We start from the raw sequence: 144,179 nt of genomic DNA on the forward strand, positions 1-144,179 counted from the left end.
TGACATAGCTACTGCCTCTCCCACTGTAGATTATGTCAATAGGAAAAGCTCTTCCGCTGACCTAGCACTAGGTCATTATACCTGCATTGCTGAGGGGTTGGGATTTTTCACACCCCGACTGATGTAGTTATACCATTGTAAGTGTGTAGTGTAGACCTAGCCTACCCAGATGGTAGGCTTTGTGCTGATTGGGCGAGCTTTGATGAAGGCTGGAGAGTTGAAGCCTTTGGACTTGTAATAGAATATTTAAGCCAATTATTAATTGAAAATTTGTAAATTACCAATAATTGAGAGCAAGAGGATAGGAAAATAAGGTTTCTTTGAGAAACCTCTTATTAAAACAGTTATTTCTTTTTAAATTGATAATTTTAAACAATTTAAAATAGTTGAGGCATCATTCTGGCCACTTTAATGAAAATGTCTGTGCACCAGTCATCAAAAGAGAAGCCTGGGTGTAAAAGGACAGGATAGAAATAGAGAACAGTTTAAAGAATATTTAGGTAAGATATATTCAAGTGGCCAGGACCTGATTAAATTCACCCTAGAGTACTTCTGCAATCACTGAACCATTAACCACTATCTTCGAGAACTCAGTGGAAGGATAAGGTGCCATAGGACTGGAGAAGAACAAACAGTATTTATCTTTAGAAAGGGGGGTGAGGAGGAGGAGATGGGAACTACAAAACAATCAGGCTAACATCAATAGCTAGAAGTATATGGAACTAATTAAACAATCAGTTTGTTCAAACTAGAGGATAAAGTGATAACAGCCAATATGGATTTGTCAAGAACAAATGCCACACCAATCTAATTTTCTCCTTTGACAATGTGCCAACCTAGTGAATAATGAAAGCAGCAGACATATTGACTTTAAGGCTTTTGACAGTCCCACATTACATTATTCACATGAGCAGACTAACAATATCAGAGAATTGGTAAGTAAGGTCCCCATGGGAAGAAAATCTAAGGGATAAAGGAGTTCAGGAGAGCCAGCAGTTTCTTAAGGGGACATTATGAAAGACAAAATGCAAAATTATCCCAGTGTGAAGGACAGAGTGGAAGAACAGTAAGAGGCCAATATCAGGAGCTTTAATGACCTGAAAAATCAAGAAGGAATTGTGCAAAATGTGGAAATGGACAAATTGCTAAGAAGGAATAAAAAAAACCCAAAAAAGTCAGCACAAGCATGTAGGGAAAAAATCAGAAAGGCTACGGCACAAAATGAGTTACACTTACCAAGCAACATAAAAAGCAATGAGAAGAGGTTCTTTAAATAAAATAGAAGCAAGAGAAAGACAAAGGAAAGTGTAGTTTTCAGTGGTTAAAGAGCTAATAAATGATGACATCAAGAAGGCTGATGTGTTTAATGCTTATTTTGCTTCAGTTTTCACTAAAAAGTGAAATGGTGACCAGATACTGAACACAATTAATATTAACAACAAGGGGAAAGGAATATAAGACAAAAATAGGGAAAGAACAGATTAAATATTTAGATGAGTTAGATGTACTCAAGTCAAAGGGGCCTGATGAACTTCATCATAGCATACTTAAAGAACCGGCTGAAGCAATCTCAGAACTGTTAGCAATTATTTTCAAGAACTCAGGGTGGCTGGGTGAGATCCTAGGGAACTGGAGAAGGAAAAACATAGAACATACCTTTAAAAAGGCTAACAAAAAGGACCCAGGGAATTATAAGTCAAATCAACCTAATTTTGATACCTGGACAGATATTGGAACAAATTATTAATCAATTTATAAGTATCTAGAGGAGAATAGGGTTATAAGAAATAACCAATATGGATTTGTCAAGAACAATTCATGCCAAACCAACCTAATTTCCATCACTGACTGGGTTACTGGCCTAGAGCATAGGGCTGAAGCAGTAGATATATCTTAATTTTTAGTAAGGCTTTTGACAGAGTCCCACATGACCGTCTCATAAGTAAACTAGGGAAATGTGGTCTAGATGAAATTACAATAAGGTAGATGCAAAATTGGTTGAAAGACTGTACTCAAAGATAGTTCTCAGTGGTTCATAAGAACTGTCATCCTGGATCAGACCAATGGTCCATCTAGCCCCGTTTCTTGTCTTCTGACAGTGGCCAATTCCAGGTGCTTCAGAGGGAATGACTAGAACAGGTAATCAAGGGATCCATCCCATCGCCCATTCCTAGCCTCTGGCAAACAGCAATTCCTGCCTATTCTGGTTAATAACCATTGATGGATCTATCCTCTATGAACATATTTAGTTCCATTTTTAACCCCATTATAGTCTTGGCCTTCACAACATCCTCTGGCAAGGAGTTGCACAGGTTGATTGTGTGCTGTGTGAAGAACTACTTCCTTGTTTGTTTTAAACCTGCTGCCTATTAATTTCATTTGGTGACCCCCTAGTTTTTGTTATGAAGAGTAAATACTTCCTTATTTACTTTCTCCACTTGACTCATGATTTTAAATTACTAGATTTTATAGACCTCTATTATATTCCCACCCTTCATCATCTCTTTTCCAGGCTTGAACGTCCCAGTCTTATTAATCTCTCCTCATATGGAAACTTTTCCATACCCCTAATCATTTTAGTTGCCCTTTTCTGGGAGGCGACCAGATCTGCATGCAGTATTCAAGATGTGGGCGTACCATTGACTTATAAAGAGGCAAGACGATACGGGTTGCTGTCATATTGGGAGAAGTGTATCTTGCAGCGATCTGTCTTGATAAGGAAGGAGGGGTTCCAAATACTTTGAAGGGAAGTATTAGAAGTAGGGCTTTCAATCACAGTTAACGCAAGCGATTAATTTGTTCTGAGTTGATTAAGAATTTTAATTAATTACAGTTTTAATTACACTGTTAAATGATTATAGAATACTAATTTAAATTAAATATTTGTGGATGTTTTTCTACATTTTCAAATATATTGATTTCAATTACAACACAGAATACCAAGTATACAGTCCTCACTTTATATTACAAATATTTACACTGTAAAAAAGGTAAACAAAATAAGTGAATTGAAAAATCCAAGTACTGTCATCTCTTTATCAAGAAAGTGCAATTTACAGATACAGATTTTTTTTGTTACATAACTGCACTCAAATCAATGTAAATCTTTACAGCCTACATGTCCAGTCAGTCCTACTTTTTGTTCAATCAAATCGCTAAGACAAACAAGTTTGTTTATATTTATGGGAGATAATGCTGCCTGTTTGTTTACAGTGTCATCTGAAAGTGAGAGCAGGCGTTTGCATGGCACTGTCGTAGCTGGCACTGAAAGGTATTTACATGCCAGATATGCTAAACATTCGCATGCCCCTTCATGCTTCGGCCACCATTCCAGAAGACGTGCTCCCATGCTGATGACACTTGTTAAAAGAAATGTGTTAACTGAATTTGTGACTGAACTCTTTGGAGAATTGTAGGTCTCCTGCTCTGTGGTTTTACACCTGCATCCTGCCATATATTTTGTGTTATGGCAGTCTTGGATGACAATCCAACAGGTTGTTCAATTTAAGAACACTCACTGCAGATTTGACAAAACAGATTTGACAGAAGGTACCAATGTGAGATTTCTAAAGATAGCTACAACACTAGACCCAAGGTTAAAGAATCTGAAGGGCCTTCCAAAATCTGAGAGGGACAAGGTATGGAACACGCTATCAGAAGCCTTAAAAGAGCAACACACTGATGCAGAAACTACAGAACCCAAACCACCAAAAAAGAAAATCCACCGTCTGTTGGTAGCATCTGACTCATGATGAAAATGAATGTGTCAGTCTGCATTGCTTTGAATCGTTATTGAGCAGAACCCATCTCATCAGCATGGAAGCATGTCCTCTGGATGGTGGTTGAAGCATGAAGGGTCATATGAATGTTTAGCATCTCTGGTATGTAAATACCTTGCAACAACAGTGCCACGCAAATGTCTGTTCTCATTTTCAGGTGACATTGTAAACAAGAAGCTGACGGCATTCTCTCTCATAAATGTAAACAAACTTTTTTCTTAGTGATTGGCTGAACAAGAAGTAGGACTGAGTGCACGTGTAGGCTCTAAAGTTTTACATTGTTTCATTTTTGAGTGCAGTTTTTTTTTTAAACATAATTCTACATTTGTAAGTTCAACTTTCATGATAAAGAGATTGCACTACAGTACTTGTATGAGATGAATTGAAATACTATTTCTTGTTTCTTTTTTACAGTGCAAATATTTGTAATCAAAATAAATATAAAGTAGCACTGTGTACTTTATATTGTGTTGTAACTGAAATAAATATTTTTGAAAATGTAGAAAACATCCAAGAACTTTAAATAGTGGTATTCTATTATTTTTAACAGCACAATTATTTTTTTTTTAAATCGCTTCACAGCCCTAATTAGAATTTAAAATGACTGACAAATTGGAGAACTGATCTGACGTCAACAAGATGCAATTCAGTAAAGACAAATACAAAGCAACTGCAGAGGAAAGAAAAATCAAATACACAAATAAAAAAATGAAAATAACTGGCTAGGCAGTAGTACTGCAGAAAAGGATCCTAAGGTTATAGTAGATCACCAACTGATGACTCAGTGTCATGATGTTGTGGAAAAGGTACATTTAATTCTGAGATGTAGTAACAGTAGTGTCACACGTAAGACACAGGAGATAATTATTTTGCCCTACTCAGCACTGGCAGTACTCATCTGGAGTACTGAGTCCAATTTTGGGCACCACATTTTAAGAAATATGTGAACAAATTGGAGAGAGTCCAGAGGAGAGCAACAAAAATAAGGTTTAGAAAATGTGACCTATGAGAAAAAGTTAAAGGAATAAGGCACATTTGGGTCTAGAGAGAGGGTGATTGAGGGGAGACATAAGTCTTCAAACATATAAAAGGTTAGTATAAAGAGAATGATGATCAATTGTTCTCCATGTCTACTGAGGATAGAACAAAAAGTAATTGGCTTAGTTTGCATCAATGGAGATTTAAGTTAGCTATTAGGAAAAAACTTCCTAACAATAAGGAAGGTAAGTACTGGAACAAGTTATCTAGGGAGGTTATGGAATCTTCATCCTTGGAGGTTTTTAAGAACAGGTTAGAGAAACATCTGTCAGGAGTGATCTAGGTGTACTCAATTGTGCCTCAGAATAGGGGGGATGAACTAGATCATCTCTTGGGGTCCTTTTCTCCTATATTTTTATGACTGTATGAAGTCAGTGAAACACAAGGAAGGGCTTAGAGTTAAGCACAGGCTTAAGTGCTTAGCTGCATATGGATGGATGGTTTTATTCAGAGTGTAAATGACTACATCTCTATCAATGGGGCTTCATCAGTACAATTATTGGGTCCTATGCTTACTGCTGAATCAGTAGTTGCTGTGTGGGGATAATGGTACGTAATTTCTCTCTCTCCAGCCCTACTGTTCTCATCAAGAATATTGCTTACAGTCTGCACAGCTGAAATCCTGAAGCTTACTTCAAATCACTTTATTTAAGTCCACAATGGGGATCAGAACTTACAGAATGGCAAACAAACAGAGGGTCACGACAAAAGCTTGCTTTGTAGTATGATGAACTACTGCAGGTTAAAAGTATAGTCCTTGGCACTATTAGTTTGGATGGCTGTTTTAATACTTTTACTGGTGCTGTTAATTCAGTCATGACATATTAACTTCTTGTGGTTAAGGGGATGATTCTTGACCTAATTACGCTATCTACCTTGAACAAGACAGTGTATTTTCTATAGAATCAATTATTTACTTCAAGAAATATGGGGTATGTATCAATGAAATTGGCACCACATTGAAAAAGCAACATCTTTCTATATATTAGAAAGATGCAAGACCTGAACATATACTTCCAAGGCTACCACAGAAAATTTCCAAATTTAAGAAATTATATATCCTAGTATTACTAAGGAAGTAGACTAGAAGTGATAAATGGGATACAGAAAATTAAGTGAATACACATTGCCAGCTAATAAGGTTAAGTATGGGTATGCCAGGGACAACGACGAAAAAGAACAAGTATCTTTTCCATTGGATTGAAGGTACAACACACGCAATATTGAATAATGAAAATCATAACCCAGTCTCAAACAAGAAATCCACATGCTCCCTACAATGTAAAATCATTTTTATTGCCATGCTACAATTTTTTTAAAAATGAAGTTGGCACTGATGAGAGAGGAACAATGTTGTCAACATTACATAATACATTTTTTAAAAATGAACATTTGGTAAGCTATCAGTAATGAAAATGCAAACCAAAATTAAATTAAAATTCTAATATGCTGATTTGGAACAGCATAAAAATACTGTACTATGCAGAAAGTGTCAATTTTGTCAAAAGAAACATGGAATGTTTGTAATAGTTAACCAAACAGGGCAAAGTTCATGGAAATTTTATAAACGATTTGGCAATGGTACTCCCACTATTTAGACTTTATATAAAAGAAATAAAAATCTAGAAAGCTACCTTTATACAAAGTTGTTATATTTATGCCTTTAAGTAGGAGAAAACATTTTATAATGCAAATTAGAACAAAATAATCTTACATCATCATACAATGTAATGACAATAAAGGAACATAAAAACATGATTTTGGCCTTTATAGAAATATATATTTCTGCATTTAATAAATGCATTTGTGGCACAATGGTGACTGCTGTACTATTACTACCAGTCAGCTTTCATGCTAGAGCTGTGTTCAGCTGTACTCTAATTGCAAATTTGCAGTTTAGGTTAAGATGCAGACAATGGTTCAGAAGTAATAGCCCTAAGTGATGCAACAATAGAATGAGGTGTTTCATGCAAAAAAAAAAAAAAAAAGGGGGGGGGGGCAATGTTTACGGTTGGGACACACTGTATTGTGAGATACCATACAAACACTGTTTTCCTTTTCAAACCAGAAGCATTTCCTATACATTCAGTAATTAAGTACCAATATCTTACAAGTGAGAATGTCTGTGTGATTTGGCAAACTTCAGGGAAAATACAGAGTTAGTACCACATATATACTATATTTTATATATGCGTATGCACACACACACACACACACACACACGCACGCACGCACCCATCCCATACCATCCCCCCATACACAATCCAATGCAAAAGCCTGCATTAATTTGGAGTCAAGGCTGCTGATGTCCATTCCTAGCATAATCATTAAAAATACAGGCAATCATAAGCTGTTTCTTTCACACTCTTTAGAATAATTTCTTCTTTCATACATAATAGCTCAATGTACACGTATGTATGACTAAAATCAACATTTATATAATAATTTTAATTTTAACTCTGGCTGCCACAAATAAGGTTTTTTTTTTAGTTCAGGTAATTAAATATATTTATATTTTTACAGTATTTTTAGGCCATTCCTGAATAGCTTGATCAGCCAGATCTTCTGGTGTAGTGCAGCCATTTTGCGCTCTTTGCCAGCAGAAACTGATCAGATAGCACCTGGTCCAACAGACACTGAAATCAACAGAAATCTTTCTGTTGGCTTCAATGGGTAATGAATCTTTCTGTTGGCTTCAATAGGCCCAGAGACAGTGTATCCACCTTAAAATCACCCCAATATAAAGGTAATCCACAGAGAGGCTCCTACCTACTCCTCCCCCCTGCTAGCACAGAGGATGTAATTGGTTGATACATCCCTATGCTCTATCATTCACCTGCTGTGATTTTGGGCCCTCTGGGTTGTTTGCAGCTGGTGGGGGAAATGTATGTGCCTGGGGAATAGCCAGGCAAACAGTGGCCCCAGAATCAGGGAGTGGAAAGGTGAGCTTCATGGCACCTTTGTACTCATGCTTCTCAGCTAAAGGTGAAGTTCTGGCTTTGCATCTCCATCATCATCTCTTATCTTTATCACTGTAGTTCTCAGACACCAGTCAGCATTATAGTCTCATTGTGCTAGGTGCTTTACAAACACAAAGGAAGACTTTGTCCCTGCCCCAAGGAGCATACAACCTAATTCTAAATTATATTTTTACATTATCTCATTTGTATATACAGATATTTGCTACATTAAATAGAAATACACCAAAGTAATGGATACATCAGAAAACTGTCAATGTGTATTATCACACTAGATAATTACTAAAACTGCAAGAAAAATTTGAAATGCCCTTTGTAAATATATAAAAAAATATAGAAATGTCCAACGTTTCATGTACTTTAAAGATAACATCTCTCAGACATATTTCCACCTATATACCTACATATTTCCACACAAAATACTGCGTTAAACTGGAGTAAACAATGTTAGGATAATATCCTATTAATACATCTGACATATCTTAGTCATACTTAAAGCACAATTACAAGAAACAGTGACATATAAAACGGTCAGAGTTAAGTCCGCTATGTGACCTTTAATTTCCTATTCACCTTGTGTGTGTGTGTCTGGAAGAAGTAATATCTAAAGATTGTGAAAGAACCTTAACTTAATATTTCCTGTCTTTTTAATGAGTACTATTTAGGAATGGACATCAGCAACCTTAACTCCATATTAACGCAGTTTTTTGTGCTGGAATTTCCCGTTGTTTTTTGTTTGTTTGTTTGTTTTGTTTTGTTTTGTTTTTTTTGGGGGGGGGGGGTTGATTTTTTTTTTTTTAAGAATGTAAATGAAGAATTCAAGATGAACAACTTAAATGAATTTAATATTTGACTAACTATTTTTATGAGGTAAATCCTGTCAAATTTGAATGCCTGAATTGTTATTAATGGAAAAACCTATATTTAAATGCCAAAATCAATTTCTAGCAGCCAACAGCCAGGCAAACTTTTCTTGGCCTCTTCTAGTGAGAGACGAGAGAAAAGAAATTTTCCTCTAAGAAACCAATTAAGTCCACTACCATTTTCTACAGTATGTTTCCTCAAAATAGTCTTTATTTGCAGCCATAAATAACTTGAGAGTACAGTGCAGAAATGGAGTTCTACAACAGATTCCATCTTATAAGAAGCAGGCAGTACTGTTAAGAAACAGAGCTCCAAATCGGGGATGCAACATCACACACACAGTGTAGTAACTGAACTCAGAGAAAACTTGTTCACTCTTATTTGAGGAAATGAAAGACGGCAAAGGCAATCTATCCTCTACTAATATGGTCTCATCCTGGGCAAAATGTATCTGTCCCAAATAGTGACGTGAATATCTGAGCCAGATTTTCAGTGGGTATAAATTGGCATAACTCCACTGAATTCAATTTACACAAGATGATTTGGATCTGGCTCTCCCCCACTTTGATAACACTTTCAGGTTGTCCTGCCCATGAAAGCATTATTTAATTTAACTGAAGTTGAATTAATTGAGTGTAGATGCCTCCCAATTCTTTCAGTGCCTGTCTGGGTTGAGGGTAAATATGACAGCTGGACTGGAGGGAGGATGAGACAAGCCCTTGAACAGGAGGAGATGAAGCTGCAAAAGAACAATGTTGGGATAGCCCACTTGTGCAGCTGTTGTATGGAACTGGGCCACAGAGTGGCCCTGCTTTGATATCTTTGACCTGGACCCGGTATATCCTAGTTGTGGCCCAGACTAACTGCATTTTATGTTGCAGTAAAATGCTTTCCTTGTCAGAGATTTGAACACACTGAGTCAAATGTCTCAGCATAATTTAAGTCATTTATGATGCAAAATGTAAATATAAACAGTTGGGGCCTGATACTGGATTACTGTAGATGATATTTTTGTTACCGATTTAAATGGGAGTAAGATTAGGGCCTTATTGTGTAACTTGTTAAATAAATATAACTTATACATGTACTAATAATATATTCAGTATATAGCAGGTGTTGAATTTATGTTAGAAAGTTCACTGAGGAGAAACCAAAAGAACATTATAAAAAGCCATGATCAATTCTTAAAATTTTCACTATTTAAATCTATTTGATGGAATCACTTTAAAAAAAAAAAAAAAAAAAAGCTTTCACAAAATAAAATTCTGGACCTCTAAGTACATGGTATCAATTTGGGAAGGAAATACTTGTTTTTCCTTGTGTAACTAATGCAGTTAAAGTAGGAATTTAATCTATTTTCAATGCAATATTAACAATGGAGTCTTGGACAGGGTGTCTCATCATATTTTATATTCTGCAAATGAGAATTAATTACAGCAGTTACTTGAAAAGTAGTATAATACATGAACATACCACACCTTTCACTAGTCAGGGCATCGGGGGAGCAATCTATAGCTTAAAGGTTTACACCTTACACCAGGAAGAATAGTAGTGGGGCATTTGTCATGTGCCTGTGGATAAATAGTGGAACTGAAAGAAATTTTGCCACTTTTTGCGGGCATTGGTTAGGTAATCTTCACATATTATGCCAGTTATTTTCTAAGAAACTGTGACACATTTGTTGCGTTTTGCTCTGTACAGCTGTGGGTCCAAAATAAATATGCATAAAAATACCACTGTGAATTTTCAGCTAAAAATTGAACCCCAGATCTGCAGATAATGAATCTAACATCAACTTCAAAGAGACTGAGCTACAACCAAGTCTCCAAGGGTAAAGTGCAACTACTTCAAGGGAGAATTAAAAAAAACCAAAAAAAAACCCAGTAAGATGAATTGAGTATCTCTTTCCTACTTAAGCAATGGTATTACCTGCTTAGGGAAATGGAACAGGTTTAAGGACATTCTTGGAAAATATGCTGGGGGTGAGGGCGTCAGCCTGAACCTAAACACCATGCTTAACATCTTTAATGCTAAAATGCATTTTGTATGTTAGAGAAACTCTTCCCCTTAGGTGCAGCATGATGTATTTTGCATTTGTTATATTAAAAGTACTGCCAACACCAAGCATTCAAAAATCATCAATCAGATAAAAAACAAAACACAAAATTGGTTTTGGCTTCTTTTTAGATGCCTTTTGGTTTTTAATCATTTAAGGCATCACATTTTCTAGCTTTTCTCCCCAATGATGGTGAGAAATTTAGATTTACTTAAAAAAAGCAAAAAGTGAGATTCTGATGTATCCACATAATTCCATGATCTGGGGCTTTAAGAAAAATACAAAATATTACAACACTTATAAAATTGCAAGAGTTGGCTACAATGTTATTCTGAATGATCCATCGTTGGTCTTGGATAGGAAGGATGATCAAGTGGATAGCGCCTTGGACTGGAACTCAGAAGAACTGAGTTGAATTCCTGGCTCAGCTATAGACTTTCTATGTGACCTTCAGCAAGTCATGTATAGTCTACCTGTGCCTCAGTTCCCCCCATCTGTAAATTCGGGATAGTACTTCCCTACCCTACAGGTGTGTTTGAGGACAAAATCCATTAGTGACTGAGATACATTCAGATATTGTGGTGATGTGGGCCATATAAATCTCTAGATAGCTGGTTGGTGAGTTAAGTGTTCTAGCCTTTTAACCACTGGAAATATACGCTGAAATCTTGGCTTTGCTCACAAATTAGTGAGAGTTTGTTGGTCTTATTCTAGTTCCTAGTCCACTTCATAAATCTGCCACACAGTTTGCAATGATTGGCAATCATGCTTCAAGATAGACCCAGGATTAGTATATGCATGGTGTGTTGCAAACCAGGACGGAGGTGCAATGTCGGCTGAGCAAGGGACACTTATACCACCATATAGCTACACTATGTCTAGCTCTAGTGAATGCCACTATTCCCCTCACCTTTCTGAGCAGCTAATTAACAAAAAAATGTATACAGTACAAATGCACAGACTAATAGTGAAATGATTATAGAAAGGTTTCCTGATCTCAGTGAAGTGGGTTTTTTTTTTTTTAAAAAACAATTGTCCCAATGAAAACTCTCATTCTTTTAGTACTGTGAAGTGTTCTGATTGCGCGCCTGGATGCATTTCAGTATTATAAAGTTTGTAAAGAACAGTGGAAATCCTTAAGGATAAAAGGCCTGATGTATGCAGATGAGACTGACATTATCCCACACTGGTGTGAACAGGAAAAATATATTTCAGATATCACTGCTACTATTGATCTGGCTGAAGACAAGGAAAATTTAATAGGGAAACAAACTGCCTTCACACAATTTAAAGGAATGGAAACAGTGTTTAGTTTTAAATGAAGGCAAATAATTTTTTAGACACCCCTATGGTTTCTTGCATGTGATTTCTCTCACCCATAGCTCAAGGGATTATTATACGTCTCACCAGTTCACATTGCAGTCAGTTCCTTTGAAATCATAGCCTCAAACTTAATCCATTTTCCTTCTGGTCCTGTGCTGCACTTGCTGTACTGATATCAATTCTATTAATATTCAGTGTAGAACAAGGGACCGTCAAGGGCGTTCCTGGCATGTTTAGCAGATGAATTCTATCTGGATGTACCATAACTTCGAGCAGCAGTTAAGCCACTGGTGTAACTGAGTTAACTAGCTGCATAGGGAAAATATGTATAACCATAGATATTACCTTCAGAAAATTCTCTACATATTGTACATAACTGATTCTCTCTAAATCCAAGTACATCATCTATGGATCCACACTGCTAGAATTTAAGATTTGCCACAATGAACTACCAAATGCAGTACCTTGTCTCTCGTGATGACCTGTAGCTGATGCCTCAGAGGAAAAGGGAAAAAATGCATAACACACCTATCACTTGTACAATTCTGTATGCTGCTGGGTACTAACAGTTTTGGAATGTTTTCATCAGACATCATAACATAAAACAATAAAACACTGGACAAAGGCAACCCTGTTAAGTAAGAAAATTCCCAATGGACCTTCAAGAGGTTTTTCTTTCACAATGTGCAGAATGAACAGGAGCAAAACACACAAAACCAGTGTTTCTCAAATAGTGTTCCACGGAACCCCAAGTTGAAGGGTTCCGCGAAAATGCGGAACCGCGCCGCCGAAATTAACAGAAATCGCGCACCGCCGAAACCAGCCGGGATCGCGCCGCCGAGAACAGCTTAGAGAGCGCGCCGCCGAAAAGGGGAAGATTTCCTGGACTTGTCGGCGAAGGGTATGGCATGGCCGCGCAAGGGTCCTGCGGCGAAATATAATTGAGAAGCACTGCCCTAAACAATTAAAGTTATGCACAAAAACTTAAGTGTTCTTAACCTACACATTACAGAACAGGTCAAAGAAGATATCTCACACCTGAAGACGGAAAGGTGAGCAGAACTGTGAAATTAAAGAGTACCTTAAAATCACAGATACACCAAGCTGTGAATTCCTTCAGAAAACAGATTAAGTTCTATAAAATTGTACAGGAAACTTGATACTACCACTTGGAAATCTTTTCTAGTGGAAATGACTTATGGCTGATTTCAGACCCAACTACAGCTCTGACCAAGTGAACTTGATATAACCCCTCAATGTTACATAAATTAAGAAAACCTTCAGGAATCTGAAGCTTGTCCAAATGGTCTCAAGAAACAAACTGACATATACAGGGAAGCGTGGTGTTTATATTCCTTGAGATAAGCCAAAATATATCATGTAAGTCAAACTGATTGAATAATGATTTACTCACACCTCTCATACTGGAGGAGGCCACATAAATGAAGAGAGTGAATGTACAAATATCAACCTTGCAAGATTAGGGTTACCTACTAGTAATGCACATCTCAAGAGGCTTTATAAAATGTTATAAATGCCATTAATGACTATAGGCAGAATATGGCCAGAATATTGATAACTTCAGAACTGGCATGTCACTCCAACTCTAATCAAGTAAAGAGGCACTGTGAAAAGTGGCAATGCTTCTACACAGCAATTACTACTGCTATAGAACGAAATAGTGTTATTTAATGAGTACCTGCTCTACATTATTTCCCTTTAGTTAGATAAGCACATGAAGTATTCAGAAAAAAGTCTATTAATCTATAAAAGGTGTTAGTGTTAAGAAATGCAAATGAAGTATTTGCATGTTCAATTTTATAAACTTCACAAAAGGTGCAAATGATTTAATGCTTCCTGGGCTCACATAGGCAGATCAGTACTGTTATGTCTAGTTTTTCTAGACGTACCATCATCTCGTGGCAGTGCTTTCTGCAAGCTTGACATAGCAGCAGTTCTTTCAATGTCTATCACAGCATACAGCTCTGTGCGTCTGGTTGGAGTTTGTGGAAGTGGAGTGGTAGGAGTTTTTGGAGTCTGGGGGTTGTCGGAGTCACTGCCACCTTCCAAGTCAACCTGTATATAATTGAGCTGCCTGTGTTCTAAACTTGGCCGTCTTATATCAAAGTTAAAGACTGTTGGTGTACAGTCCCGACGTCGTGTAAATTCTACTTTATGAGCACTTGCTGGCACTGTTACATTCTCTGTATTTACGTAATTATGCATTGGATCTAGGTTACTGTGGTAGCCATTCAGAGATGGGGTCTTTGGTCCTAAATTGTCATCTTCATCTCTACTTAGTTTGCGGGCTTCCCAAACAGGAGGCAAAGATGGCAAGTTTTCATAGTTTAACAATGCAGTTCTCCTCTGAGCAGAGTTGTTGATATTTTGGGTATCTGAGGTACTTGTTGATGTCAGACGACCTCTCCTGACTCCTGAGGCACTAGGGATTGATAACCTATTTAGATTTTCATACACCAGTTTATTACCAGAAGGTGTTTCTTTACGTTCATCACTGTCATACCCAGTGTCCCATTCAGAGTTGTTTGTACTGCTGCCACTAACTTGCTCTCTCCCAAGTTGCTCCAGTTGCTCTCTTTCCATTAATTGTCTTTGAACAGGTGTTGGTCCTAAAACAAATTTAACTCCTTCAGGCTCCAGAAGAACCTGAGCATCTCTGTCATCAGTGCAATTCTGATCTTCTGTTGCCTTGCTTATTTCAACATTAGAAAGTCTTAATTCCAGCGGTGCATGCACACTTGATCTGTTTTTTCTTTCCTCTTGTACACCAGTAGTGTTGACATATGTGTGCACCTATAAATGACAAGTTCAAACATTAGCTGCAGTTTTTCTTCATCTCTTTACTCCCTCCCTTCACTCAAAGACTCGCAATCTTTTTGCCTAGCTGTCTGAAGAGTGAAGGACATTTATATGGGGGACAAAGTTTTGGTGGTAAAAGTTCGGCCTGTTGGGTTGTGTTGAGTGTGGAGGTTTGCTACTGGTCTTATTTTTGCAATGTTGTTTTAAATAATGTCAAAGGTGCCCAGACTAGACAATGAGAACCTTTTTCTACTATTACATTAAATAAGCAGCCCAATTCTATTTTATGTCTGAGGTCTGCTCAAATTACAGCTCCCTGATTCAGTGCCAGGCTAGCCCCAACATTGCTCAGAGCTGTTCTAACTAAAGCTACTTGTATACTTGGAGAGTCAGGGTAGCAGAGCCCCACCTTTCACACACACCAAGTACAGCCATGCCAGGGGAATGTGGTGCAGGAGTTGCCTTTGCTAAGTTTACATGAACAGAGTTCCCCTTTGCAAGGGAAATTTTTCTGCTGGCCACTTAAAGTCTGAATCCACCTCTTTATGCCAACTGAGTGGTGGAAAAGTGCTGGATCATTCCAGAGAATCTGTTCCATAGTACAGAGACAGCACTCTCCACCAAAAAAAAATACAGTATTAATTAATTAATTGTCAAATTATAAAACTGTTTCAGGAATAAAGACTGAAGAGATCGACTGGAATGTTAAATGTTACATTTACAGAATTAAAAACGTAGACCAGGGTGTTGGTACCAGATGCATTTTGGAGGAAAGAGTTAAGAGACCACCACTAGCTTCACACTTTATCCCTTCAAAGCTCCCACCCCCTCACCTGTAAAGGAATGGACAGATGGAATTTTCTCATCCATTAATACCACTCTTGGATCTGGAGATTTGGAAGGCAAAAATACTGCTTGAGAACAACTTCCTTCTATGCTCCATACTGTACCAGATCTCTGCCAGGATCTGCATGCTGAGTGTGTGTAGGGCACACTAATAGGGTGACATCTATTGCTTTTTTTGGTTGCCTCACACATCAACAATGCGTGTCTTAATTTTTCAAGTAATTTGCTTCTACCAAAGAAGCATTGCTGAGAATCAAATATGAAGATGTAATTTCTCCCACACCACTTACCCAGAGACATGCTCAAAAAGACACTATGTGGCACTAGGCTTCTCTCTCACTCCAGTTGTTTCAACCCCTCTCCTCCCCTCCCCTCACCGATTCTCCTTTGAACATTCCAACCAGTTGTTCTCTCCTTTTCCCTCCATGGAGCTGTGATCTAGTGCTCACTTGACTCATCTCCACCCACCTTCCTCTCTGACTTTTGGCTCTGCCTCTTCTTCTCTGTCCATCTTCATCATCAGGTGACTTTTCGATGCTCACTCCCCATCTGACTTTTACCCATCTCTCTTCTTGTCCTTATTACCTCAAAATTCATTTTCCTGGTATTTTGGCTCCTTTCATCACCTGTTTCCCATCATGTGCTAAGATTGTCATTGGGCAGGAACTGTCCTATTATGTGTGTGCACTGCACTTATCACAAAGGGACTGAACTTCCTGATCAGGAACTCTGGGTACTACTACAATACAAACAAATACATAAATGTTTTATATTTTAAATCAAGTAGCTAAGAAAACAAAGTTCTTCTTTCGCCAGCTGCACACCATACACATCATCCTAACATGGTACCACACGCAAGCATTCTGAAGCAATACTACACACTGTGCAGATACGGGCACAGCTAAGATCAGAAAAAAACCCGTTTTTCCACCATGAAAACAGAGTTAGGAAAATAAGTGCAAATACAAATTTACAGGATCAGTACAACCACAGTAGAATTAACATTGAACACAAAATACGTGAAAATAATGACTGCTCTTACTTGTTCCTCTGCTACAAGCAATGGATGTGTTGACTCTTCACCTACTGAAGGAAGTCGTGCACTTCCTACAGAGGGATGTCTGCTGGAAGGATGTGATGAAGCATCTCCAAAGGAGGGATATCGTGGATACCCATTAGGTAAACTTTGTGCACCAAACCCAGGAGCTAATTCAATTTAAAAAAAAGATGCATTAAAAAAAGATATTCAAAGTGACCCTTTATGTATCATTCAGATCTTTCTTGTGTCTTTGGAAAGCGCATCGCACACTGTGGGCACTATCAAGATAAATATATTTAACAAATCCTAAATGCTCACCTTTGTCTTAAAAAAAAAAAACAAAAAAAAACTCTAGGCTGGAATCCCCTCAATATTTAACTGACAAACCATGTACAAAGTGTTTATTCCCTCAAGAAGATATAGAAAGCAACCACCACTGAGTAACAGAAAGTGGAATTGACATCAACATGCATTTTCTTAGTTTAGCTTTCTTAAACTGTATTGTTTATATGCCTAAACAAGAAAACAGTATACAGAAATGTATAATAGATACAAATGCCATTGAAAAATTAATTTATTTTTACAAATTGCATTGCATTGTTTGTCAGTATATTTATGATACAGAATGACAACAATGGTTGAATAAAGTAAAAAAGTTTGCAACAAAGTCAAAGCTAAATATACAATAAGAAAAGTTAGTTTAATTGGTTACAAGTATTTCATCAGAATAAGCCAATGGCTTTTCTGGACAACTTCAGTTTTTCTTCCCACATTCCCAAATTTTAATGCAATTTTCCAGTTAATATGAGTATATGACTGTCACAAGACTGTCCACTTTTGAGAACTTCATTCCACCACTTTTCAAAATTTAAAGTTTTAAAGTTCTAGGTTATCATTTGAAGTGACTGTATAGACAACACAGAAACAAGAAGTTCACATTTTAAAATCTAGATGGAAGATATAAACCATAACTTTCTCATAGAGCTTCTTATCAAACTTCTTTTCATCAATATTGCCAACAGTAACATGAAGCTGTCTCCTTAAGGAAAAGAAAATTACTTGCCTGTAGTTCTACTTTTTTAAAAGCATCATCATCACTGTATTCTCACTGTTAGATCTCAAACCTTTAGCCTGAGACTGGCCAGAACTCCCAGACAGTTTTGGTGAGCTTCACACACACCCTCCCCCCATCAGCAGAAGAAACATTCTAATCCTGCAGCACGAAAGATACAACTTAACTGCCAATTCCTTTTTTTGTGAAAGGTTGGAACAGTGAGCAGTACCAACATACCATTAACTCTGCAGGTATAAAGGGTGACTGCATAGAAACAAAACACCTCCAGCAGACAATGTTATTTGTATATATACATACACACCAATATACAATAATCACAAGGCAGGGCACACCCCTTCAAAGACAGAACCCCCAAATTTGAAAATGGGTGGGGAAGTGAGAATCACGTGACATATCTTCAAAGACGTAGAAGTAATTTTCTCTTCTTTAAAGATACCATCACTATAGGATTTTCACTCTTGGTGAGTAAGTAGCTTAAGGGATGTGATTTCTCAAAATAAAACGTTAAAGACAGTGCATCAGGCAGTGATTATGTGCCTCAGGCAAAATGCAAAGCAGCTCTCTTTTTCTTTAATAAAAGGGCGGATGACCTACCGCTTAATAACCATGAAGCATCAAAGCAGAGGGATTTGAGAATGTGTCCTTAATAATCAAGAATTATTCACAAATATACCCAGATAAAGACATCCTGAGAAATAAAACTCATGGGGGTGGGAGAGTTTGGGCTCCCCTGCTACGAAATACATTCTGCAGATGTGCCAGATGGAAGCTGACTGCAACCAACATCTGTGAGATACAGATTTTCCACAAAGCCAGAATTCAAGCCATTTGTTCAGCTATACATACCATGCCCTCAGAACTACACCCTGTCAAAAACAAAAGGTATCAAGGAGAGCTCAATTTGGCCTGGAACAAGGTCACAGGAGCTCTGAGCAGTCATCCAAAGCCAAACTCTCAACCTGAAAAAGCTCATCTTAGATATTTACAACAAAGCCAAGAACCACACAGTCTTGGCTAATATGGAGTTATTAGAACTGTGCAGTAATTGGAGTTCAAGGTATGCATCCCTATGGATGCTCCACTTGAGATGCACATGACCTTTGAAGGGAGATTTTCAGTAGCGGTGCCCATTTGGCCCATGTATGTGCCCCAGACATCCTTGTGCCCTGTAGTGAGGATACAGAGAGCTGGACAGGAAAACCGCCCTCAGCACCTTATCTACCACGAAGTTCCAAAAAAAGAAACTCTGAAACAGAAGGGAAGGAGGGCCTGTAACAGAGCACCCACAGGGACATATCTCAAACAACTGCAGTTATGCACAAGGCGAGTAACTTTGAGTAGTTTCTCTATAAATGCTCCATTTCAGGTAACTCCCAATGCAGTAACCTCACCCAGAAAAGGGAGCTTCAGAGCCAAGTCTAATACTAATGCAAAACTGCATTAAACACTCCAGCATCTGATCTAGAAGCATGAACCAAAGCATAGTGTTTGAAAAAAGCATGTAGAGAGGTCCAGGCTGCAGCCTTGCAGATTTCAATATCTGGAACAGGTTTCAGTAATGTCACAGAAGTAGGTGGACACCGTGTAGAATGGTCTAGCACCCTGGAAGGAGGTTGGATGTTGACAGATTTGTAACATCAATTAATACACCCAGAGATCCACCTTGAAAGTCTTTGGAAGGAGACTGTGGGATTTAGAGACTATTTAGTTCTGTCCAGATGGAAAATTAATGCCCTTGTGACATCCAAGGTATGGAAGGCATCCCTAGTCTGATGTAGTTTTGGCAAAAAACTGGGAGATGAATGACCTGGTTAAGCTGAAATTCAGAAGATACTTTAGGCAGAAATATAGGGAGTGGCCATAACAAAACTTTCTTTGAAAAAACACTAAAGGGAGGATCTTCCATTAAAGTTCCAGTTCTCTGACCTTCAGAGCAGAAGTGGGGGCCACCAAAAAAAAAAAAAAAAAAAAGCCATTTTCATGGATAGGTGTTGTAAAGAACATGTGGTAGTGGCTCAAAGGGATATTCTAAAAAACAATTAAGGATGAAGCTCAAGTCCCATATTGGGGTTTTATTGGTGGCAGAGGAGGGAGGAAAGACACCACTCCTCCAAGGAATCTTGATGTTACCACTAAGGGGGCCCATAGGAAAGATCTCCAGAACCTTCATTTTAAATCAGTAACCAAGGTTTCTTAAAAATAAAATAAAGTATCTCATATAGGAGACTTAGAACTCTTCATCCTCTTGTTGGTTCCCATAATCTTGTTCCTTGAGGTTCTTGGTGACCTGAACCCAGAGATAGATGGAATAATTAAATGTGCTTGGAGGCCAGTGTACAGGGGGGTTCTCTGAGCCTGGATGAGAGGCCAGTCTTAGGGCTTGCTCCATCATAAGCAATCTAAACTTCTTCTCTCTATTCTTAATTAGTTCTGCTTTTAAAAGGTATGCACATTTTACACTGGATCAGTACATGGTTGTCCCCCAAACAGCAGAGGCACTGAGAATAGCTGTCACTGACAGGGATGGCTTCCTGAAAGGTGAGATACTTCTGGGGGAATTCTGTACCACTGCGCAAGGCAGAATTTGCCCAGAATTCATGTTCTGTGCAGAATTTCATTTTTCTCCCCACCCATAGAATTGGTGCTGCAGAGCTGCTGGCTGCCACTAGGGGCCACTGAACCCAGCAGAACCCAGCTCTTCAGCTTGCAAATACAGGACTCTGCTGAAGAAGAAGAGGGAGCTGGAGGGTTCCGGGTAGCTGCAGTTCCCACCACATCCTGAAGGAAAGAGGCAGTGTGCAGGAAACTCTCTACATTCCCAGGACCCAGCATCAGGCTGTTTCTCTCTCTGGATCCCTAGGCTCTGGGAGGTAGGGGGTGCACCCTGCCTCTGGGCTCTGGAGGAAGGAGATGTGGGCGTCCGAGACTGGAGGGGCAGAGTTTTCCCCCAAAATATGTCCAGCTGTCACGTGTGATACATCCAGATTGAGCCTCCCCAAAAAAACAAAACAGAGAAACAGGAACTGGGTTGTCACAGGGGTTTCTTTAACTGTCTGCTCCTGGGCGAATCTTTTTTGTCATCTATATTGTTAGACATACTTGCTAACAGGTATTTTGAAATAAATTACCAAAATAATTGAAACACTGGTGTGATTATATTGCATTATTCTGACAAATAAAATATGAAGAATTTTAAAATATTGTGCGCAGAATTTTTAATTTTTTGGCACAGAATTCCTCCAGAAGTAGAGAGAGTGCTTGAAGCCTAGGAATCCCCATGTACCCAAGAGGTGCCAAACTCCAAAATAACACCTCAATCAGGGAAAGAAAAGAGGGGGAAATGAAACAAACAGAAACCCCAAAATTAAATACTAATAACTAGATTAAATTTAAGAAAACTAACAGAAGAACAAACCAAGCTAAACTACACCTGAAGTGAATCAGGCACGCTTAATGCTCAGCCTCAGGCCGAAGGGCAGTTGAGAAGGAACAGAGGGCATTTTGCCTATGCAGCACTGTATATCCTTACTAAAGGGCACGAGGCTGCCTGGAGTCCATGCGCAAGCTGAATGGGCACTGTTACTGAAAATCTCCAGTCAAAGGTTCATGCGCACCAAAGGGACGCTACTTGAACAAGATTCCAAATTTTGCCAAGACCTTTGCTGCTACAGACTGGTGGAAAGGCATACAGGACCCTTCCCTATAAAGAGGTGGTCAGTAATTTCTTGTTTAGGTGACAGGAAAAGAAATCCAACTCTGTTGTTCTATCTTCATTCAGCTCCTCAGGAGCCACTGGTACCCACAAAGCATCAACATTTTGGACAGAGACTCTGACTCTTGAAATTTGCATATAATTTTCTGTGGTTGCAATCAGGCAATCCTTAGACAAGATCTCAAAGCAACCACATGTGCACATACTAACGTGGTTATTTTGTGCACTGATGTTAGGTCCCAATAGAACCTAGTGAAATTCTTCAACTTTGGGGAGTTGTGGCCTGTCCTGTTCCAGAGCATAGAGATCCAGAAGTGAGAATTCTGTGACAGTATTTAAAGAAAAAAAAAACACCTACAGCGAACACTTTAGCTGGCAATAGCATTATATCTGTATTCATTCTTTAACTACATTACTTGCATGCTGCAAACTGAAGAGCTAAATCAAATTTAAAGCAAGGTACCATGTTACACACAGAAATTACACAGACAGCAGAACCATGCTTACTGGTGGGTGTTCGAGGGGTTCTTGGAACTTCCAACTCAGTTTGATGATGATTCCTTTCTACTACTGGTTCTTCTACTACATTTATGCTATTGTTCTGCATGATTTCTTGTAGCATATTAAATAGTTCTTCTGCACGAGCACACTTAAAGGCAAAGATTCCTATAAACACACAACAAATTGTTTTACATCCCTTTAAGTGAAAACAAGAAATGCTTCTAAAAACAGGTATGTAATTAATTTTTAAATAACTCAATGGGAGTCCACTTAACGAATACCTGTTAAAGGAACTGAGCTATTACATTTTTGTGCACCAACCAAAACATAAAAATATACAGTGAGACCCTTTTAAATGAGTACCTGATAAATGAATAAGCTTCCAATGCACCAAAGGACAGATTGAAAAGAAAACAGACCCAAATAAGAAAAATCTGTTAAATTTCTGGGTGCTAAATAAGGAAAAACACTTCATGAAACAGCAGAGTTTTAAAACGAATAATCTGATAAGTAAATCTGTATAAAGAATAGGACCTTGGTGCTAAAAGGTTATATGCTTATCAGGTTTATATTGAATTACCAAAAAAAATAAAATACCTGCAGATAGGGAAGAAGGGTTTGACACAGGGTAAAAGTCCAGGTTCTTAAAGAAGGTTAAAATGAAGAAGGGTTAGAAGACAGATTGTGTGAAACAAACAGCAACAAACCAATTTTTCCTGCCTTAGGGATAGACACAAAATACAAAGTTGGCAGCAATACTATGTATATTGCCCAAGTATTGTGCCACTTTGTCTTTGAACAGTAGAGGGAGCCCAACTTACCATCCCAAGCAAAGAGACAACCAGTGAAGTCGCAGCTTTGGATTATTCTTTCCATTGAAAGCATTAATTTAAAGTTGACATATTCTTGTTAAAAGAACAGTGTGTGTATGTGTTTTTGTTTTTTAAAATGACTGGATTACATCTAAAAAGCATCTTTATTTTAATATACCTATATCCTATTACATTTCTGAAAATGCAATTATGTTTACATATCATGTAGATAAGTAGTGAGTGTCAAGCTTTTGATCAGTTTTTGAATGCCACAGAATAGGGAGAGATCTAACATATTGAGTATATTTTTATGTTAATTATAAAAAATACTCCAAATGGTAGAAGCTTACACGATGTGCAGTACTCTAAAGTCTAAAAAATTGCTGTGAAACTTCTTAAAATTTTTTAATTTGACATTTTGCCTGTTACAGCATAAATACTTCAGAAAATAACTGTGTATCCTTGAGAAATTCAATTTCTTTCTTGTTAAAAAGGAAAAACATATATTCTGTTCCCAAATTGTTAGTTCTTCTGAACATGAGGTACACTTAAATTGCATATACAAGAGGAAAGTAAATAAAAATCTAGACTTTTTACTGCAGCAATTTCTCAAATATTTTCATATTAAAAGCCAAATTACCTGTAGTTAAGCCAATCTATGAAAAGTCAATTTTTTTCCCCCAAGTTAAGGATGCCAAGGAGTTTGTTCATATCATGTACTACTAAACCCAGTTTACTAACACAGAAAATGACGTTGTGTGATCCGTGAAGTTCCAAAGTGGGCTTCAAGTTTCCAAATTATTTACTGTCTTTTGTTCTTGAATTGAGGGCTTGTCTACACATATAGCGGTGCAAGAACACCACTGTAGCACTTAGTGAAGACACTACCTACACCAACAGGAGAACTTCTCCTGTCAGCATAGATACTCCTTGAGAGGTGGTAGCTACGTTGACAGGAGAAGCCCTCCTGCCAACATAGTACTGTCTATATAGCAGGAGTTTGGCTGGTATAACTGTATCGCTCAGGGGTTCCACACCCCTGAGCGATATAGTGATATCGACAGAGTCTGTAGTGTAAGTCTTAGATTTTAGGGAACAGGGAGACACAAGGAAGTTGCACTTTACACAGCACCATCTACTGTCTATTTTAAACTGATGTCATCTCTGGAAGATAAATCACTCACCCATTGCATCAGCTGGAAATGAAGTTTTCCGATTATGACCAGCAAGACTGGGCAGGCCTCACATACAATGCTAGACTGCAGCAGGACAGCACAGTGCAAACCTTTTCTGCTGTTTTCTCCCTCCCCACCCCCCCAATCCCATTTTCCTGACATTCACTGCAGCTATTATGATGTAAGGAGAGCAAGAAATAACGAGAAAGAAAATGCTGTTGCTCACACAGGAAGCTGAAGATCAAGGATTAGAAGTGTATTTATTTATTTGGAAATTAGACTAAAATTATTTAGTATTGCACATTCAATCCTATATCATGAGATAAACGTCAAAGCAACATTTCCATTTGAATTTCATTAGTATCTAACTTACACATTAACTTTTTTTTACAAAGGAAAAAAAGTAACAAGCAGGGGGATTCTTAAATATGCAAAATCATTCATCACATTTTTTCTTTAAAAGAAAATGCCTCCTATTTGTCTCACCCCAGAAGTTTGAAAGCTCAAAGTAAGGAGAATTCACTATGGAGTACAATGACATTTGAAAATAAAGTTTTTAATTACTATTTGCGTCCACTGACTTCTAGTGGCAGCCATTGTGCTGAAAAGTGCAATTTCACCATGGAAGACCCAAATATAAGAGGCTGAAAACCATTTTCCAAACTATTTTAAATCGTTCAATAAGAAAAAAGTTGTATACATAGCGAGTTTTCACTTTTAAAATACTTTTAGTTATTTGTGTTAGATTACCCTATATGACTTTTGAAGTGGCAAACAAATGTAGTTACCTTGGTTCTTAAAGTTTACATAATTAAAAACAAAGGATTTTTAAAATCCAAATAACCTTTCATTATCTATGCTTTTAACTTATTGCATTTCTCTCAACTGGACAACGAAGATCAACAAAGTCAGTTTTTCTATTTTTTTTTTTTAAATGGTCAGATTCGTTTTCATGTTCTCATGGTTGCCATATTTTGGGTAAAACATTCTAAATAAATATTCTCTTGCAAACAGCTGTTTTTATCTCTTTACTCTGGAGTTTAAATATGTAAATGCTATTTGCAGTAGCAGTAGTATTACTGTGGCAATTAAGGGTCCTAATTAGTATTATTTTACCAGCCTCATAATACAAAAAATAGCAAGTGTGCAATGTTAAAGGCAATCAAGAATGCAACTTAATCTAACAAAATAGTAGAAATGGATGACTCCAACTGCTCACACCACTTTAAAGAGTGGTTGCTTTTTAAAAGAAAGTTAATCAACACTTCAAGCCAGATCTCTGGCCCCAGACAGCATTGTGCTACAGGACGCTGTAATGAAGAAGCAGTCACAGATTACCCCTGATACAGAGGAAGCCTTGAACATCAGAGATGGGGTAGCCACTACTCCCATTTATGAAGGTGGTGCGTCAGGCATAGGGAAGCATAGAAAGGGTGGCATGGAGCACACGGTATTTCACCTGGTCCTTGGCCAGTGCAGCTGTCATATAGGGATTGCTGCAGTTGTTGTAACTTGGAGCAGCTGTTAGGTCTTTCCACTGGGAGCCATTTTGGCTCTCCAGTCAGCTGAAGATTATGGGAAGAATGGCAGGAGCCACCTTTCCCTCATTCTTCTCAAATGTGCTGAAATTAAGTGCTTCATATTTAAAATAAAACAGAATTTAGCAAAAAGTAAGATTTCACTGATGTTTTGGCTTTTATAAAATATTTTGTGGGTTTTTTTTGTTTTTGTTTTTTTAACGAGAGGACTGAAAAGGCAAATGTGTGTTTTAAATACTATGTTTAAAAATAAACAAGGCAGACAGACCTGATCATGAAAGTGCTCAGGTTTATTACACTGGTTTTTTTTCTTTTTTGCTGACTTCATAGCAAGTTTAGTGATGAATTCAGTGAAAGTAATTTTTGCTAGTTTTCAGAAAGGCTTCTCGGAGATCTTCATTTTATATTTCTCCTTCCCCAAAAGAAGAAATATCAGGCCAGTCAATACTTTGAGCCAGCAGAGTTGGATGCAACCTTCTACAAAACCCCTTAAATCAGCTCCCTGATTAGTGATGTCTGAAAGAAGTCTGAAATGTTCCAAGTCTTTGGCAATTTTGGAAACTAGAGGTCTAACAGATCTTCTTTCATATAGCGTAGACAATCTGCTCCAGAGCAATCAGGCCCACCCTATTTAAAATGCTGGCCATTTACCACAACAACTGTTCCCCCCAAAAGGCAACTTATCAGGTTTTCTTGTGATCTACATTCAAGGAGAAAAAGCCTACCCTACTTACACTCCTGCTCTCAGGAAGATAAAATAGAGAGCTGTATTTCATTTACAGACTTGTGAAATAGGTTTCTAGAATACTTATATATACACACAGATAGATGCTACTTACCTTGTCCAGTTTGACATCTTCGACCACTTTCAAAAGAAAAGAGATTTGAATCATAGCCGTAGCGACGGAGACAGAGGTAGTGCCATTTTACGGAATCCCGTTTACGGGTGTATAAAATTAATTCAGTATCTGTAAGTTCCATTATGCCAGAACCCAGTTCATTACCATCATCATCCACATTAATGACCTTTAAAATAAGAGATACACCATTATACAACTTCTTGGACATTTCATTAATATTCAGCATCTGACCTATTAAATACAAATTAGAAAAAAGAGTTTATAGGTGGTGGTCAGATACAAAACATTACAGGATTAACTATTTTTGAAAACAACATTTTTGTGTAAGAGCAGGAGCTAATTCTCTAGATAAGAGTATTTTTAAGAAAAATAAAAAGAGTATGGTTAAAAACAGTGTGGATCAAAGGGTGCAATTCATTACTGTAACATGTTACCTCAACACTACAGAAGTTTGAAGCAGAAAGGGTAAGTCCAATAAATCTAAAAAAGGCTGTATTTTTGTATATGTAATAAGTGCATTAAAACGGTTACCGTACCACTCATTGGAGTTCCTCTTTATCCCTGATACAACTTGGACAATTCCCACATTTATTCACATTGTAACAGTCCTCCAATTTCAGTGCCTTTTGTTCCAACCACTCCTTACTCAACAGAAAGACTGGTTAGAATTATTTTTTCTTCTTAAAAAGAAATATTGTCAAATTGAAATCTAGTCAATTTAAAAAACAGAGAAATGGTTTTCACCTGCCACTGAGGCTCCTGACATTTTCTGTTGTTTTGCAAATAGAATTCTCTTTTTTCTTTCCCCTGTTAAGTAGAAGACTTACACAAACAATGGGGGAATTAACTATACACGGCAAAAAAAGAAATTGCCACCAAAAAAATGCTGATCTTTCAGTTCTTAGATGCTATTTGTAACAACACTAAGTAAAAATATCCAGACATTATTGTGGTATTTAAAATAATAGCATCCTCTTAAGTTGTCTGCAAGAGTCCCTGTTCATAATGGAAAGCATTGCCACTCGTCCTCATTCTCTTGGCATCTCAGTGAGACTGACTGGGACAGAAAATCCAATAAAATATCAATCTTGTGTAACTGGGCAAGGAGAGGCCATTGCAGTCAATTTGGGATGGAAAAAAGTCACAGGAGTTCCTGAGCAGTCATCCAAAGCCAAACTCTCAGTCTGAAAAAGCTCATCTTGGATATTTACAACAAAGCCAACATCACCCCAGTCTTGGCTAATATGGAGATATCAGAAAAGCAGAGGTTACTTAACCGGGAAAAGAGAGGCCACTGCAGTCAATGGGACTACTTATGGTTCAGGTGAAGCACAGCCATTAAACTGTCTCCAGGCCTAAAACTCCAAGGAATTATTTGCATGTGACAAGCACATGGAAATATCACTTCAAGTAAAGCAAGTTTTCTAAAATATGCTAGATTAATACTGATCTTCTGTTTAAATGGAGATAGATTACTCAAGAATTGCCTAAGACACAGTTTTGTGCTTTACAGAGGACAGATGACTATGAATATCCATCACTACTCAAAAACAGACCTGTTCAAATTATTCCTTTTATTGGACCCAATAAAGGGCTCCCCAGGTATAAAGAAGAATGCATAGTCATACAAACTAGGAAATCTCTGATGGCTTGATTTTCATAAACTTTACAACCACTTTTTTCACTCCAATTCATATATCTGGGGTGTATTTTGCAAGGCAATGACAAAATAGCTTAAACACAAAATCAACCACTTACCTTAAACTTGTTTCGATGGTTGTCTGAGACAGTCTCTTTATCTGAACAGCTACAACAGCTACCCATAGCTTCTTTAGAAGACCATGTAATCTCTAAAGCCAAAAATAAAGTGGTAATTTACTTGGGGGAAGGGAACACAATACTACCCAGGGTGGATTGACTTAAAGCAAAGATTTACATCACCAACTTTAAACCATGGCTTAAATTAGCAACCAGTAAACCTTGATTGAAGTTATCAGTTTTTTGCATTTGTGCTTTTTATTTTCCTACCAAGGGTTGATTCTTACTGGTTGATGTAACCATTAAAAACATGTTCATTTGCAACTGCTAAACATAGCCTTTACACTAAATTTGGTACATGTTGCAAACCAGGAACATATACTATATCTGTTCGCATTTATTTAAGCAATTATATAAAAGTGGAACCTCAGAGTTACAAACTCCCTGGTCAACTACACACCTCATTTGAACCGGAAGTACACAATCAGGCACCAGCAGAGACCAAAAAAAAAAAAAAAAAAAAGCAAATACAGTACAGTATCGTGTTAAACGTAAACTACTAAAAAAATAAAGAGAAAGCAGCATGTTTATTATGCATAGTAAGTTTCAAAGCTATATTAAGTCAATGTTCAGATGTAAACTTTTGAAAGAACAATCATAACATTTTGTTCAGAGTTATGAACAACCTCCATTCCTGAAGTAACTCTGAGGTTCTACTGAGTAAAGCTTTGAAACTTTACTGTGCTGAAGAAACATGCTGCTTTCCCTTTATTTTTTTAGTAGTTTATGATTAACACCATACTGTACTGTATTTGCTGCCTTTTTTGGGGGGAGGGGGAGGGGAGCATCTCTGCTGCTGCTTGATTGTGTACTTCCTGTTCCAAACAAGGTGAGTGGTTGACTGGTCAGATTGTAACTCTAGTGTTCACAACTCTGAGATTCTACTGTAGATTGGAAGAGGTTATTTTCCTGCTCTTTAGATTCCCAATCAGTTCCTTAACTTTGAATCACTTGTCATTGAGTTAAACTAGATGAACAAACTGATTTGAAGAAAATCTTCTCTCTACTTGCAGAAGAGGCTACTATCATCAAAAGTTGGTTTCACACTTCATACTTTGGTTCTACGTACTTCACCAGTGACTTTCACCAAGTCAGTGTGTTCTAACTTTCTTTAAAACGTCAGCATCTAACATGTACTGCCTAATTTTTTTCTTTCTATTAAATGATTTTAATAGATTATAGTAAATTTAGGAAAGGTTGTCAATTTTAAATACATTTCTTTTTAAAAATATACCTACAGTATTTAATTTAAATTAAATCCCTTTAACCTTAAAATTAATTTTCATACACCCCAACAACATCTACTAATCATATACATCTCAATGACAAACAAAACGAACACACTAGTATTTCTCTGAGATTACACGTCTTTATGATGCATTTTGCAGCAGTCACACAAGCTATTACAGAAGTATTGAAACTTAACACATTACATAATGATAACATTCCATTTTAAAAAATTATTTTCTAACCATTTGACTTTTAAAAAAAATGTCCATACAAAGCTGTGAGAATCATGCCATAATTAAATTTGCAGTAATCAAATAGACCATTTGAGCTGTGAATTGAATTCCCATGACAACATTTGGAAATGTTTCTTGGTGAGATCCTTACTCTTCTCCAACCTCTTTATACTGTGCAAAAGGGTCGGGGCAGCAAGAAGGGGCTCTAAAAGCCCCAGTTCTGGCTTGGGGAGAATTTCTCCAGCACAGGTACTGTGGAGACAGCCTATAGATCCCTTACATAAACTCCAGCTGTAGTGAGTGTGCACTGGGGCAGGGTACCAACAAACAGCACTACAGGTCCATTGGGCAGCCCTGGAAGGCTGGCCTAAGTTAGGCAGGCCCCAGGGTTGTTGGAGTTACATCAGGGAACTATGCAGCCTCCAAAGCATCCCAGTAGTGAGAGTGCCCTTGGAGACATATCACAGAATCTCATCCCTTGTCTTTTGAAAAGGGCTTTTTAAAAACTGCCCATACAGCAATGTACATCTGAAGAACTATAAAATACACCAAATTATTTCAAGTCAAGGAGGCAGAACAATCCAACATGCAGATATATTCCAAAACTGGTTTCTGATTTCTAATAGGTTCTTTTTGTGCTGAAATTACTGAATCAGTCCATTTGGGTTACTACAAAACAATCTACTGTTTAAGAATGCAAGACAGCTAAATTAAGAAACCAAAAGATATATATTTGATATTCCTAATATTTCTAAATTTTAAAAATATATGGCAAAACCTTTATATTTCATAAAGCAGCAGACAAAATCTTTCCCTCCTCCAAATCAAAATTTGCAAGACACACACACACACAAACTTTATATTGGAAGGACCAATATTACCACTTCACAAATGAAAAATGAGGCAAAATCTTGGAAGAGAACTAATAAATCAAGAGATACGAAATTAAGAATCAAGCACAATTAAGAGAGAAACTGGTTAATAGAATTTTCTGATTGACTAGTTTCTTCCTTAACTTTTGCTGGGGATTCCCTTTGTCTTGTTTGGTAGGGTCTAGCCATGATCTGTTCTCTCTTTTTCACTTCCTGCCTCTAAAGATCCCACAGGATGACAATTCTCCTTCCACTTAAGGCTTGGATGAGTCTTCCTCTGTAGTCTATTCATGCTGCTCATTTATTTTGAGGAAGTAGTCTTGAAAACAGCAATTATGAAAGGTAGATATAATGTAGATACTAAAGTTAATACAAACAAATACATTTACAACAGAAGTTCTTGCTCTGTGCTCCACAGAGCACTTCTTCCACATGGGTGCAGAGTGGCTTTGATTAAAACAGGAAAGTGTCTGTCAGTCTTCAAGCAGAGATTCTGTAGCTACGTATGCCTAGTCTTAGGGCTTCCCTCAACCTTTTTGACAAACTGAAAACAGAACTAAATAACAGTGATGCACTTAGTGTCTTTGCTATAAAGATTACATTGATCAAAGTTATAAACATCAGAACTGGGACACCAGCAAATTCAAAGCACAACAAAACCGAACTGCAACACGACTTGCAGTTATTAGAACAGTAGTTCTCAACCTATGACTGCAGGCCACTTGCAGCCCAATCAGCATATAGCTGCAGCCCATGTGACATGTTCAGGGCCATACAGGTAGCGTATATATCGTGCGGTTGCAGCCCACATAACAGAGCTACCTATGCAGCCCACAATGGTAAATAGGTTGAGAACCTCTGTATTAGAGTAATGGGAGTTGCAGATGAAGTGAAGAGATTTGGTACCTAAATTTCAACAAGAGGAGGAAATAAATAGAGATACAAAAAGGGAGAAGGAAAACATAATCCAACAGTCACAGGAATTTATGATTTTGCCTCTTTAATGTCCTAATATTAATGTTTTAGGTAACAGAGCACTTAAAGCTACTTCAGGGACAGTAAAATTGAGGTTAAGAGGCCCACAGTATGGAAGTTTGAGAACTCATGGAACTTAACTAAATTCACTCACCTAGATTTGGCCATTAATATTCCTAGCCTCTGCTGCAGCATCGGGACTTCAGTCATACTTCAAAATGTCATGTTGTCTTCTCACATTAGCAACCAGTTGAACTAAAAATATAAGTGAAGGGAAAAAAGCTTAACAACATGTTTTTAAACATACTTTCCTTTAGCAGAAACTTGCTATTAACGTGCATTTATACATAGTCAATACTGAATTTTGGAGGTGGTGTAAAGGGCTAGACTGCTTTAGGCACAGCTTTGTGTAAAAGGTAAATCTTTGTGAAACAGTGCTGCCCCAGAAGGACCCCAGGGTCTCAGAGTCACAATGCCTTCCCTACTCCCACCTTGCTCACAGGGGGAAGTAATCTCTAATACTGGGGGACCCTGCCCATTCTCTACCCACACCCATCTATCTGAGAGAAGGGAAATACCAGACATGTGGGGTATAGCAGGGGCTAACAGACAGTGGAGATGCTGCACAGAGGAGCATGTGCATCTCTTACTCCTTGTCCTACAGAACATGTAAGATAGTATCAATGTGAACTCTTAGCAGGTCAACTCTCTTTGCATCCTTCCACTTGCTTCTCCTTCTCTATCACAACATAAGCTGTTTGTCTTCACTTACAAGGCCCTTCATGAACTATCATCTCTCGCAATGGAAAGGTTGACTCCCGCCTTAAATCAGCCCATCATGACAGCTTCCAATGCCCACTTGTTTTCTAACAAGCACCTTTGTGCTTTCTCCCATGTTGGCCCTCATACTTGGGAGGTACCCCCTGGGAAAATCTGCAAAGCTACCTATTAACCACCTTCAACTCCCTCCTTAAAATTCTCCTTTGCTGTGTGCATACAAAAACTTGACAACAGTTAGGAATATTGATCTGCTGCTACCATTGCCTATCAAGCAGACTAAAATGCTGCCTCATTGTTCCCTTGTATTCCACATTTACACATCTGTAGACTTTTACAGTAGAACCTCAAAAATGCGAACACCTTGGGAATGGAGGTTGTTCGTAACCGAATGTTCATAACTCTGAACAAAACATTATGGTACAGTACCCTGTAGTCAGTTTCTTCCAGCTGAGACAGAGATCTCTCTGCAAAGTTGGCACCTGGCAGTACTGCTTGGTTTGCAAGCAGCTCCCTGCCCTATTCCTGTTTTTTGCCTTTGCGCTGAACTGAGAGGCCTGCCCCACACCCTTGGCACTACAAGCCCCAGCCCTCAACCACCTCTCTCCAGGGCTTGCCCTGCTCTGTGCACTGTTCGTCAGGTTCCAGAGGCAGCACGTGGCAGGGGGTTGGTGCCAGCCCACTGCCAGTACCCCTCCCTCCCCCTGCCCTTTGCACTCCCAGAGGTGCTGGCACGATTCAGGAGTGCAGCCATAGGCATAGCTTGGGCCACATCAGTGCACAGGCTGTGGCCCTTTAAAACTCCTTCAGAGCACAGCTCCTCCACTCCAGCTACAGGCCAGATTTTGGCTGCAAAAGCAGCAGATCAGTAGCTCCCTGTGGCAGCTTCTTTCTCAGGCTCCAGATTGACTCCCCTGACAGGGGGTGGTGGTGAAAACAGCTTCCCCCTCCTGATGGGGTGGCGGGTGGGGTGGTGAAACAGCACTCTTGGCTTACAGGAAACAGTGCAGACCCCAGACTGCTTCTGTTCTGCATGCCTAAGATGCAATATAGGCACAGTATAGTACAGGTATTTGTTTTTGTTTTTTTTTTTTTCCCCTCCCCCCTCCGCTGCTGCCTGATTGCTTACTTCCAGTTTCACATGGTGATTGGTTGACCTGTCAGTGTGTAACTGGTGTTCATACCTTTGAGGTTCTATTGTACTTAGATTGCAAGCTCTAAGGGGCAGGGATTGTCTTTATACAGTGCCTAGAAAACAGGATCTTGGTACATGGCAAGGCTCTTAAGCACCATGGTAATACAAATTAACAATTAGGGATAGTAAGGATGGGTCCTGTCTTTAAATTATATAGATTAAAAAGTAAAATAGCCACGGAGCACATTCAAAAGCAGACAATCAAATGTTAACACTGCTTATATTAGACTATAAAAAAAATAAGTTATCACATTTAAGACACTAGAACTACATACAAAATTAGACACATTTTGCTGAACTTCAATAAAATTTCAGTTGTGCAAAGATGCAGGATGATCATATTGTTCATATGCTTACATTTAGGTGTGTGCAAACACACACACACACACACACACACACACACACACACAAGGAATTTATATAGCCCAAACAAAGTTAACTTGACTATATTGTTGCCCCTTAGACATATGGTAGTCAATGTCAGGGCCTTGCAGCATAAGCTTCTATTTTTAGATAAGTTCTTGTCCTCAGGAAATCAATTTAAGTGCAATTTGTTTATTTACCCTTTGTACTTGAGTTCTGTCCATCTTAAACTGCGATAGACAAGACTGCATAAGCAAGTTAAAAAACACCACTGCAGTCACCATTGACCAGTCATCCGAAACTTATTTCCATTGTCATTCTCAACACTTGCCCCAGAGCCTTCCCCTTAATCACACTAAAATACACACACACACAAATTGGTTTAATCCTTCAGGAGAAAATGAAGCTATTGGATGTGCCAATTAATATTAAAAGTAACTTCTGCAATAAAGTCACAATGTAACCTTGGTAGAGCTATATATAATAGAACCTCAGAGTTATGGACACCAGAGTTACGAACTGACCCGTCAACCACACACCTTATTTGGAACCTGAAGTATGCAATCAGGTGAGAGCAGAGAAAAAAAGCAAATACAGTACAGTACTATGTTAAACGTAAACTACTAAAAAAATAAAGGGAAAGCAGCAATTTTTGTTCTGCATAGTAAAGTTTCAAAGCTGTATTAAGGCAATATTCAGTTATAAACTTTTGAAAGAACAACCATAACATTTTGTTCAGAGTTCAGAACATTTCATTGTTACAAACTACCTCCATTCCCGAGGTGCTCCTTACTCTGAGGTTCTTCTGAACACATTCCTTTCACTTCTAATGTTTAATCAAAATGAATGGATTTCTGTCTTAAAAACAAATGCACACCTACCTATGGGCAAATAAAGCCGATAAGCCTTATGCATTACATGGTCAACTTGAAATTTGGTCAGTTTAAAAAAAAAACAACCTTGCGTTTAAAGTGGTTTCAAGTATTTTGCCTGCTCCAAAGTTGCCCTGCCAATTTGTGGTTTTGCAATCATATTTTCCTTCCTCCTCTGAACATCCCCATCCCCCTTCCCTGTTGAAAGAGCCATAGAAACAGGAAAAACCGACCAACTTCACAGGGGAAACAGTGAAACTGACTGTATAAAAAGTGCTGTCAAAGGCACAAACTGAAAAAGTAGACAATATTTTATCTAATTTTTAGTTAAAATCATCTTAGGTGTCATAACTACAGTAGGTAAAACTTTTTCAGACCAAAATGTGATTGAAGTTGATTAAATCATAATCAAGATAGTTAAGACACACAAACTGTTTCATTAGCATCAACAGTAGTACTATTAACTGCAAGATACTAAAAACACGACAATAATCTTCTTAAACCCACAAAGTATAAAGGCTTCTTTTTGCTTACACACTGCAATTCACAAAGGAAGCAAGATTATTTACTGTTTAAATATATGTAATAAAGAAACACATCAATTATCTCAGAACCATAGAAATGTACAAATGAAGGGCTGGAAGCGACCCTGAGACCTCATCCAGTCCAACTCTGTTGGCTGTGGCAGGACCAAGTAAACGTAGACCACTCATTGTTTGTCCAACCAATTTTTAAAAACCTCGAATGATGGGGACTCCACAACCTCACTGGGAAACCTATTCCAGAGCCTAATTACCCTTTTTCCCTAATGTCTAACCTAAATCTCCTTTGCTGCAGATTAAGCCCATTACTTCTTGACCTACTTGACCTACCTTCAGTGGATGTGGAGAACAACTTATCACTGTCCTCTTTATAACAGCCCTTAATATATTTGAAGACTTATTAGCCCTCCCCCATCCCCTGGTCTTCTTTTCTCAAGACTGCTTTTCTCTCCAGGCTGAAAGTAAATGTGAAGGGACAGGAGTTTGGTACCACTTGTCTCCTATAATATCCATGCACAAAAGGGACAGGTTAAAGGACAAAGTGACAACTTTATTTATATTTCTTTACTGGTTTAGATTTTTAAATATAAATATTCTCTTTTTTATATAAAGTACTTGTCAATTACACCCAAATGACCAAACAGTTCACATTCCAAAACCACAGACAACAAAACATTCAAAGCTTGTGCAGACAAATCTTATTTTTGTCTGTTCAACTTTCATTAAAATTAACAGGCATTTGTTACAAAATATGAATACATGTACCATGGAAAGTTGTTGCAAGAGAACAGGTCATTGTGGGGTCTGGATCCCCAGAGACAAGAGAACAGGGAATCATATTCCTCTCTCCCTTCCAGTGGGGAATTTGGTCAAAAGTTAATACAGCATAGGGCTGTATTAATGATAGAGCAGAGTCACCTCCGTGCTATAGAATGCCCCCTTTTAAAGTGAGTTTCTGAAGCAGCAGTCAGCATGGAAAAAAAACTATAGCTGTGCTGGCAGGAAGCCAGTACTGCAGAAGGAGAGATATAGAGGCAGCAGGGATACAGTTAGGATACATCAGTTAGGATGTCCCTACTCCTCTATATAGCCACAGCCTTTTCAAAAGTTTAGGAGGATGTATGGGGTCCGGAGGTCAGATCTTCCACTCATTCCATGGGTGGGGGAAATCTACTGAAGTTTTTAAATGGAGTGTCATTATGTTTGTCTATTCCAGTGGTTTAACCTTTTTTCAATCTGTGGATCCCTAAAAAATTTCAAAGGGAGGTGTGGACCCCTTTGGAAATTGAAGCTGTGATCCGCAGACCCCTACCATAGAAATCAGACTGAAAATTGACAATGGAATTCAGTCATAAATATTGCACATGCTTGATACAGAATTTGATGCACTATGTGAAAGGGCACTAACTGTGGGCTTCTATGGTAATGACAACACTTCTGGGTTTTGACCTGTAGGTGGGGGTATTCACATACTTTTGATTGATCAGAAAAATCGACTGCCTTGTCTGGGATCTGAAACTTTATTTTCATAGTCACCTTTCACAGACCGCTTAGACAGTCTATGGACCTCCAGGGGTCCACGGACCACAGGTTGAAAACCACTGGTCTACTCCCCTCCACCCCATGCAACTATCTGAGGAATATTCTGCAGGAGAACCTATAGGCTGGTATACATTTAAAAGTTTTACCCATAAAAACTATGTTGGTTAGGGGTGTGATTCTTTTTTTTAAAAACACTAACAAAAGGCCTAATGTGGAGGTAATTATACCAGTAAGGAAGTGCTTATATCAGTCTAGCTTATTCCATTTCCCAAACTGGAATAAGCTAGACTGACAAGCATTTTAACACTGATATAACTGCATCCACACTAGGAGGATTTTGCTGCTTTAACTATACAAGTACAGTTTAGTGGAAAATACATAGATAAAGTCTTAGAGTGTTCCACCCTTGTAGTCCCTTCCTGTGGATATTTATGTGGGAGATGATCATCTTGGGTGCCCCTCATGCTCCCAGAACTGTGCATCGGTCCTAAGGATGGCTCTTCTTCAAATATATTGTATCTCTCATATGTATTTGGGATGCTTACTAATTAATATAGAATACATATATTACAGGATTAGAGGGTTCAAGTTAAGAGATAACCAAGCAACTTGACTGTGTTTTAAAATTTTTTGTTTACATTCCAAATATCAGGGCCCTATTTCCCTCTCTCTGCTGAAGGACCTGGACATTATTGGAGGACCTGAGGAGCAGTCATACAGTACTGTAATCACAGCTGCAGTTCTTCCTTCATATTCAACTTAAAAAGCAAAAATTTAAAAAAAAAAACAAAAAAAAAAAAGCAACACAGGTCAAGCAGCAGCAAAGGCTTTGCCTATCTATTGCTGCTTAACTTGCACCCTCTCATGGCCTCCTGGCAAATCCTTGTGATTGCCAAAAAGTTCAATTTGGTGTCAACTTAAAAAATGGGGCTTGCATTGGTATGACTTTACTCTGATATACCAGGGTGACAGCTGCTCTTGGACACAGGCATAGGGGAGATTCTAAAGCCTGGAGGGAGCTCTCCTTAAAAGTTAGCAAGAACCAGACTAATTAACTTTTTAAAAGATTCCCCATTAGGCTTTTTTTTCCCCCCTTGGGGCATGGGGGCGGAGGAGGAAAAGTAGAAAAGAAAGACGTCTCCCCTGATCTCTCCTCACCACAGATCAAGACCCTACAGAGAAATGCCTTCTCTTGCAGTAACTTTCCAGATTAAGTCACAACACAAGCCCAGTTTTACACATGCACAATGCATCTACATTAGGGGTTTGCACTGATAAAGCTATACTGATGCACATTTCTCTAACATAGACAGGCTCTAAGACCTTAAATGGTTTAAGTAGCTTAAACTGATCTAAAGCAACAGGTCCATTTCAGCTGTCTAAAAATATTATATATGTTAGATATGCTCAAAATATAAAAACATTTTTAAAAGGGTTAACGATCAAGTTTTGTGGTCCCTACACTTCCCTGTTTCTCTCCTTTAAAGAAAGGTCAAAATGACCTTTTAAAAGAAAGGTCAAAATGAAGGTCATGCTTTTCTAATAAGTTATGTTTTGTTTTGTTTTTTGAACCACCGCTTGAGGGTGGGCATGAGGAGGGTGTTATTTAAGTGCCATCTAAATGACCTATTTACTCTGAGTTTGTTTAAATATTTTGCAGGGCTGAAAGATTTAAGAAAATCCCAAATACATGAACACAGTCCCACAGCTCCTCCCTCAGACTTTAATCTCCCAGGCTATGTCTATACAGGCAAGTTAAGTGCCAATAATTCTCCATTCTTGCAGCATCACTGGTGGAAGTAGCAATGGAGTCTTGGGAACACCAAAATTTTTTTTCTTCTTACCACAAGTTCAGAAACACACAGTGATTAGCATGAGGTAAAATACTAGTGAAAACATGTTTCCAGGTCAGTGTAAACTCTAGGCTCTCCACCAGATTTACCTCAACCTACTACCACATATGAAAACCACAAACTGCTTTGTCTTCAGTAGGCCTTTACTTTGGGTTACCATGTTAGCTAACCTATGGTAGTTCCTAGTGAAGACAAGGCCTTGGATAACACAGATGTAAAAACAACCACATTCTTTCTGAGACTACAACCTCCACCACTGGGACCATCATGGATCTGTAATGGTGGTGAATTATGTCAGTCCATTAGGAGTCAATCATGCACCAGATCTAAGCCAATAGCGTAGACAGGACAACGACCTTTTACTACCAGGTCACCAAAACACATGCCCTGTCTAAACTTGTATTACTGCAGCTGCAGTAATGGTAGGAGTGATATAAAAATACTACTAAATTTTTTCTACAACAGACAAGGCAATAGGGCCCAATTTCACTCTGTCACACTAATGGAAATACTGGATTTTCACTGAAGTCAGCTGACTTTAATGGATTTGATTTCAGTGGAGTTACTCCAAATGTACAGTGCTAAAACCAAGACCAGAAACTGTGCCCCAGACTACACACTGTTGATGCTTTTATACAGATGTCTAATTTAAAAACAGTTTAATTATGTATTGCATATAAGGTATTTCCTTCTCAGTTTGACACTTGCTGCCTTTTAATTTCAGTGTATCCTCCTTTGTTCTTGTATTACAAGAAGAGGAAATAAAAGCATTTGATTCAGCTTCTCTATAGAGCAGTATTACTGCTTTTACATGCCCCTTATTAATTAATCTAATTTCTAAGTTACAAAGCCCTCATCTTTTTAGTTATTTCACATATGGAAGTCTCTTCATGCCTCTAATCATTTTGATTGCCAACTTCTGCAACTTTTCTACTGCTGCTATATTTTTTGAGAAGGGGTTACCAAAGCTGGACAGAATTCAAGGTGAGGATGTTCAAATTATTTATATAACTGCATTAAATTTTCAAGTCAAATTTGCTCTTTCAGGGACAATTGCCCAACACCCAACGTGAAGTTTGCTTATTTAGCTTTTACTGTAACTTAATTATTTGTAAACTCATGTCCTGCTCACAATCTTCTTTACTAGACTATATTAGCTTCACTACCTCTGCCCTCAATGAGTCTCATCTTCCAATCTTGGTATCATTTCACGCTGCTCCCTTGCATTCATGCATCATCATAGTTTTTAATTACACAATCAAGTTTTTCCAAAGTCCCCGCCTGATTCAGTGCACAAAATGGATATACAAGGGGACAGAGTTAAAGGTGAATGGGCAACCCTGAATCTGGCATCTCCTAACTTTTGATTGTTTGACTTTTCAACCTAACTTAATATTGGGGTGGTGGGGGAGGTGGTATGTGAAAAGATATAAAATGTGTGCAAAAATCCAAGAGGAAAATTAAAAACCTTCACTGATTAGTGTGGGAAGGAAAAGAAGAGGACCCTTCTTTCTTTAGCCCTCATCCCTTTGCAACCTTTCCCATCGGGAGTTGATTAAGGAGAGTATGGCTCTTCAAACCCAATAGCTACAACATGGCTAGGTCCATTTGTTCATGGCTCCCACGTGTGATTGAGCAATGAGTAGTCATGTGATCATACCCAGTAACTTAATTTTAAGTTCTTAAATTGCAAAATACGTTTATAAACTATTTCAGCCAAAAGACATTGCAAGATACCTTTTCTGTCTCTAGCACATTCTTTTATCTCAAGGAACGTCTAGCTTTTTGTACAGAATTCCCTTTGGCAAATTTTTAGTGCTCAAACATCCAATTGATAATGTTGACCACAGCTAAGCTAACTATACTTACACTATCATTTTCACCTAGAGCATTCTAAATGCAAAAATTCGTAAGACTGCATCTATTTTTTAACCTTAAAATTAAAATGCCAGCATGCATGCATATACACATATGTACACAAACATACTACCTATCTTTCCACTTTGTTTATGATTTTTTTCTTCTTTAAGAAAGGGTTAAACCTGAGTCCTGAAACTAGAACACAGAACTGTTCTGTGCTCTTAACGCTTACCTTAAATTTTAATTCTAACATTACAAATATTTGTTTTTTTAAAAGGTAGAGAAGATAATCAAATTACATTGGTTTTGAACACGAGCTTATCTAGCGCCAAAAAGCAGTACAGTTAGGACAGAAACAATGAAATTACATTGAATAAGTTAATGAAGAACAATTGTTCCAGAGATTTATTAATTCAAGCTTATCTTAAAGCTGTGTGTGGAGGGGGGTTGTTTGTTGTTTTTTAAATTTAGGAACTCTATTAGCACTGCAAACTTGTGGCCAAAGAGGAGTGAAGAGAATGAAGCTAAACTATTTTTTCACTATGTGCATTTCTTTAACAGTTAATTTGAGATACTGGAGAGACAATGTTTTTGAGATCACTAATTTCTATTAGAGTACAAGTTTTTATAATTAACTAATGCTGGGATACCTGGGTATGAAAATCCAAGAAAATACAATGTAACAGAACAAGGATCAAATCCTCTAAAACAGTTTTTATTCTGCCCATTCCTAAATATTGTTTCTCAAAGTAAGTGTCATATTAAAACAGTAAAATTAAAGTCCTGATGTGTCTAAGCTCCAAGCTAGTTAGCCAGCAATTAATTTAATATTTTTATACCAGCGTGGAAAGCAAAATTTAATGTGCAATACCAAAAACTTACAAGCAGTCGCTGAATGTTAGGCATCATCTACACCAGTACTTATGCTGGCAAAACTTTTGTTGCTCAGGGATATGGAAAAAAAAACAAAACATCCCCCCTGAGCAATGTAAGTTTTCCTGGCATAAGTGCTTGTGTGTAGCCACGTTATGTCTCCCGTCAACATAATAAAACCATCTAAACGAGTAGTAGTAGCTATGTTGGCGGGAGAGCGTCTCCTGCTGAAATAGCGCTGTCCACACAAGCGCTTATGCTAGCAAAGTTTATGTTGCTCAGGGATGTGTTTTTTCATACCCCTGAGTGACAAAAGTTTTGCCGGCATAACTGCTAGTGTAGACAACGCCTTACAATTAAGAATTTTCAGCTGCAGTAGTACTACCACATTCAGAGGCTTCAGAAATTCTTAACTGGGTTTTCACAGCTGCCTGCTGTCAAAACAAGAAAAGGACCGCATTCAATTTAGAACTTTATGAAAACGTTTTTAAGATACCAGAAACGTTAACTGTTTCACCACCAGTAAGTCCAATTTCTGTTTGTCCCCTCACTTACATTCCACAGTTTAATCCTAGGGCCAGGCTCATTACACAAAAATTTGGAAATTAGTTGTATTTGACAGCTTCAGGATAAGTCCTTGAGATTTTGGAGGAAAGCTGAAAAACTGGAAAAGCCATGTTATGGTTGTGATGTGGATTGAACCTCGGAATAATTTTATTTCATGGCGTCCCCTCTGGGCAGTGAATTCAAATCACTGCCTGCTGGACAGTTACCCCTACTTAAAGTGAAATTCAACAACCCCTCAAATAAATTTAAAAATCACTTCACAAAATCGTTTTTAGCTACAGAGTTTAATGCCATTTAATCACATTTTTATTAGGTGTCTAAGTCTGCTCACTTTTCAGGTTAAATTAAGCACCATCACCAAGCAGATGACTAGACATTTTTCTGCTTTGAGATTCTTCCTGGTAAAAGCATAACTTGACTTTTAAAATTGGAAGTATTTGAAAATCCAGGGCAAACATACGAAAAAAATGTGGTTGTCAATTATTTAACGTAAGTATTCTGCTGAAAATACCAGTGGTAACACCAGCACTGAATTATGTAGATGGAGAAAACAAAATGACAATGATGATTTTTTCTAATTTCTTGAAACACAAAAAAACAAGTTTGAGTCTGCAACCTGTTCAGACTCCAAATTATTGTCAAATCCCTTCACTGAAAATGGAAAATTCTGTCTTACCTGTGAGTTTTCTTTCTAGAACCCTCCATGTCAGACAGTCTTCATAGTTGGGCAGTCCCCATCTCTATGGCAAGGGGAGGCACACTTCAGGAAGAACTCTCCAGAATGATAGCTAGTATTTTTTTTCAGCTTTGGAAGTTATATTGTTTGTAAGTGCTATTCAACACAAACCATTTGCAGCATAGCCTTGACAAGAAATTTAGGGATTTCCTGGAAGAACACCCTCTGCACTTTCAAAGTGCTTAAGCAAGTAAGTTATAGTTGGGGGAGGAGGGGAGAGAACAACATTAAGCAATCCTCTGAGGGAGAGTCAGACTGCAACATTGAGGTTCCTAGAATGAAAATTCATGGATAAGACAGAGTTTTCCCTTTCAGTCCCCTCCCTGTCAAAGTATTCACAGTGGGAAGCAGAAAATCATCCCTAGGGAGGAAGGATTCCATTTACTCCTGTAGAACTGAAAAGGAACTTGCAGAACAGGATATCCTAGTAACCCTTAACACCCTTCTACCAAATGCTGCGTCAAACAGGGATGAGGATGTCAACTCTGTAGTGCTTGAAAAAAGTGGCTGGAACACCCCATATTAGTCTTATGGATTTCCTTTTAAGATCCTCCACCCACAAAAAAAAAAAAAAAAAAAAAAAGTCCTTGCTCTTTTCCCAGAGTGCATAGTAACAAAAGGAGTTGTACTTGAAACTGTGAATGCCTCTGCTATGAATACCTTTATCTGTAAGCTCTGTTCACATTTAACTTTAACAGCCTACGGTAGTTAAGAGACTCGGATCTCTAAGACCTTCTGGGGGAAGTAATGGTCACCAACAAGGCCACCTTCCAAGACAGGTAGAGCAAAGAGCACGTTGCCAGTGGTTCAAATGGGGATCCTGTTAGGACCTCATTTTGGTGCTGGCAAAGCTAAGGAGGTAGTGGTTGGCGTACCTGTTGGTACAGCCATTCCAGCTTCTTAAGGAATCTGCCACAGATTGAGTTTGGCTGGAAGCTAAGCAAGAATTGCACCACGTATACACAAAAGACCATCTGGTTCAGGAGCGGAGTCAGAGTTTTCCCCAGGAGAGGCATGCTAATGTTTGGCAAATAAAACACTTTTCTTTCGTCTCCCTCCTGCTGCCCTCAAAAAGATTGTCCTGGACAATAACTTAGATGCTGGAGTTTTGTGAGGGCTGTAATTGACTCTTCAAACCTGTTTACTCAAAGCCATGTTTCTGAAGGCTTTTTAGCAATTGCTGCTGGATCCAGTGTAACATGAGAAGGCTGTCCAGACAAGAGAGTCATGTATCCCCTTTCACTTGAAGGAAGGGATGATATGGCATTTGTGAATATCCATGTAGAAGTTATGAGTCCAAAAAGGGAATACTCTGTTGTAGCAGAAACTAGAGTATCTCTGGGTGACTCTCCCTAATCTTATCTTCAGTAGAGCTCTGGGAAATTTTTTCTGAAGTCTTGGGAAGAAAATGCTGTGATTACAGATTTCAGTATTTGTATCTGGAATACCAGATCTCCTTATGGATTTGCTGAGGGACCAGAGATCTAAAATTTGTACCATTATAAATCTTTTACCTCTTCCAAAATATTGGTCTCTCCATAGAAATGGTTCTTATTGTTTCAATGTGTAGGAGATGGACTATTGACCCTTCATCTTCTGATCCTACAAAAGGTTCCTGTGGATAGTGCAGATCTATTTTAAATTTACTGTGAGTAAAGGATAAAATTTTCCATGGGACAGTAAGTGAGTTCTATTGAATATCCTTTCCCAATCATCTCAAGCTCCTATTCTCTGGAGGTGATTCACTTCTAAATGAGGGCCCACCATGAAACAACTCTGATCAAGGGGAGGGAATTCTTCTCAAACTTTGGAAACAAAAAACAGAGGCTTTTGGAGCTGGATGGTTTTCCAGAGAATCCCAGTCTTAGTCTTCCCAGTCCAGGAGAGAGAAAGGCCACTTCCCAAATGGTAATATCTATGCTGGAACCTGGAGGAGGATTGGCTTCAAAGGAAATACCTGCTGAGCTAAGGTAGTTTGAAGTGTCTTCCACTGGGAAGGGCTTATTCCTTTGTCTAAAGTCTGTGTCTGCTTTGCCTCTATACTCCCAAAAGAGCTAACAAGGTATTTGTAAAGGTATCAGTTTAGCCTGTAATTCCAGTTTCTTCAAATGGAGCCATAGCTGCCATGGGACACAACTCTGACTGTTCAGCAAGTCAGAGACAGAAGGTGGGTGAGGTAATCTCTTTTATTGAACCAAGTTCTGTTGGTAGGAGAGAGAAACTTTTGAGATTACACAGAGCTTCAGATCTGAAGAAGAGCTCTGTGTAAACTCAAAAGCTGGTCTCTCTCTTACCAACAGAAGTTAGTCCAATAAAAGAGATTACCTCATCCACCTTGTCTCCATAATATCCTAGGACCAACGTGGCTACAACAACACTAACACAGCAAGTCAAGAGTCAGGTGAAGCATCACTCCTAAAAAGCTGCTAGAGAAATCTAGTTTAAAGTAGATTTTGTGTTTTTCTTTTTTTCCTTTGCATGCTCACAAGCTGCTAACAGTTGAGCATACACCTCCACAATAAGAGACTGCACCCAATATTCTCAGGATGAGTCTGCTGTATCCAAGTTTAGTTTGAGTTATTTTATTCCCATCTGTGTGTTTAGCAGGATTACTCCCTCCAGCTGGTATGACTATGCCCTTTAATAGGGACGCCACAGCAGGCTTAACCTTAGGCAAAGTAGTAAAGACTTTAGGTACAAATAGGTCTTGATACAGAATTGCCACTCCATTTTAAATCTTACGCTCATAAATGAGGTGATTACTTACATAGCTATTCAACTTTGCAAGTTGTTTTGTGTTTCATTTTCTAAAAAAGGCCTATGAAATTAGCCCCCCACACACACACACACAATTTGTGCTGAACTATGGAAAGCTTAGTCAACCAGTCTGAACATCTTGCTCAAAAGCCCCAACTTCAGAGATTTCTCCTACTCTTCAGAAGATCTGGATGGGAGACTCAGAGAGGTTTTAAGACTTTGTGCTTTCCTTTTAAGATCTGATTGTGAGAAACATCCTTCACCAGTCCCTGGACCAAACCCCTGAGAGAAATAAAGAGGGACCCTGTGAGGAGGAAGTATGCTAGAGTGATAGAAAGGACAGTCTGCAGGCACATATCCTGCATTTCTCTACAAGGAAAACAGTAGCCACTTCATGATCACATGTGGGAACCTTTGAGGCTAGAAGGGGAGACTTAACAGGCTCATCTCCCAAGGAGGGAATCCAAACCACTTCACCCCATGCTCCCTGCTGCTAGGTCCTAGTTGAGCAGAAACTGACTGCACAGAATGAGGTGTGAGCTGGAACCACTGGAGACAAGTGACCCCTTGGTATCAGGGAGGTCACAGGCACTGACACAGCTGTGGCTTTGCAGGTAAAACAGCTTGTGGGAAGGGATGATGCTCTGTGGCCTTCTCAGCACTGACAGTGCGTACTCTCGGGCTTGGAACCAGAATTTCTTCCTCCTGATTGTTATGGGGTGATATCTTGCCTTACCCCAAGATTTAGGAGGCTCCAGTGAGACCTCTCAGTTTTCAGAAAAAGCAGGAAAGAATAGGGATCCGATGTCTTCGGGGGTGGGAGGAAGTGTTTTGGAGGAAAAAAACCTTTACCCCCAGTTTAATGACACTGATTCTGGCCTGGTCTCCATGAAAGAAGCTTCCATACAGCATGCTCAACTGTCTCAACATGGAGCCTGCCCACGTGCCAGCTGGAAGCTGAGCTCCTGTGGTCTGCTATCTGCCATTTCTGGGGACAGTGGGGAGATGAGGTGCTGTCCTCCAAACCCTCAGAAAGCCAACCTAATTTTTTGTATGTGTAAGTTTAGCAGCTTTGAGGAAAAACCTCAAAGCCAATGAAGAAATTGAGATACACTATTGATAATCTTAAGAATCCTGCAGAAACTCTGCTCCAAAGGGAGCCTGGAATCTTCTGTACATGTAGCATGGAGGCAGAGAATTCAGAGGTGTTCGTCCTCAAGAGCCAGTACGAAGCTCAGCCTTAGAGCAAAGGTGTCATCTGGCTCTAGTTGCCATACAGACAGTGAACACCCCACTGTGAGGAACGACAGGAAAGAGACTGAGAACTCTGTAGAAGCACGGAATTGGTTTGTTACTCTTGAGTCAGGATGCTTTTTTTCCCTAAGTAGTGATTCATCTAGTCCACAAAGTATCTTCAGTTCACAGTGGATTCAACCACTGTCACTACTGCTTGTCTAGGACAGTCAGCCTGTCTATGGCCTAAGAGTTTTCACATTATATCTGATAGTGGTGGCACCTCCAAGATGGCAAGGAATACATTTCTACCATACTTGGATGGCTTCTGAGAGTGAAATCTCCACAGTTGTCCCTCTATAATGAGATTCTTATATGCTTCTGACAGTAAACTTGCTCAGATCTCAAGAATATAGAATGTCACATAATTAACAGCAGCATGTACAGATTCAAACCACCACTAGCTGACTTCTTCCGCCAATACAGTCATTACATTTGAGTTTTGTTTTTTGTTTTATTTAGGCCCCACGTATTACATAAAGTGTTTTTTTTAAATTAGTTATAAATGTAATTGATTTCCCTTCAGTTTTGACGTCTCATTTTTATCCACAACTGTCATGCTTTTAGTCATTAAGATTAATTGGTATTTGTTTAATTACATCCATTTTACTGAACTTTGTTTAATATTGAATTCTTTTGTGTTGCAAAATACTTATGTAGCACATAAGGAGTGTATTTTATAAATCAATCTTAATTTTATCTACATATCAAGAAAAATACTTGAGTACTGGGTGCTCTCGCAGATCTCGGGAAAAACATTTTTAAAGGATAGAGTTCATGAGTTATGGACTGAAATCCTCATTTCAAACATTCCCCTTTTAAGGAACTCAACATTTAGTTTGCACAACAGTTGCCATATTATACATTGAACAAATTTACAGTTGCACAATTTGCACAGGCTACATCTTTCTTTATACCAAGGTAATCTTCTATCAGCTACAGATGATCTCATGACCATAAACTCAATTGCAATTCTCTGGCCACAGCGCTTCTCCAGAGCTTGCAGTTTGTTCAGTATGCAACAGCATACATTTATTTTCATTATTTTATATCAGACCTGCCTTCTTTACATTGCCCTAAATTGATGGATGAACTATAAACTAACTGTTGATTTTTCAAACTCTTAATGCTGTAGGTCCAAGCTTTATTAGAGGCCGAGGCCTCATTTTGACAGGTATCTGTTGTCATACACCAACTGCCTTTTAGTGAACCATCTTTGCATCGGAAGTTGGTGAACAAACATGCCTTTACTGAGGTGGGTCCCAGAGCTTGGAACCCACTACACACTGGAATTGATCCCAGTACTTATTCTACAACTTTTTAAAAGCACCTCAAGTATTTTAATTTGCCTGCAAAGAGTGTAAGTTGTTTTCTGCTCCCTTCAAAAAGAACAATCACAGTTGGTCCCATATTTGTTAAAGTTCTCTCATTCTTTTCCCTCCACCAATTTTTTTTTTATTTGCCTTATTTGCTTTTTATTTGTTTGAATGTTAAGATAGTGGTTAATAACATTGTCTTTACTTGGAAACTCGGTTTATTTTATGAAATCTAGATGGGACAGATTTATAATCCACAGTCCATGTGCTTTAAGGACTCCATGACCAAAAATAGCCCAATGAAAAAATTGCACACCCTGTAATGTCTGGAGAAAATACAATCAGGCTTCTGTGTAATTTAAAATAAATCTTGTAATTTTCTTAACTCCCACCAAAATCACTGTTCAACTGTGACATTTATCCATATTCAGTGAAATACAGGATTACAATTAAAATACTTACCTCAAAGAAGGTGTGCAAAATGAGGGACTGTATTGTGTGACTACACTGTCAGATTCATGCGATATAACACAGTAGGTTAGAGTGGATTCCCATGCAGCCTCTTTCTGGGCAAGAAACCAGTACAGTGAACTCTAACTTCTGTGGGTGCTATACAGAAATCAGATTTGTGATCAGATAGAACTTGAAAGCCCTCCAGACACTACGTTAGTGCCAGCAAAATGGACAGACAAAAACAGATGGGAAATCCAACATACAAGAAAAAAATGCTTTGGAGTAAAAGAAAGGAACCATCCTTAACAACCTTATTCCCTCCAGAAGATAAGGAGAATAAGGTGACAAAGCAGTCCACCCTCGGAATTTAGTTGATGGCTCTTTTGTTGGCACAAGATTCTCTCTCTAGGCGTCATTTGAATAATTTAGTAGTGGCCACTGTAGTAGAATACCGTGTGGGTGGGGAAAAAAAAAAAAAAAAAAAAGAGGGACCATTGATTGCTCAGATGTGGCAAATCCTATTTTACCTAACAAGCATGGTATCCTATTCAGACTTAAGTAGCTCTTAGACCATATTTTTTTCCTGGCTACAGCATCTTCACTAGAATGATGCCAAATTCTTTAGATTAGGACAGCTTTTGGTTTAAGAGTTTGAAAAACCATCAGTGTCAATTTATAGTCCATCCATTACTTTAGAGCAATATAATGAAGGCAGGGTTGGTGTAAAATGCTGAAAATGTGTGCTGTCACATACTGAACAAACTGCAAGCTCTGCAGAAGCCCCATGGAAAGGAAACAGCAATTGAGTTTATGTTCATGAAAGTGTATGTTGCTGCTACAAGGTTATCCTGGGATAAGGCATCATATGCAACATCTCTTCTGTATCAAAATTGATTTTTTTGCTTCAAAGCAGTAATTGCTGGCTGTGTAGCCAAGCCTCTTGGAGCTGACCCATGGGGCGGTCTTCTTAACTTTAGAAGTACCTAGGGAAAAATGAGATTCCAAGACTGGAAAATCCACTAGGAGTTTTGAAATAGAACATAGGAAAAGTGAGGTGTCATAGGAAACTTCTCCCATGGAAAGAGAGTAGTTTAAAGGGGCAGTTGCGTGTTTAAAAGAGCAGAAACCATTGAAAGGAGATTCAGAAGGGTCACAATATTCTTTTCCCATACATCCCTACATATGCAGCCTCTCTTCAATTTAACCGTTTCTTCAAGATGTCCTGCTGAGTCCCTGCCTTGCATTCTCTGGCACATGAAAATCTAACAGCAACTAGCTTCCTAATTTGTTTATTTCAGAAAGAGTAGTGGCATTTTAATGGTTAAGAAAACTGAGTGGGGGTCACTGAGCATAATCCTGCACATTCATCTGTTTGGAATCAGTCATAACAAAAGAGAACAAGTACTCGAGGGGAAAAAGCAGCGTTACTAGTATCAAACTAAAATAGACTCAAAACTACAGTGAAACAGAGGTGAGTAGGAACTAAAAGAACTGGGAAATTGTTGATTGCTGCTAGGTGAATAAACTCTAAAATCCTGAATGGTGGAGCTGAATGTATAAAACACTCTTTTTAGAAAAAGATATAAAGTATAAGATATTTTTAAAATGAAATACATTCACAGACTAATGAATTCAAATAATGTTGAATTAAGACTCTTTCCTTTCTACCCCTGCCCAAAACAAAAGCCTGGCATTTTCATGAAAAAACTAATAAGTCTGACTCCTAGAAAAACAAAAATTATTGTAACCACACAAATGCCAGCACACAGAACTGTAGTTTTTACATACCGCCCACGCAGCACTTTTTGAACGTGTGATTAGGAGGGCTGATGCATGATCACACCGAATTCCTTCCCTGGGCTCAGACATCAAGAACTTGCCCTCTCAGCTGCATTCTTCTTCAAACATCCACCGTAACCTTAGCAACCCTCTACTCCTAATATGGAGAGCTGGTCCATTTAAAGTCAGCCCTAGTTGGCAACTGAAAATTGGTTGTTCCCTCAAATTCAGAAGAGTTTTGTCCTTTTAATTCCGAAACTATTAATCACAGGGGTTGATTTAAAATTTTGAAACTTGATCAGCACTTTTGTTCTGTTGCACAGTATTTTCAATCTATTTGGGCTAAAAAATTGAATAGCTATTTCCTGTGTAATTTTCAGATACTGATAATCAGAGTAAAAAAGTCATATTACATAAAACACAATGAGAAAATATTTGGGGGAAATAAGGAAAAAAACCGACTAAACTGTAAGGAACTCTCTCTGAAGACCCTGCCGTAAAAATAAACTGAAGATCTTGAAGTGCCAAAATAGTAAATTATAAAATTACAAACACCCACGCCAGAAAGCGCACGTCTCTTGATATCAAAAGCACAGCATTTTTCTCAAAACTGAAAATTATTTTAACAAACTGCAGAAAGCAATCTAAATCTTTGTTCAGCAACTATTCCTGACCAATGGCTATTTACAAACACTCATTTAACCCATGCAAGGGCAATCACCCTAACAATGTATGTGGGCTCTTGTATTCGTTACAATTACAGTAAAAAGGAGGAAGCCTCCAAGGGTTGGTATAGGAGCATTGGCCAAAAGCATTGATGAAAAAAATTTAATTTTAAGATTAATGTATTTAAGGATTAATAAAGACCAAGATTTATCCAGAGCTGAGTCTACCAAATGTATGACATCTCTTTCATAAGATCTCTCTTTTGTTTCTTTCTCCAGTCAAAGTATGTCATTTAAAAATAGACGCTCTCTTAATTGTACCACTAGGAATATATATCAAGCAAAGTAAATATGTTTTGGCATATCCTCAGGTGGTAAAAGAGGTAACCATACTTCTTATGTCTAAATTCCAAAGACTTGAAGGGAGAGCTGGGAATAAACTATTCTATTGAATAGCAATGCAGAAGTTCCTGTATGTTAAACCCATGACATTTTCAATCTTCACCTTTCCATTTGTTTAAACTTTTATCCAAATATACACTATTTCTATTAAAGTCCTAAAAGATAGCACTCATTTATTCCATCTTACTTCAGCATGATATAACCAATATACTACAGGACAGTCTTCAAAAGGCCACAGCTTCCCCTGTGGCACAGCACTTGATTCTGGACTATTAATCTACTCTGATATAACTTGCATTTTAATCAAGTTCAACAGCAATTCAAGCATCTTCAACAACAACAAAGTTTCTATCGTCCATCTGTAATCCACCCTCGAAAACCAGCAAGAGTTAAAAACAAGTTTAAAAATAGAAAAGACTTAGGTAAAATATGCAATAGTAAAAGGCAAGGATTACATTAAAAAGGGTATACTTCAAATAACTACCTAGGACTAAGATGAAATATAGAAAGTAGGAAATGGCACAACAAATACCAAGATGGGTCAAGACTTAAAAATTCATATTAAAGACTATATATAAAGTTTTTCACTGTAAAGCTTAGCCCTCAAATCATTTCTGTGGCTCTTTTCTGCACCCTCTATTTTTCAACATCCTTTTTTAAATTTGGACACCAGAACTGGACACAGTATCCTGAACCGGACACATTACCATACTGCTACTCACATTTACACACCCAGGGAATCACATGTGGAGTCCCCATTTATTTCCTCAGTCCAGTCCACAGGACTGGAGAACTAAATGCTTGCAGGCTGGAGACCTGTGTTTGTAAAGCATCTAGTACAGTGAGACCTTGATCCTGAATGCAGCTTCTGGATGCAATCACAATAAAAATTAAATTGGATAAAAATAGAAATAATTAAAATAAAGCCTTGGCTACACTAGAAAGTTGTTGATAGTAGATTTTTCAGTGATAAAAAAGCACTATAATTACAATGCTCGCACCCATCCACACCACTCATTTTGTCGCAAAAACGCATCCACATTTGGTGCTGTAATATCGACAGAGCAATGCATTATGGTTAGATATCTCACTATGCAACTTGGCAGCTTCTGCCACTAGGAATTCTGGGATGGGGGAGAGGAGCATGGAGCAGCATGGTTGCTGGCTCAATGCCCCACGGTGTATTGCGTTTCCATGCCGTCATTCATTGCATTGCTGGCAGCGATTCGCGTCTTTTTTCAACGGCTCCCCGCCGTTTACTGTGTGCCCAACATCTCTATTTGAAAAGATGGATCACGCACTACTCTTCACTGTTGCATTCAGTATTCTGAATACATCGCGGCTGGTTGAGCAGTACATCATAAGCTCTGAATCAGAACAGGAACCCGAGGAGCCTGACCTGCTGAGTCACATGCACACAAACAGAACAACATTACTGTTGTCATTCACGGAGCATCTGCACATGATGAACCGCCACTTCTGGGCGCGCGCGCGAGACAAGCACTGAGTGGTGTGATCACATCATTCTGCAGGTCTGGGATGACAAGCAATGGCTACAGAACTTTTGAATGCACAAAGCCACCTTCATGGAACTCTGTGTGGAGCTGACCCCTGTCCTGCGGCACAAGGACACCAGAATGAGAGCTGCCCTCTCAGTGGAGAAGCACGTGGCAATCGCAGTGTGGAAGCTGGTAACTCCAGACTGCTACTAGTCAGTCGCTAATCAGTTTGGAGTCAGCAAGTCCACCATTGGAGCTCTGTTATCACAAGTGTGCAGGGCCATTAATCACATTTTGCTGTGAAGGACTGTGACTCTGGACAATGTACATGAAATAGTGGATGGCTTCGCAGCAATGAGATTCCCTAACTGTGGGGGCACAAAAGATGGCGCACACATCCCAATTTTGGCACTGGACCATCTTGTGACAGACTACATCAATAGGAAGGGGTACTTCTCTATGGTACTCCAGGCACTTGTGGATCACCGTGGGAGTTTCACTGACATCAACACAGGTTGGTCAGGAAAGGTGCATGATGCTCGTATCTTCCGGAACACTGGCCTGTACCAGAAGCTACAAGCAGGGACCTTTTTTCCCAGACGAAAAGATTCCAATGGGAGATGTTGAGATGCCCATAGTGATCCTGGGAGACCCAGCCTACCCACTAATGCCATGGCTCATGAAGCCTTACACGGGCAACCTAGACAGCAGCAAGGAACACTTCAATAGCAGGCTGAGCAGGTGCCGAATGACCGTTGAATGTGGATTTGGCAGGTTAAAGGCATGCTGGAAATATCTTTATGGCAGGCTGGACTTAAATGAGGACAATATTCCTGTGGTTATAGCTGCCTGCTGTGTGCTCCATAATTTATGTGAAGCTAACGGTGACAAGTTTGCCCCAGGGTGGACTGCAAAAGCAGATCACTTCGCATCTGAATATGATCAGCCAGATGCTAGGGATATTAGAGGGGCACAACGAGGAGTCATATGCATAAGGGAGGTATTGAGGACCTATTTTGACAATGAGAACCCATTAGGTGTTTTTTGAAACTGCGCTGTGACATTCTATGCCCGCTATACAGCTGTTCATGTGTGTCAGTGGTAGGTGCACATATGTTCAATACATAAATAAAGACTGCTTCTTGTTTTGAGAGCTTACTTTTATTATTAAACACAAAACAGCACACAACACAAACAAATCCTAGAGGGGGTGAAGTACTGGGGGACAGTGCAAGCTAGGACAGCTGCTTATAAGTCCAGCTGTTGTTCTCATAGCTGTCTGAGGAGGTGGAATGAAGGAGGTAGCAAGATGGTCCGTGACTTTGGTAGGAATGTATAGGGGGAGTTGGTGGAGTGCAGGGAAAGTTCTGTTGCAGCTGGGGGGGGGGGGGGGGGGGGGAAGGACGGACGCGAGCTTGCATGAATTGTGTCTGCAATGACACGATTGTCTTTAGAAGTTCTGTCTGCTCCTCCATGGCATTGATTATTCACTTATGGCCAGCTAAAATTCTCTCCTGGTTTGCCTTCCGTTCCTCTCTGTCCATCTTCTGAGATTCTGACATCAATTGTCTCCATGCCTTTTTCTCTTTTGGATGCCTCAGAGGACAGGAGAAGTTCCTGGAACATCTCCTCCTTGCTTCTCTGGGGTTGCTTCCTTATCAGTTGTAGGCGGTCCACCGGCGTAGGAGCCTTGGCTGTGAAGGTCACATATGTGTAAGAATAAGAAACAATGAACAAAACCATTAGCGTGAGTGCCCTAACAGTACACGTGAATCACTGTGAAACACACCTCATTCTCACGGTCCACCTGCACAGAGTACAGCTCCTTGATCAGCCTGAGAATGGTGAGTTGAGCGGGGGACTATACAAGAAGGTCTAGGTTCTGGTTGGATGCTCACTTGGGGCATAAAAGCAGGTACAGTGGGAAAACAAATTTCAAATTGTACCACCATTCTTCACAGGCAGAGGCCATAGAAGCAGATATCTTGCTCCTTAGAATCAGCAAGGATGTTAGGATGCATCTCCTCCGTGCGAGCAGCTTCAAACCAGGTCCCCATGCTGTACGACTGTATGCTGCTTTGGTTCTCACTTAAGTGATTACTAATTGGCGTGGGAAAGGGACCTATAACGGGGGCAGAAACACAGCTGCTCTGCCCAAGAATCGGAGACAGAGAATCAGGGAATACTCCAAGAAAGTTTCCTAGAGGTCACACCAGAGGATACGTGCAAAATTTCAGCGTGCATTAACATGCTTCTCAATTGTACTGCCTAGATGCACAATGGAACAGGAAAGCACATGCAAACACAGTTACTCCTGTGCATTTCTATCCGTTCAAGTACCTGTATGTTTTAGCCAAGCTAAGAACCCCCATGCCTTCAGTACACAAGCAGCATCAGCTTTCAAACACTTACCAGAGCTCCCCTCTCCTGCATCCTGAGCACCTGAGCTGAAGGGCTGGGACTGGTTGTAGCCTTCTGGGGTTGAGAACAGTTCCTGACTCCCAACCTCAGCAATCAAACTGTTCCTCGGCTCCAGGTCATCCTCCAGTTCCAGTTTTTCGATTACCTTTTTTTCAAGATTCAGTCCAGTATCCAGTGGCCCTGGAGGTGTCTATGGGGTGGATGTGGGGTCACCACCGAGGATGGATTCCAGCTCTTTGTAGAAGTGGCAGGTCATTGGCTCTACACCAGAGTAATAGTTTGCTTCCCTGGCCTTGTGGTATCTCTGCCGCAACTCCTTGATTTTAGCTTGGCACTGCAGCGTGTCCCGCTCTTCCCCACCATGGCACAAGATATCTGGCTGTAGGTATCAAAGTTCCTTCGGCTAGAGCGTAGCTAGGACTGCACGGCAGACTCCCCCCAAATGCTGATCAGGTCCAGCAGCTCTGGTGTGCTCCACGCAGGAGAGCATTTGGTGCGTGGAGCCGCCATGGTCAGCTGGGAAGATGAAATGCAAGCTCTCCATGCCAACCAAGCAGGAAGTGGAATACAAATTTCAAACTTACCGTGACTGCAAAGGGGGAGGGGAGGATGGCTGCAGAGCAGCAGAGTGCAAACAGATGTCCAGAGTGGTCAGGATTGGCATTGTGGGACATTTCCGGAGGCCAATTACCATGACAAAACCATATAGCTGTGTCTGCAGTGACGATTTGTCGCAAAAAGCTCTATGCCTTCCGTCGAGGTGGTTTTATTTTTCGACAGAACAGGGCAGTTTTGTCGACAAAAGTTGACTTTTGTTGACAAAACCCTCTAGTGTAGATCAGGCCTAAATCCTATATATGGAGCAGGAAATCTAAATTAGCCTTACTTCAAGGCAAGTTTGTTTTGAGAACTGGAGCAATATGAACAAACACAATTTATAAAATATAGTCAATTCTTTCATGTGATTTGATTACACCATTGTAGGCTGCTGGACTGGTCTATCCTCTATATGAGTCAGGTGAAGGCAACTCCAAGAGGATTTTGAGCTGTCTAAGCCACATTAGTCTCCCTCTAGCTAGACACAGAAGAGATCCAATTAGGTCATGTAGCCAATCCCTCCTTTCTAACGTAGAAATTATTGTTCCATATATTTTGTTTTTCAGTCCTCTGTCTAGTTTTAATGGTCTCAATGATCTTTCCACAACTTATCTTGAGAGACTTTTCCATAATCAAATACATCTTACTGTTAGGAAGATTTTTCCTAATATTTTGTCTAAATTTTCCTTTGCTTAATTTAGTCACACTATGCTGTTCCACTCCTTTGTGCCACTCTGAAAAATTATACTTTTTCTTCCTTGGTGTTCATATCTTCGAGATACTTATAGTTTGATATGACCATCTCATTTGATATCATTGTTTAGCAAATCCATACCTGTGTAAACTATTTTAATCTTTCTTCATAGAACAATCCCTACAGACCCTTAATTGGTGTATTAGTCTCCTCTGAATTTGATTTAACTACAACTTGCTGAAAGAAGAGGCCAGAACAGAAAACTCAATGTTTGCTTTTGAGGTTTGGTTATACAAAGAAACAGGATTAAAATTTTTAGTTTTCAAAATTCCTGGTCCTCTTCAACTATAACCTAATAATTTATATGTAGTGTGCAACATTTTCTCTGTGGAGCTCCTGCATTATGGGACAGTGGCAGTAGAACCTGGTTTAGGTGGACAGTTGAAAGAAATATAGAACTATACACATGCTGGAATTATCTACCAGCTAACTCAAGATACCTGGATATTTTTATGAGCTCAGAATTTTTTTTCTTCATTTCCCCCATCTGCAGCGAAAGATTTAATCCTAAATACAGCCCAACCACCCAGCTGAAGATTGGTCAGCAGAGAATGCTGATGAGAAAATTAAAGTGTTCCCCACACAGGAAAGTTTCATCAGGGCAAACAAATGTAGTTAAACAGATCGTGTCCCTATGCAGACACTATTATTCTGGCATCTGAGCTGCTCTTTTCAGATGATCTTAAACCTTTTTCCAAGCAACGAACTAAAATGAAAAAAGCTACTCATACAGCAGAAGAGTATCCACATAGAGGATTATACCAGTATAACTATATCAGTTCAAATTCACACCTTAGGTTATAGAGAGGAAAAAAGCCACCATTCCGATGTAGACAAGGGCTGACATATGATGACTTCCTGGAATAAATAGGTTTTAAAAAGAGATACGGAGAAGAGAGAAGACATTTGGCAGACTGTTCCAGGTATAGGGGTAGCAGAAACAAACATATAAAACCAAAAGAATCGGAGAAATAAATGAAGGAAGCAGTGAGGCAAGTACAGGGAGAATTATAGGGAGGAGGAAGTTATAGTGGAGGTTTGGGTGAGGACAAAGACAAGGAGTATGAATTTTCTGCAGTAAGAGGGGCAGTGGTTAGTTTCAAGTAGTGAGCAACATTGCTGGAGCAGAGGAAGTAGTATATTATACTTCAGAAGCAGCATTTTGGATAAATTGTGAGGGAGAAGAGTCAAGAAGTATGAAGAATGGAGTAAGGTACACCAATCAAGGCAAGCAATGGAGTCTAAAAGGGAAACAAATGTTAATTCTTGAATAGGAAGCATGGTCTGCAAAGATTTAAATAGTGAGTCAGCTCTCCAGTACTTTTACCATAAATGCCTCCCAAACTTGAACCTATACCCCATGCAGATTCTCCAAGGCCAAATCTCTCAAAAACAAAAGTGGCATGAAATTTATTTTTGTAATATTTTAATGGCTGAATATTACTAATCCAAACATGTTTATAAAGATCTTTTAAACTTTGTTTTAAAATTTTTTAGCAGAGTCTGCAAAGTCTTTTAAAGCCACAATAGATCTTTGGTTTTTAAATGTTAGTTCTACCCTCTTATTAGAATATTCAGTAAATGCAGCAGAATTTACCAAAAGTAAGGCAGTGTAATTTTGATATGTACTATAAAAAAAACCCCACAATATCTATGTATATTTTCAACATGTTACCCTTCTCTTTTCTTCCATCCACTGGCTCCCCCTTCTCTATCAGTCAACAGAGTAGACCTGCCGATTTTACCTCAGCACCCTGTACTCATTCTAGCTACAACTTAAAGAGCGATCTTTTATCTTGTGTGCTTCATAGACAATTTCAACTAGGCATATTAGATGTATTTCTTTCTATAGTGTATGGAAGGAGCCAAAATTTAAGTGGACATTTCCAGTTATTATGAGTAACTTCATCTTTCCACAAAGTTTCCCACCATAGCACTAAGACTTGGAAATTAATTTGCCCTAGTGCCTGATCTCAAGGTCCCAAAGCCCCATATATTTGCATGAAAGATTTGTAACCCACAAGGTTTCCCAGGAAGAACCCATTTAGGCCATAGGATCTTTAGGTTGAAAGGGACCATACTTGCAATACTATCCCTCCTTGTGAAAGCAAGTAAAGTCACTTACAGTGTCAGATAGTAGTTCAGAATATTTTCTTTTATATTGGGTTGATATGATGACACCTCAGAGCTTTCATACCCAAAGGGTAGGGCTGAGGTGATGCCTGCCTGGTCTTGGCTGCCTTTGAAGGGTCTGTGTAGCTGACTTTCAGTGGAAAGTAGAAAGGATGAACCCCTGGTCATTGGGAAAGATATCACTAACTAAGGTAAACATGGCTATCAGGTGCACACGGAGAAATCTTCTGGCCTCATAAAATGGTGTACAGTGGGACTAGAGAGAAGGTGGCCCCATTACTACCTGCTTGTTCTTCCACATCTGGGTTGCTGGCCTTCTCATTACATGATGGCCAGCTGCTTGGGGGGGGGGGGGGGGTTGAGAGGGAAGGCATGGCAACTTACAGCAGAAGCTGGGAACAATATCCTGGACACTGAAGTGTGGTGATCCGGTGTCAGTTGGAAATGACAGCCCAATTGTTAGGCCATGGCAACCCATAGAAGCAGCTGGTGATGACAGCCCAATATTTTTCCCCCCACCCCTCTATTATGTTTTACTAGAGAGAGAAAGTGAGGAGGGGTTTATAAACTATTGTTTAGGACCAGCTGCAGGCCTCCTAAGCATGGCTATACAGTATTCTCTCTGCTGGCCTTCTTCCCCAAAGGAAGAATTTTCTGACGTATGTACGCCAGAGAAATCAGCATATCTATAGCCTGGTCTTTTTTGCATTGATATTCCATGTTACCTTGTTCACCTTCATGGAGTGTAACTGAGAATTATCTACCAAACTGATTATGAGAAAGATTTCTTTGGGAGCACGGCTGGGAATTAAGCAGCCAAATTACTGAGCCAAACAGTTAGAAACTTTAAATAGAGTTTACGAGTTTTCCTCAGAAAAAGTTCTGAAGCAGTGAGATCTGCTTGATTGTGCCTGTCACTGTGGAGGCAAATAAAACTGAAGGGAACTTGTGGGGCAGGGCATTCTCCTGCTGCCATTTCTGACAGGTTTGGTTCTGTTCCTAAGCTGCATTCAGGCTGAAGTACCCATTATAAACAGATTTGTGGACCATAGCCTTATGAAGAATAGTGTGCATCACCATGAGTTACTAAAGAAATAAAGCAGTTCAGGATTGAGGAAGGTATAAATTTTTCACTGATGGACATTCCAAGAGGGTTGCTGCACAGGCTATCAGTCCAACACATATTACTATGAGATGCAAAGGTCTCCCATTCTTAGCTGGTAAAGAGCCTTAATAAAATCACCATACGTCAAAAACTGACAAATAAGACAAGCTTTCATTTGTTGTTTATTCACTTGGATACATGCTATAATCTTGAACTGAAACAACCTTTTTATTCTAAATGTCCTAATTTTATTCTTGGCAAAATGGATTTCCATATTTGCTATTTTTAAGGGAGTGGATAATAATTAACGGCTCTGCAGGTGAAGAGATTAAAAACTAGGTTTTCTAATAGCAATGTTCCATATGGATCAAGATTCAATTTAGTAGTGGGTATTAACAGTCTGTTAAAAATAGTACACGGTGTCAAGCCCTCTCATTTCACTCTTCTGCCTTTATTATTAAAAATAAAAAATTTAGTTCTAGAAACTAGGTTAAGGAAACATTAAAATAGAGCTTTAATCCTTCTCCCTCCCTACCACCTTTATATTTACTTCTTATGAATGCATTATGATTGAAAAATCTATCACTGTCATTTCACATATCTATTTGCCCATGTTGTAGGAGCAGATATTGTAACAAAAAGTGTAATGTTTCTATTCCTCCATGTTGGCTAGCTCACATTTATAAAACATTTTACTCAAGAATGTCTTATCAAATGTTTTGTTTGTTCTAAGCATTTGTTTATGAAACTGTTTAAAACCATGTTTTATCCCATACAGAACTATTGTATAGAATTATATGCCAGAATTAAAACAGGTGTAAACATGAAAATTTGATCAAGGACAGTAATGTAATGAATCAAAATATTGTCGAGGACAAATAGTAATTTTAGAGAGACAAGGTGGGGGATTAATATATTTTATTGGACCAAATTCTATTGGTGAAAGACAAGCTTTTGAACCACACAGAGTTCTTCAGGTCTGGGAAAGGTACTCAGGTCTGCTCTACACTAGAGAGTTAAGTTGATGTAAGGCAGTGTCATAGCTAAATACAAGGAGGAACAGATTGTTTAGCATAAGTAGTTAACACATATTCTAAAGGACTACTCCAAGTGAAGTGGCCTGTTGAAACCCCTGCAGGTGGGAAAAAGAGCTTTGTTAGAGCTCAAAAGCTTGTCTCTCACCAACAGAAGTTGGACCAATAAAAGTTATTACCTCACCCACCTTGTCTCTCTAATATCCTAGAATAGACACAGCTACAACACCAATTCATAAGACCTCTCCAGTCATAGGACAAAAAAGGGATTAGTGGGTTGCAGATTGTTGTAACAAGCCATAAATCCAGTGTCTTTATTAAGACCATGATTTTTAGTATCTAGCAACATTATGAATTTAAGCTATTGGTTGTTTATGAAAACCAAGAAGGCAAAAAAGGTTATTTAAGTATCTGCGTGGTCAGAATTATGAACTTCCATTTAGGAAAATGTAAACATTTACCCAACATGTATGTCTCCAAAACGTGTACAATTTTGTTAAAATAGTACAAAAATTAGTTTACAGGTACCAGCTAAATAATACAGCCAGCCTTCAAGTTTGTGTTTTATTCACTTAATACAAGTAAGCAAAGAGATAACTCACTCCAATCTGTGCCAGCTGTAATATATAGGTGATATTCAAATAGTACCTGTAGGTAGAATCAACGAGAGTTCTGTGGCACTTTAAAGACTAACAAATGTAATATTTGAAGGCATAAGCTTTTGAGAGACTTCAGCTCTCTTCTTCAGATGCAGTAATACCTGCATTACAGGTACATTCTGTAGGTAGAATGCATTAGTCTGGAGGTTACAAAAGCAAGAATGATTACAGCAAGGTCCACATCAGATAATCAGTTACTACAGACAACAAAAAAGGCACCAAGCCACCCGGAATTCCAGGAACCATCAGGGATCCAGAAGTACCCTCAAATTATGCTCTTTGTTGACTAGGAGCCAGCAAGCTGCTTCCATCATGAAGGCAGTCACCATTCATATCTACTCACTACTTGTCTCAAACAACCAGCATCGCATCAGCACTGACTCCCAGCCAGCTTGTTGAAACGCAAGCCCTACCTAAACTTAGTATCTTATACTAGCCATGCAACTAGTTCTCAAGTACCTGACCAAAACATTCTATGAGCACAACTCTGAGAACTAATTTGTTCTTTCTTGGCATATACTTATAACATCCAGGCCTAAAATAATGAAACAATACCATTATGTTTGTTCTAAGGAGTTATTTTTTAGGATACTCAAGGACTAAATATTTACTTGTGTACAGAATAGCTGTTTTATGATTTGCATGGTTTCTGACAAACAAAAAGGTGAATCTGAAAAAATATGGATCATGGGTCAAGCAATCCTAAGAAAAACAGTGAAGTACAGTGTTTCTACTTAGAACAGCACTTATTTTCATATTCAATCCAAAGAACATCTAATTAGATTGCCATTGGTTAAAAAAAGCTTATTTAAATATGATTATGACTCCAAAATAGCCTTTAAATATACTCAACTATGCAGCCAATTTAGGCTGCACAGAAGGATTAAAGAATCCTTTTACAGTCCCAAATTTAAAAGAAAATCCATGCTCATTTTGCTCAGTCCAGCAGTTTGAAAGTTCAAAAGGTAAGCACATTTCTGCATGAACAAACTGAAATTACTTTGAAAAATAAAACTTTAATTACAACTGGCATTTCTTAACCCACTACTCATAGCAACTCTATTGCTAAGAGGTGACATCATTCATGTCTGGTTGTGTGGAAGCCCAGAATCAAAATGTAGGCCAGGTTCCAACATAACACAATTCTGGTTTAATAATCAATTTTTATTAATCATGTTTATTACAGCACTGCCTAAAGGCCACCCAAGAATGGGGCACCACAGTTCTAGACAGAGTACTCGACGGTCCCTGACCCAAAGAGCTTAGCTGCTTCTCATCCTGCTGGCTGGAGTCTCCAGCTGGCTCCTCTTTACCACTAGCTCCTCCAAATCCAGATGGTGGGGAGGAGGGGAGACACCACCTGGGTCCTAGAGCCCCCCAGGGTCTCCTCAATATAGTTCTCTGGGCCCAAGGAGTGTGGGGAGAAGGGATGAGCCCAGTTAATCAGAAGAAAAAAATCCTAAAATAAATTTAAATATGAAATCATTTGTATGATTTATGCAGGATAGATATAATCAATTCACTAATTTGCCTCTTCAAATCCCCTTGTCTTTCGCATCAAATTGAAGCTTCATACTTCATATTCCCTGTCCCATAAGGTGCTAAAAAATCACTAGTTAGCCTCCCCACCGTGCGAGAATTTATGAGATTGGTTTAAAACATAATACAAAAATTAGGTTCTTTATACTTACCATCTGTTTTTTGAGACTGTAAGGTCACATTTTCAAGTTTTTCCTCTGCAACCAGGAGGACTACAAACTTATCTTTTAAATGTATGTTGAGATTCTCATGTACTCAACCTCATGATTCCAGGAACTGGGGCTTTTAAAAAAAAAAAAAAAAAAAAAAAAACAAAAGAAAAAAAAAAAAAAAAAAAACACACCAAATATTGCAAGAGTTGGCAACAGTGCTTCACTATCAAGGCCCAGACCTCACTCTCTTCCACTGCTCATATGCCTTCTGATAATGCAAGTGAGACAAATGCTTCCCCCTTTCAGAAAAACAGCAACCAAAAATAGCAAATATAATTTAAATTAAGTGTTTTTGTTCTCACATTTCACACTTCATTCATAATGACCTTTCATCTTTTGAATTTTAATCTCCTGTAATGAGCAAAGTGGGTGCAATTTTCTTTTATGACAGTCACCTTCTAGAAAATTTAGAGGTTTCTAGTTAAACTTCAACTTTTTTAAAACAGTAAATCAGATACATATTAGGGGCATTATTAAATTAAAAGTTTGTCCCAAGTTCCACACAAAATAGATTTGTCACAGCTCCCATAGTTTCAGCAATGTGATCTCATAAGTGAAGACAAAGAGTTTGGAGCAAAGCAGATGCCAGATTTTTGTTTTAATTTACTCGAGACATAACATAGTTGTCTTTAAATATTTTTAATAGTAAAGTATTTAAAAAGTGCATAAGCCTGCAAATATATACACAATAAGAAATAAGTGTTTGTACTACAGCCTGCTCAAAGAAACAAGTTCAAATGTGCCTAATATTAAGAACACACACATTTAGGACCAGCATTCTTTTAAATTTAAAACTAGATGTCATGGTCCAAAAAAATTATACTAGAATTCAGTTATCTATACAGTAATTCAAGTTACAAAATATACAAAGATTAGATCTAAAATAGTGGTAAACCTAAATCAAGTCAAATTTAAAAAAAATTCTGACTTCAGTTTAAAAGTTCAAGAGTAATTTCCTTTTGTATAGGTGAGAATCCATAGCACCAGTATGCGTATATCTTGAATTACTGTTATCTATATTACTTTTGCATAGGAACCCTAGTCATGGATCAGGACCCACACTGTGGTAGACACACTATAAACAAAACAGACAGTCAACTTTGCACTGTAAGCCCTTGAGGCATAGACAATCTTATTGATTTAGCTTTATTACCATCTCTGAAATAAAGCTGTGTAGTTAAACTAAATTTTTCAATTAAATAATTTCTCATTTTAATATTCACACTTTTTCACACTCCAGAACATTCTTCAGTCCACTAGGAAAGCCAGGTGGCAGGTCCACAGACACAACTTTAGGTAGCTCTGGAGGGAGAACCATATCTGTGGGTACTAGCATGGTGCTAAGCCCCGCTCACCGAGGACTCAGTGCAACAACTGTCAAAGCTAGTACACATTAAGTTTTATGACAGATCAATATTAAATGATTAAACTGAATTAACTAGTTTTGTTTGTAAATAGAGGGCTCTAATGAAGAGACAGGAAAACTCTAAAATCAAAATAGACTGCTGACTAGGTTTTTCTCTCTCTGGTTTTGATAGAGGTACCCAGATCTAGTGCTCCATCTACCAGAAGAAAGGACAATTTAGGTAACACATTTTGCCATTCTTCAGCGCACACAGGTTCAGAGATCCTAAAATCTAATTTAATCAACAGCATTCAAAATATAGAGGGTGGTTTTAACGGAATAATTAACTGTCTTTAGTAACTAAGTACACTGATCTAACAGCAATGACTGGGGAACCACTATAGCCTTTTCCAGCTGAACTTTGTCAGGTGAGAAATGTACATTGGTTTCGTATTAATTTTGCGAAGGAGGGCAATATTGATTTGTAATGTCTTCATAGGAGATGTAGGATATTACAGCAAATTAGCCCTAAATAAAGTGTTGGAGATAGACTTCTAGATTTAGAAATCTAGTTACAGTATTGTTAACCCAAAGCATTCAAATGTGTCAGAAATGGAGACTGGGCTATTGTTTACACCCCAAGGCAAGACATCACGGTAGCACATTTAAGAGTATGAGTCTTTAGTTATTTGTGTTTTTTAAGAACAAAACAAAAAACTACGTTTTCTAAAAAGACAAATCTGACAATCAGGGTCCAGACACACCAAGAGGAGAACAGAAGGTTTAAGCCTCCAAAAGTAAACAGTTAAACCAACTACTTGCATACTATTATTTTACTGTAAAAGTATATCAAGCAAGATATTTTATGAAAGGTTATAAGGCACTGAACTTAATAGCCATTATAAGTTATGTATACAAACAGTGTGTATAGATGTGCACACACACACACACACACACACACACACACACACACACACACACACTTACTTCATCACCACCTCAAAACAGTGCCTTGAAGAAATCTGACAGGAAGGAGCTATGACTCCAACCCAATGAGACTAGTTTCAAACACCTAGCCATTGCCCAGGGCAGGAAAAAAAGAGTGAGTAACCATCAAAACAAACAGGAACAGCTTGAAACTGAAAAGAAAACCCCCGTCTTCAAAAAACTAAGAAAGGAGGGAGCTTTTTCCCCACTTTGAATATCTACAGTGATTGAAGGAAAAAACCTGCAAACCCTTTTAAAATGGAAGGGATTTGAACTGAAGAATATCCAGATCTTGGGGGAGAGTCTCAAAGCAGAAAGTTATCCATGAACACTGGGATCCCTCCCTCCTATAGCTAAGGGTATGCTAGGAAATTGTTTTAAGGCTATAGATAACTTATTAGAAAAGTGATTTTATCTAATATGGAAGGGTAGAGCCTGATGCTGAGTCTTTAACATTGACTTTCTGCATAACTTTTATATGTTTGCTTTTTCTGATTATTTCAACTCTAAATCTGTGGTTTTTCTACTGATTTAGATTTTGTTTAATTTTCTCACAAACAGGTCTTTGATGTGCAAACTGCATGGACTGTGTATCCCAAACTGAACCAGTGGGGACTGGTTTCACACCTTCCAGGGTGACAAAAGAGAGGGAAACACCCCAAGTGTCTGGGTAATTAAGAACTCAGGGAGGACATATTTGCGGAGACCAAGGACTTGTTGGGTTGTTGGTGTCACTCTGCAAAGAGTAACTAACCTGGGGAAAGCCATGATGAGACCTTATGCTTGTGGGCAGGCAACTGGTGTCAGAGACTTGAACCACAGCTGCACAGCACAGAGACCCCCCAAAGTTATAGGACAGGCAAGGACAGAACCCCTTACACCAGTCTTGATGGACCTAAAAACACTGCAACAATAGCACACTTTTGGCCACTGTAAATATTATTCTGTGTAAATAATGAAATACAAAATAAGTACAGGGTGATTAACCATGGCAACAAACTACCAAGCAAAGTGGTGGATCCTCTATCTTTTGGAGTCTTCAAATCAAGACTAAGGCCTTGTCTACACTACAGAGTTTTGTCAATGCAAGTTACATCAATGATCAAAAACTGCTATAAGTACATTGCTTGTGTATATTCACACAACGCTCCTTTTGTCGGCAGAGTGTGTTCACAGTTGGTGCTCTAGTATCAACAGTGAGAGAAATGCACTGTGGATAAGCTATCTCACTGTGCTACTCGCCACCTTCAAAAGCTAGGAGTTATGGAAAGTGGATCGCAGTGCATCATGGGTGCAGGCTCAACCTCCCATGATGGAGTTTTTTCTGTCCCATCATTTCATGGGCTCCCAAATGAGTTTTGCACCATTTTTCAATGGTCCCTGTTTACTGTGCACCTGCCATTTCTGTCTGAAAGGATGGATCCTCCATCGCACTCTATTCTGGTCAGTGTTATGAACACAACACAGCTAATCATGCATTATATCACAAACTCCCAATCTGAACAGGAATCAGAGGTGCCTGACCCGCTGTATGCCATTAAAAGAAACAATACCAGAATACTTTTGGCATTCCTGAACAGCTGCACATGGTGGACCATCACTTTTAGGCTTGGGAAACAAGTACTGAGTGCTGGGATTGCATCATTATACAGGTCTGGGATGATTAGCAGTGGTTGCAAAATTTTTGGATGTGCAAAGCCACTTTCCTGAAACAATGTGCGGAGCTTACCCCAACACTGCAGTGCAAGGGCACCAAAATAAGGGCTATCAGTGGAGAAATGTATGGCAGTTACCATGTGGAAGCTGGCAACTCCAGACTGCTACTGATCAGTCACGAATCAGTTCGGAGTCAAGAACTTCACCACTGGGGTTGCGTTAACGTAAGTGTATATCCTACTACAAAGGATTGACTTTTGGAAATGTGTGTGAAATAATGGATGGCTTTGCAGCAGTGGGGTTTCCTAACTGTGGCAGGGCAATAGATGGCACGCATCGCCCAACAGTGGGCCCCAGACCAAACTGCGATGGAGTACATCAGTAGAAATGTGTATTTCTCTATGGAGTTCCAGGCTCTGGTGGATCGCATGGATGTTTCATGGACATCCACATAGGGTGGTCAGGAAAGGTGCATAACACGCGTATCTTCAGGAACATGGGCCTGTACAGAAAGCTGCAAGCAGGGACTTTCTTTCCAGACAGAAGATTCTAATGGGGGATGTTGAAATGCCCATAGTCCTCCTGGGAGACCCAGCGTTCTCCTTACTCCCATGTCTCATGAAGCCTTAAATGGGAAACCTGGACAGCAGCAAGGAGTGCTTCAACAACAGGCTAAGCAGGTGCAAAATGACCACTGAATGTGTGCTTGGCAGATTAAAAGCTCACTGGCATTGCATTTATGGCAGGTTAGACCTAAATGAGGAAAATATTCCCATGGTCATAGGAGCCTGCTGTGCGCTGCATAATATTTGTGAAGCTAAGGGGGAAAAGTTTCCCCAGGGGTGCAGTGCGGAGGCAGTTCGCCTGGTAGCTGATTTTGAGCAGCCAGATACCAGGGCTATTAGCAGGGCACAATGGGAGGCTATTTGAATCAGGGAGGCTTTGAGGCATCTTTTTGACAATGAGCAACAGACTAATGTGTCTTTCTATAAAGCACTCTGCCATGTCTCATTGATTTGCTGCCTTGCCTGAAAATTTGGATGATTGCTTCCTAACCATAATTTGTAGTCTACAAATGTTCCAATTGCCACTGTGTATTAACTGCAGCAGCAACCACCATGTGCAGGAGACAAATACTGATTATCTTTCAGAGAGTATGTTTTTAATTAAATACCAATTAACATCACAAAAAACGCTTGGTGGAAAGGGAGATAACAGTGAAGGGCAGTCTCCTAATGAAGGCTCTGATAGCTGTGTGTAACTCCAGCTATCATTTTGGAAGCTTTCTGAAGGGGTGGAGTGAACAGGGTACTGCAACGGGTTGGAAAGATGAAAAGAATGTGTGGGAGGAGTGTGGGTCAGCATGGAAAGTAGTTTTGTATGGGCTGCAAGCATGTATGTGTTCCACCTGCAGCGCGATTAGGGACTTCAACATCTCTGTTTGCTCCTCCATCATCCTCCCCTGGACCACTAAAATTCGCTCCTGGCTCTCCTTCCTCTCTCTCTCTTTTGCAATTCATTATAGTCTCTCTCCATGCTGTGTTCTTATTTTTTGTCACCTGAGGATTGGAGCACCTCTCGAAACATGTCGTCCATGATTGCTACCTTATCTGGTGGAGGCGTTCTGCCGGTGTCTAGGGGATTCCCCTGAAGGCCACATCTTCAGAAGCACAACAAACAGAACCATGATTGTTTGGGCACTTCTTTCTCACTGTCCTTTGACAAGCGCACAGCTCGGTGAACACCCTAATCATGGTGAGTTTGGCCCAGGAGGTGGGGTGTGCTCAAAATGGGAAAAAATTTCTTGGTGTTATTCCAAGGGGATCGCTGCACATGACTAGGGATAAAATTGTAAATTCTACCACTACTTCCACAGGCAAGGGTCACTGAAGCCAATACCTCACTCCTGAGGGTAAGCAAAGAAATAAGGGTGCACCTCCTGCATGTGTGTGGTTTCAAACCAGATCCCTATGCTGCTCTTCTGTGCGCCGCTTTGATCCCTGCCTAAGTGATTGCTGATTGGCACAGGAAAGTTTCCTACAAAGGGAGAAGGAACAAAGCAGCTCTGCCAAGGAACTTTCAGCAGAGGATTGGCAAGTACCTCCAGTAAAGAGATCTCTCTGAAGATCTCAGTGCGCATTAATATACTGTTCTGCCCCACTGTGTAGCTGGGCAGAGTAATGTGAAGCACACACAAACACAAACAGTCTTGTACATTTCAATCTCTTCACCCACTTCTAGAATACGACAAAGCAAAGAACAGCTCTACCTCATGTAACCAAGCAGTATCAACTCAAAAATGATCACTTAACAGGGCTCACCTCTCCTATACCATGCACACCAGAGATGGAGTGCTGGGACTGGCTTGAACCCTCCTGGGTCAACAAGTGGTCCCAGTTCACAGTACTGGACAACCCTGGCACTCAATCTCATCTCATCCTCCTACTCTATCTTCTCGTCCACCACTTCATCCTTGGGGTTGAGTTCATTATCTCCCAGCCCTCCCAAAGTATCCAGTGGACTCTTGGTGGTGAAGTTGGGGTCACCGCCAAGGATAGTGTCCATCTCCTCGTAGAAGCAGCCGGTCTTCGGCGCAGCACCAGAGCAACAATTTGACTCCCTTGCCTTCTGATACACCTTTATCTTGCCACGAGAAATCTGACCATAGGTATCGAAGTTGCTACAGCTGGAGCAGAGCTGGGACTGCACAGCCTCCTATCCCCATATATTCAGCAGATACAACAGCTCTGGTGTGCGCCAAATGGGAGATAGTTTGCTGTGTGGCACTGCCATGGTCAACTTGGAAGATGCCATGTGAGCTCTCCACCCCAAGCAAGCAGGAAGTGGAATTTCAAAAATTCCTGGGCCTTTAAAGGGGACGGGGCAGATGCCTGCATACCTGGCAGCAGGGAAGCAGAGTTCAAACTGCTGACCAGAGTAGTCAGGATGGGCATTGTGGGACACCTCCTGAAGACCATTTACACAAATATAACCAATCACCAGTGTCTACACTAACACTGTCGATCTAACTCTGCCACCAAAAAAAAAAAAAAAATACTGCTCATCAAGGTGGTTTTATTTTAAATCAGCAAAGCAGGAAAGTTTTGTTGGCAGAAGGGTCATTGTAGTGCGTACACCTCCACTGTTTTGTCGACAAAAGTATGTACTGTAGACAAGTCCCAATATATTTCCAAAAGATATGTTTTAGCCAAACAAGTAATTGAGGTCTGTAAGGGGGGGGGGGGGGGGGGGGGGGGGGGGGGAACTGGTGAAATGTAATAGCCTATGATAACCAGAAGATCGGACTAGATTATCTAATAGCCCTTGCTGACATTAAAATTCTCTGAATCTGAGCGACACAGTTGCATCGTTGCTGGTCCAGACACTCTATGCCAACGGAAGAGAACTCTCCCATTGGCATAATAACTCCACCTCTGTGAGAGGCAGTAGCTATGTTGGCAGGAGATGCTCTCCTGCTGACATAGCATTGCCCACACTGTCACTTAGGTCAATGTAACTTATGTCACTCAGGGGGGTGGCTTTTTCACACCTCTGAGCAATAAGTTATATCGACGTAAGGGGTACTGTGTATAAGCCCTGAGATACTGTCTATATTATTGAAAAAAAACCTCTGCTTCAGGATGTTTAAAGACCAGAAGACAAACATTACTGAACTTCTACATACAGGCTTTTAAAGAATTCTGATGTATAAAAGTAGAAGCTATTTTCAAATTTTACCTCGCATGTTAAATAATCTGTGACTGCATTGTAACATTAAATTACCCTACATGTCGTTCTGTTAAAGATTTGGCATATTCCACTATCAAACTTCTCAGACTGACTCAACATAGAAGTGGCTATTGGACAATCAAAGTAAACTATCAGTATGGGGAAGACTACATTAGTGTGCATGTATATTTTAAAAGATCACCCAGTATATATTTTAGACAAATTTCAAACATAAAAGACTTCACTATGCAGCAAGGGTATAAAGTTCAATGTAGATTCTCCCTGCCCAAGCCTGTATTTTCAAATTTGCCAATTACAGTGTGCACCAACAGTAATAAATAAATAAAAATCAAGACTCACTGTAATTACAAATAAGGCAACAGCTACAAGGAGTGCACATTCTAACTAAACTATATGTAACAACTGATCCCTTAAGCATAACTACAGAAAACAGTAATTTTTTCAGTTGCTTTTCCTTTTTACCCTTGCCCTCTGTATCCGTGTGCTTTTCCTCTGTCTTTTCTTAAAAAAGAAAACATCCTCCCTTCTCCCAAGGGGATTTCCGATCAGCTGAGTGATACTTTGGCTGCAGCAACTAGCCCCCCTGTAAGCAATGAATGTTTCAGCAAATCAGTGGGGTGACATGCCTCAGACTGTTTACTATTTTGGTCGATGAGCTATGTCAACAGTCAAAATTCTCTAAAAATCTAGCTCCCTAACAAGCAGCACCCTCCATCAATCTACATCTCTTTAACTGGGCTGGCCCATTGTACTGAACTCCTCTCCTCACAACAGGACAAACCTACTGCCTTTGACTACCCAAACAGTGAAAATCTGTTGTGTTCAACAGCTGCTATTAAACTGGCTGTAATCTACACTGATGTTACAATGGGTTCTATTTATTGTTTAAGTTGATCACGCTTCTTGAAGTTCACATTAACATGAAATTGCAGCACTGACAACATTTATATATAATTCTACATTTACTCAGTTGCCACAGATATTAAGTTATCTCATATTGCACATAAAAACTATTCAAGACCACAATTCTAGAAGTGTCAAATGCATAGTTGATGCATTTGGAGAAAAAGGACAAAGGTAACTGGTGCAACTACAGTTATTGAATGTACTTTAGTCTAAAGTTTTGGAGATCTGCAGCTACACTCTATTATTTCAGCAACCTGTGAGTTGACAGTAGCCTCAATTTTTTCTCTCTTTAATTTAAATGGCTACAGTAGCAAAGCAGACAATGAAAAAGTAAAAGCAATGGTAAAGGTTTCCCCCCCCCAAGGTCGCAGAAGACAGACAAGGTATCAGCAACAGAAACATGTGTAACAGACACTAGCTATACACCCACTCCTTACAACCCCCCCCCGGTTTTGAGTAAAAATAAAAAATAAGACAAAATTCTGGCGTTTCCTAACTTCTGAATCCTTGTCTTTCCAACCTTCATAATTTTTCTTCCAGTAAAGGTTATTTTTGTGGAGGTGGAGGCCTGGACAGTGTAAGACAGTTTCTTGGGGAAAGAGACTGTTACTACATATTTGTTAAGCATGACATACTTCTAAAGAACATTCTTTATATATGTACGGTATAATCAAAAAACACAAGATTTTTTCCATTATACACTACTAGCTGCGTTTAACTTCAGATTTGATATAGTGGCTTAAGAAAAATATTAAGTTATGATAAAATAATGGTATGAATGTCACTCAATATACTATATCTTTGGAGGTCCAAAAGAAATGATAGGAGGAATAAAAATAATCTTTAAACTTATCTTTTCGGTTAACATTGTGACAGTAGCAACATTCACCCATTCCAGTCCAGAACAAACAAATCTGATTAATTACTGCCTGGCAGGGTGGATTGGGAGGGGGAAATTTAAAAAAGAATAATTAGATTTGCTTATTTCAATCAAATTTTAAAAAATAAATCTATTTAAAATTGTATTTGAAATTAGAACAACCTACGTTAAGCCTGAAGTTACTAATCTATTAAATTATATAAAAAATTATATTAAAGCAGTACATGTTTGCTACCAAAACTTTAAAGAAAGTCAGACAACTGATCTGGTGACCTGGTAATCAGAACTTGCTAACATATTAAACCAGTTTACAGCAACAGCCTCTTCTGAAGATGCAGGAAAAAAACCCAAAAAAACCATTTTCTTCACTTTCAGTTTATTCAACTAGTGTGTTGAAAATTAAGAAACCTTTTAAAAAAAAAAAAAAAAAAAAAAAGTCAGGAAACTTTGTTTTCCCCTTCAAGCAATGAGTAAAAACTAGGTGTAAAATAAGGATTTAAAACAGTGGCATACTGTGGGTCTCTAGCACTCAGGGGCCATTGTTACATTGGTGCCCTGTCGGGCAGGGGGGATGTCATCTGCAGGCCCATTTTCCACTCTCCCCCCTCCTCCCCATCAGTGGCAGCATCCTGGGGTGGCGGGGCCTGCAGGCCTGTTTTCCACTCTCCTCCACTCACCCCTTGGTCAGCAACAGCAGCAGCGGCATGTCCCATTCTCCCCCACTCTCCCCCACTGGTGGCAGCAGCAGCATGGGCAGTGCCTGTGGGGGAGGGGGCTCTGTGGGCCTGTTTCCCACTGTCCCCTAGCTGCTGACTAGCGGGCGGGGTGGGGGGGGCGAGACACGTGACGGGCTCTGGTCCCCGCAGCTCCCTCCTTGCACCCAGTGCAGGGGCAGAGAATATGCCCTAGCTGCCTGCGACAGGATGCGGCTCCTCCTCAAGGGCCTGGGAACCCCCCCACCCCAGGCCGGTGCCCAGGGACATGCCCCCCTCCCCACTACACCACTGATAAAACAAACTGTTAACCATTTAACCAGTAAGTATTAGTCATACCGTTTAGTGCATTAATTAAACGTTGCCTAATGTGCAGCAGCATGTGCATATCAAAAACACTGCAGCAATATCAGCAAATATATAGCCTACCTATTGTGACTGTGTTGTGAGAATCGCTATGGAAGCGTTAAACCTTAAGCAACATCACGTAGGTTATTGCGATTTTTGATAACTACCTACACAGCGTGAAAACGCACCCATAGATTCAATCAAGATGGAGTGAACGAAAAGAAGGCCTAATGCCTGGAATTATTTCACAAAAATGGAAGACAAGGTTAAATGTAAACTGTGTAATACAGAGCTGACGTATGCAAACAGCACCGGAGCAATGCTGAACCACCTGGAGCTGAAACATCCCTCTGTTTCATGTGAAAAAGATGACAAAAATCAAACACTGACAGCATTTGTATCCAGCAGTTAAAAAACATACACCATACAACCTACTGAAAAAATAAACTGAGTAGTTTTGCACCACGATCACTACAGATATGTTGCTTATGAGTGTCGAGGGTACAGGTTTTCGTGCATTGATGAGTTTTGTAGAACCTGAATACTGCATGCCTGAGACAGACTAACTTCATGACTAGAGAAGTGCTATAAACACTGTGTGAAATCTCCCCAGGAACAATTGGAAAATGCCATTAAATGTAGCTTTCACCACCAACTACTGGACAACATTAATCACAGAGACTTAATGACTGTCACTTGCCATTATTTTGAAAACTGGAAGCTTCGATCCGCAGTTCTACAAACTAAAAGTATGGCAGAACAACATACAACTAAAAGCCTTACTGAAAAATTAAACACTGCAGTGGAAAGATGGAGTCTGGCAGGCCACGTCTTGGCATGCATACACAATAATGCAAGCAACTTTGTGCTCCCCAACACATCAAGGTATGTTACATGGGAATCTGTTAATTGTTTTGCCCATAACTTTGCAGCTAGCCATAAATGAGGGATTTTCTTCAAGTACTGTGGATTGTAGTGTTACAGCTGCAAGTAGACTAGTTGCACACTTCCACCACAGCTCCGTGACTGCAAAAGCACTCAAAAGAAAACAAACAACTTCAGGTTAAGCAACACCTTCTGATCCAGTCATGTAAAACTAGCTGGAATTCAATATATGACATGTTTGAAAGACTCAGTGAGCAAAGGTGTGCTTTCAGATTGTTTTGTTACAGAGCTATCTGATGCCCAAACGCATCAGCTGCAAGATAAGCACTGGCAATTAATAGAGGATATCTTGCCACTACTTTCCACTTTAAAATATGCTACAACTGCCATGTCTGCTGGTCAGTTAGTTCCAATTGCAACATTTATCCAATTTGCAACAGTCTTCTGCAAACTCACCTCAGAAGCAAAGCTCCTGGCAAAAATAGGAAAGTCACGGATTTCAAGGCTGCTGTTCGTCATTCCCTGGGTTTCATGCGATGCTCCAACGATCCTGCCATATTGAGAAACCTGCACTTATTGCCTCCTTGTTAGATCCACGCCATAAACACATGCGGTTTCTTTCACCTGTTGTCCAGATCACTGCTAAACCAAAGCTTCTGCAACTTGCATCAATATTACAAACAGAAGAACCACCCAGTGCTGTGTGGCTGAAACTGAACCAAGCAGTGCTAAACCGGAAGAGCCAAAGACAGAGCCAGCACTGAAAAAAAGGCGTGTAACAGAGGAATGCTCATACAGTGATGCTTTTAGGTGAAGATTATACTGAAAAGGAGAATGCAGTGGAAAATGAACTGGAAAATTACTACATGGAGTCCTTCACTGGAATGCAGTCCATTGGAGTGGTGGGGGGTCAGTACTCAGCATTTTCCAAGGCTCGGAAAGCTGGCAAAGAGTTACCTGTGCATTCCAGGATAGTCTGTGCCTGCAAACGTGTTTTCTCCAACGCTCACTGTTAATCATCTGCGCACAAGACTGACACCAGAGCAAGTAAATATGTTAATTTTTCTTAACCAAAATCAGCAGCAGTAGAGTTGAAAATGAAATGCCTCATTTTTAAAACACCATTCATGTGGACTGAACTCTGAACTTTTTTTTTAATTGGACTTTTGGTTTTTTTGAGGATATTATGTAAGATGTTGCTACAGTTAATTGTTCCTGCAGATTTACTCATTTTCTTTCATCTTTGATGAGTACAATTTAAACTATTTATAAAGCTGGAAAGGAATGTATCAGTATTTTAACTTAATGAAGTTGCAGGTCACTGCATAGTGAGTTTAAGTCAGACTGTTTTTGTTGATAGTAAAGACACTCGACAAAGATAATATAACCTGGGCAGTGCAAATTGTTAACAATTAAAATGTTTAACCGGTCTAATTTTAGCAGTTTGAATTTTTAAAATGATATTTTACACACTGAGATCTAGTAATTCTAAAATCTTGAAGGACTAGTGACTCGAAACAGTTTGTTTAATAAATTCATTTTAAATGCAAAATATGTTTTGATAAATTTTCTTATTAATCCTGCACATTTAATGTTTTATTTAACTAACAATTTGAAAATGCAATTGTGCATTAATTGAATTTGAATTTCCATCCAAACAGAGCTTGACACAAATCACAAATAAAAAATGAATCTACAAAGAAAGAAATGCATCATTCACCATTTTCTAACATAATAGAAAAGTTAAGACTCTAAATGAATATATGGTAAGCTATACAATTGCTTAAATAATTGTGTATAGATATACATATCCTCCGGTTAGCAAAAAGCAGCACCAAATTTGAAGTAAAAACCTGTAATTACAGTAGCTGCAAATCAACATGTTTTAATGGTTACCAACCCAAGAGAATCAACTTTTCCTTAGGAAAATAACTATAAAAATACTACTGTAATACAGGATTAAAATAGTTGATTTAATCAAGGTTTCCAACTTGCTGATTTAATTCGTGATTACAATTGATAGTTTAAATACCTCTAATTTAAAATCAATCCACCCAGCTCACTTGCTCCAATTAGATAATTCAGAAGAGAGAATCGCTGTGCAACTTTTAATTCACATAAACAAATATTTATGCCAAATAGCAAAATGTATCTGTTCTTATCTGAAAGCTTCCTTCCTTTGAATAATGAAGTCCACAAATCTATTACAATAGGTACTTCCTGGAGCAGCACCAGACCTGTCAGTCACTAGAGGCAAAGGAGTGTTACATCTCTAAGGTTTCTTACAGTTGTAAACTTCCATAACCAGATTAATTCAATTCTCATTTCCTAATTTACAAATTATGATAAGTATACTTTTAGGAAAAAATCCAAACTCTCTCAGTGAAACAAACCCAGAAGTCTGGATATCAATTTCCATCTCTATTCTGAATCCTTCATTTGTTTCCAAAGTGGCCCAGATCTCTAGACCTGAGAAGAAAGAAATTTTTCAAATAAGCATGAATACATCTTCCTATTCATCTCGCTGAAGTCCAGAGATTCATACAATGCGATTCTCATAGCAGCACATCTCCAGGATGGAAAGCGGGATCATTATTTAAACATGGAAATCCAAAATGAAGTATAACAACAACACAACATCTAGCTCTTATATAGTGCCTTCATCCATAGATCTCAAAGCACTTTACAAAGGAGGCCAGTAGTATTATCCCCATTTGACAGATAAAGAAATCAAGGAATAGAAGGCTTATATATTCCCTTATCTTCTACTTGGCATTAAAATGTGGCGAAGAGTTATGCCAAAAACTGGCATTCGTTAATTCTACACAGCTGTCATCCAGATTTTAAGTGACTTCTGTATTCAGGGCCATGTGGCCACCTGGAGTTCTCAAAACAGGAGACATGACTATTCTGCTCTGAGATTCAGTGATCCAAAAGGATTGAACTTTGATGCTTAGCCAAAGGAAGAATATTTCTTGATTTACTCTCAAATGAATGCTATGACAGTTGAAAGGACTACTGATTGGAATTAGAAGTGCAATACTGGGTTTTATCCAAGAAAATGCCCAACTTCAAAAAACAGTCACAAAAGCAAAGCAAAAAACCTCATGATTGGAGGTAGTAGCAATAATGGACGGGAAAAATATGACACCTCCTGCAGGAACTGAGCAGTGCTGTAGAGAGCAGAATGAGGTTCCAAGGTCGTTCTCTATGACCTCATGGGACAAAATAAGGATCATTGCCCAAAAAAAAGCATTTAAGGATGGGACTTATATAAAACTTCCTTTTCTTGAACATGCTGATGATATACTATGGAGATATGATTTTTGCCTGGATTCTCATAAGCCACATTAAAACCCTCCTAGAGAAATTCAAGAGTTGTGTGTCACTTGTTTACTGGTGAAACCGTGGTCCCACATGCTCTTGGATTGCTGAGGCTTGACAGAATTTAGACACCATCTCTCTAGCTCTGTGCCTCTAGGCACACTCATTAGGTGCAGAAGCTGTAGGTGACACTCCTCTTGGCAGCAAAGATCCTATAATCCAATTTCCTAGGCATTGAAACTGACACCAGCTCTCCCAAACCTCCCCAGCAGCTGCTGCATTCCAGTTTACTCTTCCTCTTCAGGGAATGTGACAGTGAATGCAAGTAACACACAGTTGGAGAAAGCACAATAGATATACAGATCTATGAAAAATAAAACCCTGCCTCAATTTCTTAACAATTCCAAGAGCCCTTTGGGATTTGGTAGTGTCTTTCAGTAGGGATCTAGGATTTTTCCCTCTACTCCTATTCAGACTTGACTGCTCCCGGTCCTGATCTGTTCCCTTCTCTCTCTAAAGTGTCTAGTCAGAAAGCCTCCCTTTTATAAAGCTGACATTCCTTTTGTCAGGTGACCACTTTCAGTGACACCCAGTCCCTCATCAAGTGATCCACTGCCTGATTACCCATCTTACCTGGAAGAACAAGTTATCCTGAGCATTCACTAGCTGTCCTGCTATGGCAAATTAGAGAGAGAGTGTGGGTGAGGTAACATCTTTTATTGGACCAACTTCTGTTGGTGAGAAAGGCAAGCTTTGGAGCAACACAGAGCTCTTCCTCAGGTCTATGACAAAGTTATTCAGTTGCTGATGGTCCTTCACCACAGTCCCATTCAGAAGCAGGCACACAGATGCTAATACCCTCCCTTTATTACAATAGGTATGTTGCAAGGGATATAGCGAAAGACAACCATTAGGCAGGAAATACAGTGTTCATAAAATCCAACTAGAATTCATGAATTCACAGAGATTCCAAAATTGTCATAGTAAGTTCATAAGGCCGGCGAGCCATAAATTCTACAGCCAGAAAAGCAAACAGTATAGTTGCTGCTCTCTCCTTCCTATCTTTTGTATGGTCCCGAGGGACCAGTGGAAGAGGTGAGAGAACAGAGACATTGCCCAGTTTTAGATCAGTTAATTGAATTCCTCATATCCAAAATCCTGATATATGGAGAGGCCACAGGGCACTTCACTGCTCTTTCCAGATGCAAAGAAGTCAGTCACCAGCCCATCAAATTGATTTACAAGGAATGAAGTTGATACTGTGTATAGATTCCACAGTGCTTAATCCAACCAAGTTCATTATATCCATGGAAGGAACAGTGTTCGCAGACCTCCAGTCATATAATCATAAAAATGTAGGACTGGAAGGGACCGTGAAAGGTCATCTAATCCAGTCCCTTGCACTGAGGCAGGACTAAGTAGGTGTTCGTCATTGGAGGCGTTTAAGAACAGGTTAGACAGAGATTCCAAAACCTCCCTAGGTAATTTACTCCAGGACTTAACTACCCTTACAATTAGGAAATTTTTCCCCTTACTTAAGGCCCTACTTGAATTGTGAGATGATTGTCAGAAAATTGCAGCTGAGTTGTGGACAAGCCATGGAAAATTAATATTTTAATTGCAGACTATTTTAACATGCAGAAAAATAATGAACATTTTTTGCAGTAATAAAGTCCATTATTACTTTTCTGCAATTTTCTGCTGTCAGCCGCCCAGGACTGAGAGCGGAGGTCCGGAGCTGATAGTGGCTGCCAAGGCTCCTGCTGTCAGTCCTGCGCATGGCGGGACTCCTGTTGTCAAAATAGCAATGGAAGCCTTATATTGCAGAATCCACAATATTACAATTAAGTTAAGGCCTTACCCTTACTGCAATTTAAGCCTTTTACTTCTTGCCCTATTCTCAGTGGATAAGGAGAACAATTTATCACCATCCTCTTTATAACAATCTTTTACATACATGAATACTTATATCCCCTCACTCCTCTCTTCTCCATACAAAACATATCCATTTTTTTTAATCTTTCCTCAGATTGTGTTTTCTAGATCTTTAAACATTTTTGTTGTCTCATCCAGGCTCTCTCCAATTTGTTCACATCTTTCCTAAAGTGTTGTGCCCAGAACTGGACACAGTACTCCAGTTGGTGGTTGCTGCACACACTCTCTCTCTGGTACCTATTTCTCAGACTGAACTGCGATTTGATTGAGCCCCCTTCATTATGTCCATCTGACATAAGGATCACTCTGCCTGGTTCACAAATACATGGATCCATTAAAAAAAATGTAATTGTCTACATTCACAAGATGAGGAAGTGGAGACCATACAATGCAACCTTGACCTCTGCAAACAAAGGCAAGTCTTAAAACAGGAAAACGTTATTACATGCTATATGATCTTTCACACTTCAGGACAGAATAAGATCTGGTTTGCAAAGGCATCCAAAGTTTATCCATAGAAACAAGTCATCATATTGGGGTTGGAGGAAGAGGAATACCAAAAACTATAAAAATAAAAGTTTCTTCTGCTCTTGTACATAGACAATCAATTTAGCTGAGCAACTTACACATTTTATACCCCTGCCACACAGAAAGATTTTGTTCAGGTGAAGCTAATGTTGCAAGCATATATTATCTTTAAAAAATGTTAGAGTTCAGAAAAAAGTTAAACCCCCATAAATTCAGTGTTTAAAAAACAAAAAAACAAAACAAAAACAAAAAACCCACTATCACAACAAACTCAAACCTTGGAAAGTATGGAAATTCAGTTACCTTAAATCTGGTCCTGTAGCCATTTTGAAGCATGTGTGGGGAGGATGGGGGTTTGAAGGAGAGGAGTGGAAGGAGGCAGGGACCAAAATCAGGTTTGTAATGGAAATTCAGTTATATGCTATTCTTTTATCTACCCATTACTGTATAATGGGTATACTTCAAGAAGAACAGTTGATATTACTCCATAATAAAAGCAACACCAGTAGTAAATCTATTAATTATATATTATAAAGCCATTTCTAACCAAGCAAAAATATTGTGAGTATCCAGAAACAACTCACTCAACAACTGCATTTTATAAAGGACAAAAGACCCAATGCAGCTCACAGACTAAATGTTGAAGAGGGCTACTGAGCAAACTATTACACTACCAACTCTTTTGTCTACCTTAACTTCAGAGTAGTTTTCCAGCTATGATCTTCAAAACTTCAAAAGAAATCCAAGTGACTCAGTACTAACATTTACATATTTTAATCATACCCAAACAACTTGTTGGGTGGGTTTTTTGTTGTTGTTGGCAGCATTGACATTTAGAGAAAGCCAGTATACCAAAAAATATTAAACCTTTTGTAAGTTATACAAGCTTCAGTAATTATTAGTATGCACATATCAAAAGGTAAATTCTTCTGTTCCTATGGCAATACAAAATACATTTATAACAAAACTATAGAAGAGGTTATGAGTTTTTTCTGGTACTCCAACCATAACAGAAAAGGTCAGATGAATGACATAAAAAGGATGCATGAAAATAAATGTTAAAATGCTATACACTCAAGTCAAAATCTTAAGTCACGAAATTTTACATTAAGAATCTCATTCCTTTATCTCACTATAAGGCTTTTTAGGTATTGCATGAATCTGTAAAAAACAGGTTGTTGGTTTTTTTGTTTTAAGACAGTTATAGGGAACAGAGTACCCACAATAAAAAACGTTCATCTGTAATAGAGAGGTATTACTAAGCAGACCCAAAGTGACATATCTTGATCCAACAGATCATTTGGAGTTATCAACACAAAACATTTTATCTATTGCTAGTCAACTGACAATAAGAATAAAAATCAAGGATCCCCCCAAGCAGTTATTTTTTAAAAGTTACTCCAAATGTTCAATAGCTCATTTTGTAACTAGTCGTGAGCAGTTTAGAAAGATACCAAGAGGCATCTAATCACATTTAAGAAAGACTGGGACTTTTTGTAATTTAGATGTTTCAAGTAATGTGTGACTAAAATACATTAAACTTTTGGGAAGCCTACCAAACTGGCTTTAATAAGATTTTTCTATGAAGTTTGCACAAATCTGAAGTCACATACGCAAAGTTTCATTTCAAACAAATATTGAAACCCCCATTTATAAACTCTTGAAAAATAGGGCTGATGATAGAAATTTAAGTTCTCATGTCAGAAATGGAATTTATAAATTTTTAAAAACTCACCAAATCAAGACATACATCAACAGCATGCTGCCCTTCAAATTGTGTCTGCTTATATTTTAACATATTTATGTTGCATTAGAAGCATCAAAAAACCACATACCTTGCAAAAAGGATAGCACCAACACAAATATCTAGGAATGAGAGCATAGCCCATGTACGGTAACTATCAGAGAAAATTTGATAGGATAAGGCTAATTGCACCAAACTGTTTCTTCTTTGAAGAGGTATATCCTCACTTGATGTACAGAAAGTTCTGCTCAAACCTTTGCCCATCAAAATGAAACTACTGGCCTGATTTTCAGATGTGCTGTGCACTCCCAACATCATTAAAAAGTCAATAGGAATTAAGTGTGCTCAGCATCTTTGACATTAAAGCCAAATCTTTAATGATTGCCTTTTAAAATGTTGACTTGACTCAGTAAGAATTACATTTTAAGTAAAACTTGGCATTAACAAATAGACTGTCCCTTTGGAAGTTCTGGATGTGTTACGTCTGTCCAATATGGTCAACATGGCTGAAAGATTACCAGCATTTGGGAGGGTTCCCCCTTCCTTTTACCCCTTCCCCTGCAAACATACAGCTCTAGGTCAGAGGTCCCCAAACTGGGGGTGGAGGAGTGGCACAGCAGGGCAGGGCTGGGCCAGGCTTCACAGAAGGCATGGAGAAAGTGCCACCCAGCCCCGCTCTGCCCTGAGCTCTGCTCTGGCCCTGCCCCCCAGCCGCGATCCCTGTGGTACCACTCCCAGCCTCGGCCTCCGGCCCCAACCATGGACCCACTCCCAATCCAGCCCCAGCTGGGGTGGGGAGTGCAGACGGGGTGGAAGGCGTGGGATAAAAAGTTGGAAGACCAGTACTCTAGGTGTTATTCTTCACAGAGAAACTTAAGCCTTAGTACTAAAAGGACACATTTCAGATACTTCACAAATAGCAAGCAAGTATATTTTAATTTTTAAGAAATAGCTTAAGAAATAGCTATCAAATCAGGAATAAATATCAGCTCTGAGCAAGTTCAGATAAATCCTTCTCTCACAAAAAATGAACATTTCCTTCCTTCCACCCCTGCCCAAAAAACCCTCAACGCAGCAATATGGTACTAGATCGGTGAATGCAAAATACAAAAAAGGAAAATTCTACTGGCTTGATTATTTCCAGCTGAACAATTCTGACTTGAAGAGCAGGTTATTCTCTTCTATGGTAAAGTACCTTTTTGTAGAACTCATGGGGCATGAGGGGCTTCTTCTCTACTCAGTCATGAATTCAATTTTTTAAAAGACTTTTTCAAGTCTTGATTAAACCTATACTAAAGTCAGGAATCCAATGTCTACTGAATAGCTCCTGGGGATCTCTTAAAACTCATGTCAGGTATTTCAAGATCCCTTTATGCACAACTCATAGACCTACCATTGGGGAAAGTATATGGAGGAGCATAAAAGGAAGTACACAAATATTTGTGGAAGATGATGAAAGACAGCATGTCAAAATCTGGGATCCTCAAATATCCTTGCTCCCTGTGACTCTGGATAATACAGTCACTACAATCGATTTGTTGGTCAATCTCCTGCTGGTGATGGATTACGATCAAGTATGCAGGCAGATTCTTTTAGGTGCTTACTGCCTTTGGACCAGGGAGTGAACTGTGCCAGGTATACACCCATGCTCACAGCTCCATGAAGGAGCCGCCCACTGATATCCCTGGCGGGCCGTGGAACCAAGGTGGAATGCAAATTGGCTCACTGGGGTTCCTCACCTGCGACAGGGTTCCTCATCTTTATCCCACCACATCAGGATGGGACATGAGGGTAAGGAAATGGCTATACAATCCCCATAGTTTCAGGTACTCTGCAAGGAGATCTGCCCCCTCGGTGGCCACCACGGATCAGTTGCCAAAACCAGCTTCCAGGTCCAGTGGAGGTCCTGGTAGAAGACCGGCAGCCCTAAAAGGTCTCATGGAAGACCCCTCAGATGAAGATACAAGAGCTGCCAGTCATACTGGAGCCCTTGGAAGCAGTGGTGGAAGATATGCACCACTGAAGTCCATGCTGGACTATCTGCACTATAAAGGAATCTCTGCAGGGCCAGGAGGCAGAAGATGTGGACCTGACTGAGGAGGCAGCACAGGCATTGCCCTCTGTCCTCCAGGGGGAGACTCAGGACCCTCACAGAGACCCAGTGTAGTCCTGGCCAAAAGAACTCCAGAATCAACTTCTGGAGATGGGCCAGGAAACTGGAGCCAAGCACAGGGGGTTCAACTGGTGCCAGAGCATGGACAGGACCAAATGGTTAAGCCCCAGTGCCCTCCCCTGCACGGAAAGGCACCGAAGCAATCCTGTCCGCCTCCACAACCACTTGACCACCCTGCACTACAAATCCTTCCAATAGGGAACAATTAGTGGTGGAAAGTTAAACCCCCAGATAGAGCAATGGACCCATGTTCCACCAGATGGCCTGAAGCATGGGTGGGAGGGAGCTACCTGCCACCCATCCCCAACCACAGCTCTTGACCCAGTTGACATGGGCGGAACAAGCCGCCAAGACGACAGCCAGTCAAGCCTCCATCCTTGCCAAGTTGCCCGGGTCCTGGACCATGAAGAGCTCATCATTGGCGTATGCTGACAGGATCATCTGTAACTCCAGCTTGCAAAGTGCCAAACCCATCAACCTCCTGCAGACGAGACAGAGAAAGGGTTCAAAGGCTGGCCTGACAGCGGACAGTCTTGACACATCCCTCACCTGAAGCTGATAGGTTCAGTCAGGGTTCAGTTGAACTTGACCAAGCACTCTGCCTAGGTGTACAGCACCTGGAGAAAACCCAGGAAACAGGTCCTGAAGCTGAATGCCCACAGGGTGCCTAAGAGACACCTGCAGTCCATCCTGTCAAATGCCTTCTCCTGATCTAGGGACAGGAGGGCGAACAGACCATCCCTACACCCAACCTCAATAAAGTCCCAGACCAAATCGAAGTTGTCAAAGACAATACCGCCTGGGACGGCGTAGGTCTGGTTGGGATGGACCACATCCACTAGCACAGACCCCAACTGCAGCAAGATGACCTTCACTATGATTTTATAGTCCGTGCTGAGAAGCGAGATGGGACACCAGTTCCGCAGGTTGTGGAGATCCCCCTTCTTTGGCAGCAAGGCGAGCATAGCTCACCTGCACGACAGGGAGAGCACTCCGCTTCCTAAGGACTCTGCCCAGACAATGGCAAGATCAGGGCCAAGGACATCCCAGAACATGCAGTAGAACTCCATGGTCAGCCCATCCATGCCTGGAGATTTATCAGTAGGCATGAAATGGAGGGCTTCCAAGAACTCGGCTAGACAGAGGCAGCTCCAGCCGGTCCCGGTCACCTGCACTGACCATCGGGAGTTCGTCCCAGAGCACCCTGCAGATGTCAGTCAGATCCTGGGAGAAGAGGCTGTCATAAAAGGCTCTGGCCCTCCCGCACATGTCCAGTGGATCCATGAGAGGGGTTCCATCCTCCACCACAAGGCAGGTACATGTTTTTTAGCCTCCCTCTTTTTCTCCAGGGCATAGAAGAAGCAGGAGCTGCAATCCATCTCCCATAGAAGATGGATGCAGGATCGAACAAAGGCACCCGGAGCCCAAAAGGTCTTGAGGGCCCAGAGCTCCTCCCACTTCTCCCGGCATACTCTGCAGAGGAATGGATCCCCAAGGCCAGCAGCCAGCTTTAAGACCTCCCGCTCCAGCTGCTCTATCCCTACATCTCTCTGCTGGCTGGCCCCCTAGGTGTAGTCACAGCAGAACAGACAGAAGCGAACCTTCCCTACGTCTCACCACCACTGCGCGGATGGAAAGGCACACCTCTGCCCCCGCCAGGCCAGCCAGAACTCCCGGAAGGACGTCACAAAGCCCACATCCTCCAGCAAACTGTTATTGAAGTGCCAATAGCGCAGCCACGGCCTCTCCTCAGTGAGAGAGGCCATCAAGGTCACAAAATGGCGATCTGAGAACGAGGCTGGCCAGACACCAAAGAAGTAAGCCCACGAAAGAGGATGACAGGACAACTACATGCAGTCCAACGTAGAGTGGCACGACCGATCATTTTCCACCCAGACATAGGTAAAGGTGGACACATTGTCCGGGTGGTGGTCGCACCAGATGTCCACCAGGGAGTGATGGTCTATAATCTCCACGAGGACGTCTGCGGCAGCCGAGCACTGCTCAGTCCCCTTGGGGTCCCGCTTCTGAAGGGTGGTGTTGAAATCCCTGCCCAGGACCAGGCACTTGCAAGAATCCAAGGAGCTGAGAAAGGCGGATGCCTGCCGAAAGAAATGGAGCATCTCAGGGCCAGATGTTGGAGTGTCAGCATTGACAAGGTTCAACGTCAGCCCCTCCACACCGGCCCAGAGGTGCAGTAGGTGGCCTGGCACAACCTCAGCAACCCCCAGCACCTTGGGCCATAGGTTGGGGAGACAGGGTGGCCACTCTAGCTGTAAAAACTGTAAAATGGCTACCCACCACTGTCCCTCCACTACAGCTGCCAGCTAGCCTTGGCAGCTGGAATCATGTGAGTCTCCTGCAGGAAGATCGCAGAGTTCCCACCTTCCTGAAGAAAGGAGAGTACCTGTCTCCTGCAGAGACCCACCCTACAGACCTGGCTGTTCAACGTTGCAAAGATGGTTAATGCCATGAAGAGAGCTGGGGAGGAACCTCTCGTTGGGCCCCACAGCAATCCATGATCAACCCCTGAAAGCCATCAGGAAGTCTCAGAAACTATGGGCCTGCTAGCAGGTTGCAGCATCCTGCCTCCCAGTACCTTTGCCCACCCCCAAGGTGGCCCTCACGGCCCTGAGGACAACATGGAAATCCCCCAGCACTGTAGAGTGAGCTGCACCCTGTTCCTGGCACCATGCGTCCCCAGGAGAAAGGAGTGCAGCTCATCCCGTAAAGCATCAGGGTGGTTATCCTCTGGCTGGGTCCCCGCAACAGCCCTGCGGCCCACTGAGACGGACAAACAGGGGGCAAACCACCGGCGCTGCACCCGTTCAGCTGGCACCGCACCGCCCATCTCAGACCCCGGCACAGGTAAGAGTGGCAGAGGGAAGACAGCAGCACCAGGTGAGCTGGGAGAGAGGAACACAAAAGCTGGCTCCCACGAGCAGTCAAAGAGGAAGAAGACAACCCAGGGGATGGCAGCAGCACATGAGGCAGAGGGAAGACAGTGGGGATCAGTGACAGGCAAGAGCAGGATCAGGGCCAGGAGAGGGAGCAGGGTCAGGGATGGGACCAAAGGCCTCAACACCAAGCCTCAAGGTTAAGTGCCTCCCGGCCAGGCATAAGGAATTAAGGGATAGGGAAGGGGGTGCCCCTGTGGTGCTGGGCCTGCAGCCACAGCCCCGGAAGGGAGATCAACTAGACTTGTAACCCCACGTGGTAAAGAAGGTGGCTGCACTGCCTCAGAGGAGGGGGCATCCATGAGCTTAGAACCTGGCCATTCAGCATCGGCCATCGCCACAATAGGCCTGGCATGCTCAAGTGGGGTGCTGATGCTGGCTGGGCAGGTGAACTAGCCCAATGGCGCCTCAAGAGTGAGAGCAGGGGCAACAGCCCAGGGAGAAAGGGAAGAGAGAGGAGGGGGCAGCTGAACGCTGCCCAGATTGGGGCCCTCATAGGAGGAGGGTCATCCTCCCCAAGAAGCTGGGGTCAGACTCAGGGCCTCAATCACCTCAAAAATGGAGGGGAGGTCCCCTTCCACCACCATGAGGTGTTCCTCAGCAGCAACTGAGGCGACAGGTGCTGCGGCGCCAATGCGGGGGGCACAGATGATGTGGGGGGGAGACTCCTTCTGGGCCCTCCTCAAGAAGAGAGTCCAGGAGGGAGATGGTATGACCCTCTCCTCTGCTGCCATGGGGGATGGAGGGTGGAAGCCTTGGAGTCCCTACCCATGAGATGCCCCAGGAGGAACAATAGTAGGTAACTTGGCAGCGATGGCTGGGCTAATCACTGCAGGGAGAAACGGGGTCAGGGGCAACAGAGGCATGCACGGTGGCCCCACCCTCAAGCATAGCTGCCATTCAGGGAGGGGATAAGAACGGGTCTGGGAGAAAAAGGGAGGAAGGAAGGAGGAAGGGGAGAGGGAAGACCAACCACTCCTCCCCACTGGCTGTAAGCAGGGGAGGAGGGTGGTGACAAAAAGGAACACAGGGGTGCCAAGCCAGGCAAGGTAACTGGGTCACACTCACCAGCGCCAGGTGGAATACCGGCTTCTCCAGTTGCCCTGGGAGAGTAGGGACTAAACCAACATTGGGGAGTGCAGTGAAGTAAGGGGGTCAACTAAAAGGGAGAGGTTACAAGTGCTGGGGGGAAAGGGGCACATGGGACTGTGTAAAAGGGAGACAGCAAAGGGCAAGGACAAAAGGGAAGGTGGACACAGGCCCGAGCCGGGGTGGTGTGACCTCACAAAACAAACTGCAAAGGCTTGGGCAGGGCAAGTAACAAAACTAACATCAAGGGAGTAGGGTGGGGCAAACAAACTAACCAGAAGAAACCCTCTAGGAAGCCAAAGCAAAACAGGGGAGAGCAAACAAACATTCAGGAGGGAACGGTGGGGTGGATAGCAAGGGGAAGAAGGGCAAGCTGCTGCAGGGAGGGAGGCCAATGGGCAAAAAGAGGGGGGAGGAAAGCCCACCCATCAAATGCAGCTAGGGAATGGAGGGCCAGTCCAAGGAGGGGGAAGGGAGAGGTGCACTCACATGCACTTGTTCACAGGGAGTACCAGCAGAGCACCCACCAGCAGCAGCCAGCCAACAAGCCAGGAGAGACCCCAGTAATGATGGTAGTGGTGATGGGGGCTCCTTGCCCCCTCCCTAGAGGAGAGGGCAGGCCATCAGGAACCCCCAGGCAGCAACTGCCAGGGGGCCACTAGCTAGCAAGGCAACAGGAGGGGTCCAGCTAAGGTGGAGGTTCAGCAAATGCAGCAAGGCAGGCACTCTGGTCCCTCCAGCTCCACACCCACAGGAGAGTGCTCTATTTGGGTACCAGCAGGAGCAAGCCCACCCTGGCTAAAAGCACCTCCCACAGCTTAAGGGGAAGAGCTACTGAGCCAGGGACTCAACTGAATGCAGGGAACAACAAATGAGAGAACAGGAACAGGACATGAAGATCAAAGGATTAAAACGGAGGGAACCTGAAGGGGACACCAAGCAGAGAACCCCAGACAGTGCCCTTGCTCCTCAAAGGTGTCTAAGGAGTCAGTGGACACGGCCCAGAGGAACTCTGCCTGGATGCCTGATCAGACAGAGGAATGGAAATAGGCCCCACATTCATAGAGCATGTCCCCAGACAACATCCTCTCCCTAGTAAGGAGGGTGCAGAAAGAAGGTCAATTAGCCCCAGGATCAGCAGATTCTTCTTCCCTTGGTAGCTGAACAGGGGTTACTCCTGGTTAATTTTGACACCTGAGGCCAATCAAGGACCTCCATGGAGCCTGTTAAAAGCCTCTCCTCAAGCCAGACAGAGTTGGGTGATAGGAGTTGTGGGAGGGAAGTGAACCCCACAGGTACAGCAGCTGGGGGAGAAACCCTATCCAAGCAGGCATGGAGGCCTGAGAGAAAAAGACCCTGCCTGAGGGACGACTGAATTATGTGGCTGAATCGGCGCTGCCATGCCCAGAGGCGTTATCAGAGACCGAGACTCCCCAGGCAAAGAGTCCTGGATAGACCCTGATCAATCAGGGAGTGGACAGTGAGCCGAGGAACATGGGCAGATAACCAGGGAGGCTAGTAGCACTCTTGAAACCAGCAGCATGAGGCTGCTACTTGTAAGGTCCCTGGGTTGAGGCCCAGAGTAGAGGGTGGGACGGCCCCTCCACCCAGCCATTTGCTGGATCAGCCAAAACCCCAGCAAAGAGGGAAAGGCCTAGCAGACCCAGAGAGGAACAGCCATTTTGGGGGACAATGTTATCCTCACCCACCTCTAGAGGGAGAAATTTCTGCCGGACAAAGATATACTCTTGCCCACCGCTAGAGGGAAGCGCTGGACTCACTGAGGCAGAGAAGGCGCTCTATACCACAATGCCCAAATTTCAATGAGTTTTGGATTCCTAACTCCCATATGCTCTTTTGAAAATTCCTGCCCAAATGCTTGGGCCCTGACTACCTAAAGGATCATGTCTCTCCTTGTGCATTGCTCCAGCAGCTGCAATCGGAGGCGATCAAGCTGACAGCACTTCATTTTAAAAGTTAATTACTACTGAGAATGTATTGTTGACTCTGGAACTCAATTCTCCTGCTGGTCCAAGAAACTCAAGTCTGTTAACTTCCCAGGCAGCATGAAAGACATCTATTCTCCTAGGCTTTCCTAGGAAGTGTGCAATGAGGGATTTGGAGTGATTGTATGGTGCCTTATTTCTAGAGGTCTGCTTTACTTTATTTGGGCACCATGAGGGTGTAGCTTCCTTGTCTGAGCCTGAGAGTGGCTATGCCTTGGTTTCCCCACCAGTCCCAGTCTCCTTCCAACTCTAACCAAACCAAAAAGTTCCTTTCCAAAGTAGGCAAAAGACCAAAAACATAAAGCCTTTCACAAAAAAGTCCTTTGCCACCTGCAGGCCATGGCTTCCTCCAAATCCTACTCCTATACCTGCACGTAGCACTATAGGGGAGCTTCTCTCTAACACAATCTATGGCCCTCGGACCCCAAACCATTAAGTGGTTGTTCACACCAAACCGCTCTACTTCACTCTTCCGCAGGCCACTTCAAACATCTGCTGACCTCCTCTTAGGCCTTCTCCCCAGGCCTGTCTAGGTGACTTTAGGGTAGACCTCTGGCTCCTTCCACAGCTCCCGCTCAGCACAGAACCACACCAGTCTTGGCTCAAGACTCCTTACTACAGAAGAGTCCTCACAGCAAGGAGCTTCTCTTTCCCAAGTCTCTCCTTATGTGAGCAAGAGGGAGATATTTTCAAGCCCAGCCTAGGCCTTGCAGAGGCCAGTCACATGATCTGGGAGGAACCCAAGCACAGGTGAAAGCTGGGACCTGAACCATTTAAAAAGTCCCATTAACTTCATGGCAGATACATTACATACAGGTTCTTTGTTCTATGATCACTGCTGTGTGTCATGCAACCATATTATGTAGGCATGTGTCCTTGTATATGTACTGTAATTGAATTTTGACTATTTATCTTCGGGTGTTTAATTTTCTACCAGAATCAGAGCTCAGATTGTACTATATATTTTAATACAGTATCAAACAGTAAAATGGGCTTTTAGGATGCTAGAAGATGGGACTCCAAAAAAGGTTTCCTCATACACATCCTGATATATTTGGCACAGGACACTAGTACTGCTCAATGGAGATGCCTTCAACTAATTTACAAGTACTGTGTGTCTCATAATGGTTTTGGCAGTTTGCTTTTAAAATTTTCAGTTCCCTTAGGAGGGTGAATCAACTGAAGTCATTGATTTAAAATCAGACAGACTTTGTAAAACTGAATTGAAAATTTTGCTATAGCAACTTTAGATTAACAGGCATAATTAACTATACGATATGCTGAGATTTATAAATAGGGTCTCATTTTAATTTTACAGAACTCCTTAGGGTGATCGGATGTTCCGATTTTACATAGATGGTCCTGATATTCGGGGCTTTTTCTTATATAGGCACTATCACTCCCCATCCCATCTTGATTTTTTACACTTGCTATCTGGTCAGCCTAGAACGTCTACAGACAAAAAGCAAAAAAAAAAACCTCACTATATTGAAAATTAAGGCCTTAATACCACAAACGCAAACAGGAATGTAACTATACTCATATGAACAGTCCTGTGGACTCCAATAGGCTTATTTAAGTACTAGTACAATAATTGAATAAGTGCTTCCAGCATCAGAAAGTGATCTTGCATTTTTATTAAAAACTTCTGAGTGGCATAAAAGTCTGTCACTTCAAAACAAAATTGCTTAAATTACTTAGATTTGCTGTACAAAGATTTCCATATGCCCAACCCAAAGTTTACAAAAACAGGAGTCTAAAGTGAGTCTCCTAAACTCATATTTAGGTACCTACGGGTGGGATTTTCAAAAAGCACCTAAGTGACTTCGGAACACAAATTTAATTGACTTCAAACTGAAAACCCTGATGCAAGAATATAGCCTAATCAAAGCATTTTGGCTTTATTGAATTGTGCAGGTTCAATATTTTGCAGTGTGGTAGTTGAATTTCTGGACTTGCCTCTTTCAGCAGATGAATATTTTAATTCTGAAACTTCTTAGAAAAATATTTAAGTAAAATCTGAAAATTAGGAAACTAAAGGAACAAGATATCCACTTTAGCAATTTAAAACTACAAAAATGGGAAGAAAAAAAACTAGCAACATTTAAACTAATAAAAATGTTGATTCTTTTAATCATGATTTGTATTCACACTGCTCTATACATAAGCCACTCATCACTACCTGTTTGCTTCTTCCACACCAACAAATCAAGGTGGCATCCCATCCCACAGATGCCCCGGCCAGACAACAAGGTCAGCTTCTATCCCACTGTTGATTTGCAGTCTCCAGACACTATGGGCCTGTCCAGAAGCATGATAACCTCTACAGTCCCTGAACAGCAATATTAATATTGTGTCTTCAGTTAATTAGGAATTCTGAAAGGTCACCGAGGTATTGCAATTAAGAGTATTCTACCGTAATACTGAAGATAATCATTTAGAACTACTGCTGAAACTCTGAGGAGCAATATCTTGAGTTATAAACAGTCAGCTTCCCAGAAGTTTCACTGGTATGAAGACATGGTATAAAACTATAAATTGTAATCTATATAATAAAGTACCCAACTATCAATCTATAAGTATAGGACAGGGCTAACAGAAAAGTCACTTTTCAAGTAAGAAACCTAAATCTGAGTCTACCCTAGAAAAACTTAGAATAACAATCAGCAACTTGTTCCTGTAGCACACCTGTAACACACCCTGGACAAGATCCTTGGCTGGCGTAAACTGTTGTCACTCCACTAAAGTTAATAGAGTGATGCCACTTTACATTAGCTAAGGATCTGGCTCCATTCATTCACATAAAATACTCCAACAGTGGACAGGCTATTATTTCATTTAGACTTTCTTCAAGCAAGGCTAATCAGCATGTAGTCCAGTCCTCCACCATACCAATGTGGAGCCACTGTGGATGGGCATTAAGGGTGTCAATAGTCCTCCCACTACCTTACCACAATACATTTACCCCCCACTGCTCAAGGCATCTGTTTGGTCTAGTTTCTACACTCCACTACACTGGGGCTGAGTTAAGTGGAAGACATTTCCCTGTACAAATAAATTCTACAAACTCTGTGGAATTTATGTATGCACTATTTAAAGAGTGACTGATTTCTTCAGCAGCATTTGATTTCATTTTGCTTCAACCTATAGCACACCTCAGCTTTCCTATTTAGTATACTGCCAGTTTGCCTATGGCTGACACACAGGCACTGGTGACTGACCATCAAGGGAGTTAGGAAATCCAGGCTCACCCAAATTTAATCATTTGGAACATTTTGGTTTGACCGGATGTCAGTGCAACTAGCTGAGATTAACATTACACTGAGTGGCCATGAAATTACCGAAATTTCCTTAGAGAATCATAGGAGGTTGACATCTTCCCCAATTCTATGAAGTTCCCAAAAGGTCTTTCAAGATCTCTCTCAGATCACTGCTTTAGAGACCTGTGCCAGAAATTACGGCATAAGTATCTCCTCACAAAAAAATGCACGGAGCAGTACAGTGGAAGAGCAGACTTAGGAAAAAACTGCACTTAAAATGGCATGGCTAGCATGGTATGTAGAATACCACATATCCCACTCATTCAATTCTCTATGGAAGATGCAGTCTAACATACACAACCAGGCAATTCAAAAGGCAGCTTTCAGAGTTTCCTCTGAGCCAAACTGAGGATCTAGGAAATAACTAACTATCAATATAACTGGAGATCTAATCAAGATGCTGTTATCATATCACTAATGGATGGCATCTGAAAAACCTTTTCTGCTTTACCCCTTTTCATAGAACATCTGTTAACACTTAAAGGATGCTAGACAAAAGGTTAACTTCCAAAACAGAAACACACACATCTATGGGAAGCGTGAGTGGGACTAATCTTGTAGTGGCACTGAAAGAGAAATTCAACACAAAGCTATGAAATCTCAAATCTCAGTTCTAACTCAGGCTCCTGCACTAAAAGCAGAGTCCAAAGTGCCAGAACTGCAAACTGTTCTGACAAAAGCCCAAACAGAGACCATTTTATCATAGAATCCTAGATATGGAGGGCTGGAAGGAACCTTGAGAAGTCATCAAGTCCATCCCCCTGCACTGAGACAGGACCAAGTAAACCTACACCACCCTGGCTGGTGTTTGTCCAACCTGTTCTAAAAAACCTCCAATGATGGGGAATTTCCACAACATCCCTTGGAAGCCTATTCCAGAGTTTAACTACCCTAATAATTAGAAAGTTTTTCCTAATATCTAACCTAACTCTCCCTTGCTGCAGATTAAGCCCATTACTTCTGGTCCTACCTTCAAGTGGACACGGAGATCAATTAATTACAATCCTCAGTATAAAAGCACTATTCGAAGTGTGTTATCAGCTCCCCCCCAGCCTTCTTTTCTCAAGACTAAACATCTGACGAAGTGGGGTACAGCCCACGAAAGCTTATGCCTGCAAAAATTAAACTTGTTAGTCTAGACTCTCGTTGTTCATGCTGCTTTTCTCTCCATGCTGGAAGAGAATGCGAAGAGGCAGTAACGTGGTACCACTGTCTCCTTAGGCACTGCAAAGTTGAAACAAACTGAATTTGAGCAAAAACTCCTGAGATCACAAATCTCGGCTCCCAGTCAACCTAGATGAGGGGGAAAAAAAAAACAACCAATCCACAATTTGAGAATCTGAGTTTGCAAGAGTACATTTACAATTTGTCAGTAGGATTAGGTTATGAAGAACCTGGCAGGTGGCTTCCTTTGATGCAAAAGAATTTACCACTATACTTTTTGCTAACAGTCTTTGCTATTTAAATTTACAGCAATAATAGGTTTCTGAGCACAAACAAGACATCTTCTCATTCCTTCCATTACTATAATCTTCCTAAATGCCACAATGTTAAACATGATCACTTTATAATTTGAAGTTTCATAGCTTAGTAGTCACCTCAAACTGTGCATTCATAATGGAAGGTAGTCTGACTGAAAAAATCCACTAAAGCTTTGTTTGTTGCTTGAGTTGATTCATATCAAACATTTATAGTGGTAAGTAATAAAGTTCCTTCACAAAGCACTCTAACAGACAGACTAGAATGTTTGCTGTTAGTAGCAGAGACAGAAATACTCCAACTTTTCACCATAAATTACTAGTTTTTAGTGTTCTATCTTTCTTTCAATGTATTCTGCTGTGTTTCCATGTTTATTCTTAAAAACTCAAGGAAAAGTCAAGAATACTAAAGGCCTTTGCAGCTACATGTCTTTAATTGGTACAGTATGTAATACACTTGAGAAATACATTTGGCACACAACAACTCTAAAGCCTAACTGTTTAAATAACCTCATAAATACAGTATCTCACTTATCCCTCCCCACTAGGAAGGCTTAATATCTTTCAATACATGAAAGCTTACATTCTTTTCAGCTCCTGGGTTACATCCAAATTTTGACATTTTGAATGACTAGCATTTGTATGCTCTAGTAACGGAAGAGCTGAATTTACTTAAGCCTGAATGCACCCATATGATGAAACAGAGAAAGCTGAAAATCTGTTTTACAGAAAAAATATACAAATCAGTAAAGTATCAGCATTATCAAGAAAGCAAAAGATGATTTGTCACCTAAATTGTAGCAAATTGCCTCTTTTTACAAAACCATAATTTTAGATATAAACCTACATAAAGTCTGAATTACCTTTCGTAACTAGATAAAGTCTCTCTTTAAAAAAAGCCACAAGCTTTTATGTAGAACATTTGAGACTGCAAGGAAAAATATGAATATGCCAGTCTAGAGTACAGGTTTGGGAATAAACTGTTGACAGTTATTTTATGAAAAGAACTATGCAAATGTATGTGGTTGTCAAACATTGCAGCAGTCCATGGGGACTTTATCAATTAAGTTTTATAAAATTAGCACCTAAAAATATAGCTAATGGAACAAAAACAGTTTTCAGAATTTTCATAAAGCAGAAGAAATCTTCATAGACGACTAGAATTACTTGCTTTATATATACACACAATATTGCATTCATTAGAATTTTAATAACTTATGCCTAGGATTTAACAGTTCAGAGAACTATAACATTCAGTCTATACTGATTAAGTCAGTACAGAAGCCAGCTGATTTCTACAGTACCAATTCATCCATTTACCTTATATAATTAACAGAAGAGACTTTATATAACATCATACAGAAGACATAAGCTGGTTGATGTCACTCCATTTATCATCATAAATGTATCCTAGCCTCATCAATTGCTAGTTTTAATTCAACTCCTTTCCTTATTGTATAGCTTTTAAAAATAAATAGTTCAATTTTGTTCTTAAAATTTTATCTGCGAAGAGCAGATTATCCATGATGCACAGGTTTGGTACACAGCTGGGCAATGCTTCAATCCATTCCAGAAGTGGGACCCACAAATACCCTACAACACCACCACTTACCTAGACCTAAACATCTCTACTGTATTAAAACTCCAGTTTAAGATCAAAATTAAACTCTTATTTAACATCTGAAGTGCCTGTTACTCAGCTCCCCCCATTAACTAATAAGGCTCATACAGTGCTGTCCCACTAAAGCTCCAACTACAGAAAAAAAATCCCATCGGGAAACCATAACTTTAACAAAACAAAACAACAAAACAGTGAATGAAGAAAAAATGCAGCCAGTTACATTGGCAAGGTCCCAGAAAGCACTAAAAGCATTCTCTCAGACCAACCATGCCTCATTAACTATCTTTTAAAAACCTAAAGCAGAGGTTAAAAAATAATTACTTGTTTTAACCATAATGCATTGTACTAATGAGTATCGTGTAGGATACTAATGAGCATTGTGAGGACCCGTTAGATTTTTATGGTTAAGTTTAGTGCATGAATATTAATTTTCTTTGTAAATGACCAATGTCTTATAGTCTTGCAATTTATTATCTGCAGACTCCCAAACCAATGACTAGCTTAAATGCTGCACCATAAAAACTAAGATATTAAGTGCTATCCTAATTGATTAAAGGTTTTAAGGACACAACAGGCAAACGCTTGGGGTCAAAATAGCAGATGAGAATACACCCCTGTAAGTTCTAAAACTCTACAAATTATAACAAGTAAATATAAGTAAGTTTGTCAGATGTTGTAACGTCTCTAGACCCCAACCAATCAGAATGTCAACAAAATGAAAATGCCTGAAGAAAAAAGCAATGAGACGACAGCTTCAAAAGCCATTGATGGAGTAATTTTTGTAGCATTTGCCTATCTTGTACATACCCCTACAGAGGGCCTTTAACAGATTTTAATTTGATTTTAAAATAGTTCTTGCTTCTAACAGTTTGATCTCCTACTGTAGAAGGAACAGAACTGCTTTAAAAAGTAGTTTAGAAACTGTAACGAATGTCTCAACTGACAGCTGTAAGTTAACATGGTTGAGATACTAACAATAAATTCATCTTTTCACTGGCAGTGAACCAAAAACATTCAAAACATGAAGACCTCAAAATCTTTAGGTCCCAATAATGGAGATAGATTTAAAACTTAAAAAATATATTCTGATGTTTTCATTTGCCTTCTAGTTTTTGAGCCTTTAGAGTTCATGTTTAAAACTATTCTCCACAAATGTGAGGGCTAGGAATTTTATTTTATTTTTTAAGGAATTAAGGTAAAGAGTTCAACATAATCACTTAACTCCAAGAACTCAGGGCTTTAAGAAAAATACAAACATTCCAAGACTTGCAATGAAATTATGAGAGGTGGCAACACTGATCAAAATAGCCACCTGGCCTGCCCAATTTCAAAAATGTGTTTCCCTTATTACTTTAATTCTGTAGTAAAATAATTTAAAGAAAGCCTGTTTAATATTAATTTTGTTGAAGATTAACCAAATATTTAGGTCATTTACACCTTGGTCAGCAGATTAGTGATGACAACCTACTTGTATTGTTTTTCTCACCGAATCATACACCCTAGATTCAAAAGTGTTTCAAAGAGACCCAGCACATGCAAGAAATCACTGTTTGCAATCGGTCAATATTTACTTAGCATAAAAATAGCCATACTGGATCAGACCAATGGTCCATCTAGCCCAGTACACTGTTTTCTGATAGTGGCCAACACCAGGTGCTTTAGGGGAATGAACAGAACAGGTAATCAAGTCATCCATCCTATCGCCCATTCCCAGCCTCTGGCAAACAGCATATGCCCATCTGGCCAAGATCCATCAATGGCTATATCCTCCATAAATGTACCTAGTTCTTTTTTGAACCCCATTATAGTCCTGGCCTTCACAACATCTTCTGGCAAGGAGTTCCACAGGTCGACTGTGCATTGTGTGAAGAAATCCGTCCTTAAGTTCATTTTAAACCTGCTGTCTATTAAGAACTAGGGGTCAGCAAATGAAATTGTGTTATGAGAAGTAAATGACACTTTCTTATTTACATTCTCCACATCAGTCATGATTTTATAGACCTCTATCATATCCCCCCTTTAGTTGTCTCTTTTCCAAGATGAAAAGTCCCAGTCTTATCAATCTCTCCTCATATGGAAGCTTTTCTATACCCCTAATCATTTCGTTGCCCTTTTCCAATTCTGATATATCTTTTTTGAGAAGAGGCGATCAGATCTGCATGCAGTGTTCAAGATGTGGGCATACCACAGATTTATAAAGAGGCAATATGATATTTTCTGTCTTATTATCTAACCCTTTCCTAATGATTCCTAACATTGTTACCTTTTTTAACTGCTGCTGCACATTGAGTGGATGTTTTCAGAGAACCATCCACAATGACTCCAAAATTGCTTTCTTGATTAAACTAGCAAACAGCTAGTTTAGACCCCATCATATTATACATATAGTTGGAATTATGGTTTCCAATGTGCATTACTTTGCATTTATCAACACTGAATTTCATCTGCCATTCTGTTGCCCAGTCACCCAATTCTGTAAGATCCCTTTGTAACTTTTCACAGTCTACTTCAGACTTAACTATCTTGAGTAGTTTTGTATCACCTGTAAAATTTGACACCTCACTGTTTACCCCTTTTTCCAGATCATTTATGAATATGTTGAACAGTACTGGTCTCAGTACAGATCCCTGGGGGAAACAACTATTTACCTCTCTCCATTCTGAAAACTGACTTTTTATTCCTACCCATTGTTTCCTATCTTTTAATCAGTTACTGATCCAGGAGAGGACCTTCACCCTTATCCAATGCTAGCTTACTTTGCTTAAGAGTCTTTGGTGACGGACCAACCTTGTCAAAAGCTTTCTGAAAATCTAAGTACGCTATATCCACTGGATCACCTTTGTCCCCAAGCTTGTTGACACCCTCAAAGAATTCTTACTTATGGCTATAAAAACTCGTCTTCTTCTTCCATGAAACCTTTTTTGTATGGCACTGTCCTAGTGTTTCACAATCAGCTCCCTTGACCCCCAATTTAAAAGCACATTGAATCACTAAGAAAGGAAACCAGGTTTGGAAGACTCACCCAACACACTTTTTGGGCAGGTTAGTTATGTGCAGAAACATAAGACTGCAGTATAATCCTCTTAGAAGGAATAATTTATGCCCACAAGATAGAGACCTAATGTGTGTCTATATTGGAGTTTAAGGCGGTAAGGCAGCAGCCCACGGTAGGCTTCAGGAATGGGTGCTGTATAAACACGTACAGACATGCTAGATACCTGAACTCCATAAGATCTACACTTAAATTTAGGTCAATATAGCGACATCACTCAGATGTGAAAAAAATCATACCCCAAGCCCCACTGCTATGTTGACCTAACCCCTGGCTGAGATACAACTAAGACAACAACTTGGCCTCCTTGTTGTGCATAGATAGCTGTATATTAATTATTTATATTAATGTTTAAACGGTCCTCAGACTGAGATCAGGACTCCACTGTGGCAGGTGCTGTGCAACACAAATTAAGAGATGTCCCTATTCTGAACGTATAAAATGTGGCATGGAGGCAAAAGAAATGGACATACAGGGTGGTAAGTCTGACATCAATGACAGAGGAAAGAGGTTGGGTTTATGCACAAAAGAACAAGGGCAGAGAAGCAGGGATAAGATTTAAACAGCTCTAATTTGATTCATAGACTAAGGTCAAAAGGGACCATTTAGGATCATCTAGTCTGACCTCCTGCACAACGCAGGCCACAGAACCCCACCCACCCACTCCTTTAATACTCCTCTAACCTATGACTGAGTTACTGAAGTCCTCAAATCATGGTTTAAAGAGTTCAAGGTACAGAGAATCCAGCAGCAGGTGACCTAGGGCCCATGCTGCAGAGGAGGGAAAAAACCTCCATACGTACAGTACAAGAGGAGGACCCAGCAACTATAAAAGTAATTTTTAGCATCTTTATTCTGGATAGACTGCAGATATATGGGTGTCAAGAAGGCTGGGGAAGAGGCACTTACAGTAGTCAAGGTAGTAAATAGGAGTCTGAATGAGAGAGTTTAGCTGTGAAGATAAAGGACTCATTTGGAAATTCTTGAGAAAGAGGCAGCTGGATTTGGGCAACACATGGATGTGCTGATCCAGGGATTGGATGGAACCAAAGACAACTCCCACGTTACCGGCCTGAGTGACAGGAAGGATAGTGGTATTAAGAATGGTGAGAGAATGAGCAGTTTGGATGGGAAGGAGTTCAACTTAGGCCACATTAGTCTTAAAATGATAGCTAGAAATCCAGCATGAGATGTAAGATTGGATGGTGGCACACAAATCAGGATTTGAAGTTGTCTGAGAAGGTGCAGCCACCAAAAATACTGAGTACTGCCCAAGTGATCCATAGATATTCTAGCTCTTTTGGAGGCTGGGGGAGTAAGACGAAGGCTTCAGTGGGCAACAACACAGCTGCTGAAAGTACAAATGGTGCATGAAATGGTGTGTAGCAGTGCAGTCAGAGGTCTCACCCATTAAAATGGCTCCTGGCCCTACATTTTACAAATTAGAAGTGCATTTTCACTATTTTAAATAAATTTTGGACTTGAATATTGCATTGGTTGCTAGTACACTTCTTACTACTGAGGAGGATTAGATTTGTTTTTCAGTTACAGTTTTTGCTGTAATTTAAAAGCAATACTATAGAGTAAGGAAAATAATTACATCTGCAAAGCAGTATTTGAAATAATATTTAACACAATCCAGAGAAAAAACTTCAAAAGTGTGAAACACTCTGTAGCCTTAATGTTTGGCTGAAAAGACCAAGCATCTAAGTTACAAAATAAATCCTCTAGTTCTTCTCAGTGTATTTTTTAAAACAATTGTTAGAATATTTACATTTGCACTTTTAAAAACTCACTTTAAAAAAATAAGTCTTTTATATAAATAAAAGAGACTGTCTCTAAAATGTCAGAAGAACTTTAACATTCTTCTCTGAAGTAATCCTAGTGCTCCCTGTGTTGCTTGGTATCTTAATTTGCCTTTGGTTTCAAAACTCTAGGCTTGCCAAGAGCTATTCCTTTCAAACCTCAGGAATTCCATTACTAGTTTTAAGCTAAATTAAAGGAAAATAGAAGCATTCAACGCATGGCAAAACTATGTACAAAGCGTTTGTTGATAGTCATAAATAGACTGAAAAATTTAGACATGTCTGAAAGACAACTGCTCTATAGTCAGCTCTGTTTTGCTCTGCTATGCAACTAAATAAAGAGCTATTGCTGTCAATTCAAGTAAACTCAGCGTAAGATGCATTTGTACTGAACTGGAATATAGCAGACACTGGATCATTCATTCTTCACTTAAAACAGTTTACATATAAAACTATATTTTGCATTTCTGTGAAGTATAGTGGGAGTCCCCTTTAAAATTATTGCTTTAGTGTCTCCATGTGGGGTAAAGATGTCACTGGTTTCTAAAGAGATAGCGAAATCAGCCAACTCTTCATCATACTCAAGATTTCCTCTAGAACTCTTGTTCCACCGCACAAAAATAAAATAAAGCCATTCCATACTAGGAATACTTGTAAGATTAAGGAATTGTTATCTAGATAAAGCACAAAGATTAAAATTACAATTGTCAAGTTTTTAACTAGTATTATATTGATTATTGATGCCCATATTTTAATATTTTAGTACAGTCATCCAAATTTTTAAGCAATTAATTTGAATCATTATTAGTAATTGTATTGTGATAATGCTGAGATGCCTCCATTCAAAGTGGGACCATATTGTGTTAGATGCTGTACAAACATGGGAATTCATGGCCTCTCCCCCGAAGTGTTTACAGATCAGTTTGCTTGAAAAATAATATTTGCAGTTATAGGATCAAACAAGGATGATAAACTCGACAAATAAGTCCGTGGTGTGACATAACAGTTTGTTGGCCACACCATAGTAATCAACAGAATTATCAGCAAAGCAACATGATTTAAGTTTCAGCTCTGAAGACAGGTTAAAGAACTTTGATCAACTGTTGCAAACTATAGAATTCTAGCTACCAGCATACCAAGATAGAGGGTCCATTTTCTCTTTAAAAGAGAAGCAGGAAATTACAGCAACTTTTCATCGTTGAGCCAGCACAGTAATGGATCAGTGGTTTACACTAACTGTCATCCGCTGTACGAATGACTGCGGCAGCATCTCACCTCTGCCAGTACCAATACCACCAGGAAGAAAAACCAATGGAGAGGAGTCAAGGAAAAAAGAAGGTCTTCTCTTAGAACTAAAAATGTTATGATCAAACCTCTCTTGAATTTGAGTAGTCGTCCAAAAAACTTGCAGTATTACAAATATGCCAACTGCCATATAGTACTTAGCTTTTATTATATATTTTTAAAAAGTAGTAGTTCAGAAGCACACATTTTCCTGAATACAAAAGTCAAAAAGTCATATATGCTCAGAAAGAAATCTGAATACCTGAAAAGTCAGATACTTATTGAACAAAGTTTAAAAAATGAAGTTTTTATGCAACTACTTAACTTGTAGAAGAGAACATTTCCTCTTTGATTTACTACATACGTGTCAAAAAGAAAAAAAAAGGTAGGTAAGAAGCTAAAAATGTACTTGAGACCTTGATTTTTTCCCCTGTTTAGAAGTGTACTGCAATAGAATTGTTTCCACACAAAGCAGACATCCCTAACTTAAAAGCATACTGCTATTTGAGGAAGTGGAAGGGAAAAGTAATGCAACTTCAGATTCGTACCAAAATTTGCTCCAAATTCAAGTCAGTAACTTAGGTCTTAGAGAAACTAGTGGAGAAACTGTAATAATTTTGCAATGCCACCACCCTTTTGTAGTAACACAAAGAATCTGAAGGCTCTATAAAGATGAGTCCCACCTCTATTTTGCAGATTGGGAATCAGGCACAGAAAGGTTTAAGGGACAGTTCAATGACACAAAGCCAATCAGTGACATATGGGAACAGAACCCACATCTTGACTATCAATTCTCTGCTCCAATCACTGAACCATGCTCATGGATTTAACAGCACCTTAGGCAAAGGCTAAACAAGTAGTGCAGGTAACAGATGTGATGTCCTGGACAGAAAGGCAGCGGCTGGTCATAACAATGCAGGAGCACCACTCTGTACTCACCAATCAGTGTGAAGGCTCAATATTGTCAAGGTCAAGCATGCAAAACTCATGAGCCACACGCCCAAACAAATCATAAGATTTGCTTAAAAATCTTAAGATTTTTTTTAAATAAATGTAGGGTTCTTTGCATTTACCTTTTGGTTTTTGAGTCTGTAACATTCATGTTTTCAAACTTTTCTCTCCAACCATAGCAAGTGGAAATATTTTTTTAAAGTGAAAGCTGAGATTTTCAAGTAATCACATGACTCCAGGAGCTGGAACTTTAAGAAAAACACCAAATGTCATGAGAGTTAGCAACAAAGGATGTAGCACTGGAAACTGCCTTAAGCAGTCACATGTTTGTAATTCAGCTAGAAGCAATGAAGTGGAAAGAGCAGAAGGTGGTGTGCCAGAGAATACATCAGAGATCCAAGTATAAAGAGAAGTAGTTTGTATACACTAAATTACTACAGATAGGGTCTATTAAAAGAAAATTGAAAATGCATCCCCCTAAACATTTCTATAGTGTAAGGGTTCAGAGCTGCTATATTGAAACTTCTCCAAAATCAGAATACTAACCTCTGTCTACACTGAAAAATTTGAAAAAGTTAAAGTACTAAAAACCATTTCAAGTAGTTTCAGAAAGTATGATTGAGACTTCAAGCCATACTTCAGAAATGAAATTAGGTCTTAAGAGTCAGCTATATTTTGGAGAAACTATGCAACGGCTTAAGCAGACAATCACAGCTCTCACAGGGAAAAGTTTAAAATTAACATAATCACATTTCAGCCACATCATTTTCAAGATGTCAATGTGATCAATTTTACTGAGAGAGAGAGAGAGAGAGAGAGAGCAAGCACACACGCCTCTTTAATCACTTATTATATAGTCTTACCCTTTCCTAGGTAGATGTTTTAATTCACTGCTGCTTCTAAAAGTCATGATTTCAGGAACTTATTTGCATAACGAATGATCACTGCCAAAATATAAACCATACTACTGTAAACGCATAGAAAATTATTTTTAAAAATGTAGAAACACACTAGAGGACAACTTATACTGAAGCCTCTTACTAATTTGAGGGTGGGGAGAATGTTGTAATTCTTCACTAAGAACATTCACACATTCAACGGATTTGTCCCTCCTAACCTCACCATCAAGAGTTTCTCATTTAACGGATTAAAGCTGGTGTGTCAAATATACTGCCCATAGGCTGGATATGATCCACTTCATGTATTTATGTTTCCCACAGGACGTGATCAGACTGTGTAGAATTTCTGCACTTCTTTCCCCTCCCTTAAAAGTTCCTAACCCTAATTGTTGCGTCAAGAAAAAGAAAAAGAAAAAAGTTTGTTGCAGTGACAGGTGCCTGAGTCTGCAGACAGCTGGAAATAGTGACTGGGGAGCATGAACTCCCCTTCTTCCCATTAATTTCACAGGGGGAGTAGGATGACTCAGAACTAAAATTCAGTGACAACATTTCAGTGTCTATTTTACAAGTGATCATTTTCATGGTTAGAATGAGGAAGGGTATGGGAGAGAAGCTTACAAGAAGATGGCAACCGGGAAATTTCAGGTAAGGAAATGCAGAGAGAAAAGCTGAGTAAACAGACAGGGAAGAGGGAAGGAGAAATAAAAGATTGGGAAAAAACAGAGGGCAGAAATAACAGTGGCTCTAAAGGGGAGCATATTTTTCCCACTGAACGTTGACTATGACAATAAGGTACTAAAATGAAGAATACCTAAGTTAAGTTACTATGCAAAGGCCAGATCCTTCCCTTGATCTCACTGCAAAACTCCTAGTGACATCAATGTCAGACTGCTCTGCATTGAGGGAGTGGAGTCCTGTATTTATGGCCCAGCCCATGAAACATAATTTAACATGCAATTCAGCCTCTGCGCCAAATGAGTCTGATACCACAGAATTAAAGAGATACCAAAACTAAACACAAATAGAACTCTGCTCATGATTTTAGAAAGTTTAATTAAAAACTTAATTTTTTTTTCAAATGTTGTCCTAAATTTTTAGAAACCCAAGAACAGCTGCTAATGTGCAAAACCCAGAAAGTGCAGTTATCTACAAACTGATCAACCTCACTGCTTTTGTTTCATTCTCCATGTTGAATAAAGTGCAAATATCAATAGCATAAGTGCTGAGTTAACAATTATATCCCTAACTGAGAGATCCAAAGAGCCACAGCTCAAATGGACTGCTGTTTTTCAGTGTGCTGAACATCCACAAAAGGCCCCATGCACCATTTACGGCCACTTAAATCCCATATAAATTTTAATTTGAGATTGAAGTGTTGCCTTGTAAAGTGCCCTGTTGAGTGGCCTTTTGACAGCCCTCTAATCAGGCATGAATTTCATCCACTATCTTAAGAGGTACATTATTTAAACTATAGAGCCTGAGCCAACGCTTACTGCAGTCAATGGGAATGCACTGATTTCAACAGGTTCAGGATTAGACCCAGTGAACATAGATGTAATTGCAATTCATAATTAGTTTGGAACCGCCATAAATTCTCAAAGTACTGCATGAGGATAAAGAATATATACAGCAAGATGAAATTCTTATGCTACAATAAGTAACTTTCATCTGTAATGAAATTATTATTTCTAGAGCATTCAATTTAGTAGGGTATAGTTTTCAGGTAGTTCACTGACAACAATACAGAACACAGAATAGACAACATGTATAATCATATCAATTCAATCAGACAAAATCCTGCAAATTTACACACACAACTTTACATACACGAATAGCCCAATTGACTTCAGAGGAACTACCATGTAAAATTAAGCACATATGTAAACGTGTTTGCAGGATAGATTGTGCAAACTCACAAATTTTAATATACATTAAGTGTCAAATATTTTATTTCTCCTGAAAAAAATTATTGGCAATAACAATAGCATAAGTGCTTATTTATTTTTAATGTTAAAATAAAAGATGGCAAAATGGCAAACATGATTCGTCAGTAGCATATCTAAGACAAAGAAATTAGATAGTTGAGCACAATAAGTCAAAACAAGTTAGAACTACTTATAGAATGCTTAATAAACAGACAAGGGGAATTTGCCACTATAAATATATTCAGTTAGGTATGTCTTTTCATACATGGATACACACAAGATTACTTTTTGGTACATCTTGAAAATCCCCTCCCCACCCATATATATCAAATGACTGCTATTTGTCACTTATCAGTCTGACTGAGTTCTGAATTACTTTTAGTCTCAAAATAGTGCCTGCGGCAGCTCTGCAGAGGAATGACCCTGGGAAGGATCAGGTTGTCCTTTACTGAACTGTTTAGCCTTGCTACTCTGAGCCTACATAATTCTGCCAAATGCAGCCAATTTTCATGTAAAACTAAATTAAACTTTTTTTCACCACATTCATTTCAAATCTGCAGTCTTGAAAATCTTACAAGGAGATGGACCACAGAAAAATTGCAGTATAACCTTAAACAACTAAACTGACCACATTGTGTTTAAAACAATGAGCATGAAAATAAGCAAAGTTCATGGAAAGAAGTTTAGCTAGACAAATATATTTTTCACAGGACTATTATTTCCATTAAGCATTTTCAACTTCTCTTGATACAGAAGCATATAAACTAAGGGGTTGTTGGTTAAGGCACGACATCCAAATTAGAGTCAAATAAGGAAGGGAATGACATTTATTAATATTAGCATTGGACTGGGAAACTTATTCCAATAGCAACACATTTCCTTTTAAACAAAAAAATAGCAAATACATTTATAAAGCACTGTATGTTTTCAGTACAATATTTAACTGAGGAAAATATACAACAGTATCAACTTGCAGAATTCCTGCAGACTTCAATAGAAATACAGGGCATTTACTGGATCTGAACCCACGTTTCTTAATACCAGAGCATTTCAGGTGCACCACAGAAACATTCAATAATGTATACACACTGTCACCTCCCAAAAAGAAAAAATAATGACTACATAGCTACCAGATCATAAAAGTGGAATTTTAATGCAGAATTTTAATGCAGAACTAATATTTTTAAGGCTGTGTAAGATCAAAAATAAGTTATTCAGAAAAACTATATGCACAGTAGTGACTAGATGTGACTAGATGTCACTACTGTATTAATGCTCAGTCAAAAGAGTTAAGACAATGTTTTAGAGAAGTATATTTACAAGAGTCTCATTAGGAAATGAATCAGAAAAAACTACTAATACAAAGTATAGGGGTGGTCACACTGGAGAAACTGACAAATATAAAACTCTTTCTAATAATATTCTGACTTCTACTAGGTACATGCATCACAGCTGAAAAGTACATCATTCTATGATTAAGTGTTGAATGCAATTCTAAGTGATACCTGAAGATGATCACCACTTTCTATGGATTGTCAATGAAAAGGAGATTGAAATTAGCTAAGAATTTTCTCAAAACGTTAAAACCTAGACATATTGCAGACATAGCACTTACAAATTTACAAAACTGAGTCAAGTCATGTCATACAACTGATTTAAACAAAAAGCTGTTCTAAACCTCAGCTATAGCAGACCTGGTGGTCCACTATAATTAACTAGGATAGGAGACACCATTTGCTCTGTTTAACTCTCTGAGGCCAATCTCCACAAACTAATCCTAGCAAGAGATTACAAAAAGTGAATTTTCTACTTGAAATATATTCAAGTAGGTATAACTTTTCATAAATATACACTCACATGGGATCATCTGGGGAAAATTTTTCCAAATTCCCTCTCCACACACATATATCACATACTTCTGTTCTTTCTGCACTTTAGCTCATCAATCCAGCTGAGTTCAGAATTAATTTTAGTTTCAGGACCAGTACCTTAAAAGCTCTAGGATTGTGGGGAATCCTGGAGTAAATATACCACAATCAGGGACATGCAATAGCAAATGCACATTACAGAAGTAGCATAGCTAGAGGGGGAAAAAGCACTTGCAGGACACACAGGAGGAGACTGAACCACCCAGGCAAATCAGCTGGTGAATGTAAATGGTCACCAAGCCCAGGGACCACCACCACGCAGGAGCTGCCTCCCGCAAACCCGCAATCAAGACAACTTTTAGGGCTCGCCTTTTTTTTTTTTTTTTTTAATAGTCGTTTCTCCTTCTCCCTTACCACCCCCCCCCCCCCCCGGCAACACACGCAACAGCCGGTTAGCCACCCGCCCGCCCGCAAACCAAACCAAACCCAGCCCCACTCCTCCCCTGTAAGCCCCGCACGGCGGTAGTCACCAGCCCCCCGCACAGAGCCGAGGCTTCCCAGCCCCCCAATGCCCCGTGGCAGGTCCCGGCAGCCTCCCCATCCTCGCCCCCGACAGGGGCACGTCTCCAGCCGCCCTCTCGCAGCGGCATGTCTCTCCCCAAGGGACGCCCAGAACCGAGCCCACAGGGAGCAGCGGCTCCCGCAGCTCAGGTATCTGCCGCTGGCACCAGACACCGCCAGGAAGAGCCGGGCCAGGCCCCAGGACCCTGCGCCCCCCACCCCCAGAAGCCGGCTCCGGGCACCCGGAGGAAAGCGCCAGGCGCGGAACCTGGCCCTGCCCAGCATTTACCGTCTCCATGAGCTCCCGACTGGCCGCGAAACCGGGGACGAAGAGACGGTGGCGCCGGGTCCTTTCCGCCGCTATGAACAACTACAACTCCCCCCCGGCTGGTAGCGGCAGCGGCAGGGCCTCGCTCTGAGCCGGACTCTACCCAGGACAACTTCCGGGGCCAGCACGCAACTCCTTCCGGGGCAGGGCGGTGCCTGGTGGGGGTTCGGGGGACTCGCTCGGGGAGAGCCTCCATGGGCCCACGCGGGGCGGGGCGGGGCGGGGCAAGCCCGCCCTTGGGGGGCCTCCCTGTCACGCCAACGGTTATCCCAAGTCCTGCCTGAGCTAATTTACATATTCTTCCCACGTCACCGCTGACCTCCCGGCGGGCACAGGCCGTTATGCGGGGTCCCTGGGACGCCGCGGTGACACCGCAGCGCCCACCCAGCCTTGCTGGCGCGCGGCGCGTCTGCTCCGGGCGGGGCTCGGGGCCCGGGCGGTCTCCAGGCCCCGGCATGTTACTGGCTTCCCGCCAGAGCTCGACGGAGCGCGTGCAAAAAAAAAAAAAAAAAAAAAAAAAAAAGTGGTGGGTGGTCGGGCGGCTGCAGCCGGGGGGTCTCGTGCAGGAGCCGCCCGGCCTGGGACTCACTGGCCCTTATGAAAGCGGGCAGTGGGGCTTTGATGGTTTAAACGTAGCAGCCCTGCCCTGCCCTGCCCTGCAAGAAATCGCGCTACCTCCAGCAGACCGAGCGAGAAGCGGCGTGGGAGGAGGAAGAAGTCGGGTTTTTTTGGATTAGCTCCTCTTTCCTGCGGGCACCAGAGAAGCGTGTTTCCAGGCCCATGCAGAATAGGGGCTCCCAGCAGGCGATTCTTCTCCCTGGTTTTTGTAGAAACTTCACGCGGACATAACTTGTTTTACAAGTTTGAAAAAACGTGGGGTTTCAAGGTGCTTTTTTCCCCCATGACTTGTGAACAGGCACCAAGAAGTTGGTTTCTGTAGTTTTTAGATGTTAATTAATCTTCAAACCCTGGGACATGTATCTTATTTTTAAAATGTGTTTGTATGTAACATTTGAAAAAGAGCGATAAAAGAGAAGTTGTGAAACAGAAAGAAGGAATGATGAAAATAGAAACTAAGAGTATGTCTACACTGCAGTCAGATACTTAGGGCTAGCCCCTGCCAGCGCACTTGGGTTTCAGGGCTGTTTAATTGCAGTGTAGACGTTCCAGCTCTGGCTGTAGCCTAAGCTCTAAGATCCGCCTACCTTGCAATCCCTCAGCCCAAGTCTGTGGGGGCCAGCCGTGGGTTTTTTTAATTGCTGTGTAGACATACGCAAAAAAGAGAAAGTGAAAGGCAAAGTGCACACCACCATCCCTTGTGCTTGCTGCAGGCCCATAACCTCTGGCTGCGTTACTGAAGTCTTCAGCTCTTGATTTAAAGAGGTCAAGTTACAGAAAGTCCACCATTTACTCTAGTTCAAACCAGCAAAGGCTCTGTGCCCCATGCTGTAGAGGAAGGTGGAAAAAAAAACCCAGGGGCTTTGCCAATCTGACCGGGAGAAAAAATCCTAACCCCAAATATGCAGTGTGCCTTTATTGCCAAGAAGGCTAATGGCATATTGGGCTGCATTAGTAGGAGCATTGCCAGCAGATCAAGGGAAGTGATTATTCCCCTCTATTCAGCACTGGTAAGCCCTCATTTGGAGTACAGTGTCCAGTTGTGGGCTCCCCACTACAGAAAGGATGTGGACAAATTAGAAAGAGTCCAGCGGATGGCAACGAAAATGATTAGGGGGTTGGAGCACATGACTTATGAGGAGAGGCTGAGGAAACTGCTTGTTTAGCCTGCAGAAGAGAAGAATGAGGGGGGATTTGATAGCCTTTAACTACCTGAAGGGATGCCAGGGAGGATGGAACTAGGCTGTTTTCAATGGTAGTAGGTGGCAGAACTAGAAGCAATGGTCTCAAGTTGCAGTGGGAGAGGTCTAGGTTGGATATTAGGAAAACCTTCATAAGGAGGGTGGTGAAGCACTGGAATGCGTTACCTAGGGAGGTGGTGGAATCTCTAGAGGTTTTTTAGGTGCGGCTTGATAGAGCCCTGGCTGGGATGATTTAGTTGGGGTTGGTCCTGCTTTGAGCAGCGGGTTGGAATAGATGACCCTCCTGAGGACCCTTCCAACTCTAATCTATGATGCTGTGACAATCAGACACTGAGCATGTGGGCAAAATCCAGTAGCGCAGAGGTCCCCAAACTGGGGGGTGGGGAGGTGGGCAAGCCCCCACCCAGAGGGGCATGGAGGAACATTCATGGGGGCACAGCTTGGCCTGGGCCAGACCCCGTGGGTTGGGGAGAGTGCCACCTAGCCCTGCTCTGCCCTGACCTCAGCCCCTAGCTCCCAGCCACAGCCCCATCCCCAGCTGTGGTTCCACTTCCAGCCACAGCCCTGCTTCTGCCCCCAAACCTGCTTCTTGCTGTGGCTGCAGGCTTGGCCCCTAGCGCCCAGCAAGCCACAGTTCTGCTCCTGACCCCAGCCTGGCGCCCTGTGCCTGACCACAGCCCCATTCCTGCCTCCAGCCCATCCTCAGCCCCTGGTTCCAGGGGGAGTGTAGACAGGGGCAAGCGGGGGGAGAGACTTTTAAAAGTTTGGGGAACACTGCACTAGCTAGACACCTGCAAAAGATTTTCTGCCAAAACTCTGAATCTTCCCCGTTTAATGTCCCATCTCTGCCCATTGGAGATATTTGCTAACACCCGGCACAGATAGGCCATATGTCATTGTAGAAACCTATCAAGCTCAGTCTTGAAACAAGCTATTTTTTCCACCCCAGTTCTCCCCTTGGAGAGCTGTTCCAAAACTTCACTTCTCTGATGGTTAGAAACCTGCATCTAATTTCAAGTCTAAATTTGCTGATGGCTAATTTATATCCATTTGTTCTTATGGCAGCATTGGCCCTTATCTTAAATAACTCTTCTCCCTCCCTGGTGTTTATCCCTCTGACATATTTATAGGGAGCAATCATATTTCTCCTTCACCCTCATTTTGTTAGGCTAAACAAGCCAAGGTCTGATCATCTTAGTAGCCCTTCTTTGCTCCTGCTCCAGGTTGAATTAATCTTTCTCAAACATAGGAGACCAGAATTGTACACAGATGAAGTCTCCTCTGTGCCTTATACAATAGTAATAATACATCCCTATCTCTACTGGAATTACCTCACTTAATACATCCTAGAACTGCATTAGTGTTTTTCATGGCCACATCACATTGGTGGTTCATAATCATCCTGTGATCAACCAATACACTCAGGTCTTTCTCCTCCTTTGTTGTTTCAAACTGGTAAATCCCCAGGTTATAGCAAAAATTCTCATTGTTAGTCCCTAAGTGCATGACTGTGCACTTCATACTATTAAATTTAATCCCATTTCTTTTACTCCAGTTTTCAAGGTCATCCAAATCTTTTTGTATGATATTCCAGTCCTCCTCTGTATTGGCAATATCTCACAACTTCGTGTCTTCTGCAGAATTACCATCACATGACCATATTTTGTGCAAAGGTCATTAATGAAATGTTAAATAAGATTGGTCCCAAGACAGCCTGACCGTTCACCTTTCAGCATGACCTGCTGTAGTCTCCTCTTTAACCAGTTTCTTGCTCACCTTTTGATTCTCCTATTAATCCCCATCGTCTCCTATTTAACTGATAATTTCTTATGTAGAACTATATCAAATCTATCAGTCATGCTTTATTGAAATCCAGGCAAATTGGATGTACTGCATTTCTTTTTTCTAGAAAAATCAATTATTTTCTCAAAGAGAGATCAGGTTTGTCTGCCACAATCTACCTTTTGTAAAACCATGTAGTATTTTATCCCAATTATTGTTTATGCCTTTAATTACTTTAAAAATTTGTCCTAATACCTTGCATGCAATTGATGTAAAACTAATGGACCTGTAGTTTCCCAGATCACTTTTTTTCCCCCTTTCTTAAATATAAATACTGTACTTGCAATTCTCCAGTCATAGGGTATCAACACCAAGTTTATGAATTCATTACAAATCCTTGCTGTCAGACTTGTAATTTCATGTGGCAGTTCCTTCAATATTCTTGGATGGAAGTTACCGGGGTCTCCCAGTTTGCTCCCATTAAACCGTTTGAGTTTGGCTTCCACCTCAGATGTGGTCATTTCTATTTCCATACTCCTGTTCCCATTAGCCAATCTGCCACTGCTCCCAAACTCCTGATTACCCTTATTAAAAACAGAGGCAAAGTATTTGTTTAGATGTTGTGCCATACCTAGATCATCTTTAATCTCCAGCCAGTTCTTAGTGTTCTGCAGTCTCTCTTCTTTCCTTGTTTTCTTTTTATTTATATGACTAAAAAACTTTTACTATTGGTTTTAATTTCCTTTGCAAGGTACAGCTCTGTGAGGTGCAGATAAGGCAAAATCCTCTTTCTTTGAAATCACACTATTTTTACTTATATATCACCCGGTAAGCAGGCCTGTTCTTTACAATCTAAAATGGACTATGAATGTGTGTGAAATTATTGTTACCACTTTTGACCCAAGCAGTTAGCCAATATTCAAGGACTGGCGGGTTGTTTCTCTTAGGAGAAATTAATGGAGGTAAGTATTTATTTGATGCAATATTGTTTATTTGCAAAGAATGTAGCAGTAGAAATCAAACAGGCGGCAGTTTCTTTGCTCACACTTCCAAGTCTCATTCCAGCCAGCTCTTTGCCCAAAAATCTTTGTCTTTTGGCTTTCTCTCAGGGTCACCCTACAAGTATTCTCTCACTGTCTCCTTGATTTTTTTGCTGCCTACTATGTCTTGATCTGGCTGCCAACATACACACACACATCTCCAAACAACAATACCCAGCACCTTGTATTTTTATTCAGGCCCCCAACAGAATCCCTCCCCCTACCTAGCTCTGTTTCTGACTGGTCTTACATGTGGCCTGTGTTATGGGCACTGGCTCCTATTGTTTCAACTATCTTACTCCAAAAGGGATCGTAACAATTTCTTAAGTTTATCCTGAGTGAAGAGCAGTTCTCTCTCTCTCACCAACTTCAATGCGATTTCTCCCAACTTCTATTATAATATTATGTTCCCTTCTTTCTTGAGATTGCAATAAGAGCATGTGTGAAAGTGTGTAACTGTGGGATCTTTGCTCTGAGGTCACACACAAAAAATGTTCTGCACGTCTGCCAAAACAATTTAAGTTTTGTTTTGGCCAGGTCTCCCATTCATTTTCCCTAGGAGCCTGTGGAGGTCTGAATGATATGTGACATGCTAAGACTAATTACTCTAATTTGCCCTTTGAAGTAGCATTTTATTGGCTGTACAGAAGCAAATAAGCTTATGCACTAAGTTATATACATAAAGCTCTTAATAGGTTAGCTGGTATGTTTCCATAATGGACTATAATAAATAGTGGGAAAAAGTCAGATGACTGACTGACTCTAGAGGCCAAAGCTATATCAATTATTTGCCATTGTACACATGTAGTATCCACTTTTTCATTCCTTCGGAGATGTAGTTATATAATACCCCTCCTTTCATTACACTATTCTCAAACCTTAGGATTCCTTTTGCTAACAGCCAGAAAGAAAGGACTGTAAATTGTAGGTACCAGTTGGCCACAAATTTGTGTGGAAATCTTGAAACCTTAAATAGCTTTCCACAGCACCAAATCAAATGTCTATATATTGTCCCTGACAAAAAGAAAATCATTGTCTCTTCTAATCATGGGCCCAGTCCTTCAGGCTTAAAATCAGTAGTTTTGCTGTTCTTTAGAAAACTGCACACAGTCTGTTGATAGTGTGGAAAGGATAAGATGCCATTTTAAAATACAAACAGAGTTTAATTAGAATATTTTTACAATTTATCTAGTTGTAAAAATATGTATATTTATGTAATTAAATATAAAAAGCAAAGATTTCTAAAGAAACAAGAAGTTTATCTTTTTTATCTGCTAACAGTTTTTGAGGCACTTCTCACCCTTTGAATGCTGGAGAATGTCACAAGTTTTAAGGTAAATTGTATTTATTGGAAATATTTTTATTAAAATTGATTTAGTATGAAAAATAATTGCATGTAGTCCACTTAGATTTTTCTACCCAAAATAGAACTTGTGTTAGAACAAATGTGAGTCTCCAGTTCCTTTAATACAACGCTTAGCAATTTCTTTGTCAGAGACTTACACATCAGCAGGCAGAATTTCATGCTGGCAAATACTGGTAACAGCAAAATGGCACCTCCCATTGACACACCCATGCCAGAACCATTCAATTACCAATTTACTAATTCCTCATGACAGAAATAAACTGCAGCCTCATAGTTACTGTTCTAACCATGTTTATTAGAAGTTTGTTACTGCATTTGGCCAAAAAAAAAAATTGAAGTTTAAAAATTATTTTTAAAACATATTTTAGCAGCTATCCATTTAACTATTCTATGCCCCAATACTTTAGAGCTATGCATGTGTTTAATTTTACATATGTGAGCAGTCCCATAGAAACTGCACATAAGCTAATACATGCATAAACTACAGAGTAAGATCAAACATTGTAAATCTTTACATTAAAATAGCTGTTATTTATTCTAATGCCTCAGACTGAATCTGCAAAGATTTAATCAAGTGTTCAGTTGTATTCTTCATGTGCATAAAGGAAAGCATGCGTGTAAGTCTTCGTAAGAATAAGGCCTAAGGCATTTATTGGAAATATTAGAACTAACCATTTCTTTTTCATGTAAAGACTTCCACTGCTTAATCTTCCTGTAGTTTATAGCTAATAACCTTTGTGTTAATCATTCAGAATATTTTGGGAGCATGACAAAAAATGTCCAGGTAAACAAATATTTGAGTGATCTAGCACATCCAGTAACCACATGACTTTTCTGAGGCAACTGGAGTGGTCTCACAGCTTCATTGTTCTCTCTCCAATTTATGACCAGCTCGTTTTGGTAAATATTGAATTTATAAGAATTAAGTAATTTACTGGTAATGAATCTATACCCTAGCTATCAGTTTGTGATGTACCTCCTGTTTGTTTTCTTTAAAAGTTGTTTTTTCCTCTCGACTAAAGATATCTTCACGTTTTGCTCTTTGAAGAGCTAATAGGATTGGATAGAACCAGGTATACTGCAGGTGGGTACTATCTGAGCATTTAACTCCCACTCTTCTAAAGCATCTCAATCCTAACTGCCATGCCCTGCCCTGTTATTCCAGTCCTTAGATTCTTATGAGAAGGAACTGCCATTATGTGGTGGTATTGTGATGGAGATCAGACTTTTTTGGTAGACTAAACAACCTGTATTGTTTTAGCAAGTAGCCAATTCTGTACTCAAGAAAGCAGTTAAGCATTATAGAGGGTTTTTTAAACAGTGGGATTTATCTGTTTAAGAAATTGTTCCCCCTTCCTTCCCATATTCTTGTCTGGGATCTGAGGAAAAACGGACTATCTGAGAACTGTATGCCAGAGAATGGGGTTTCCTGCAGTTTCCTTCTGTGTATTTGCTTAGGGCAGGGTTTCCCAACCCTTGTGCCACAGCACACTGGTGTGCCCTCAGGCCTGAACAGGTGTGCCATGGAATTTTTTGAAAAAGTACATGAGAGAACAACGGGAGGGAGGGGTAAGGAGAGTCACCTTCTGATTGACTGTCTGTCTGTTTCTCTGCCCCACCTCCTCCTGGGTGGAGCAACCAATCAGAGTTCAATCTTCCTCTCTTCCCTCCTCTACTCCTATGTGAACAATGGGTTGGCTCCTCTGCCCCTCCACTCCCCTGCTGCAGCCACCGGCTGGGGGTGAGGAAAAGACCCCCTGGTGCTCAAGGGGTGCTGTAGCAGAGAAAAGGTTAGGAACCACTGGCTTTGGGATTCCAGAGAGTGGAACTCATAAAGCAAGAGGAGGAGTGGGAGAGGTGAAGGAATACCAAGAACTTTTGAACATTTCCCTTTTACTGTATAGTTTGTTCGGACCTGGAAATCCATTCTGCTCTGTTGAATTGAAAGGATGGAGAATATTAAGTAGAAAAGCATTTTGGGTAGACCTTGCAACAGCAGCTTCATACAAAAGAATGTTTGGTACAGGAAATCAGATTTGTTTATTTAAAAACACACAGAAGGAACCATTTCTACATTTCTCCATGAAAAGGCTGAAGCTTTTGGACAGCGTTTGGCACAATCACACCCATTCAGACACTGGCCCGAGCAGGAGGAAGTGGGCCTAGAAAAAAGACGCAGTTCTTCCCAGATCCCCAGTGCACATGAGAGTGAGCAGACTGCACAGTGTTGCACACAACTTGCTCTGCCAGCACATCTGACTTGCTTTGCTTTGAGGGTAGAGTGACGAAGGAGTGGCACCTAGGGTGGAATCAACAAAGGGACTTTAATGTTGCAATGCTGAGCATCACAAGGCTCCTAACTTTTAGATGTCTAGAAAAAAAATTACAGGACAACACTGTGATCCAAAAAGCTGAGTAAGACACCTAGGCTCCTATACAATGAATAGGGAGAGAGAGCTTAGAAAGTGATCCACAAAGTCAATATACTTGGAGGGGAGCCACCTAAGCTAGCCAATGGGACATGCCGACTAGAGAGGTGTATGCTAAGCTCTGCCCCCCTCTCAGAGACAGGCGCTTAAGTCTGGGCAGCACAGAGGTGCCCATCTTCTGCAGGACCCAAAACAAAACAGCTATGGGGGAGAAGGAGGAAGTCCTCCCTTAGTACCTTTAGCCTGAGGTACTCACCCAAGATGTGGGAGATCCCCAGTTCAAGTCACCCCGCCTCCTGAGTGGGAGTGCCTAACCACTAGTCTAGAGACTTATTCTAACTCTTTCTTTGTCCCTATTAACATTTAATTATTCCACTATTTAATTAGCATGGAACAAATTCAACAGGAGAGACTGAGGGAGCCCCCCCCACATCACATTATTCTGTAGCCTAGCGGTTCAGATACTGTTATGAGAAGTGGCTAATCATAGTTCAAATCCCTTCTTCCCCCAGGAAGAGGGGAACTTGACCTGAGAGTTTCCCCTATCTTGTTTAAGTACTATAGCCACTAGGGAGGTTGCTAGCCTTTTCACAGCTGTTTTGTGTGAACTCACCCGAGTGGCCCAATCCACTAGGTGTGCTCAGAGGCCCTCAGAGACCTGATTGAGTCACCACATGCAACTTGGGCAGCCAAATGCCTATTTTTCCTGGTTTGTCAATTGCTCTGGGCTCAGGCAGGAGACAGGTGCCCAACTGCCTATCATGTATGCCTTGTACACAGTACATTGCAGGGCTGCTACTAGCAGGTCAGGCTTCTATACCAGATATAGACTGGCTACAGAGCTTCTTTCCATCAGAGATATACACCAAATGTATTCACTATAAGATCCTTTAATGCTCTACAAGTATGGCTGAGGTTAGCTTAAGGTATGTTACACGCAGCACCACCTAGTGGTTGTACAGGATGATAGTGTAAATTTTGTAAACTTTTAGGGGGAGAAGTAAAGGAACGGTACACTGTCATGCCATTTATGAAATTCAGTACATATCAGTCTGTCAAGTGTATCTGAGTCATACTGGTTTTCTGATTACACAGCCCAAATATGTAACAACTTGATCATCTGGCTATCCATTAATTGCAACGACTGGTTGTGGTCAGTTTGGAATCCTTGAGTGATCATCTGCCATATGTAAGAACATAAGAATGGCCATACTGGGTCAGAGCAATGGCCCATCTAGCCCTCTATCTTATCTTTTGTCAGTGGTCAATGCCAGGTGTTTCAGAAGGAATGAACAGAACAGGTAATTATCCATTCCCAGCTTCTGGCAAACAGCAATACCTGCCTATCCTGGCTTATAGCCATTGATGGACCTATCCTCCATGAACTTATCTAGTTCTTTTTTAATAGTCCTTGCCAGAGGATATTTATTGTGAAGGCCAAGAGTTCCACAGGCTGACTGTGCGCTGTGTGAAGAAATAATTCCTTTTGTTTGTTTTAAACCTGCTGCCTATTAATTTTATTTGATGACCCCTAGTTCTTGTGTTATGAGAGTAAATAATACTTCCTTATTGACTTTCTAAATACCAGTCATGATTTTATAGACCTCTATTATATCCCCCCTTACTCATCTCTTTTCCAAGATGAAAAGTCCCAGTCTTATTAATCTCTCCTCATATGGAAGCTTTTCCATACCCCTAATCATTTTTGTTGTCCTTTTCTGTTCCTTTTCCAATTCCAATATATCTTTTTTGAGATGGAGTGACCAGATCTGCATGCAGTATTCAAGATGTGGATGTACCATGGATTTATAAAGAGGCAATATGATATTATCTGTTTTATCTATCCCTTTCCTAGTGATTCCTAGCATTCTGTTACCTTTTTTAGCTGCCGCTGCACATGGAGTGGATGTTTTCAGAGAACCATTCACAATGACTCCAAAATCTCTTTCTTGAGTGAAAACAGCTAATTTAGACCCCATCATGTATAGTATTATATGTATTATTAGTATTATATGTATAGTTGGAATTATGGTTTCCAATGTGCATTACTTTGCATTTATTAACATTGAATTTCATCTGCCATTTTGTTTCCCAGTCACCTAACTTTGTGGGAACCCTTTGTAATTTTTCCACAGTCTGCTTTGGACTTAACGGTCTTGAGTAGTTTTGAATCATCTGCAAATTTTGCCACCTCACTGTTCACCTCTTTTTCCAGATCATTTATGAATATGTTGAACAGTATTGGTCCCAGTACAGACCCCTGGGGGACACCACTATTTCCCCTCTCCATTCTGAGAACCAACATTTTATTCCTACCCTTTGTTTCATATCTTTTAAGCAGTTACTGATCCAGGAGAGGACCTTCCCTCTTATTCCATGACAGCTTGCTTTGCTTAAGAGCCTTCGGTGAAGGACTTTGTCAAAGGCTTTCTGAAAATCTAAGTACGCTATATCCACTGGATCACCTTTGTCCACATGCTTGTTGATCTCCTCAAAGAATTCTAGTAGATTGGTGAGGCATGATTTCCCTTTACAAAAACCATGTTGACCCTTCCCCCAACAAATCGTGTTTGTCTACATGTCTGATAATTCGGTTCTTTTATATAGTTTCAACCAATTTGCCGGGTACTGAAGTTAGGCTCCAGAGGCTATCCTGGCAATTACAGGCCAGTAAGCCTTTTAAAAAAAAAATTGGCATCACATTATCTATCCTCTAGTCATCTGGTACAGAAACTGATTTAAAATGATAGGTTACATACCAAAGTTAGTAGTTCTGCAATTTCACATTTGAGTTCCTTCAGAACTCTTGGGTGAATACCATCAGGTCCTAGTGATTTATTACTGTTTAATTTATCAATTTGTTCCAAAATCTCCTTTAATGCCACATTAATCTGAGACACTTCCTCAGATTTGTCACCTAAAAAGAATGTCTCAGGTTTGGGAATCTCCCTCACATCCTCAACAAGAACACCGATGCAAAGAATTCATTTAGTTTCTCTGCAATAGCCTTATCTTCTTGAGTGCTCCTTTAGCATCTCAATTGTCTGTTAGCCCCACTGGTTGTTTTGCAGGCTTCCTGCTTCCGATGTAATTCATTTTTTTGATGTTACTTTTTGAGTCTTTGGCTAGCTATTCTTCAGATTCTTTTTTTGCCTTCCTAATTATATTTTTATACTTCACTTGCCAGCGTTTATGTTCCCTTCTATTTTCCTCAATAGAATTTAACTTCCACTTCTTAGAGGATGCCTTTTTGCCTCTAACTGCCTTTTTTACTTTGTTGTTTAGCCACGGTGGCACTTCCTTGGTCCTCTTACTATGTTTTTTAATTTGGGGTATACATTTAAATTGAGCCTCTATTATGGTGTCTTTAAAAAGTTTCCATGCAGCTTGCAGGGATTTCACTTTTGGCACTGAACCTTTTAATGTCTGTTTAACTGCCTCATTTTTGTGTAGTTCCTCTTTCTGAAATTAAATGCTATCATAATTGGCTGCTTTAGTGTTTTCCCCCACAGGGATGTTAGATTTTATTATATTATGGTCACTATTACCAAATGGTTCAGCTATATTCACTTCTTGGACCAGATCCTATGCTCCACTTATGACTAAATCAAGAATTGCCTCTCATCTTGTGGGTTCCAAGCTGCTCCAAGAAGCAGTCATTTAAGGCGATGGTTCCAAACCCCCTTCGGGGGAGGCACCAAAGATTACAGGCAGTCTGTGAAGCTTCAGTAATGTTGTAGTCATTTACTCCCCTGAGCCCTGCACCAGTCAGGAGCAGTCCCCCCAAGCTCTGTACTGGCTGGGGGCCTGGCCAGAGAAGAGGAGCAAACCCTCCCAAGGGAGCAGCAGCCCAGAGCTGCGTTCTGGCTAGGCTCAGTGCGGGCCGGGCATCCAGCTGGAGCGGAGCAGCCCCACACCAGTGGGGGACTGGAACGGCCCCTGCCAGCCAGTGCCCGCCACCTCCATTACCCTCCATCCATGAGGGACAGGAAGAGGCGGGGGCACCAGGAAAGGCTTAGCTTCTTACTCAGGTAAGAGTAATTTATTATTAATGTAATTTAATGTTATATGTGCTTATAGGGATTATATGTGTTTATGGTCGGTGAGTGGGAGGGCATTTGGAGTGGGGTGGCCACATGTTTTACCTAGTGTTAAGTAGTGGGGCTTTCACTCAAAGGTTTCAGAAGATGTTCAGAAACTCTCTCTGCCACCTGTCCTGAGGTGACATATACCCAGTTAATATGGGGATAGTTGAAATCCCCCATTATTATTGAGGTTTTTAAAAAAAGTTTTATAGCCTCTCTAATCTCTCTGAGCATTTCACACTCACTATCACCATCCTAGTCAGGTGGTCAGTAGTATCTCTCTACTCCTATATTCTTATTATTTAAGCATGAAATTATTATCCATAGAGATTCTATGGTACAGTTTTGGTTCATTTGACTCTATGCTTTCTTTCACGTATAGTGCCACTCCCTCACTAGTACGACCTATTCTGTTGTTTCAATATATTGTGTACCCTGAATTACTGTCTCCCATTGATTATTCTCCTTCCGCCATGTTTCTGTGATGCCTATTATATTAATATCCTCATTTAATACAAGGCAGCCAAGTTCACCCATCTTAGTATTTAGATTTCTAGCATTTGTGTATAAGCACTCAAAAATTGTCACTTTTAGTTGTCTGCCATTAAATGATGTAATTGAATGGTACTCTTCCATTTGACTGTTTCTCATCAGATCCTACCCATATTTTATCATCTTCCATCCTCTCCTCCCTACAAGGAAACAGAGAATCTCCATTAATAGATTATCCCCTAAGGCAGGGGTGTCAAACATCCGGCCCACGAGCCGGATACAGCCCACCAACCTTTTTGATGCAGCCCTGGCGGTAGCGTGCGCTGCCCCGAGAGCTCACAGCATTGTACTTGCAGCAGCGCAGTAGAAGCTCATACTGGATATTTCTGGTGAGTTCTCTGTCTGAACTGCTCAAGTTTATTTACATCTGAGGAGTACACAAGTTTCAAAACAGTTTTCAAACAATGTTAGGTATAATCTTGGCACAGATTAATCCAAATATTTCTTCACATATAAACATACCAAGTAAAGTTCATGCTGCTGCCAAAGAGTACAAGGCCGTGTGGTCTTGGGGCATCCTGCAGTACTATAATTCTTAATCATTGATTGATGCTTTTAATCGTAAAATAGTAGTTGTAGAAGTGAATTTACTACATTTTTATATAATTGATATCTAGCAAATAAGATAGAATACTACATAAAAATGGTTGTGTGTAGTATTTCGATTTATGGCCCACTTGAAGTACATTTAATTCAAATTTGGCCCATCCTAGCAAATGAGTTTGACACCCCTGCCCTAAGGGATGTCTCTCTCTGAACCACATGCTCCTCTGCACCTATTGGCTTTCCCCCAGTCCTTTAGTTTAAAAAAAAAAAAAAAAAAAAAAAAGTAGAGTTCATTCTGTCGATTGTTTTCTGAGGCAGACTTGAGGTGTTGACAGTTTGTTGAACTGTCGGTCTTGATTGTGTAGGCTCTAGTTGGTGAATTTTTTTTTTTTTTTTTTTTTAAAAACCACTGCTGGAGTTTTCCATCCTTTTTCTCTATCCCATTTAACACGGACACAGTCACTAGGTTATAGGCCTGGCAGTTCTCTAACTGAGCATCATCTCTTGTAAGTGTTTGTAAGCTCTTTTTGCTTCCTGCCACCCTCCCCCCCTTCCAATTTGGTTACTCAGTTGTTGTCTGGCCACTTGGGAGATAGATTTTCCAAAGTTGAAACAGTAGTTATGAGTTATCTTCCCACCAGGAGTTGTGCTGGACTTTATCCAGTAGCTGCTGTTGGTGTTGATCTGTAGGTCAGAAGAGCAAAGAATGAATCTCTGCTGTAAGATTTTCTTGGCTGGCTGTACAACTCTGTCTCTCTATTTGCTTGTGAATGTGAGCTGCTAGTAATATGATCAAAAATCATATTTCATTCAGAATGACTTAAATTCTGCTGCAGTGAATTGTGGTCCATTGTCTATCACAAGTTGTTCTGGAATATCAAAAGTAGCAAAAGTGTACTTCAGATTCCTGAAAGGGGTACGGTAGTCTGGAAAGGTTGAGAACTACTGTTATAGAGGAACTGATTTGTCTTGTGTACCAAAAGTTTCACCTCACCTAAAAGCTTCTTGCTTACAAAAAAATCAGACAAAGATACAAAAGTGTCACAGCACACTATTACTGAAAAATTGCTTGCTTTCTCATTTTTATCATATTATAGAATAAATCAATTGGAATATAAATACTATACTTACATTTCAATGTATTGTTGTAACGGGGGTCACACTCACCTCTCACAAGTGCCCCTGGTCAAGTGTGTGTCTGCACTCTCTCTCTCTCTCTCTCTCTGTGTGTTTATGGTGGTTCTTTGGCGACTCAGCTCTCTGGCTTTGTCATACAGTTTGTATGTGGAATGAAAAGCAAACCCCTTCCAGGGAACAAGTCCAACAGAGGCCTCTCAGTGCACTCTCAGCATTTCTTTATCTGCAGCTCTGTCCCTGGGCACACTCCTCAATCAGTCCAGCAGGGCCTGTCACAGTACCCTTTCTGGGCTCTCTCAAATTGTCCCTTCTGGACTCCCTTCCTAGAGGGGATGTCTTCTTCCTCCCTGGACCTTTATAGACCCAGCTCTTCTGTTGGGCTACTAAAAGAGTTCAGTTCCCCTTCTGGGGTGCTTCAAAGTCCAGGCCATTTTTCCAGTGGCTGGTTGGGGGACCCAGGCCTGCCCTCTACTCTGGGTCCCAGGTCAGGGACCCTAGAGATAGCAGTCATCTACCATGACCAACTACATTGCACTGCTGCTATGATTGATTCCCTAGGCCACTTCCCCACAACCCAACAATCACCCTTACTTACATCAGAGCTTTGTCCTGGTTGAGTTCCAGCAGCCAGTCCAAAATGCCTTCTCAGTCCTGCTGGTCTCTGCCTACACTGCTCTGTCTGAGATCCTGTAGTTCCACCAACCAGCCCATCCACACTCCTCCAGCTCTAGCAAGGAACTGATCTCATGGTGGCCCTGCAGCTCTTTTTATACTAGCCTGCTGGGCCCTGATTGGTTGCTTCCTGCAGCCCTTTTCTGATTGGCTGTGTCCCACACAGCTAGTCTGGGCAGCTTGAAGAACCCTTTCCACTGCCTTTTCCTGGGGCAGGGTGTGGTAGAGTCATGAAGCCACAGGGCCTGGTCCTCCCCCTCAATAATATATAAAGCAGTATAAACAAGTCATTGTCTGTATGAAATTTTAGTTTGTACTGACTTCGCTAGTGCTTTTTATGTAGCTTGTGGTAAAACTAGGCAAATATCTAGATGAACTGATGTAACCCCTGAAAAACCTCTGCATACCCTGAGAGGTATGTGTACCCCTGGTTGAAGACCACTGCTCTATAACACTGCTACATTTTATGTCTTTCCAATACATTATTTCTATATACTTGGAAAAATAGTCCACTGTGATCAGGTAATGATGTCCTATGAATTCTCATAAATCTGCAGCTAGTCTTTTTCAAGGTCTGTGTGGTAGAGGTGTCTATATGGTGTATGGTTCAGCATTGTCTCAAGTTTATTTGTACTGGATGTCTTTTCAAAAGCCCAATATCAAATACTCCAAGTTCTTCCACCTTTCTCACTAGGCCCATCATGGCTGCCACATTGCAGCTGAGAAGGTTGTTGGTCTTTGTTTACATGTACTCTGAATGCATTCTTTTGTTTTTGTAAATTGTTTCTGTGTTGAACTGGCCCATGCAATTCAGAGTACCTCCAGGGTTAGTCAGGGCTGTGTCATGTGACATCAGCTCTGGGAAGAATTGAAGGTGACTATAGTTAGTCCTTGCTGAGATGACTGTGACATCTGCTCCTGAGTCAATTTTAAAGTCAATAGACTTGTTGCCAGATTTGCCCATCACCTTGGGGTATGCTCATTTATTAGGGTTACCTTCCTGGAAGGGGGTGTGTGATTCTAGGGGTGTGATTCTACTAATGTACTGCTTGTGTTACTTGTGTGTTCATATGGCTACAAGCCCCCTTCCAGGGAGCTATCCTGCAGGACCTAAGGTTTTCAGGGCTGGGTTCCTCCAGCACTAGATTCAAATATCACCCCACCCGCCATGATACACACACACACACTCCAGATTAACCGAGTGCGTTTGAATGGACCAGGCTATCGCACTCTCAGCTGATCCCTTATGTGTCCTTGAACTCAGCAGGCTGGGTGACACCACACTTTTAGTGGCCACCCTTATATGCCCCTTTGCAATGCACCAGAATAGAGCACACTTCTTGAGCAAGCTGGGTCCAAACAGCACTTTTTGGCTGCCCCCCCTTATTTGCCCCTGGACTCAATCAGGCTGGGTCAAACAGCACCTTGAGCCGCATCCTTATTTGCCCCTGGACTCCGTAGGCTAGGCAGAGCAGCACTTCTCAACTGTACCCTTCATATGTCCCTTTACACAACAATTGTTCTAGCAGTAACCCCCTTGATGAGCAAACCCCATAGGATTTTTGGGCACTCCAGAGATATTTGGCTTAGGTAAGAGAAGCGTGGCTGCAGAGCAAGATAGGGACCAAGAACACAAAGGAGTAAATGCAGTTTGGAGAGAAAGAGAAAGTGGCAACCAGCTTGATTTATAACAGTTATTTTATTGCTAGGTATATAAAACTTATGATACTAATAGTAATACCATACAAGGAGAGAAAAACAATCAAATGCTTACAGTACTATACAATTACAGTTGGGGTATTGGAGAGAGCTATCCCAGGTTTGTTTACAAAAGTAGAAAGTTATACCTGGCTAAGAGAGAGAGAGGGAAAGAGAGAAAAAGTGGGTTGGGGAGAAGGGGGGGTGGGGCGGTCTCACCGCTCCGTGCAGCTCAGGGGTTCCCAGGAGGTAGGCTGGTCAGCTCAGGGTCTGGAGCGCTTTGAGTCAGGCAGAGTCCCCAGCACGATCAGTCAGGAAAAGAGGAAGTACCAGTGGAACTGATGCAGCATTTTGGATCCAAGCATCAGAACAGGGGTTTGAACTTTGATAGGGGTTTTTGTAGACACCAGGTTTGTTTATGGATAAACAATGTTTGGACAAAAGGAGCTGATCATTCCTGGGCAGTTTTCCTTGAGAGAGAGCTCACAATGCAACCAGGATTCAGTGTTTTGCATATCAATAACTAGAATGGTCTGATATCTGCGGAGCTGGATGTGCACAGGTGTGAGTTTATTTACATCGAGCGGAGATTTCCCATCATGCAGTGCATCCCTGCTTTGGCAATCCCAGAGTTCAGTGCGGTCCCTGCTTTACCAATCCCAGAGTTCAGTGCGTGTTCCATCTTCGATGTAGATGAGGCTTCTGTTCTCCTGTGATGTGCTAATTGAGATGCCTCCGTTTTACATCGTTGATGTAGATGAGGAATGGGGAGTTGTATCACCCTTGATGGGATGGTTTTAGTTGTGTCCATTGTCTTTTCATGTTGAGATGCCTTTGGTTTCTGGTTCAAGCAGCCTTTGATTTCTGGTTCAAGCAGGGGCTGCAGGAGGGTATTCAGGTGAGCCAGACAGAGAGTTGGGGTTTTGCGCCCTGGTTCCCCAAGAACACAGAGCTGCTAGGTAACAGACTTTCCATGAATATTCGGTTTCCCTCTCCAGGCAAGCTCTGTGTCATCACACATGATAAGATCGCAGAAACAATGACTCTTAATGGTCTGTAAGATAAATCAACTCCCTGATTGTTTTGGTGTGGCAAACAACTGCAAAATGTCTGTATTTTATGCATTTATTATACCTTGTTCCTTTGGCTGGATATACATCATCTCTGGGGATATGAATTTTTCCACATCTTGTGCATTTAAGCTGTAAGGCTTTGGTGTTTGACTGGAATTTGTCCCTCTTATCCTGGGAGTTCTCTCTCCTTGCCTCAGGTGTCTTATGTTAATGACTTGTAGCATCTGTTAACAGCTTCTAAGTTAGTTTCTTGTTTTTTATTTTTGGCAAGTTGCTCCTGGTTTTTCTGTCTCACCAGCTCAGACTGCTCTGCCATTTGAATAGCTGTGTGTAGGGTTAAGTCTGTTTTTAATAGAAGCTGCAGTGAAAGATTATCTGTTAACCCAATAACCAGCCTGTTTAATATGTTCATGTTTTGTACTTCCGGAATCGCAGTTTTTCAGCCAATGCATGCAGAGTTCTTATAAAAAACATTTAACATTTTCTTCTAGTTCTTGAATTTTCTGGTGAAAACATGCTCTTTCATAAACCACATTTCTCTAAGGTTCAAAGTATGCATCAAACATAGGAGGAACCCTTTCATAATCATCTCTGTGATTGTTCTGTAAAGTCAAAGAATTTAAAGATATGCTCTGCCTGCCATCCATAACGCAAATTAAAGTGCATATCTATATGTCTTCTGTTTCCTTATGGAGCTTTGTAGCAATTCAAAATCGTTCCTCCAGTCTGTCTACTGTGAAGGTTTGTCAAAGCTGGTGTTCTCTGGGGCATTGAAAAGAGGCATGTTATAAGATTCTGCTATCTTTGTTGCTTCCCCATCATCCTCTTTTATCTGCAATGTTTATTGCTATTCCTTCTTTTTCCGTTCTCCTCTGGCACTAGTTCACTCCTGACACCTTGTCATATATATCTTGTACACGGTAGGTGCAGGCCTGTTATTAGCAGGTCAGGCTTCTGGACCAGATATGAACTGGCTACAGAGCTTCCTCCCCTCAGAGAGACACACCTGATGTGTTCACTGCAAAATCCTTTAATCCTCTGCAAGGTATGGTGGAGGTTAGCTTAAATAAGGCATTTTACACACAGCACCACCAGGTGGCTGAACAGTGTAATACAATTTAGCATTCCATTACAGTGCCTATAGTGAGGCTGCAGTATGCATGTAGTATACATACATGTGCAGAGGAAAATGTGTAGGTGCCTACAGGGTTAGGCAGCAGCCAAGTGGAAGTTTTGTGGATTGCAGTTGTGCCTAAAAATAGTACTTAGGAACCTTGGTACCTTCATGGATCCTGCCACTTGCCACCCCAGAGGCACAAAGAGGAAGCAGTCTTTATTTTCCCCCAAACACAGGGAATATGATTGCCTGCGGTCCTTGCATAAGACCTGCAAAGTGGGCAGGGGAAAGTGACAATATCTGTCTGAGCCCTTCTAACATTTAGTTTGTACCAAATGTTCTCTCTCATTTTTAGAGACGAGTCAGAGGGTATCACTCTAAATATTAGTGCAAGGAGGAGTTGCATTGGGTATAAAAGATATGTACATGTGCTTAATTGCATACACTACAAACAGTCCCGTTGATTTCAGCTCACAGTGCATAAAGTTAAGTATATGTGTGAGTCTTTGCAAGATTGGGGTCTAAAGTTATTCAGCAGAGAGCACTGCTAATTCAGACAACCTTTCACTCAAAGTGATTGCCAAGAAAAAGACAATTTTGATGGAAAGGAAAAATCATTAAATTGATCTTAAGTGCCAGAGAGATGCAAAGGAATATTACAGGCCAGAATGTGGCCTGAGCTCTTGAGATAAAATGGAAAAAAATAAATATGGTATTATTGGTATGAGTCTTGGTCTATTTAACCAAGAAGAATGGGTTACCTTTTTTCCCTACATTTGCATAATTCTAACATATGTATTACTGTACATATCTTTTAAGACTAAGCACATTTTTGATAAGGGGATTAATATTCACGTTCTTAATTTTTTTTTTATTGTAAATTCTGCTCTTGAGGTAAAAGCAATAAAGGAAACAGTTTATTTAAAAAAATAAAACCACAGCAGCCCAGTGACAAATTATAGAACTCCCAGAAAGAACGTTAGGATTGGGGGCTGCAGAAAAAAGGTAGCCAGGAAAGGCTTGTATCTATTGAATAAAAAAAGGAAATAAATTCTTCCTGATCAGTGTTGCAGTTTTCATCTTCTGCTGTTTAATTTCAATGTGATTTAAAGTACAATGCAAGACTGATTTACATATTGTTTAAAGATTCAGATTAAGATCTGAAGATTCAAACTACAATCTAAAGCTAGTTTTTTGTGCTAGACTGAAGAGATATTTTCAATTAAATTTAAAAAGTTAATTTCTGTTGTTTCTAATCTTCTAAATTTACATAATTCTGCACTTTTTTTTTTTTTTTTTTTTTTTTAAACTTTGCACTCACTTTTGTTTTTAAAATAGGCTTTTTGTATTATTGCATCCATTAGAGCAGAGCTTGGTAGCACAGCTATAGGTGAGTGTGTTGTCAGTGTTTCAATTATGAACTGTGTTTTGCAGCATTTGTGACTCAGCCATTAAAAGCACTTCTTGGCTGGAATTTGGTACAGAAGATCTCTCTCTCCTTACTATAGGAGGCTGCCTCTTGTATAATTTCACTATGCCCATCTCCAAACACCCTTGACACTATAACAAATACTACTTTTAAAAAAAAACATTTCTCAGTTTATAGCAAACATTTCAGAAGTTTGAAGACAGGTTTACAGAGAGAATGAGTTGTACTTAGTGTGCTAGTTGAACAGTGTAAGGTCAGTCACATTCTACCTCCCCTCGTAATGGACATGCTCAGTAGAAGGAATCTTTGCATATCAAGGTTCAAGAAGTTTCTGTTCTCCACAGTTGAACAAAGCCCTCATACATAGTGGAGGCTGTGCTGCAGCCACCTAGCACCTGACCCTGCAATTCTTAATTAGGAAAAAGGTCCCAATGAAGTCAGTAGGATTTCTGTCTGAGTAAGGAGTACAAGATTGGGCCCTTGTCTTAAACCACTGGTCCATTGTATCACTGAACATTGTAATCATTAGTTCAGTTGTTACTATGTATGTAAAAAGTTCTAAATCAATATTAAAGTATTTCTTGCATCTCGACAGATTATTTTTATTTACCTAGTAAAACTTGTCTTAAGTGACTGTTGCGAGTGATAAATCACTTGCTTTTAATGGATGTGGCTTTCTGAGAAAGGTGGAACAGAACTGTACTCACTTCATTAGGGGATCCTTGAGGGGGTGTCTGTATTGGGAATATTTGAATTGGGCTGCCTAATAAGTAAAATGACTTATACAGATTTAAATGTGACCAATGGAATTGTTGAAAAGATCTGCCTTCTGCATACAAAGGACAGTGTACTGTTTGCTGTCTGGCTATAGTATTTTTAAGGCTCTGGGCACAGTGATATTTCAGCTGTAAGAAATAAACACACAATGACGAGAAAACAACTGAAACTCTAAATTAATGCTCATGAGATCAGAGAAGACCTATTTAGTGTTATACTATTCTGAGCCTGCTAAGATAGTCATGCTCCGCTTTTTTCAATCTTTTGGACACATTAATGGTGAAAGCCTGAAAACATCATTACAAATTAAGCTTTTCCTGAGGCCTCCAAGACCATATTCAAGCCCAGCTGGCCTCACAAATGAATGTTATGCTTAAACACATTCAACTATTTTCACCCCCCCAAAGGGGCTGCCACATGCAGGCCTCTCTTTGTAACTTCTTATTGGCTATTTTCCAGTAGCAGCATCAATGTGCTGACCATAAGAAAGTACACAGACATCTGTTTCCAACCAGCCTGTGGTAACTGAGTGGGATGTAAATCTAATTAAATAAAAAAAGCTACAGTATGTTGCAATAACATTCAGGGTCTGAATTAAACTGATAAAAGCAAGGAAATTCCAAGTTAAAGTTGCCATTCTGTCCTTAATTCACCCCGTTGTACTTTGGAACTCCAGGGTCTCAGAACAATACATAACACACACGTGTGTGCGTGCATGCGTGCCTGCTTGTACACATACTACATACAAACCACTGTGTTAAAAGAATGTTTTTAAGGTTGCAAATTCAAGTTCTCAAAAGTTAGGAAATGCCAGAATTTAGGTTTCACATACAACTCACCCCCGTCACGTGCCCTGTCTTCTTTGTGCATATGAATTACAGTAGTACAAGGGGCCTACCATCAATCAAACGTATACCCTGCCCTCCTGTCACCGGAAGTCCCGCCTCATCCGCCTCTGTCACCGGAAGTCCCGCACCATCCAGTCACCTGACTTCTGGTCCCACCCCCAGGAGGACCCGCCCCTTGACCCTTAGGCCCCACCCCGCCCCTTAAGCCCCGCCTTGTCACCGAAAGTCCCACCCAGCCAGTCCCGCCTTAGGTTATGACTTCCTGGTCAAGATGGGCACCTGATCGGAAGCGGGTGGTGCAACCCCTCCGAGAACTCCTCCCGCCCGCTCCCCACCCATGGGAGAGGGTTTTGCCCCGGGAGCAGGACTGGACCCCAGATGGCCACCTGACCGGAAGAGATGGTGCAATCCCTCTGCCAATCGGCGTGCATTTCACACCAAGAGCGGGATTGGCCACAATAGGGCATACGGAGGAGCAGGGTGCACCCTCCGCCAATCGGAGCGGGCTTAGGTTGTCCCAGAAGGGAAAGGTGCACCACTCAGGGGATGGGGCTCGATGGTTAGTCAGGTGCGGTCATCGTCAAAAGCATCAGGCATCCCCTCTACAAAATTGATAAAGGGATATTTGCCGAGCAGTTCTTTATACAGAGGCTGCCAACAACTGTAACACCACATGATGTTCTCAGGCATGACAGACAACATTCACTTGGCGTTATCCAACACGTTTTTTATAAAATAACTTTTCCCGTAGTTGCTAGGCCCCACGAGAATTACAGAAAATGGGTGTTTCCACTGCATGTCCATTTTTTTTTTCAAAAGCCGTAAGGCAGTGTTTTAAACACTTCTTTGAGGACCCTCTTGTTGTAAGTGACTTTTTGCTTTTTCTTAAGGGTCTTTGTCTCTATTTGCCACTGTTTTTTGTTCCTCACGATAGAGGGTTGCTGCACTGCTATTTTTTTGGAGGTGCTTTCCCCCAGGCTGGCACTATAGTGCAGGAGCAGATCTTTCAAACTGTCAAAGTTGATCTTTTCACAGTTTGCTACATTCAGGGTAATAACTTTAATTTTCATGCAGGCCTTTCCTCCTGACAGCTTGTACCCGTATGTTTTCGGACCGGCTGACACAAACTCGGTGATGTGCTGATCTGGCGGGATTTCCCTTGTGAGATCCCCTAAATAATCCCCCAGAAGGGGATTCCAATCACCCTCCCTTTGCACAAATATCACCGAGTCCGTGTTGTGGTACAGGCACCGCTCTTGCAACCTGTCTAGCAGGTCGTACAGTTCCAAACGGGCATAAGCGGTGGTGAAACAGGCAATGAAGGTGTTGGTATTGCCGGAGACTGAGTAGCGGTCTTTCGCGTGCTTCCAAGACACGCACACTGTTTCATCATCGATAAACCCGCAGGATGAAACCTCATAATTGGGGGAAAACAGGTACTCAAAGAGTTCATCGGGGTGTCTCACAATGCTGGTCTTGAAAAGGTTTGTTCTTTGTCCGGATTTACCCCACAGAGAATTTAAAAACAGTTTAGCGATTTGATGCTTAGCAGGGTTCATGGTGATTTCGTGAGGTCGTAAACACACGCTTTCTTTCTGATAAAAATCATTAACGTATTTATTTTGCTTTTCCTCATCAGCGCAACAGCTGGGATACCCCTAAGCCTCTTGTTTTTGACGCAGGTGTAATTTTACGTACTCTGAAAAGAGTTTTTCAGTTTTTTCTTCAAAATGCCAGATTTCGTAGATTTTTGCCCCCACGTACCACTTCGCTACGGCTGCATTCAGTTCCACCGTGCACCAAGTCCCCAGGAGGGCCCATTCCTTGTCAGTGTGGGTACACGAAAAAGAGCCCTCGTGGGGTGTATACTTTAATTTTCGCGATTCTGAAATAATTTGAGAGAGGTCCAAATTTGTTACCAACGATATCGGGGTGGCCGATAGGGTATTCTTTGGTTTTGTTTACGAAAGGGTACTGGTTGGTAAAATCGTAATAGTAGTTTTTTTCACCGGGGTTAGGTTTGTAATACAGAGAGATGGCTTTAATCCTACCCCCAAAAAGAGCATCCCTTGGGATCAGAGGCTGAGGCAATTGCGCTTCGTTTAAGAAATCTGCAAGATCCCTATCCGTTTCTATCATCACCTCCCATTCGTGTCCCCAAAGAGTCCTGACTATATATCCTAGTCTTTTCAGATAGGCGGTCTTGAGCTGCATTTTGTAATAAAGAAACCCGAAAGTTGTCCCCGTCATACGGTTCAGGGCTTTTTCACGGTAGCAGGTAACGCAGCCGTGAAAAATACACCCGTTAAACTCAAAGGCCGTGCGTACCCCGTTAATGATGGCATAACTGTCTAGAAAGTAGGGGCCGACCTGTAACTCCCCGCCCCATAACACATGACGTATTTCTATATTTTCTTTATGAGCGGTATACAGCAGCCACTAAATAGATGAGGTCGAATATCTCTTTTTCTGCCAGTGATAGTTGTCGGGCAGGAGAAGGGCTATTGTGTTAGACTCTAAAAACATAAATATATACATGGCCATGCACACAGATGCCAGAGTTATGTACTGGAAAGGATCTATACACAATTTCACCTCCACGAATGTGCCAGAGCCCCTCTCTACCACATCTGACTTGGCCATCATTTTCATGATCTCTTCTCTGTACAGCATACAGGCCTGTCTCAAAATTTTGACATTCTGCTGACAGTAATACATGAGCTCTTTCTGCAAATCAAACATTGTTTTGGTGGTCCCAGTACCAGTCGAGAAAGTCTGCTTTTTCCCGGGGCATCATGCTGTCGATGCCGTAGTGCTCCACCCTGCGCACAGGTCCCATGTAATTTTGGTTTTCTAAAGTGTTGAAAAAATGTGGGCAGTACCCTTTGCAGCCTTCAAAACCCATAGCCTGTGGGAGCTTGCTAAGCTTCATGGGCAGAAAGTTTAAAGAATCTATAAAATGGACACCCAGAATCTTAACTTCCACGCACAACAGTTTACTACCCTGAGTTATCAATTCTACGCCCATCTTTTCCTTCAGTAACTCCCTGACGACAAAGTAAGCGTCGTAACCTTTGGAATTGTGCGCTATGAAAGTGTAGCCCTGAAATTTTTTGCTAATAAAGGTTTTAACAAAATTAGAAAGGCACTCACCACCCTTAAACTCCCAAGATTTTTTCGGCTTTAGGGACATAGCAAAAATGTAATTGGGCACGTGCAACCCCGTCTCCTGCGTGCACTCAAAATCGTAAAAAATATACTTTTCTGACTTTTTGGGCTTTCTAATGCTGTCCATAAAACACACGTGGTCATCTATACCACTGATGGTGAAACCATTACACTGCTTACAGGGCCGTCTTTTGCACTTATGCCCTTTGTCCACGTAAGATTGACATTTATCGCTCAAAGCTTTAGACTGGCATTCGACTTGGTTTTTGGATGCCGCTTCTGCATGACCGTCAAAACACTCTTGGGACCGACAATACAGTCTGCAGCTAGGACATCTCAGTAGCCTGCCCAGATTGTCCGAACACATCGCGCTTAAGCAGAGGCAGCAACGGTATCCGCAAGAGTGGTCATGACTGAACACGGTGTGGCAAAACTCACAATAATTTTTTGCTCCAAACAACCTTTTCACATCCAAAACACCATAGTAATGCTCATTGTGCAGCAGGATAAAAAATGTCTTGGGGTACACCGGACCCTCCCGTTTTTAAAAAAAACCCACCTCCCTTTCGTCGTGTAAAGCACCAGCTGTATGTTGATACGCAAATGCTGTTCAAGTGTCACCATGTCACTGAGCATAACCTTTTTTTGGTCTGACCAACCCCATTTTTAATGCAACTTTCTCAGCCCGTCTAACAATTCTGCACCTGTAGGTTTGCGTTTGGACATGACGGCCAAGAGCTCGCCCACAAAACACATATTGATACCGGTGTAAGCCAGGTCCACTAAACACTGTCTCTTTTTATGGACGATTTTGACTGTTGAGGATAGAATTTAAAACCCAATGGCTGTCCCCGCCCATGTTTTTCACAACCGTCACAACGAGGCGTAACGTCCTGTCGACATGCACCTTTCTGTTACTCTGCAACAGTTTAGAGGCCTGATTTAAGAAATCCTCAGCAGACAAGTGGTCCCTATTTCTTCTGACCAAAAACAAAGGATTGTTTAAATTACGACCCTCTAAACATAACTGAACGTAATTGTCCGGGTCTAGCCTGTCGTTAACATCATCGAGAACCGTCTGTATGCCCCTGTGCACGGCTTCAATGACCTACTTAGCTGAACTGATTCGCTCAAGATTGACAAAACAAAATTCCTCACAATACACTGAACCCCTAAATCTAGGTAACTCCCTTTGCCAGCTTCTCACCCGCTCCATATACATATCGGGGCTGAGGTCATTTGGGGGTTCCTCTACGAGACCGTCTTCTATGTCAGACTCCAAGGGGTCATAGGGAGCAGATAGGGACCCGCCTAGAGAGTCACCACCACCCCGCAAGTCGGTTTCCACCTCCCCGTTCTCAGACGTGCCAGTTTGAGAATCTCCACTAGGGGGCATCTCTTTTTGTTTTTTTCTCATCACCTCTTTAGCCTTTTTTAAAATTTTTACAATGACCCTGGCCCCTAACTTTTTGGCAGCCATCTGTCTATCCCTCAAATGGCGTCCCCCTTTTTTATTACACTTTAATGGCCGGGGGCCCCTTTTCATGACTAGCTGTGCGGCTTCAGAACCATCTTCTGGAAAACTGAAATATTTTTCAGCGTATTTACTAAGAGCTTTTGCATTTTTACATGGTTTCTGGAGAATAAAGCACCCATCAGCTCTCTGAATGAAGCGTGATATTCGCCCATTTGCGCTCTGAATGAAGCGTCATGTTCGCCTATTTGCGCTCTGAACAATGTGTCATATTTTTCCCACATCTTTTTAGAATAACGAAGAGCTGCATCAGACGTATTGAGGCGGGAACCTAGTTTGTAATAATTCTCAAATACCCCAGCATCGTAGGAGCTTTCAGTCCTTGGTTTTTAATTCACAACCCCTAGAGCAGTGTTTCTCAATTGGGGTTCCACGGGAACACTGTTAGGGTTCCGCGAGAAAGTGACATCACGCCGCTGAGAGCAGCTGTTCTCCGCGCCTCCGAAAAAGGGAAGATGTCCTGTATTTTTCGGCGGAGGGTATTGAGTATGAGTGTAATTTCCACGCGGAGCCTAAAGGGTTCCGCGGGGAAATTTAATTGAGAAACGCTGACCTAGTTGTTTGTATATAATTTGCTTATTTCGACATTTTTTTTTGGCCCCATATGTAAAAATACTGTTAAGAGTTTGGGGGGTTCCGCAATTATTTATTGAGTTCAAAAGGGTTCCGTGGCCAAATTTAATTGAGAAACACTGCCCTAGAGCGAGTGCTCCGGGTTTGTGAATGTGTGTGTTTTTGCTCACAGCTATCTCAGGGCTTGGTGTGGTGTCGACTGCTGAGAAACTGGAGGTGTGCTGGTGCTTTTTACCAGAGTCCTTGGGCTTGACATATCTGAGCTCGGGACTTTCCTGTTGCTTCATCTGGGCTCCTCTGCTGTTTTGAGCTGGCGTTGTCGTTAACGGCCTTGGAGAAGATTTCTGGTTCTTTGAAGGTGTTCTTGGAACTACAACTACAACAGCGTCAGGAAAGCAGGCCGTGCCTGATTAGGAAAACAAATGTTCCAATTTAGTGTCAAATATAACATTTTTAGAAAATGTAACTTTACCACACCAGCTACATATTTGTTTAAAATAAAAAGCACATAAACAAATATATTTACTGGACTTCATCTCTCTGTCAGTCGCTAACAGTGGTGAATTTTCCTCTTTCCTTTTTCTTTTGATCTTGTTTACCCTAGGTTTAAAGTTCTTTCATGTTTTGACCGTACTGTACAGCAAAAACAACATTATTATAAAATGGTTTTATCAGCTTTTAAAATAAAATACTCGTTGGCTTTAATCTTTCCATGCTATTTAAAAATATCTATTTCAGTCTGTACAGCAAACATTGATTTTACCCTACTGTATCCTAGTTTGCCACTAGGCCCCAAAACCAAAATGTGCAATAAAATCCGCCCAACCATAACTATCTCTACCCCTAGACCCACCAACTTTTAAAACATATGACCAGGTGCTCAAACTTTAAAAAAAATACTTTTCAAAAAACCTCCACACTTATCTCTAGCCCCACCCTGTGCTCAGACTAAAATCCTCCAGGCAGTTTTAAACACCCCAAAATACTTTTCAAAATTTTTTATAAATATATACATATAAATAAATATAAATATAAATACATATAAATATATAAATAAATATATAAATATATATTTTTAAAAATATATATAGCAATTTAATGGGGATAAATGTTGGAGAAACTTTGGTGAAAGAAGAGATTTTGTGCATATAGGATGGACATGTTCAGTCATTAGAGAGTGGTGGGACACAATTCATAACCTTATATCACAAATTGTTGGATATTTACTACCAAATCATCCTTTGGTAATCCCCCTGGGACTCCCTAGCAGAAGTAGTCACATAAAAGGAAATGAAGAATGTATCTGTCATCTGCTAGTAGCTACTAGGTTTCTGATAGCCGTCATTGGAAAAAGAAAAGTTGGTCAGATGACTAGGGAGCAGTATAAAAACCTGTTCTTTCAGCACTGAGGGCTGCTCACCTCCTCCCCATTCTGTGCTGCCCATTGCAGTAGTCTGGGAGCTGACCTTATCTGTGAAGACAGAGGCAAAAAAAGCATTTAGTACTTCAGCTTTTTCCACATTATCTGTCACTAGGTTGCCTCCCCCATTCTGTAAGGAGACCACACTTTCCCTGACCTTCTTCTTGTTACTAACATACCCATAGAAACCCTTCTTGTTACCCTTAACATCCTATGCTAGCTGCAACTCCAATTGTGATTTGGTCTTCCTGGTTTCACTCCTGCATGCTCGAGCAGTATTTTTATACTGCTTTCTAGTCATCTGACCAAGCTTCCATTTCTTGTAAACTTCCTTTTTGTGTTTAAGCTCACCAAAGACTTCTTTGTTAAGCCAAGCTGGTCACCTGCCATATTTGCTATTCTTTCTGCACATCGGGATGTTTTGTTCCTGCGTCCTCAATAAGGTTTCTTTAAAATACAGCCAGCTCTCTTGAACTCCTTTCCCCCTCATATTAGCTTCCCAGGGGATCCTGCCCATCAGTTCTATGAGGGAATCAAAGTCTGCTTTTCTGAAGTCCAGAGTCCATATCCTGCTGTTCTCCTTTCTTCCTTTTGTCAGGATCCTGAACTCGACCATCTCATGGTCACTGCTGCACAAGTTACCACACACTTCTACTTCCCCTACCAGTTCTTCCCTGTTTGTGAGCAGCAGGTCAAGAGGAGCACAGCCCCTAGTAGGTTGTTAACACTTTCCAAAAACTTCCTGGCTTGTCTGTGCTCTGCTGTATTGCTCTCCCAGCAGATGTCAGGGTGACTGAAGTCCCCCATGAGAACCAGGTCCTGTGATCTGGAAACTCACTAGGTTTCTGAAGAGAGTCGCATCTACCTCATCCTGCTGGTCTAGTGGTCTATAACAGACACCCACTACGACACCACCCTTGTTGCTGTCACCTCTAAATTTAACCCAGAGACTCTCAACAGGCATTTCTCCAGTTTCATACTGGAGCTCTGAACAATCATAATGCTCTCATATATACAGTGCAACTCCACCTTTTCTCCCCTGTCTGTCCTTCCTGATTAATTTATACACATCCATGACAATGCTCCAGTTGTGAGAGTTACCCCACCAAGTCTCGGTTATTCCAATCACATCATAGTTCCTTGACTGTGCCAGGAATTCCAATTCCTCCTGCTTGTTTTCCAGGCTTCTTGTATTAGTGTACAGGCACCTATCGCTAGCTGATTGCCCTACTTCTTCAGTACGAATCAGGAGGCCTCCCCTGTTGCACCCTCCTCCTTGCACTTTCTCCTTGTGTCCCACTTCCCCCCTGCATACCCTTCCCAAAGCACTCTGCATGCAGTTGCACAGTGAGATAGCTACCGACAGTGCACTGCTCCCTGTGTTGATGCAAGAGCTGGTAGTGTGAATGTAGTTTACTGACACAAGGAGCATAGTGAGGACATGCAGCAGCAGTTTAATTACAACAGTGGCTGTACGCTGGCATAACTCGTGTCAACAAAACACTGTAATATAGAACAAGCCTAAGAAACAGTGTGCTGTGTCTCGTTCATAACTGTCTGCTTAGATGTAAGTTTGCAGAGGGAGCCCGCCCATACGCAGACTACTATGTTTTTAAAAAAACTTTTAATAATCTTTTTGTTAGTGAATTTAGCGGTTGTGAAAGGCGCAAGACTAACAGCTCTGAGCATGGAGGTTCTCTGGGAGTACCTTTCCCAGACTTGAAGAAGAGCTCTGTGTGCCTCGAAAACTTCTCTCTCTCACCAACAGAAGGTGGTTCAATAAAAGATATTACCTCAGCCACAAACAGGCAGACACATTTCAAGCTTCCCTCCACTGTCTAATCAATGTGCCTCTGCCCTGACCGGGCCAGACCCCCCTCAGAAAGTGAATGGGTAATTCAGTCTCACTATCCATTCAAGTCATAGCTTCTCTGCTAAGACTGCCAACATAGAAGCCCCTGGTGGTAGTTTGGGCATCTAACCTCTACAGAGACTTAGAACAGGAATGGAAGGGATATAAAACAGGAAACCAGGATTAAGGGTTATTGGTATTGGTCTATAAGGATGCTTTTACAATGCCTGCTTTTACAATAAATAGTACTTCTCACTTTCATGAGCACTAACTTAACACACTGTAGTGGATTGCACTTTAAGCTCCCCTGCTGTCCAGGCATGGTGCTGCTGTTTTCTTCAGCCCCCTGCAGGCTATCAATCAATCTCTGCAGATCTTCTATGGCTCATTCCTCCAGCTGGGTCACAGTCCAAACCCCTTCTAAGGTACAACAAATTTAAACAAAGAGAGTTTCTTGTCCTTCAGGATCAGTTATAACTAAAGTGCTTTCCCTCATGTCTTACTTCATTTTTCCATAATTAACTTAGTAAAGCTTCTCCCATCTCCTGACCTCAACTGAGGCCAGAATCAACTCTCACCCGGCCAGGTTCCTTGAGCGGTGGTCTAGGAATAGCCTCGCCGCACTCCCCTAGTTCTTTTTATTTTGGTCTGCTGGGCCTTGATTGGCTGTTGCTATTCCCCAGCCCTTCTAGCTGCTGGAGGATCAGTGGATCTCAGTGGTTCCCAAAATGGCTGCTCCTGGGATGCCTCTCTAGGTCTAGTACTTGCTGCCCTTTTCCTGTCAGAGAACAGGGTGAATTAATGCAGCATGGGCTCCAGCATGGTACACCCACAAAATAATGCATAAACAAACTAGATTCTTGTTTGATGCAATGAAATAAAAACTGACCTGTTAACTGACAGATATTGTAAGCAGGGAGGGGAAAAAAACCCATATTTTTCCAATATTTAACACTCTTTTGATGGTTCCTTATATGCAGAGTTCCCTCAGGCAAAAGATCAAAAATGGACCAGCGCTGTCTCTCACATGGAATTTTGGAAACACCTGTGGGGAAGGGCCTGAGGGGTGGAGAACTCCATGAGATTGCCCATTGATTTCCTCCCAATATTGTTGTAGTCAGTAGAGGCTTTGTTACCTCTCCCAGGGAGAGATGCGTGTTCTTCCTTTGAATGCAGCAGATCTCCTCAGAGTCATACGGAGAACCAATGCCTTCACCCTGTCTCTGAATCCCCAACAACTCTTTCCCCCAGAGCCACACTACCATGACTTCTCCTCCCAGAACTTTCATGTTCTGACCTGCAGCTGTATTATCTTTTCAACGTATTTTCCATGGAGCTGGTGGATGAGGGAGGACAACTTGCCTCCCTTCCAACTTGCTCATGCAAACCTAGGCCTACTCCCGAACAGTTTTATATTGCCACCCCTCAGCTGAGCACTTCATCTGAGCACCTTCCTGGTAAAATCTATAGTAATGGACAAAGTCCCTATTAGACTTCATGGGATCTCTGGAACTTCTCCCTTTTCAGGGTCAAATCTGCTTGGAGCAGGTGTGTTTGGTGGTGGAGGGGAATTGGTATAGTTTGGGGAATAGAAGGTTTTGAGCATCACTTACAGTGGAAAGGATTTTTCAAAGAGGAAAGCTTTGCAATATTTCCTAAAATGGTGAGATTTAGGATTTGCTGGATCTCCTCTGGATGATTGGTCCACAACTGGATCCCATCAACAGAGAATGTGTTGTCCTCAGCTCTCACATGCTTTGGCCTGGGGCTTTGTGATTTACATTGTCCCACAGGAACACAGCTCTCTCAGTGGTTCATAGACTGAAATTCAGTCTTTGATGTAGCTAGGGCTAGATCAAAGAATTTCTTTGAAATTTAGGATCAAGACCTTGAACTGGAATGAGAAGCTGATTGGGAGCCACTCGAGGGTCTTGAGCAGAGGTCTGTTGTGTTCCTGGTGTCTGAAGCCAGAGAGAAGGTAGGCAGCGACATTCTGTACCAGTTGGAACTTGTGCATCATCTTCATAGTCTGCGTCAGTTCCAATAGTTACAGTAGCCCAGCCAGGAGCTGACAAGTGCCTAGATTACTGTGGGTACGTCCTCATCCAGGAGGAAGAGGCAAAGTTTCATGGCAAACAAAGTAAAATGTGTCATTTTTGGAAACTGATATTACCTGCCCATCCAAGCTTAGTGATGTGTCAAACAGGATCCTGAGGCTTCACATCATTCTGACAAAAGGGAGTTGTATTCCCTCAGTGGAAGTTGGAGGCAACATCTTGGCTAATTGTTCAAAGCATTTTTCCTTTCCAACCTGTATCACTTTGGTCTTGCCTAAACTCCATTTGAGTCAGCTGCTCTTTATCCAAGAGATGACAGCAATCTCTGTGCAGTGCTATGGTCTGAAGATTGATTGTGAGGCAGAGGACATTGGCTAATATCACACATTGATAGAACTCGATGGTTACCACTCTCTGGGCTATGCAGTGTGGGTTGATTAGCTGGTTCGACCAGGATTCTGCCATGCTGATTGAGTAGAAAGCATCTTTTGCCTCCTTTATTGCAGGGGTGTAGTCCTCTAAGTGTTGATCCATAGATCTGTTTACTTTGTATAACAGCAATGAAGTACAGAGTAACTCCAGAGCTATTATGCCATTCCTTTCCATCCCACTTACTTTTTCTCTTTGATTTTACTGCTCTTCAGAGTCTGTGTACACTGTAAAGAACGAACCCACTACCCACTAGTTTGTTGACTTTAGGACATGGTGTAAGTAGTACCTTGTAAGAGTGCTGCATGTGCTTCCTCTTTGTGGGCAGTTTAATTTAATGTGTTGTACTTCTGTGTGGGCACATAGAAAACTCATTAATAAAAAATTATTACAATTAGCTTTACCACCTTTGCCCATTGACAGGCCCACTGACAGCAGTGGGCAAAGGGGGCAATTGCCCGGGGCCCAGTGATTTTAAAAGGGGCCCAAAGCATGGGTATGTTAAAGCTTCAGGGAGGCTAGGTCCCCATCCCGCCTCTTCCACCCATGGTCCTCGCCCACAGTCCACCCCCACTCCGCCCCATGCCGCACCCCGCTTACTGATGTCAACGCATCCCCCCACACTTCCCTTTCCCCACTTGGCCTCCCCACAGCCACTTCCGTTCTTCTCACTCAGCCTCACCCTGCCGCTCGTGTCTCTCCTCCCCGCCCAGCCCCTGGTGTCACTTACCCCCTGGTGGAAGAGGGAGTGTGAAAAGAGCAGGGGGACAGAGTGATGGAGGGGAGAAACGTGGCAGAAAGTGGGCTGAGTGGGGGCGGTGCCTGGGGTGGACTGTGCGTGGGGCTGTGGGAAAAGGCAGGCCAGACTGTTCTGCCCTGGGGCCCGGAATTCCTGTCAGCAGGCCTGCCCCTTGCACAGTAACAAACCACCATACTAGTTGGTATTATTATAGAACTGTGAAATACAAGCTCTTACAGAGAGCTTTTCAGTCACAGATCTCAAAGCACTTACAAAGGTGGTAATTAGAACAATCCCCCAATTTACACATAGGGCAGCTGAGAGAGAAACTGAAGTGACTTGCCCAAAGTCCCCCAGCAGGAACTGGAAGATCCAG

The 144,179-nt window shown here is 40.7% G+C and overlaps 1 protein-coding gene and 1 long non-coding RNA gene across 4 annotated transcripts; both read right to left on the reverse strand.

Moving 5' to 3' along the window:
• Positions 1 to 13,869: 13,869 nt before the first annotated feature.
• Positions 13,870 to 109,782, reverse strand: FRS2 (fibroblast growth factor receptor substrate 2). 3 transcript variants are annotated; one of them, XM_067563938.1, is made up of 7 exons: positions 109,622 to 109,782; positions 31,699 to 31,799; positions 28,175 to 28,266; positions 26,396 to 26,582; positions 22,038 to 22,196; positions 16,747 to 16,910; positions 13,870 to 14,852 (listed from the first exon to the last, which is right to left on the reverse strand). In XM_067563938.1, exons 3-7 carry the CDS (start codon positions 28,238 to 28,240, stop codon positions 13,902 to 13,904), a joined length of 1,527 nt encoding a protein of 508 aa, XP_067420039.1. In that variant the 5' UTR covers positions 28,241 to 28,266; positions 31,699 to 31,799; positions 109,622 to 109,782; the 3' UTR covers positions 13,870 to 13,901. The 3 variants fall into 3 exon arrangements, with proteins under 3 accessions (XP_067420039.1, XP_067420040.1, XP_067420041.1); XM_067563939.1 differs by lacking the exon at positions 109,622 to 109,782 and adding an exon at positions 63,283 to 63,306; XM_067563940.1 differs by lacking the exon at positions 22,038 to 22,196.
• A 7,907-nt stretch (positions 109,783 to 117,689) lies between these two features.
• Positions 117,690 to 125,143, reverse strand: LOC137163630 (uncharacterized). Its single transcript, XR_010922741.1, has 4 exons — positions 125,013 to 125,143; positions 122,967 to 123,101; positions 122,844 to 122,874; positions 117,690 to 117,967 (listed from the first exon to the last, which is right to left on the reverse strand). It is a non-coding gene; the product is annotated as an uncharacterized lncRNA (long non-coding RNA).
• Positions 125,144 to 144,179: the final 19,036 nt, after the last annotated feature.

The sequence above is a fragment of the Emydura macquarii genome, unplaced genomic scaffold (genome assembly GCF_026122565.2).
Source record: "Emydura macquarii macquarii isolate MOO-44397 ecotype Brisbane River unplaced genomic scaffold, CSIRO-AGI_Emac_v2 contig_2636, whole genome shotgun sequence".
NCBI classification, from domain to species: domain Eukaryota; kingdom Metazoa; phylum Chordata; order Testudines; family Chelidae; genus Emydura; species Emydura macquarii.

Coding starts and splice junctions, on each gene's coding strand:
- FRS2 (XM_067563938.1), bottom strand. CDS start 28,240: ATGGGTAGCTGTTGTAGCTGTTCAGATAAAGAGACTGTCTCAGACAAC. Junction 16,911..22,037: donor AACCCCTCGAACACCCACCA/GTAAGCATGGTT, acceptor AAATTGAATTAG/CTCCTGGGTTTGGTGCACAA. Junction 14,853..16,746: donor TGCTTGTAGCAGAGGAACAA/GTAAGAGCAGTC, acceptor TGTCATTTATAG/GTGCACACATATGTCAACAC.